This window comes from Anomaloglossus baeobatrachus, chromosome 1 (genome assembly GCF_048569485.1).
Source record: "Anomaloglossus baeobatrachus isolate aAnoBae1 chromosome 1, aAnoBae1.hap1, whole genome shotgun sequence".
Taxonomy (NCBI): domain Eukaryota; kingdom Metazoa; phylum Chordata; class Amphibia; order Anura; family Aromobatidae; genus Anomaloglossus; species Anomaloglossus baeobatrachus.
Genome location: NC_134353.1, coordinates 966,459,852 through 966,581,747, shown reverse-complemented (window position 1 = coordinate 966,581,747; position 121,896 = coordinate 966,459,852). Strand labels below are relative to the sequence as shown.

Sequence of the window (121,896 nt, the reverse complement as noted above, 5' to 3'; positions counted from 1 at the left end):
ATTCACCTTGTGACATCCCCGGACCTCCCTGTAGAGTGGTATCAGTAAAACACTGCAAGAATACTGAATGCCTGGTGCACGGCACAAGGTGAACACAGTTCATGCAGGAGGATCACCGGGGTTTGTCGGGGTTCACCTTGACCTGCATTTATGTGGCATAGGCTGTGCACCAGGCATTCAGTATTTTTGCGGTGTTTTACCGCGACATCTCTTTGCAGGGAAATCCGGGGATGTCGGGATGTCTTTACTGGAGATCCCCCGCTGGGATGAACTATTCACCTTGTAACGTCAGCGGGGGTCCCTGCATTGTTTTCCGCGACTCCTCGCTGTATAAGTTCAGGGATGTCAGGAGGTGAATACAATTCCTGCAGGAGGATTACTGGGGGATTTCCTGGAGATCCCCGCTGGGATGAACTCTTTACCTTATGACGCCAGCGGGGGTCTCTGCAGAGGTGTCCCGTAAAGAATGGGAGATAAGGAAATAGCTGCCGACGCTGGCTATGTGGCTTTCTTCTATGAAGAAATCTATATAGCCACAGCTTTCTGTTCTTCCTAAAAACGCCCAAACGCATAAAGTATAAAGCATTACACACGCGTTTTTTCTTGCTTTTTTCCCTGACTCCATTGAAGTCAATTGGGGAAAAAAGCAGGAAAAAACGCTAAAACAATTGACATGTTGCTTCTTTTTTCAGCAAGAAAAAAAGCAACTGAAAAGCAACGTTGGCACAGCAAGTCCCGATTCTCATAGACTTTGCTGGGCTGCTTTTTCCTTGCTTTTATTGATTAAAAAAAGCAATGAAAAACGCTAGAAAAAACGCTGTAAAAACGGAAGCGGGGGGCAGGGAGAGACCCGAGGAGGGGGCGGGCCTGCATGATTTTAGTAACCGTTAGGCAACATAGCCACACCCTCAACAAAGCCGGTTCACGCCCACTAGCCTGGAAGGAGCCCGTACATTCTAGGCTCATCTCTCGGTGATTTCTCAGTTACCTCTGTAGTTTGGCGTTCATCCTGTCAGCAGCTCCCGCCTCCTCCGCACAGTTCAGACACTGCAGTCACGTCCTCACTGGATCCGCTCCACTCTACACATCTCCTCACTGAGGCCTGCACACTGGAGCTGACTCCGGGATCTCCTCACTGAGGCCTCCACACTGGAGCTGACTCCGGGATCTCCTCACTGAGGCCTCCAGACTGGAGCTGACTCCGGGATCTCACTGAGGCCTCCACACTGGAGCTGACTCCAGGAGCTCCTCACTGAGACCTCCAGACTGGAGCTGACTCCGGGATCTCCTCACTGAGGCCTCCACACTGGAGCTGACTCCGGAATCTCCTCACTGAGGCCTCCAGACTGGACCTGACTCCGGGATCTCCTTACTGAGGCCGCCAGACTGGAGCTGACTCCGGGATCTCCTCACTGAGGCCTCCACACTGGAGCTGACTCCGGGATCTCCTCACTGAGGCCTCCACACTGGAGCTGACTCCGGGATCTCCTTGCTGAGACCTCCAGACTGGAGCTGACTCCGGGATCTCCTCACTGAGGCCTCCACACTGGAGCTGACTCTGGGATCTCCTCACTGAGACCTCCACACTGGAGCAGACTCCGCGATCTCCTCACTGAGGCCTCCAGACTGGAACTGACTCCGCGATCTCCTCACTGAGGCCTCCAGACTGCAGCTGACTCCGCGATCTCCTCACTGAGGCCTCCAGACTGGAGCTGACTCCGGGATCTCCTCACTGAGATCTCCACACTGGAGCTGACTCCGGGATCTCCTCACTGAGGCCTCCAGACTGGAGCTGACTCCGGGATCTCCTCACTGAGGCCTCCACACTGGAGCTGACTCCGCGATCTCACTGAGGTCTTCACACTGCAGCTGACTCCGCAATCTCCTCACTGAGGCCTCCAGACTGGAGCTGACTCCGGGATCTCCTCACTGAGACCTCCACACTGGAGATGACTCCGGGATCTCGTCACTGAGGCCTCCAGACTGGAGCTGACTCCGGGATCTCCTCACTGAGGCCTCCACACTGGAGCTGACTCTGGGATCTCCTCACGGAGGCCTCCGGAATGGAGCTGACTCCGGGATCTCCTCACTGAGGCCTCCACACTGAAGCTGACTCCGGGATCTCCTCACTGAGGCCTCCAGACTGGAGCTGACTCCGGGATCTCCTCACTGAGGCCTCCAGACTGGAGCTCACTCCGGGATCTCCTCACTGAGGTCTGCATACTGGAGCTGACTCCGGGATCTCCTCACTGAAGCCTCCACACTGGAGCTGACTCCGGGATCTCTTCACTGAAGCCTCCACACTGGAGCTGACTCCGGGATCTCCACACTGAGACCTCCACACTGGAGCTGACTCCGGGATCTCCTCACTGAGACCTCCACACTGGAGCTGACTCCAGGATCTCCTCACTGAGGTCTCCACACTGGAGCTGACTCCGGGATCTCCTCACTGAAGCCTCCACACTGGAGCTGACTCCAGGATCTCCTCACTGAGGCCTCCACACTGGAGCTGACTCCGGGATCTCCACACTGAGACCTCCACACTGGAGCTGACTCCGGGATCTCCTCACTGAGACCTCCACACTGGAGCTGACTCCGGGATCTCCTCACTGAGACCTCCACACTGGAGCTGACTCTGGGATCTCCTCACTGAGACCTCCAGACTGGAACTGACTCTGGAGGTCTCAGTGAGATCCCGGACTGGAGCCTACTCCGGGATCTCCCCACTGAGACCTCCAGACTGGAGCTGACTCCGGGATCTCCTCACTGAGATCTCCACACTGGAGCTGACTCCGGGATCTCCTCACTGAGGCCTCCAGACTGGAGCTGACTCCGGGATCTCCTCACTGAGGCCTCCAGACTGGAGCTGACTCCGCGATCTCACTGAGGTCTTCACACTGCAGCTGACTCCGCAATCTCCTCACTGAGGCCTCCAGACTGGAGCTGACTCCGGGATCTCCTCACTGAGACCTCCACACTGGAGATGACTCCGGGATCTCGTCACTGAGGCCTCCACACTGGAGCTGTAACAGAGCGCAGCCGACAGTCGTCATGATTGGGGCCACCATGTCCGGGGCTCTGCAGGGCGGATGTGTTGTCACTTATGTCACTTTTGTGATGTAAATTCTGATAATAAGGAATCAGCAAAGCACTAGTACATGCCCTCATCATCTCTCGCCTGGACTACTGCAACCACCTGCTCTGTGGCCTCCTTTCTAACAGTCTCGCACCCCTATAATCTATTGTACACTATGCCGTCTGAATAATCCACCTGTCCCCCCGCTACTCCCCGACCTCTCCTCTCTGCCAATCCTTTCACTGGCTTCTCATTACCAACGACTCCAGTTCAAAACACTAACCATGACCTACAAAGCCATCCACAACCTGTCTCCTCCCTACATTTGTGACCTAGTCTCCCGGTATTTACCTGTACGTAACCTTTGATCGTCACAAGATCTCCTTCTCTGCTCCCCTCTCATCTCCTCTTCCAACCATCGCATCCAAGATTTCTCCGGTGCCGCCCCCATACTCTGCAACGTTCTACCCAAGCATATCAGATTCTCACCTACCGTGTAATCTTCAAAAGGAACCTGAAGACCCACCTCTTACGACAAGCCTACAACCTGCAGTAACCCACTACACTGCTGCACAACCAGCTCTGTCCTCACTCATCTCTTGCAGACTGAGCACTCGCAGACAGGGACCTCACTCCTCTTGTAGAGTGTGAGCCCTCGCAGACAGGGACCTCACACCTCCTGTAGACTGGGAGCCCTCGTGGGCAGGGTCCTCTTTCCTCCTGTAGACTGTTAACCCTCGCAGGCAGGGTCCTCTCTCCTGTAGAATGTGAGCCCTCGCAGGCAGGGTCCTCTCTCCTGTAGACTGTGAGCCCTCGCAGGCAGGGTCCTCTCTCCTGTAGACTGTGAACCCTCGCGGGCAGGTATTTTTATGCTATTTAAGTAGATTTTAAAAAGCCGCCTGCAGTTCCTCCTATTTTATACACAGCCACGCTTCACCTGTACTGGGTATCATAATATGGGGGACCCTACACCAAATGTTTTTTTTACACCATAATAGGGAAGCACATAGCGTCTCTGATTGAAAGCAGTTTGATGCGGTTACACAGAGTGGGGGTGTGGTCTGACTGCAACCAATCAGACATGGGGACTGCCAGTGGGCGGGGGAAGCTGTGCATATGCATGATGTTAATGAGAAGCCCTGTAAGTGGCATTAGAGCCACGCTGGAGATTCGGTAAGTATAATGCGCCAGCTCCACGACTTGTTTAGGGGGTAATTTGATATTGTAACTGGAGTTTAGAAATACCTTTTCTAAAGATCTGTTTATGTGCAATGTAATAAAGGGACTGTAAGGCAGGGAATGTAGACAGGTGCACACAGCTGCTGGTGGGGGTGCGGGGGACCTGACACTTTGCTTTTAAAATTGTTTTTGAAGAAGGGAAATTCTAGATGTAATTTGTCACCAACGTGTTCACTCCAGACCGAGAAGAAAGGGCGCCAACTTACAAAATCATGGAGGCCAAAGCTCGAGATGTAGCAACTATTGATGTGGGGTGTACTCATTATTTCATCAACTAATCTGAGTAAAACTGGAGATTTTGTAATGAATGTTATATTATTAATAGTGATGGGTGAATAGTGAGTATTTGTATTCGGATTATTCGTAACGAATCCCAAAGTATTATTCCTGTAGTCATCACGAATAGCAAACTTAAAGCAAGTCACTGGGGAACCCGAGCATTTCTCTTGCCGTGATGAACACTGGAATAGTCCTCAATATTCGGTAAGCATTATCCCAACACGAATAGTGACTGGATCAGGTGCTTATAATGTTAACCCTTTGCGATCTTCTAGGTGTCGCGATCAATAGCGATCGCGGCACATAGAAGGTAATGTAATCTATTCTAAACTATGCTGCCCGGCTAATCCACCTGTCCCCCCGCTACTCCCCGACCTCTCCTCTCTGCCAATCCCTTCACTGGCTTCCCATTGCCCAACAATTCCAGTTCAAAACACTAACCATGACATACAAAGCCATCCACAACCTATCTCCTCCATACATCTGTGACCTGCACGTAACCTTCGATCCTCACAAGATCTCCTTCTCTACTCCCCTCTCATCTCTTCTTCTCACAATCGCATCCAAGATTTCTCCGGTGCCTCCCCCATACTTTGGAATGCTCTGCCACAACATATCAGACTCTCGCCTACCTTGACAAGCTTCAAAAGGAACCTGAAGACCCACCTCTTTCCACTAGCCTACAACATGCCATAACCCTCAGTCTGAAGCAGCGCCGCACAACCAGCTCTACCCTAACCTACTGTATCCTCACCCATCCCTTGTAGGCTGTGAGCCCTTGCGGGCAGGGGCCTCTATCCTCCTGTACCAGTCTGTGCCTTGTATTGTTTATGATTATTGTACTTGTCCCTATTATGTATACACCTTTCACATGTAAAGTGCCATGGAATAAATGGCGCTATAATAATAATGATAAAAAGCAGAGCTTCTCTTACCCCTTCAGCTCCCTCGTGACATGATTGTCATTGCAGCTGGAGGTCACATGATGACCTCTGGAGCTGCCATGTACGGTGGCCTGTCAGACCCAGCGTGCAGCAGCAAGGACATGCGATCTGTCAGCCTGACACGAAAGGCCGGTTTACACGCAAAGACATCGCTAACAAGATGTCGTTGGGGTCAAGGGATTTGTGACGCACATCCGGCCTCGTTAGCGACGTACGAGCCACCGCTAACGATCAAAAATACTTACCTTATCCTTGATTGTTGACATGTTCATTTCCATAAAATCGTTGCTGTTGCTGGACATAGGTTGCTCGTCGTTCCTGAGGCAGCACACATCGCTACGTGTGACACCCCGGGAACAACGAACAACAGCGTTCCTGCGTCCTCTGGCAACGAGGTGGGCGTGACTTTCCTGCGGCTACTCTCCACCCCTTCACTTCTATTGGACGCCTGCCGTGTGATGTCGCTGTTACGCTGCACGAACCGCCCCCTTAGAAAAGAGGCTATTCGCTGGCCTCAGTAACGTCGCTAGCAAGGTAAGTCCGTGTGACGGGTACTAGCGATTTTGTACACCACGGGCAGCGATTTGCACGTGACGCACAAACGACGGGGGACGGGTGCGATCGGCAGCGACATCGCTGTCGCTGCGTGTAAACCGGCCTTTATAATATAATGTATCACCATGCTGCTGCTGCATGAGAATGCATTATGCAAGCAATCAGACTAAGAAAAACTAAAGTCCCATATAGGGACTAAGTAAAAAAGTTTAAAAAACAATCTGGAAAAAAAATATACCAAAAAATACATTTATTTTAAAAACAAAAATTAAAAAAAAGTACACGTATTTGGTCCGACCTATTCTATAAATCTGCCACGCTATTTAACCACTTCAGTGAACAGTTTAAAAAAATAAGTGGCAAAAAACTGCTTTTTCATCATACTGCAGAAAAAAGTGGACATAACTAAAAATGGTATCACAGAAAACATGTACTGCAAACAACAAGCCACCACACCGCTCCATCAGCAGAAAAATATAAAAGTTAGACTATGTGCACACAGTGCGTTTTTCGCGGGGTTTTTGCGCATTTTTCGAGTGCGTTTTTGTTCAGAAAACTGCATGACTTTGCTTCACCAGCAAAGTCTATGAGTTTTTATTTTTTCTGTCTGCACACAGCGTTTTTTTTAGCTGCGTTTTTGTGGTCCCCACAAAAACGCAGCATGTCAATTATTTTTTGCGTTTTTCACTGCATTTTCCACCGACTGAGTTCAATGAGATGTTCAAAAACGCAATGAAAACCGCAAATTGCAAATATAGCTGCGTTTTAGTGCGTTTCTATGACTAAAAACGCAGCTATAAATGCAAGGGGTGGGTAGTACAGTGACGTGTACAGGAAGAGGATTCCTTCTGTTAGTAAACACAGAAGTGTGAATCCTCCCGGTACCGCCACCGCTGCTTCAATCTACCGTCCGGCGCCGTGTCCGATTACGTTCTGCGCCATGTCCGGACGGGAGGTGGAAGCCGCTGCGAAATCAAAAGTGAACAGTAGAAAAAAATGTCATACTCGCCTGTCTGCAGACTCCCGAGACACGTCCGCTACCAGCTCCTCTTCCCGGTACCGGCATCCCTGCTCCGGCTGTGTGCAGACTTCCGGAAACGTCTGATGGCTCCAGGACTTGGCGGTGATTAGCTGATGCGGTCACCTGACGCATCAGCTGACAGTATAAGTCTCGCGGTGAGGCCGGCTTTTTACTGCCCGGCCAGCTTAAACTATCAGCTGATGCCGTCAGGAGACTTCATCAGCTGATTACTGCCAGCTCCTGCAGCAATCGGACGGGAGTCTGCACAGAAGTGAGTAGTTGGTTTTTTTTGCACTGATGCATCAGCTGATTGTATAAACAGCATTTATACAATCAGCTGTTGTGTGATGTGATTCACATCCTTGAACCTGACACATCATCTGATCGCTTTGCCTTCCAGCAGACCGATCAGATGATATTGGATCCTGATTGGACGGCGTGGGACCCTGACCCAGGATTACTGCGGAGGCATGGTTTCTTTATTTCAATAAAGATCAAGTCACTAATTCATTGTGTTTTATTTCTAATAAAAATATTTTTCTGTGTGTTGTTTTTTTACCTTTACTAGAAATTCATGGTGGCCATGTCTAATATTGGCGTGACACCATGAATTTCGGGCTTAGGGCCAGTTGATAATATACAGCTAGCCCTAACCCCATTATTACCCAGCGAGCCACCCGTCATCAGGGCAGCCGGAAGAGTTGGACACAGCACCAGAAGATGGCGCTTCTATGAAAGCGACATTTTCTGGGGCGGCTGCAGACTGCAATTCTCAGCGGGGGTGCCCAGAAAACTTGGGCACCCTGTACTGCGGATTCCAATCCCCAGCTGCCTAGTTGTACCTGGCTGGACTGAAATTCATGAAATAAAAAAAAAAGGCTTCCCTTTATTTTTGGTTCCCAGTCGGGTAAAAATAGGCAGCTGGGGCTTGGGGGCAGCCCGTACCTGCCTGCTGTACCTGGCTAGCATACAAAAATATGGTGAAGCCCACGTCATTTTTTGGAGGGGGCAAAAAAACTCCTGCATACAGTCCTGGATGGAGGATGATGAGCCTTGTAGTTCTGCAGCTGCTGTCTGCTCTCCTGCATACACTAGTGGATGGAGTATGCTGAGCCTTGTAGTTCTATTCCCCTGCCTCTCCCTCCAGCATACAGTCCTGGATGGAGCATGCTGAGCCTTGACGTTCTGCAGCTGTCTGCTCTCCTGCATACACTAGTGGATGGAGTATGCTGAGCCTTGTAGCTCTGCTCCCCCTGACTCTCCCTCCAGCATACAGTCCTGGATGGAGGATGCTGAGCCTTGTAGTTCTGCAGCTGCTGTCTGCTCTCCTGCATACACTAGTGGATGGAGTATGCTGATTCTTATAGTTCTATTCCCCTGCCTCTCCCTCCAGCATACAGTCCTGGATGGAGCATGCTGAGCCTTGAAGTTCTGCAGCTGTCTGCTCTCCTGCATACACTAGTGGAGAATGAAGAACATATTGAAATGACATCAGACCTTTTTTGGTTTTGTTTTTTTTTCAACAATGTTTAACGGCATTGTTCACTCATCAAAAAAAACGCATAAAAGCGCAGTGAGCAAAAAACGCAGCATAACGCAGCAAAAAACGCACCAAAACGCGGTAAAAACGTATGCTTTTTTTGTGCGGCAAAAAAACCCGCATCGCGCCGTATCCTGCCCTCATTTTTCAATGCATGCCTATGGACGCCGGATGCGGCAAAAACCGCATCCGGCCGCCGGTTTTTCACCAGTGCGCATGCTCAGTAGCATGCCGCAAGCGGCAAAAACCGGACGGGCCGAATGTGAAAAACTTATGCTAAGGATGCGGTGTTTTCGCCGCATACGTTGCATAGGTTGCACAGCCGGATTGAGCCGCACCGCTCAAACCGGATGTGTGAAAGCAGCCTAAAAGCGGCGAAACGTAAAAAAAATTTTTGTATTTGTGATATTGCTGTAATCGTATGGACCCGAAGAATAAACAGTTTTATTCTCCTCTGATTGGGGTCTGGTCCAGAGCTAGGATGCCCCCAGATGGTCTGAGGAGCACATTTCATTTTACATCAATTAAGAAATGTGCTCCTCAGACCATCTGGCGGCATCCCAGCTCTGGACCTGACCTTAATCAGAGGACAATAAAACTTTCACACTGCTTATCTATGAACTGCTGCAATATTTATGGCCACAACAGTTTGTCCTCTTGCCATAGTGATAGTTCTGCTTCACATAACTTGTCTTATTACTGCTCCATTTTATGTCCTGTTGTCTATAAATATGTGACTCTTCAAATTTTGTATTATACTGAGCCTGATGAAGAAACCTGAGTAGTCTCGAAAGCTGCTATTATCACCATCTTTTCATTTGGTATCAACCACTGAGGACTTCACTTCTTTTCAACAAATTGTTTGTAATTTCAATGCATCTGCAATGGAATCGCGGCAATATGTGTTCACTTGCGGTTGCGTGCGGCATACACTGGATTCAGTGAGATGCAGTATTTTATCTTTTTTCAAAAAAGCTACTTGTAGCATTTTTAACCTCGGACAAAATACTGCATCTCACTGGATCCTTCATAATGCGGCAGTACCTGCAATGCTTTTCAATGGGCAGGATCCTCCTGCACCACAAGTTACCGCATTCTGGTAGGCAGGACCCTGTTCTCAGTAGTGAACCCAGAAAGCAGTTCCTGCCCTGTGCTTTCTAGTGCAGCTCCATCAGTCAAAACAGAAGAAAGAAGACCAGGATCATGGAGGGGTGAGAGGGAGTAATAAAGATGGAGTCTCTGATGGAGTCCCTGAGTGTGTCTGTGTATTTATTTCTAATAAAATATTTTTTCTCTGTGTGATGTCTTTTTTATAACTCTTTATTGGAGATTCCTAATTAGAGATGAGCGAACCGGTCCCGGTTCGGCTCGAGGTCGGTTCGCCGAACGGAGGTCCCGTTCGAGTTCGGTTCGTCGAACGTTCGACGAACCGAACTCGAGCCAATAGGAAACAATGGCAGGCAATCACAAACACAGAAAAACACCTAGAAGACACCCTCAAAGGTGTCCAAAAGGTGACAAACAACTCACAACACAACACAAACACATGGGAAAGTGACAAGGACATATACTCATGCGAAAACAAAACAGCTGGACAAGGAAAAAGAGGAGGACACACAGATATAGGCATGGCACGCCCTTCTAAAGTCATGTTAAACACCGCAAGGTGACTCCAAGCGGAGTCTCCCTTTTTTCCAAAAATTGGGCCCCACACACACCCACCCCTTCAGTGGCAGCAGTTGTGCCCCAGTTGTACACTTCACAGCTAGATTTGCATCAAGCACATTCAAAAATACGCCATTCTTATCCGTCCCCAGGATGACACCGGGGTAGGTAGCAAAGTCTTTCCTGATCCCAGCTCTGTTCATCTTGGCTTCTTTTAAAAACACATCAAGCAAGGGTTACTCCAAGCGGAGTCTCCATTTTTTCCAAAAATTGGGCCCCACACACACCCACCCCTTCAGTGGCAGCAGTTGTGCCCCAGTTGTACACTTCACAGCTGGATTTGCATCAAGCACATTCAAAAATACGCCATAATTAACCGTCCCCAGGATGACACCGGGGTAGGTAGATAAAGTCTTTGCTGACCCATGACTTGTTCATCTTTGCTTCTTTTAAAAACAATGTAAGCAAGGGTTACTCCAAGCGGAGTCTCCCTTTTTTCCAAAAATTGGGCCCCACACACACCCACCCATTCAGTGGCAGCAGTTGTGCCCCAGTTGTACACTTCACAGCTAGATTTGCATCAAGCACATTGAAAAATACGCCATAATTAACCGTCCCCAGGATGACACCGGGGTAGGTAGATAAAGTCTTTGCTGACCCATGACTTGTTCATCTTGGCTTCTTTTAAAAACAATGTAAGCAAGGGTTACTCCAAGCGGAGTCTCCCTTTTTTCCAAAAATTGGGCCCCACACACACCCACCCCTTCAGTGGCAGCAGTTGTGCCCCAGTTGTACACTTCACAGCTAGATTTGCATCAAGCACATTCAAAAATACGCCATAATTAACCGTCCCCAGGATGACACCGGAGTAGGTAGCAAAGTCTTTCCTGATCCCAGCTCTGTTCATCTTGGCTTCTTTTAAAAACAATGTAAGCAAGGGTTACTCCAAGCGGAGTCTCCCTTTTTTCCAAAAATTGGGCCCCACACACACCCACCCCTTCAGTGGCAGCAGTTGTGCCCCAGTTGTACACTTCACAGCTAGATTTGCATCAAGCACATTCAAAAATACGCCATAATTAACCGTCCCCAGGATGACACCGGGGTAGGTAGCAAAGTCTTTGCTGATCCCAGCTCTGTTCATCTTGGCTTCTTTTAAAAACAATGTAAGCAAGGGTTACTCCAAGCGGAGTCTCCCTTTTTTCCAAAAATTGGGCCCCACACACACCCACCCCTTCAGTGGCAGCAGTTGTGCCCCAGTTGTACACTTCACAGCTAGATTTGCATCAAGCACATTCAAAAATACGCCATAATTAACCGTCCCCAGGATGACACCGGGGTAGGTAGCAAAGTCTTTCCTGATCCCAGCTCTGTTCATCTTGGCTTCTTTTAAAAACACAGCAAGCAAGGGTTACTCCAAGCGGAGTCTCCCTTTTTTCCAAAAATTGGGCCCCACACACACCCACCCCTTCAGTGGCAGCAGTTGTGCCCCAGTTGTACACTTCACAGCTAGATTTGCATCAAGCACATTCAAAAATACGCCATAATTAACCGTCCCCAGGATGACACCGGAGTAGGTAGCAAAGTCTTTCCTGATCCCAGCTCTGTTCATCTTGGCTTCTTTTAAAAACACAGCAAGCAAGGGTTACTCCAAGCGGAGTCTCCCTTTTTTCCAAAAATTGGGCCCCACACACACCCACCCCTTCAGTGGCAGCAGTTGTGCCCCAGTTGTACACTTCACAGCTAGATTTGCATCAAGCACATTCAAAAATACTCCATAATTAACCGTCCCCAGGATGACACCGGAGTAGGTAGCAAAGTCTTTCCTGATCCCAGCTCTGTTCATCTTGGCTTCTTTTAAAAACACATCAAGCAAGGGTTACTCCAAGCGGAGTCTCCCTCTTTTCCAAAAATTGGGCCCCACACACACCCACCCATTCAGTGGCAGCACTTGTGCCCTAGTTGTACACTTCACAGCTAGATTTGCATCAAGCACATTCCAAATCTACAAGCATTTACTCTCCCCAGGATGACACAGGGGTTGTAAATTCCTTCTGGATCCATGACTTGTTCATTTTGATGAACGTCAGTCTGTCCACATTGTCACTGGACAGACGCGTGCGCTTATCTGTCAGCACACACCCAGCAGCACTGAAGACACGTTCAGAGACAACGCTGGCAGCTGGACACGACAAAATCTCCAAGGCGTAAGTTGATAGCTCTGGCCATTTTTCTAGGTTTGAAGCCCAAAAGGAGCAAGGCTCCAGTTGCACAGTCATGGCATCGATGTTCATTTGGAGATACTCCTGTATCATCCTCTCCAGCCGTTGACTATGTGTCAGACTTGTTGTCTCTGGTGGCCTTGCAAAGGAGGGTCTAAAAAAATTATGAAAAGATTCCATAAAATTGCTGTTACCAGCACCAGATACGGTCCTACTGGTACGGGTAGACTGTTGAAGATGACGAGACCGTCCCATGTTTGTCAAGTTACAACTGGGAGATTCACTCCCTGCACCTGCACGGTTGTTTGGTGGAAAAGCGGATCTAAGATCGAGTAACAGCTTCTGCTGATACTCCTGCATACGTGCGTCCCTTTCTATGGCTGGAATTATGTCACAAAATTTGGACTTGTACCGGGGATCTAATAGTGTGGCAAGCCAGTAGTCATCATCACTTCTAATTTTGACAATACGAGGGTCATGTTGGAGGTAGTGCAACAAGAAGGCACTCATGTGTCTTGCGCAGCCATGCGGACCAAGTCCACGCTGTGTTTGTGGCATAGAGGTGCTAACCGTTCTTTCTTCCTCTGACATCTCCCCCCAACCTCTTTCAACTGAAATTTGACCAAAGTCTCCCTCATCTGCTGAGTCTTCCATGTCCATGGACAGTTCGTCCTCCATTTCTTCATGTCCTCCTGCACCTTCCTCAACATCTCGCCTGCTACCATGCGCCCTTGTTGATCCCTGTCCCCCATGCTCCCATGCCTGGCGCCTTGGTGATGATGAACGTCTGGACCTTGGTGATGTTGTTGTCCCTTGCGCATATGAATCCTCCTGTAGTTCATCCCCTTCCTGTTGTCCCACCCCCTGACTCCGAATAGTGTTTAGCGTGTGTTCCAGCATGTAAATGACTGGAATCGTCATGCTGATAATGGCATTGTCAGCGCTAAACATATTCGTCGCCATGTCGAAACTGTGCAGAAGGGTGCATAGGTCCTTGATCTGAGACCACTCCATCAGGGTGATCTGCCCCACCTCTGCATCTCGTTGGCCCAGGCTATACGTCATGACGTATTGCACCAGGGCTCGGCGGTGCTGCCACAGTCGCTGTAACATGTGGAGAGTTGAATTCCAGCGTGTCGGCACATCGCATTTCAGGCGATGAACCGGCAGGCCGAAAGACTTCTGGAGCGATGCAAGTCGCTCAGCTGCGGCGCTTGAACGGCGGAAGTGAGCAGACAGTTTTCGTGCCCTGTTCAGAAGGCCATCTAGCCCGGGATACTGTGTTAAAAATTGCTGCACGACAAGGTTCAACACGTGAGCCATACAAGGTACGTACGTGTGTCACCTTGCCCAGGCGAAGGGCCGCACCCAGGTTTGCAGCATTGTCGCACACGGCCTTACCAGGCTGCAGGTTGAGTGGAGACAACCATTTATTAAACTCGGACCGCAGAGCTGACCACAACTCCTCAGCTGTGTGACTCTTATTCCCAAGACATGAAAAGCTAAAGACCGCCTGATGCCGTTGCGCTCTGCTGCCAGCATAGTAATGAGGGGTGCGTGATTCCTTCTGCGCAGTGAGAACGCTGGTGGCCTGACCAGGCAGGCTTGGGGCGGAGGTGGAGGACCCAGATGAGGTGGAGGATGCAGAAGCAGTGGCGGAACTTGGACAGACAGAGGATTGACACACAAGTCGTGGGGACGGCAAAACTTGTGCAGCAGACCCTGCACCATCTATCACCATAGTTACCCAGTGCCCAGTCAGCGACATGTAACGTCCCTGTCCATGCTTACTGTTAGTCACTAGAGATAAAGATAGCGCTATGAGAAGCACCCGTGGCACAATTTAATTATAGTGTAATGAAAACTTCTCACCTGATTAGGTTGTGCGCCCTCGCACAACCTCGGTGATGATCATGTAAATCCTCTGGAGGATAAGGGGTTGTCTCGGCTGGTGTTATCCGATGTTAGGCTGAGTATCCTGGGGAGATGATTGCTCCTGGTTCCTAGGTTCACCGACTCATGAGATCCTGGAACTGATTGCGGCCGTTTGTCTTCCCTCAAGGTATTTGGAATGATTAGATCTTTTACTATCAGCAGCTTTAGAACCGGAATCCCATAAGGGAGTGAAAGTATATGGAGAATAGATGAAGCCGGTCTTTTTTAGCGCTAGTAATAGATCTATTAACTCAGGTTATCTTTGTGAATAAATTATGCTTTATTTGTGACAGTCTAAGTCAGATAAAATAAAGCTCTTGTTAACACTACGCGTTTCAGCAGGAATATACTGCTGAAGGACTTAAGCTGGTGTCACACATAACGACGACGACAACGACGTCGCTGCTACGTCACCATTTTCTGTGACGTTGCAGCGACGTCCCGTCGCTGTCGCTGTGTGTGACATCCAGCAACGACCTGGCCCCTGCTGTGAGGTCGCCGGTCGTTGCTGAATGTCCAGCTTCATTTTTTGGTCGTCACTCTCCCGCTGTGACACACACATCGCTGTGTGTGACAGCGAGAGAGCGACGAAATGAAGCGAGCAGGAGCCGGCACTGGCAGCTGCGGTAAGCTGTAACCAGCGTAAACATCGGGTAACCAAGGGAAGACCTTTCCCTGGTTACCCGATGTTTACGCTGGTTACCAGCCTCCGCTCTTGCTGCCAGTGCCGGCTCCTGCACTGTGACATGTGGCTGCAGTATGCATCGGGTAATTAACCCCATGTATACTGTAGCAAGGAGAGCAAGGAGCCAGCGCTAAGCAGTGCGCGCGGCTCCCTGCTCTCTGCACTGTGACATGTAGCTGCAGCACACATCGGGTTAATTAACCCGATGTGTGCTGCAGGAGAGCAAGGAGCCAGCGCTAAGCGCGGCTCCCTGCTCTCTGAACTGTGACATGTAGCTGCAGCACACATCGGGTTAATTAACCCGATGTGTGCTGCAGGAGAGCAAGGAGCCAGCGCTAAGCGCGGCTCCCTGCTCTCTGAACATGTAGCACAGCGACCTTATGATCGCTGCTTCTGCTGTGTTTGACAGCTAAGCAGCGATCATAACAGCGACTTACAAGGTCGCTGTTACGTCACAGAAAATGGTGACGTAACAGCGACGTCGTTGTCGCTGTCGTTTAGTGTGACACCAGCTTTAGACTGTCACAAATAAAGCATAATTTATTCACAAAGATAACCTGAGTTAATAGATCTATTACTAGCGCTAAAAAAGACCGGATTCATCTATTCTCCATGTCCATGCTTACTGGTCCAAGTATCGGTGGTGAAATGCACCCGTTCACACACAGAGTTTCTCAATGAAGCGGTGATGTTGTGTGCGACATGCTGGTGTAGCGCGGGCACACCTTTCTTAGAGAAGTAGTGGCGACTAGGGATCTGGTACTGGGGCACAGCGACAGACATAAGGTCTCTAAAATCCTGTGTGTCCACTAGGCGGAAAGGCAGCATTTCGGTAGCCAACAGCTTACAGAGGGATAGAGTCAACCTCTTCGCTTTGTCATGGGTCGCAGGAAGTGGCCTTTTATTTGACCACATCTGAGGGACAGAGATCTGGCTGCTGTGTGTAGACGGTGTTGAGTAGGGTGTCCCTGGAAAAATGCAGCTTTGTGAGGAAAGTGCAGGCGGAGACATGATGTTGCCTTCATCCAAAGTTGGTGCTATCGATGTCTGAGAGAGCTGTACACACTCACTTGTTTCCCCTTCCAAAACAACTGACGACCTACCAAGCAAACTGCCTGTTGCGGTTACAGTGGTGGAAGTTGTGGGTGGAAAAACAGGTGTGACAGCTGTCCCCACAGTCCTAGAAGATGACGAGCGCGCGGATGCACTGGAAGGGGCAGGCGGTGGATGGTTCGCTCCGCTAGGCCGCATTGCAGCACGGTGAGCTTCCCACCGGGCCATATGATATTTATTCATGTGACGATTCATGGAAGAAGTTGTCAAACTGCTGAGGTTTTGACCTCTACTAAGAGAACCATGACAAATTTTACATATCACATAATTTGGGCGATCTTTTTCTATGTCAAAAAAGGACCAGGCTAGGCAAGGCTTAGAGGCCATGCGACCTGTTGATCCACCCCGAATAATGCTCAGAGGCAGAGTGGTGGCTGAGGATGCAGTTGTAGACGTGCTACCAGTGCTCCGACTCTGTCCAGGAAGGCGCAAGGTAACTTCGTCGTCGGTTGCATCCTCCTCCACCGCCTCTGTTGACCTCCTCGAGTGCCTGAGTGGGGGTTGACAGTAGGTGGGATCTAGAACTTCATCATCAATTGTTGTGTTTGCACTCCCCTCCCCCTCAGACCGAGCCTCTTCTTGCCCTGACCGAATATTTAAGTTGTCATCCCAATCGGGTATCTGCGTCTCATCTTCATCAGAATGTTCCTCATTGTCTATAACCACAGGTGTTACAGTTTGTGACAAAGGGTCAACATTATGCTCAGAAACTTGTTCCTCACGGCCTGAACCGAGTCACAAAGGTTCTGGGCATTACTGCAGACCATTTCCTGTTCTGTACTCACTGTAGCTTGGGAGCAGACCTCTGATTCCCAGGCTATAGTGTGACTGAACAGCTCTGCAGACTCAGCCATCTCAGTTCCACCATACTGTGCAGGGCTGATGGAGACTTCAGAGCTGGGAGAAATCAAGTGTGATTGGGATGACAACTCAGAGGACTGGTGTTTTTTGGATGCGGTACTTGAAGTGGCTGAGAGGGCACTTGTTGGACCACTTGAGATCCATTCAAGCATTTTCCTTTTTTGCCCATCATCTACCTTTCTTCCTGTTGTTCGTGTCCGTAAAAAAGGGAGCACATCGGATTGTCCATGGTAAGTAGTAGACATCTTACTTGTGCTGGTAGAGGGTCTATCTTCAGCAGATGATAATGGAGCTTTGCCACCTTCCCCACGGACAAAACCTTTTTTGCCTTTTCCACCACGCCTCTTCCCCTTTCCACCAGCATCTGTCATTTTGCCACTCATGTTGATTGCGACAAGATTGTGGACTGAAAATGTGGTAGTAAAAATTGAGAGGTGGTGTAGATTGCAGCAGTGGTCTAGCTTTATTAACAGCAGAATAATAAAGAATAAATATCCCTGACAATGCAACTACGGCCCTTAAACTGGCAGCAAAAATTGCTAGTATAATGGCTTAGTTATAATGAGTTGGAGTGTGCAATGCAGGCAGACGCGCTCTGCAAATGTCTTTGCACTAGTGGGACTATACAACAGTCCAATAGCCACGTTTAGGATGCCACTAGGTACACTGAGTGTTTGCTAGTATAATGGCTTAGTTATAATGAGTTGGAGTGTGCAATGCAGGCAGAGGTGCTGCAAATGTCTTTGCACTAGTGGGACTATAGCAAAGTCCAATAGCCACAGATAGGATGCCACTAGGTACACTGAGTGTTTGCTAGTATAATGGCTTAGTTATAATGAGTTGGAGTGTGCAATGCAGGCAGACGCGCTCTGCAAATGTCTTTGCACTAGTGGGACTATAGCAAAGTCCAATAGCCACGTATAGGATGCCACTAGGTACACTGAGTGTTTGCTAGTATAATGGCTTAGTTATAATGAGTTGGAGTGTGCAATGCAGGTAGAGGTGCTGCAAATGTCTTTGCACTAGTGGGACTATAGCAAAGTCCAATAGCCACGTATAGAATGCCACTAGGTACACTGAGTGTTTGCTAGTATAATGGCTTAGTTATAATGAGTTGGAGTGTGCAATGCAGGCAGACGCGCTCTGCAAATGTCTTTGCACTAGTGGGACTATAGCAAAGTCCAATAGCCACGTATAGAATGCCACTAGGTACACTGAGTGTTTGCTAGTATAATGGCTTAGTTATAATGAGTTGGAGTGTGCAATGCAGGCAGACGCGCTCTGCAAATGTCTTTGCACTAGTGGGACTATAGCAAAGTCCAATAGCCACGTATAGGATGCCACTAGGTACACTGAGTGTTTGCTAGTATAATGGCTTAGTTATAATGAGTTGGAGTGTGCAATGCAGGCAGACGCGCTCTGCAAATGTCTTTGCACTAGTGGGACTATAGCAAAGTCCAATAGCCACGTATAGGATGCCACTAGGTACACTGAGTGTTTGCTAGTATAATGGCTTAGTTATAATGAGTTGGAGTGTGCAATGCAGGCAGACGCGCTCTGCAAATGTCTTTGCACTAGTGGGACTATAGCAAAGTCCAATAGCCACAGATAGGATGCCACTAGGTACACTGAGTGTTTGCTAGTATAATGGCTTAGTTATAATGAGTTGGAGTGTGCAATGCAGGCAGACGCGCTCTGCAAATGTCTTTGCACTAGTGGGACTATAGCAAAGTCCAATAGCCACAGATAGGATGCCACTAGGTACACTGAGTGTTTGCTAGTATAATGGCTTAGTTATAATGAGTTGGAGTGTGCAATGCAGGCAGACGCGCTCTGCAAATGTCTTTGCACTAGTGGGACTATAGCAAAGTCCAATAGCCACGTATAGGATGCCACTAGGTACACTGAGTGTTTGCTAGTATAATGGCTTAGTTATCATGAGTTGGAGTGTGCAATGCAGGCAGACGCGCTCTGCAAATGTCTTTGCACTAGTGGGACTATAGCAAAGTCCAATAGCCACAGATAGGATGCCACTAGGTACACTGAGTGTTTGCTAGTATAATGGCTTAGTTATGAGTTGGAGTGTGCAACGCAGGCAGACGCGCTCTGCAAATGTCTTTGCACTAGTGGGACTATAGCAAAGTCCAATAGCCACGTATAGGATGCCACTAGGTACACTGAGTGTTTGCTAGTATAATGGCTTAGTTATAATGAGTTGGAGTGTGCAATGCAGGCAGACGCGCTCTGCAAATGTCTTTGCACTAGTGGGACTATAGCAAAGTCCAATAGCCACGTATAGGATGCCACTAGGTACACTGAGTGTTTGCTAGTATAATGGCTTAGTTATAATGAGTTGGAGTGTGCAATGCAGGCAGACGCGCTCTGCAAATGTCTTTGCACTAGTGGGACTATAGCAAAGTCCAATAGCCACGTATAGGATGCCACTAGGTACACTGAGTGTTTGCTAGTATAATGGCTTAGTTATAATGAGTTGGAGTGTGCAGAGGACAAGAGGGTACAGTGGCAGGATTGTGGGGCTCTGGGTAGAGGAATGGAAGCCTGCCTTTCTAGTCCCTCCTAATGGTGAAATGCAGGGAGGAAATCCCTGACCTTGGCTACACAGACGCTGTTGCTGTTTTCAGGACCTGTCACCTATGGCTCTCTGACCCTGCCGGTTTGAGCCCTTAAAAGGACTGCTAGAAAGTGCTCTCCCTAAGCTGTCTAACGCTGTGTATGCAGCACATACAGCTGTATCGGCGATAGGACTCAGGAGGACGGAGCTGCGACAGTGATGTCTGACACCAAAAACGCAGAAGGCAGATAATGGCGTCCTGGAGGAAAATGTCCGTTTTTATAATGCAGGGACATGTGACATGGACATCCTATCACACATGCCGTTGCTTCTCTGGCTAAAAGTCCACTTAGCTGTGTGTGTGTCTGGGATTGGCTGACATGCTGGCCCGCCCCACAAGACGCGCACGCTTAGGGAAGGAAGACAAGGAAAAAAAAAAAAAAAAAAATGGCGATCGCCATTATAGAAACAGCAGTGATCTGAAGGCGCTGTTCACGCACACTATACACTGAAATGTCATAATAGTGTGATTCACAGAGTGACTTACACTATTACAGCAGAAACCAAGCTAGGATTTAGCTGGTTTTTTGCTGCTAGAACCGTTCTCGAACGTTTCTAGAACTATCGAGCCTTTGTAAAAAGCTCGAGTTCTAGTTCGATCTAGAACATGCCCCAAAATCACTCGAGCTTAGAACTGGAGAACCTCGAACCGCGAACCGCGCTCAACTCTATTCCTAATGGCTGGGTCAAACATACATTAAGCATTCCAGGCTTTATATTAGCTGGTAAAACAAAGCTGGTATTAACCCTTTATTACCCAGCGTGCCACCCGACACCAGAGCCGCTGGAAGAGTTGGATACAGCGCCAGAAGATGGCGCTTCTATGAAAGCTCCTGGGGTGGCTGTGGACTGCAATTTGCAGAGGGGGGCCAGAAGCTTGGGCTACCCTGCGCTGCGGATTCCAATCCCAAGCTGCCTAGTTGTACCTGGCTGGACACAAAAATTGGGCGAAGCCTACATCATTTATTTCTTTAATTTTTTTTTTTTTAATTATTTCATGAAATTCATGAAATAATTAAAAAAAAGGCTTCCATATATTTTTGGTTCCCAGGAAGGTACAAGTAGGCAGCTGGGGGCAGTCTGTACCTGCCTGTGGACCTGGCTAGCATACAAAAAATATGGCGAAGCCCACATCATTTTTTTTTTTAGTTTTTGGCCAAAAAAAAACAAAACAAGGATTCCCTGGATTTTCCATCGCCAGTGAAGGTAACACCAAGCAGTGGGGGTTAGCAGCCAGTAGCTGTTTGGGTTACTCTTAGCAACAGATAATGCAGCGGGAGGCGACGCATTTTTTTTACCCCTAAACCTAGGGTTAGGGTTATGTGTTTTTTGTTTTTTTTAATGAATTAAAAAAAAAAATAGACAAGGGCTTCACCCATGGAGCATTTTACTGCGCACTCATCCCTAATCCTGACCACACGGCCAGCAGAACAAGTAATCAGATCAGCTGACTACAGTGTCGGACGATTACTTGTTCTGTGTCCCCCTGCATCCATCGCAGCGTGTGCGGGCTGTGAGGTCAGCCGAGTTCGGCCGCCACTGGAGTCATCGGATCTGAACTCAGCTGACCTCACAGCCCGCACACTCTGCGATGGATGCAGGGGGACACAGAACAAGTAATCGGCCGACGCTGGAGTCAGCTGATCTGAACTCAGCTGAACTCCAGACTACACAGTCCGCACACGGTCACAGGTTATCGGCAGCAGCCAGTGACTGTTGTTAACCTGTATCGATTGCAGCATGTGCCGGCTGTGATATCAGGAGTCAGCTGATAAATTCTGTGTCCCACTACAGAAGGATCCGGTAAAATAACAATTGCGGTTGCATGTGTTGCACATGCATTCCGCAGGATCTGGTCATATGCATTTTGCGGTTTTTTTTTGCGACCGGCAAAAAAACGCTGATGTGAAACCAGCCTAAGATGTTTCATTATCTCCGTTTCTCTCCAGATTTCTAAGCTGCCCGTATTTGCAAGTTTAAAGAGAACAAATATCTCTTGGTCTTAACTTGCTTGTGATGAAACCGTCCTCTCTTCTAGAACCCGTCACCTTTCCTTCCATCCAGTGAGGCCGGCCTCGCTCTACAGCAGAGGACTTTGTATTCAGAAGCCTGTGCACCATTTCAGCCTCGACCCGGGGAGGTGAAAGGCTGTTGGGTTCTGGTTCGAAGGACCAAGTCGTTAGAGAAATTATTTCTTGAGGCACAAATTCATCTGAAGCAAGCGGGTTTTATTCTTGCAGCAAGGAGACAAGGCGATGTCTTAGATCAGGGGTGGGGAACCTCCGGCCCGCGGGCCGTATGCGGCCCGCCATGACCTTTTCTGCGGCCCCCGGGCACATTGCACAGTCCACAGAGCTCGGGAGGCAGCAGCGTCTTGCTTGCTGCTGGCCCTTTAAACCCTGTATGGCTTACGTCCTCATGCTAGCGTGAGGACGTACTTTGTGGGTGGAGTTAGCGCTCAACTCGCTCTTTTTCCACAGAAGAGAAGCTACTACCTCAGCGTCCGACAGGTGTGTTTGTGCTCCCATGCCTGTGTGTGCCCCTGCACATCCCCACTGCAGCCTGTGCTCCGTGCGTCCCATCCACCTTGCGCATTCCCACTGCAGCCTGTTCTCCGTGCAGTGTCCCGTCCTCCTCGTGCATTCCCACGGCAGCCTGTGCTCCTCACTCTCCCCCACGGCAGCCTGTGCTCCTCACTCTCCCCCACGGCAGCCTGTGCTCCTCACTCTCCCCCACGGCAGCCTGTGCTCCTCACTCTCCCCCACGGCAGCCTGTGCTCCTCACTCTCCCCCACGGCAGCCTGTGCTCCTCACTCTCCCCCACGGAAGCCTGTGCTCCTCACTCTCCCCCACGGCAGCCTGTGCTCCTCACTCTCCCCTACGGCAGCCTGTGCCCTTGTGGCCTCCCCACGGCAGTCTGTGCCCCTGTGGCCTCCCCACAGCAGCCTGTGCCCCTGTGGCCTCCCCACGGCAGCCTGTGCCCCTGTGGCCTCCCCACGGCAGCCTGTGCCCCTGTGGCCTCCCCACGGCAGCCTGTGCCCCTGTGGCCTCCCCACGGCAGCCTGTGCCCCTGTGGCCTCCACACTGCTGCCTATGCCCCTGCGGCCTTCACACTGCTGCCTGTGCCCCCCTGGTATGTCAGAACCCCTAGCAATGTCCTTAAATTTCTCCCAGCCCTCCCAAGTGATATATAATCCTCCCTAGTGATGTCTAGTCCTCCCAGCCCTCCCCAGTGATGTCTAGTCCTCCCAGCCCTCCCCAGTGATGTCTAGTCCTCCCAGCCCTCCCCAGTGATGTCTAGTCCTCCCAGCCCTCCCCAGTGATGTCTAGTCCTCCCAGCCCTGCCCAGTGATGTCTAGTCCTCCCAGCCCTCCCCAGTGATGTCTAGTCCTCCCAGCCCTCCCCAGTGATGTCTAGTCCTCCCAGCCCTCCCCAGTGATGTCTAGTCCTCCCAGCCCTCCCCAGTGATGTCTAGTCCTCCCAGCCCTCCCCAGTGATGTCTAGTCCTCCCAGCCCTCCCCAGTGATGTCTAGTCCTCCCAGCCCTCCCCAGTGATGTCTAGTCCTCCCAGCCCTCCCCAGTGATGTCTAGTCCTCCCAGCCCTCCCCAGTGATGTCTAGTCCTCCCAGCCCTCCCCAGTGATGTCTAGTCCTCCCAGCCCTCCCCAGTGATGTCTAGTCCTCCCAGCCCTCCCCAGTGATGTCTAGTCCTCCCAGCCCTCCCCAGTGATGTCTAGTCCTCCCAGCCCTCCCCAGTGATGTCTAGTCCTCCCAGCCCTCCCCAGTGATGTCTAGTCCTCCCAACCCTCCCCAGTGATGTCTAGTCCTCCCAGCCCTCCCCAGTGATGTCTAGTCCTCCCAGCCCTCCCCAGTGATGTCTAGTCCTCCCAGCCCTCCCCAGTGATGTCTAGTCCTCCCAGCCCTCCCCAGTGATGTCTAGTCCTCCCAGCCCTCCCCAGTGATGTCTAGTCCCCCCAGCCCTCCCCAGTGATGTCTAGTCCCCCCAGCCCTCCCCAGTGATGTCTAGTCCCCCCAGCCCTCCCCAGTGATGTCTAGTCCTCCCAGCCCTCCCCAGTGATGTCTAGTCCTCCCAGCCCTCCCCAGTGATGTCCAGTCCTCCCAGCCCTCCCCAGTGTTGTCCAGTCCTCCCAGCCCTCCCCAGTGATGTCTAGTCCTCCCAGCCCTCCCCAGTGATGTCTAGTCCTCCCAGCCTTCCCCAGTGATGTCTAGTCCTCCCAGCCCTCCCCAGTGATGTCTAGTCCTCCCAGCCCTCCCCAGTGATGTCTAGTCCTCCCAGCCCTCCCCAGTGATGTCTAGTCCTCCCAGCCCTCCCCAGTGATGTCTAGTCCTCCCAGCCCTCCCCAGTGATGTCTAGTCCTCCCAGCCCTCCCCAGTGATGTCTAGTCCTCCCAGCCCTCCCCAGTGATGTCTAGTCCTCCCAGCCCTCCCCAGTGATGTCTAGTCCTCCCAGCCCTCCCCAGTGATGTCTAGTCCTCCCACCCCTCCCCAGTGATGTCTAGTCCTCCCAGCCCTCCCCAGTGATGTCTAGTCCTCCCAACCCTCCCCAGTGATGTCTAGTTCTCCCAGCAATGTATATTCCTTCCAGCCCTCCCCAGTGATGTATATGCCCTCAGCATCTCCTGTGATGTATATGCCCTCAGCATCTCCTGTGATGTATATGCCCTCAGCATCTCCTGTGATGTATATGCCCTCAGCATCTCCTGTGATGTATATGCCCTCAGCATCTCCTGTGATGTATTTACAGCAGTCCCAGCTGACACAAACGTGGAAAAACAGTTGTGAGAAGCAATAAGATCAATATTGAATAATATAGCCGCACCAAAAACAAGAAGCTTCAGCCGCCACGATGAGTTAATTGTTTGACTAAGTATAGCAGGGTAATTTTAAGTTGATAGTTTTGTGCGGCCCCCGAAGGTTGGTAGAAAATTCCAAATGGCCCTCGGCATTAAAAAGGTTCCCCACCCCTGTCTTAGATATAGTACAATAGACACTCAGGCACACCTGTCCATTTCTTATTGGTGAAAATCTATACGCGAATGCAGCTTTTTCGGAATTTAATAATTGGAATAAGACAATTATTATTTGGAGCAAGGAATTTAATAATTGGAACAAGCGCATGTGTTTACATATCCATTATCTAAGGCATAGTAACACCTATACACCAAACTAGGTTTAAAGCCGAAATAAATACTTTTTCTTTAAAATAATTTTCTTTGTTGAAATGTTTTAAAAATAAGTCAAATAATTTAAGAAAAAAAACAAAACGGGGATATGCATAGAACATTCCTCACGAAACCTGGGGGGACCTTATGAAGAAGCCCCCCAGGCGAAACGCGTAAGGTTATTCGGTTCTCCTCTTATACATCCTGAACAGTATTTATTCTCAGCCGGACACTTGGTCCTTATTCTGATTGTATGGCTTTTCCTCAGCCTGATCATTTGTATTCATCTTGGCTGTGTTGTTTCCTTCAGATCATTGCAATGTGCACTTGCTGTTCCCTTTGTGCAATGATTCAGGGTCTGGGCAATATATGTTGCTCATTTCATCTGCCATTTATACAGCATTAATACATCTGGGTTTTTCTTACTATATAATTCCCTAGGGTGGTGCATTAAGCACTATAGGTTGTTGCTTCATTTATCCCAGAAAATTGGCAGCATTTATTATCCTTGCTCCTTTGTGCAATACTATAGGGTCTGTGCAATATAGTTATCATTATTATTATTATTTATTATTATAGCGCCATTAATTCCATGGCGCTTTACAAGTGAATAAGGCTATACATAAAAACTAGTATAACAATCATTAACAGTACAAAACAGACTGGTATAGGAGGAGAGAGGACCCTGCCCGCGAGGGCTCACAGTCTACAGGGAATGGGTGATGGTACAATAGGTGAGGACAGAGCTGGTTGTGCAGTGATGTACTGGACTGAGGGCTATTGTAGGTTGTATGCTTGTCGGAAGAGATGGGTCTTCAGGTTCCTCTTGAAGCTTTCCACGGTAGGGGAGAGTCTGATATGCTGAGGTAGAGCGTTCCAGAGTGTGGGGGAGGCATGGGAGAAATCTTGTATGTGATTGTGGGAAGAGGAGATAAGAGAGGAGTAGAGAAGGCGATCTTGTGAGGATCTGAGGTTACGTGCAGGTAGGTATCGGGAGACTAGGTCACAGATGTAGGGAGGAGACAGGTTGTGGATGGCTTTGTATGTCATGGTTAATGTTTTGAACTGGAGTTGCTGGGGGATGGGAAGCCAGTAAAGGGATTGGCAGAGTGGCGAGGCTGGGGAATAGCGAGGGGAGAGGTGTATTAAGCGGGCTGCAGAGTTTAGGATAGATTGGAGGGGTGCAAGAGTGTTGGAAGGGAGGCCAGAGAGCAGGAGGTTGCAGTATTCAAGACGGGAGATGATGAGGGCATGTAGTATTGTTTTTGCTAATTCTTGGTTAAGTAATCTACGGATCCGGGAGATATTTTGAGTTGTAGTCGGCATGAGGTGAAGAGGGCTTGGATGTGTGGCTTGAAGGATAGAGCAGAGTCGAGGGTTACTCCAAGGCAACGAGCTTGTGAGACTGGGGAGAGTGAGCAGCCATCAACTTTGATGGATAGGCTTGGTGAAGGAGTTGAATGAGGAGGAAAGACAATGAATTCTGTTTTGTCCATGTTAAGCTTTAGGAATCGCACAGAGAAGAAGGATGAAATAGCAGAGACACATTATTTGGCTTTCTATAGCATATGTTTTCCATGTCGGGTTGGGGCAATAATTTTTTATGGACTGTGTAATAAATATTAGGGGTTTCCTATTTATTAGGATACATTTGCACTAGTTCAGACCCCTTTTTTCCTTCTTTTTCACAACAGTGACCTTTAGTGGTTACACCTGAGAATTGTATCTCTTTAGGTAGATAATCTTTTGTCAGCATTTTGTGGTCATTTGTTTCCTGACGCATTTGCACATGTGGAGAGGTGCAATGTATCCCTGTTGTGATATTTTTCATCCTAATCTGTATACAGGAATATTTGGATCAACAGTCTTAATTTATTTTCTCATAAAAAATGTTTTAGTTTTTTTTTTGCACAAATTGTGACTTCTATTGTCCTGTGTATGCACTTTATATTCTGGAAAAACATTGTTTTGTTAACATCTTTTGATATTTGTATGTTGCACATTGTAATGTTTTTTTCCTGATGTAAACATGTGCTTATATGGATGATATAATGAGGAGGAATGTTCTACGCATATCCCTGTTCTTTTTCGTAAATTATTTGACTTATTTTTAAAACTATTCAATAAAGAAAATTATTAATTTTTTTTTTTTTTAAATCAAATAATTTTTATTAATTTTTTAATTTGATATAACAAATAAATTCCACATACACGCAGGTATGCAAAACAATCCCCACCCCCCAAACCCAATCCCCTATTCTTTCAACAATCAGAATATTCCTTTGTATGTTTCACAATCAAAGACAATTACAAAAAATACAGTTAAGGTAACGTCACACTAAGCGACGCTCCAGCGATCCCACCAGCAACCTGACCTGGCAGGGATTGCTGGAGCGTCGCTACACGGGTTGCTGGTGAGCTGTCACACAGGCAGATCTCACCAGCGACCAGTGACCAGCCTCCAGCCAAGCATGGAAGCGATGCTGCGCTTGGTAACTAAGGTAAATATCGGGTAACCAACACGATATTTACCTTGGTTACCAGCGCTCACCGCTTAGCGCTTGCTCCCTGCACTCCTAGCCAGAGTACACATCGGGTTAATTACCCGATGTGTAGTCTGGCTATGTGTGCAAGGAGCAGGGAGCCGGCACTGGCAGCGTGAGAGCGGCAGACGCTCGTAACGAAGGTAAATATCGGGTAACCAAGGAAAGGGCTTCTTGGTTACCCAATGTTTACCGTGGCTACCAGCGTCCGCAGAAGCCGGCTCCCTGCACATTCAGTTGTTCCTCTCTCGCTGTCACACACTGCGATGTGCGCTCCACAGCGGGAGAGCAACAACTAAAAAATGGTCCAGGACATTCAGCAACAACCGGTGACCTCACAGCAGGGGCCAGGTTGTTGCTGGATGTCACACACAGCGACATCACTAGCAACATCGCTGTTACGTCACAAAAGTCGTGCCTCAGCAGCGATGTTGCTAGCGATGTTGCTTAGTGAGACATGGCCTTTAGGCTCGACCAGTAATCCGCCAACAGCTAACATGTAACTGACCAGCGCGCCTACACTCCGACCCGACGTTTTGAACCACTCAAAATTATTTAGAATTATTTTAAAGAAAAAGTATTTATTTCAGCTTTAAACCCAGTTTGGTGTATAGGCTGATGAAGGGCTAGCCATTGCTAATTTGATCTGGCCAATTTTCTTGGTTTATCTAAGGCACAGGTCTGCAGATATCATACATTTCTACAAATTCAAGGACGTAATTTACATTCTTGCTCATCTCTATCCTAAGTTCTAAGCATAAACATTCAAAATACACTTTGTTACAACTTTTAACTCTTGATGTTCCTAACAGTCTCTTGATCTGACGCCAAACACCTATGGGGAATTGTGAAGAGACAAGTTGAGCTTCACTCTCCATCCGGCATCCAGGCTCTAAAAGAGCTTGTTTTTCAAGGGTCAAGGGAAAAAAGATGGACGTTGTAATGCTGCCAACTCGTTCATTCCAGGCCTAGAAGACTTAGTGCTGTCCTTAAAAATCATGGAGGCCATCCAAAATAGTACATGTAGTAGTTTTGATGTGGGATGAATTTTTTTTTTTTGCATTAATTAATTTAAGCAAAACTGAAGATTCTGTAATTAGTTATATTAGTAACATTATTTTCAAGTTATTGGTGAAAAAATGTTTTGTGTTGTAAACATTGTTGAAATTGTTTGTTAAGTGAGAAATTTATTAAAATCTTACCTCTGAAAGGAGGTGTACTCATTTAAGCTTAGCACTGTTTATTAAAATCTACAAAACATAAATTACATTTTTTTTTACTGTATGTCTTTTCTCATGTCTAACAAGACAGGATTCATGTATAAAAGATTTCCCCCATTGTAAATATGACTATGGCTTCTCTCTTTTGTGACTTTTCATATGTCTCACAAGATGTGATTTATCTATAAAGCCTTTTTCACATTCTGAACACGAATACAGCTTCTCTCCTGTGTGTATTTTTATATGTCTCACAAGATGTGATTTAATTATAAAGCTTTTTTCACATTCTGAACATGAATACGGCTTCTCTCCTGTGTGAATTCGCTCGTGTATCTCAAGACCTGATTTACTTGTAAAAGATTTCCTACATTCTGAACATGAATACAGCCTCTCTCCTGTGTGACTTCGCTCGTGTATCTTAAGACGTGATTTACTTGTAAAAGAATTCCCACATTCTGAACATGAATACGGCCTCTCTCCTGTGTGACTTCGCTTGTGTATCTCAAGAGGTGATTTACTTGTAAAAGATTTCCCACATTCTGAACAAGAATACGGCCTCTCTCCTGTGTGACTTCGCTTGTGTATCTCAAGACCTGATTTACTTGCAAAATATTTCCCACATTCTGAACATGAATACGGCCTCTCTCCTGTGTGACTTCGCTTGTGTATCTCAAGACCTGATTTACTTGTAAAATATTTCCCACATTCTGAACATGAATACGGCCTCTCTCCTGTGTGACTTCGCTCATGTTTCACAAGACCTGACTTATTTGTAAAAGATTTCCCACATTCTGAACATGAATACGGCCTCTCTCCTGTGTGACTTCGCTCGTGTGACACAAGAATCGATTTATCTGCAAAGCATTTCTCACAGTGTGAACATGAATATGGCTTCTCTCCTGTGTGAATTCTCTGATGTGTCTCAAAACCTAATTTACTTGTAAAAGATTTCCCACATTCTGAACATGAATATGGCTTCTCTTCAGTGTGACTTCGCACGTGTGTTACAAGACTTGATTTCTGTATATAAGATTTCCCACATTCTGAACATGAATACGGCTTCTCTCCTGTGTGAAGTCTCTCATGTGTCACAAGACTTGTTTTATGTATAAAAGATTTCCCACATTCTGAACATGAATACGGCCTCTCTCCAGTGTGACTTTGCTCGTGTTTCACAAGATTTGATTTATTTGTAAAGCATTTCTCACATTGTGAACATGAATACGGCTTCTCTCCTGTGTGAATTCTCTGATGTGTAAGAAGATTATATTTATTTTGAAAGCCCTTTCCACATTGCAAACATGAAAATAATTTCTCCCCTGTGTGAATTCTCTTATGTTTATTAAGACGTGATATGTTTTTAAAACATTTCTCACATTCTGAACATGAATACAGCTTCACTCCTGTATGAATTCTCTGATGTCTAGAAAGAGTCCCTTTATCTGTGAAGGATTTCCCACATGGTGAACACAAAAACGGCTTTTGTCCTGTGTGAATTCTCTCATGTCTAGCAAATTCTGAATTATTTATAAAGCATTTCTCACATTCTGAACCGGAGTATGGCTTCTCTTTGTGCTTTGTTTGTGTTACAAAATTTGAGCTTTTAGTAAGTTGCTTGTCACACTGAAATCTTGGCTCCTCTTTGTCACCTGGAATTGTGGCATTAATCTGAGATTGCTCAGGAGAGGGTTCCTCATGGGTAGGGGGATTATATGATAGTGAAGTATCATGAAGTCCAGGATGTAAATGAAGGGTAATGAGGTTTTCTCCATTAGAGGGATTCCTGATATCTTCTTTTTTACAATTTAGTGACAAACTGTTATTCTCACAAGGATTTCCTATAAAGATTAAATAGACTGAATGTAATTTTTTTTTTCTACAACACAAAAAATAGAATTTTGTTTACTTACCGTAAATTCTTTTTCTTATAGTTCCGTATTGGGAGACCCAGACATTGGGTGTATAGCTTCTGCCTCCGGAGTACACACAAAGTACTACACTCAAAATTGTAGCTCCGCCCTCTGAGCTTATGCACCCCCTGGAGAAACCAGATCTAGCCAGTTTAGTGCAAAAGCTGAAGGAGAATAGCCACCCACAAGTAAAAACAGAGCAAGAACCGGAACAACCGGAGCCTCTGTCTACGACAACAGCCGGTGATAACACGCGGAACAAGAAACTGCCAACAGGCAACAGGGAGGGTGCTGGGTCTCCCAATACGGAACTATAAGAAAAAGAATTTACGGTAAGTAAACAAAATTCTCTTTTTCTTTATCGTTCCTATAGGAGACCCAGACATTGGGACGTCTCAAAGCAGTCCATGGGTGGGAATAAACAGAAAAACTGAGAAGTAGGCAGACCTAACTTCACAAGTGGGCGACAGCCGCCTGAAGGATGCGTCTGCCCAAGCTCGCATCTGCCGAAGCATGAGCATGCACTTGGTAGTGCTTTGAAAAGGTATGCAGGCTAGTCCAAGTGGCAGCCTGACAGACTTGCTGAGCCGTAGCCTGGTGCCTGAAAGCCCAAGAGGCACCGACAGCTCTGGTCGAGTGTGCCTTGGATCCCCGGCGGGGGAGGCACCTGAGAACCCAGGTAGGTATCCGAAATGGTGGACCTAATCCAACGGGCTAAGGTCGGCTTAGAAGCAGAGAGGCCCTTGCGCCGACCTGTGGTTAGCACAAAAAGAGAGGTGCACCGCCTAAGGGCAGCGGTGCGAGACACATAGATCTGGAGCGCCCGCACCAGATCCAGAGTATGCAACGCTTTTTCAAAGCGATGAACAGGAGCCGGACAAAAGGAAGGTAGGGTAATGTCCTGGTTAAGGTGGAAAGGAGAAACCACCTTAGGGAGAAAGTCCGGAGTCGGACGGAGAACCACCTTGTCTTGATGAAAAAACAAAAAAAGGGGACTCCGAAGAGAGCGCAGCTAAATCAGATACTCTCCTGAGGGAAGTTATGGCCACTAGAAAGACCACTTTCTGTGAAAGACGAAACAAAGAAACCTCCCTAAGAGGTTCAAAGGGGGGTTTCTGCAAAGCCGTGAGAACCAAATTGAGGTCCCAGGGATCCAAGGGCCGCCGGTAAGGCGGAATGATGTGAGACGCACCTTGCATGAAGGTGCGGACCTGAGCCAGCCGGGCGATACGCCGCTGGAACAGCACTGACAGAGCCGAGACTTGTCCCTTGAGAGAGTTGAGGGACAGTCCCAGCTGCAGACCGGACTGTAGAAAAGACAGAAGGGTCGGCAAGGAAAAAGGTCAAGGAGAATGGCCAGAAGAGCGACACCAGGACAGGAAAATGTTCCAAGTCCTGTAATAGATCTTGGCAGAGGAAGACTTACGGGCCCGAGTCATCGTGGAGATGACTTCAGGTGGGATACCAGAAGCCGTCAAGATCCAGGACTCAAGAGCCACGCTGTCAATCTGAGAGCCGCAGAATTCTGGCAGAAAAACGGACCTTGTGAGAGAAGGTCTGGACGGTCCGGAAGATGCCACGGCACCTCTACGGACAGATGGAGCAGGTCTGGGTACCAAGTTCGCCTGGGCCAGTCCGGGGCAATGAGAATGACTCGACGGCCCTCCATTCTGATCTTGCGCAGAACTCTGGGCAAGAGAGCTAGAGGGGGAAACACGTAGGACAGACGAAACTGGGACCAGTCTTGAACCAGAGCGTCCGCTGCGAAGGCCTGAGGATCGTGGGAGCGAGCCACGTAAATCGGAACCTTGTTGTTGTGACAGGATGCCATTAGGTCCACGTCCGGAGTGCCCCACTTGCGGCAGATTGACTGAAAACACTGTCGGATGCAGGGACCACTCGCCACTGTCCACAGTTTGACGGCTGAGATAATCTGCCTCCCAGTTTTCCACGCCTGGGATGTGGACTGCGGATATGGTGGACTTGGAGTCCTCCGTCCATTGAAGGATACTTTGTACCTCCAACATTGTCAGGCGGCTGCGTGTCCCGCCTTGGTGATTGATGTAGGCAACCGCTGTCGCGTTGTCTGACTGGACTCGGATGTGCTTGCCCGCCAATAGGTGGTGAAAAGCTAGGAGAGCCAGGAGCACGGCTCTGGTTTCCAGCACATTGATCGAGAGGGCTGACTCGGACGGAGTCCAAGTGCCCTGTGCTCGGTGGTGGAGACATACCGCTCCCCAGCCGGATAGACTGGCATCCGTGGTGAGGACCATCCAGGACGGAGCCAGGAAGGAGCGTCCCTGAGACAGAGAGAGGGGCCGAAGCCACCACTGAAGAGAGCTCCTGGCTTGTGGCGACAAAGCCACAAACCTGTGCAAGGAGGAAGGCCGCTTGTCCCAACAGCGGAGAATGTCCAGCTGCAGAGGACGCAGATGGAACTGGGCAAAGGGAACAGCCTCCATTGACGCCACCATCTGACCCAGCACCTGCATCAGGTGCCTGATGGAATAACGGCGGGGCCTCAGCAGAGAGCGCACCGCCAGTTGGAGGGATTGCTGTTTGATCAAGGGCAACTTCACAAGTGCCGGAAGAGTCTCGAACTGCATCCCTAGGTACGTGAGACTCTGGGTCGGAGTCAGAGTGGATTTGGGCAGATTGACCAGCCACCCGAATTGGGCTAGAGTGGCGAGAGTGAGCGAGACACTCCGCTGACAGTGTGCGCTGGATGAAGCCTTGACTAGAAGGTCGTCCAGGTAAGGGATCACTGCCAACCCCTGTAGGTGCAGGACCGCAATCACTGCTGCCATGACCTTGGGGAATACCCGAGGGGCCGTGGCTAACCCGAAGGGGAGAGCCACGAATTGGAAATGTTCCTCTCCGATTGCAAAACGTAGCCAACGCTGGTGGGAAACTGCAATTGGCACATGCAGATAGGCATCTCTGATGTCGATGGATGCCAGGAAATCCCCTTGGGTCATTGAGGCAATGACTGACCGCAGAGATTCCATGCGAAAATGCCGCACCTGAACATGCTTGTTGAGAAGCTTGAGATCCAGGATGGGCCGGAAGGAACCGTCCTTTTTGGGGACTAGGAAGAGATTTGAGTAGAAACCTCTGAACCGTTCCCGGGTGGGAACCGGTACAATTACTCCGTTGGCCTGCAAGGATGCCACGGCCTGAGAGAAGGCGGCGGCCTTGGAACAGGGGGGAGTTGACAGAAAAAAATCTGTTTGGTGGGCTGGAAGAGAATTCTATCCTGTAGCCGTGGGAGATGATATCCCTCTGATCGGAGACGTGTTGAAACCACGCGTCGCCAAAGTGGGAGAGCCTGCCACCGACTAAGGACGTTGCTGGCGCGGAGATATAGTCAAAAGGAGGCTGCCTTAGTGGCAGCAGCTCCTGCGGTCTTCTGTGGACGCGCCTTTGTGCGCCAGTTGGATTTTTGGTCCTTGGCTCAGTTAGTGGACGAGGCCGAGGGCTTAGAGGACGACCAGTTGGAGGAACGAAAGGAACGAAACCTCGACTGGTTCCTACCCTGGACAGGTTTCCTAGTTTTGGTTTGTGGCATGGAAGTACTCTTCCCGCCAGTAGCTTCCTTAATAATTTCATCCAGTTGTTCACCGAATAGCCTGGACCCAGCAAAAGGGAGCCCAGCAAGGTACTTCTTTTAAGAAGCATCTGCCTTCCACTCTCGAAGCCACAAGATCCTGCAGATAGCGAGGGAATTAGCCGAAGCCACCGCAGTGCGGTGAGAAGCCTCCAGCATGGCAGACATGGCATAGGATGAAAAAGCGGAAGCTTGGGAAGTTAAGGCAACCATCTCGGGCATAGATTCCCTGGCGAGGGAATGCATCTCCTCTAGAGAAGCAGAGATGGCTTTGAGAGCCCACACTGCTGCAAAAGATGGGGAGAACGAGGTCCCTGCCGCCTCATATACAGATTTGGCCAGAAGGTCAACCTGACGGTCAGTGGAATCCGTAAGAGAGGTGCCATCAGCCACTGATACCACGGTCCGGGCTGAAAGTCTAGACACCGGGGGGTCTACCTTTGGTGAATGAGCCCACTCCTTGACCACCTCAGGTGGAAAGGGAAAACGGTCATCAGAACCACGCTTTGGGAAGCGTTTGTCAGGACAGGCCCTAGGCTTGGTCACAGCGGCCTGAAAACTGGAGTGGTTAAAGAACACACTCTGTCCTCTTAGGCAAGGTAAACTGGTGCTTTTCTGCCAGAGAGGGTTGCTCCTCTGATACTGGCGGATTGAGGTCCAGTACAGAATTAATGGACGCAATCAAATCACTAACATCTGAGTCACTTTCGGACAGATCAATGGGGCACATGGAGGTAGCATCCGAGCCCCCTGTAAAGGCATCCTCCTCGTCCTGCGAGTCAGCCTCTGAAACAGAGCCGCGGGACGAGGAAGGGGAGGGAGCCCTACGTCTCCTCTTAGGAGGACGGGGCCTGGGACCAGATGAAGAATCCTCTGTGAGCTCCGCTGAGAGAGCCCTAGCAGCAGAGGCACCCTGTGAGGGGGGCTGATGCATGTTCAGCAAAGTCCGGGACAGCTGTCCCATGGAGTCGGCAAAAGACTGGGAGATAGACCTAGATAAGGATTCTACCCAAGCCAGGGGGTTCAGCCACAGGAGCCGGAGCAGCCGGAGGGACCACTGTGGGTGCGATTCCAGGCTGAGGCATTGTCAGGTGAGAGCAGGCATCACAATGTGGAAATGTGCTCGGATCAGGCAGCACAAGCTTACATGCAGTGCATACTGAATATAGCTTTGGAGCCTTGCTCCTCGTGTGAGACATGCTGCTGAAGTGGGGGCTCTGCTAGAGTGACCCCCAGAGAGTATATACAGAGGCCCACAACCAGAGGTTGTGGCTTACCAGACCGCTGGAGCGGTGTTGTGTGCCCTCCAGATCCCAAAGCCCGGACCCCCAAGCACCTCAGCAGGGATGCTGCAGCCAGTGATGATCGCAAAGAAAAACGCTGACAAAATGGCGCCGGAGCGAGGAGAGGGGGCGGGACCAACTCTGAGAGCGGGATCTGGAGGGCCAAAGAGACTTACAGGGGAGGAGACATGTACTCAGTGAGGAGTGTCTCTCCCCTGTGCAAAACAGCCGCTGGGCGGAGCCGCACTGTCCCTCTGCATGAATGACATGCGAGGGCAGTGAAACCGAAAGTAGGCCTCCGGCGAAGCCGGGGCCTAAATTTGAGCGGTGCGGCCGGCGCGCAGGCACCATCGGCGCGGTTCTCAGGCGACAGCCAGAGAACCGGCCGGAAATGTCAGAAAACTCACTCAGCACACTCTCCCACCATAATAAAGTACAGGGATCCCCAGAATATAAACGTCTCAGGTACTTATCTTGCTGAGACGCAGGGCCAGGTCCCTGGGGACGAGTGCTCCGTCCAGCAGGATCCTGAAGGGCTGCGGATGGAGACCGGTCTCCTGCAAAGCATGGAGAACCGTGCTGGCTCCCACTTCAAGCCAGAGCCCGAGGGATGGTGAAGGAGCGCGGCATGTAAGGCTCCAGCCTTGGAATCAACCTTAACAGCACCGCCGACACAGTCGGGTGAGAAGGGACATGCCGGGGGTCCAGACTTGGACCCGCTTTTCTTCAAACTCTTTCCAAAAATGAAAAAATCAGATGAGAATACATGTGTGGATGTATGCCTCCTGAACACAAAGCAATGAACTGGCTAGATCTGGTTTCTCCAGGGGGTGTATAAGCTCAGAGGGAGGAGCTACACTTTTGAGTGTAGTACTTTGTGTGTCCTCCGGAGGCAGAAGCTATACACCCAATGTCTGGGTCTCCCATAGGAACAATAAAGAAAAGGAATTTCCACATTTAGATAGAATAGACAAAGAAAATGGTCTACCGCGGTCTAACAAACCAAATGTTGCCAAAGAGAATAAAGTTAATTTTCGCCCAGTTGCGTTTTTGCAGACATTGGGCAGGTAATAAATGCAGATTAACCACATCTATGCAAGTTAATAGCATTATCTTTCAGGACAGGTTGAGGCCAGCTTCCAGAAGTACAACCAGACATGAGCAAAGCTCTAATAGAAGCTACCCGTGCCTGTTCCTACAGGATCAGAGCCTCAGTTATTGCAAATGAGAAATATATAAATGCCAATACGCTCAATTAGAGCTCTATAAAGAAAGGTCATTCGCTATAATAATAATGATCGCCTCACCCCACCATCATCTCCGCTTCGTCCACCACCATCAATTTCTTTTGCCCCTGGCAGTGAAAACAATTGTTTTGACAGCCCCTTGAGGTAGAGGCTTCAGCTTTTTTCCTCATGATTGACCTCATTGCTTCCCCCCAAAAATCCAGCCAGGCTAATTGCATTAAGGACAAAATTATCACCTCCTGCAAGAGGAGGAAAAACCTGGTCCCTTTTGCAATTAGCTATGCTGGATTTTTTAGGGACATGGTGTGTAGATTTGTTTTCCTCCTCTTGGAGGGAAGTGATACTTTGCCCAGCTGGATTTTTTTTGGGTGATGAAAACCCAGAAACCTCAGAGCCTCAGTTATTGCAGTTAATAAATATATGAATGCCAAATACTCTCATCTACAGCTCTATAAATATAGGACATTGTCTTAAGGCAGCTTTAGAAAGAGCAGTGAGGAGAAAAACTATCCTCCAGATTAAGGCTATGTGCCCACGTTGCGTATTTGCATGCAGTTACGCTGCGTATTTAACCAGCGTAACTGCATGCGTCCTGCATCCCCAGCACAATCTATGAAGATTGTGCATAATCCATGCGCAAGTTGCGTTTTAGAACGCAGCGTTTCGACTGCTGCGTTCTAAAAAGCAACATGTCACTTCTTTTGTGCGTTTTGGTTGCAATGTCGGTCTCTGTCTGTCTGTCTGTCGGTCTCTCTGTCGGTCTATCCCTCTACCCCCTCTTTCATACTCACCGATCCCCGATGAGCTGCATGGCTATCACACTGCGGCGGCTTCTCCAGCTTTTGAAAATGCCAGCCGCTCATTATTCAATCTGGTATTCCCTGCTTTCCCCGCCCACCAGCACCTATGATAGGTTGCAGTCAGACACGCTGAGTGACAGCTGTCTCACTGAAACCAATCACAGCCGCTGGTGGTTGGGTCTATGTAGTGCAGTAAAATAAATAAATAATTAAAAAAAACGGCGTGCGGTCCACCCCCCCAATTTTGATACCAGCCAAGATAAAGCCACACGGCTGAAGGCTGGTATTCTCAGGATGGGGAGCCCCACATCATGGGGAGCCCCCCAGCCTAACAATATCAGCCAGCAGCCGCCCGGAATTGCCGCATCGATTAGATGCGACAGTCCCGGGACTCTACCCGGCTCATCCAGAATTGCCCTGGTGCGGTGGCAATCTGGGTAATAAGGAGTTAGTGGCAGCCCATAGATGCCACTAAGAAATCATCACGAGGTCCCACGACACATCCAGCCGTAGAACATCCAGCCGTAGAACACCGCCGCTCCTGTCAGCTCCACGCAGAAACTGAAGTGAGTCGCACTATCAGCGGAGACGTCACTCAGGTTACCTGCGGACATTATTACAAGATGGGGACAAGGATGTGTACATTACTACATGATGAGGACCAGGATGGGGACATTATTACAGGATGGGGACAAGGATGTGGACATTACTACAATATGGGGACAAGTTTGGGGACATTACTACAAAAAGGGGACAATGATGGGGACATTACTAAAAGATGAGGACCAGGATGGGAGACATTACTACAATATGTTGGCCAAAATTACTATATATGGTGCTAGTTGTATTACTGTATTACTTAAAAAATGGAATAAAATGTAAACAAAAAGGGGGGAAAAAAAGCCATTAATCCTGGCAGAGGGGTGCGTCATTCTGGGAGGACTCACGACAGAGGCCCAGAGGGACAATATTTGCATATCTATGGATATTAATATTTTTGGGCTCCATTGAAAAACACTTGGAAGCTTCCTGAGGGAGAAACGCGTCGAGGCGGCTATATTTGAAATAGGATGGTTTTTGGAAGGACAAACTACAACAAGGGATACCAGCATCCCTGATATCAATGGATGCGGCTGGTTCATTGGGGTGATATCCCCGGACGTCCTTCTGTATTTCAGTCTGTATGGAGAAATTGGTAGGATAAGATACAGACTCATTACTGGATGGTCTTTCGGCCCTATGCTACCGGAAGCTCTGAATGATGGGCCATATTCCATCCGTGTGACTGCGATTCACCTATACACTGTCTTGGAACTAAAAATGGTCTCTCTGAAAGATTTCCTGTATGTTAGTACCTTACAGCTCTCAAGGCATTGTCAAATATTTGTTTTGTCTCACTTGACTCACTTTCTGCAACGACGGACGATTATAACATCACCCCCCTTTTTTTACACCTATACCCCAGCTCATCAGGACTATCTCCTTTGTTTATTGTTGATACATAGGGTCATTCAAGGGTAAGAATAGGGAAAGCCACTGCGGAGCAGGGAGACGACAATAACATCAGGGTGGTCTCCGCTGGTAAACAGGAGAGAACAGGGAAAGAAGGATAGGTGGATACCTCATTGTGTATACTGACATCTCTTAATATTTGTGGAATAGATCCCTTATATGAGCACCTGGAAACTTCACTTGGGGGTGTTTGTAATTTTAATATTTATCATTAAAAGTTATTTTACATTTGGAGCAAAAAAAAAAAAAATCCTCTTTTCTGAGTCTGTCTGATGACCCCAACATATTTATCATCTTGATAATGAATTTTTTCTACCAACAAAAATGGTGTAAATACAGTGTGATATATATATATACAGTACAGACCAAAGGTTTGGACACACCTTCTCATTCAAAGAGTTTTCTTTATTTTCATGACTCTGAAAATTGTAGATTCACATTGAAGGCATCAAAACTATGAATTATCACATGTGGAATGAAATACCGTATTTTTCGGACTATAAGACGCACCGGACTATAAGACGCACCCCGGTTTTAGAGTAGGAAAATGGGAAAATAAAACTTTATGCAAAAAATGTGGTCATGACACACTGTTATGGGGCGAGGATCTGCTGCTGACACTGTTATGGGGGTAATGTCCCCAAATTCTCTACTAAGGTACCCCATCCTGGTAATGATCCTCCTGCCTTGTATATGATCCTGCTATAAACCCCCCATCCAGCCTGTTCACATACCCCCCCCCATCCAGCCTGTTCACATACCCCCCCCCCCCATCCAGCCTGTTCACATACCCCCCCCATCCAGCCTGTTCACATACCCCCCCCCCCCCATCCAGCCTGTTCACATACCCCCCCCATCCAGCCTGTTCACATACCCCCCCCCATCCAGCCTGTTCACATACCCCCCCCCCCCATCCAGCCTGTTCACATACCCCCCCCCCATCCAGCCTGTTCACATACCCCCCCATCCAGCCTGTTCACATACCCCCCCATCCAGCCTGTTCACATACCCCCCCATTATTATTATTATTATTATTATTATTGTTTATTTATAGAGCACCATTGATTCCATGGTGCTGTACATGAGGGGGTTACATACAGAATACATGTACACGTTACAATAGACAGACTAGCACAGGGGGAAGAGGGCCCTGCCCTTGCGGGCTTACATCCTAAAGGATTTTGGGGAGGAGACAGTAGGTGGGGTGTAGGTGGGGCGGCAGCTCCGCACGGTGGTGGGGCGGCAGCTCCGCACGGTGGTGGGGCGGCAGCTCCGCACGGTGGTGGGGCGGCAGCTCCGCACGGTGGTGGGGCGGCAGCTCCGCACGGTGGTGGGGCGGCAGCTCCGCACGGTGGTGGGGCGGCAGTTCCGCACGGTGGTGGGGCGGCAGCTCCGCACGGTGGTGGGGCGGCAGCTCCGCACGGTGGTGGGGCGGCAGCTCCGCACGGTGGTGGGGCGGCAGCTCCGCACGGGGGTGGGGCGGCAGCTCCGCACGGTGGTGGGGCGGCAGCTCCGCACGGGGGTGAAGCAGTGAGGTCATTGAAGGTTATAGGCATTTCTGAACAGATGAGTCTTTAGGTTCCGTTTGAAGCTTGCGAGTGTAGTAGATAGTCTGACGTGTTGAGGCAGTGAGTTCCAGGAGACTGGGGATGCTCGGGAGAAGTCTTGGAGTCGGTTGCATGAGGAGCGAATGAGAGAGGAGGATAGAAGGAGATCTTGGGAGGACCGGAGGTTACGTTTTGGAGTGTAGCGAGAGATTAGTTCAGAGATATATGGAGGAGACAGATTATGGATAGCTTTGTAGGTCAGTGTTAGTAATTTGAATTGGATACGGTGGAAGATTGGGAGCCAGTGGAGGGACTTGCAGAGAGGAGAAGCGGGGTGGTATTGAGGAGAGAGGTGGATCAGTCGGGCAGCAGAGTTAAGGATGGACTGGAGAGGGGCGAGTGTGTTAGCAGGGAGACCACAGAGGAGGATGTTGCAGTAGTCGATGCGGGAGATTATGAGGGCGTGCACTAGAATTTTTGTAGATTGGGGATTGAGAAAAGGGCGGATTCTGGAGATATTTTTGAGTTGAAAACGGCAGGAGGTGGTGAGGGATTGGATGTGCGGTATGAAGGACAGGGCAGAGTCAAAGGTCACTCCGAGGCACCGAACTTTGGGTGCTGGGGAGAGCGTGATGTTATTAATTGTAATGGATAGATCAGGTGGAGAGTGCAGGGGAGATGGAGGAAAGATGATCAGTTCAGTTTTGGCCATATTGAGCTTTAGGAAGCGAGAGGAAAAGAAGGAAGATATAGCAGATAGGCACTCTGGGATTCTGGACAGCAGAGATGTGACATCTGGACCAGAGAGGTAGATCTGAGTGTCATCAGCATATAGGTGGTACTGGAAGCCATGGGACTTTATGAGTTGTCCCAGGCCAAATGTATAGATAGAAAAAAGTAAGGGTCCGAGGACAGAGCCTTGAGGGACACCAACAGAGAGAGAACGGGATGAAGAGGTTGTGTGGGAATGGGAGACACTAAAAGTGCGGTTGGAGAGGTATGAAGAGATCCAAGAGAGAGCGAGGTCTCTGACACCAAGGGAAGAGAGGATCTGTAGTAGCAGGGAGTGGTCAACAGTGTCAAAGGCTGAGGATAGGTCTAGAAGTAGGAGTGCAGAGAAGTGGTTGTTAGCTTTGGCGGTAAGTAAGTCATTTGTGATTTTAGTCAGGGCAGTTTCAGTGGAATGATGTGGACGGAAGCCGGACTGTAGGTTGTCAAAGAGAGAGTTAGAGGAGAGGTGGGAGGAAAGTTCAGCATGGACATGCTGTTCCAGGAGTTTTGAGGCAAGTGGGAGTAGCGATATGGGTCGATAGCTGGTAGTAGAGGTTGGGTCGAGGGAAGGTTTCTTTAGGATAGGTGTGACTGTTGCATGCTTAAAGGCAGAAGGGAAGGTACCAGTTGTTAGAGATAGGTTGAAGAGATGGGATAAGGCGGGAGTAAGGATAGTGGTGAGGTTGGGGAGGAGGTGGGATGGGATGGGGTCAAGTGCGCATGTAGTGAGGTGCGCTTTTGAGAGAAGATGTGCAAGCTCTCCTTCGGTGATAGTGGGGAGGAAGTTTATGGGGGAGGGGCAGTGGTCTGTTATATAAAGGGGTTGTGGTGGTTCAGCAGAAAAGACTTGTCTGGTTTGGTCGATCTTTTCTTTGAAATATGTGGCAAATTCTTCTGCGGAGATGAGGGAGGTTGGAGGGGGCAGCGGTGGGCGAAGGAGGGAGGTAAAAGTGTTAAATAGCTGTTTGGGGTTGTGTGTTAAAGAGGATATGAGGTTTTTGAAGTAATTCTGTTTAGCCGAGGTAAGGGCCAAGCGAAATGTGTGAATTGCATTTTTGAATGTGGTGAAGTCTTCCTGGGAGTGCGTTTTCTTCCAGCGCCGCTCTGCGGCTCTAGACACTTGCCGTAGTTTTTTAGTGAGGCTGTTGTGCCAGGGTTGTCTATTGATTCGTCTTGCTCTGCCGTTCACAAGAGGAGCGACTGAATCAATAGCTGATGTGAGAGTGGCGTTGTAGAAAATGGTGGCACTGTTTGTGTCGTGGAGTGAAGATATGGAGGACAGCGGTAGGATAGAGTCAGAAAGGGTGTGTATGTTGATGTGTGCAAGGTTTCTGCGGGGGTGTGATATGTGCTGGACAGGGGGGGCAGGTGAGGAGGACAGGGCTGAAAAGGTCAGCAGATGGTGGTCAGATAAGGGGAGAGGGGAGGTAGTGAGGTTAGATAGAGAGCAGAGACGGGTGAAGATAAGGTCTAGTGTGTGGCAATCTTTGTGGGTGGCAGAGGCGGACAACTGAGTTAGACCAAAAGATGAGGCGAGGGAGAGGAGTTTGGAGGCCGCTGACTGGCGGGTGTCAGTGGGGATGTTGAAGTCACCCATGATGATAGTGGGGATGTCAGCAGAGAGAAAGTGTAGAAGCCAGGCGGAGAACTGGTCGATAAAGGCAGTGGTTGGGCCCGGGGGTCTGTATATGACGGCCACTTGGAGGTTGGAGGGAGAGTAGATGCGGACAGAGTGCACTTCAAAGGAAGGCAGGACAAGGGAGGGTAGAGGTGGCATTGGGGTGAAGCTGCAGTTGTTAGAAAGGAGGAGGCCCACTCCTCCACCCTGTCTATTGCCAGGGCGAGGGGTGTGGGTGAAGTGGAGGCCGCCGTAGCACAGCGCAGCAGGGGAGGCAGTGTTGGATGGTGTCAGCCATGTTTCGGTGAGGGCCAGAAAGGATAGATTGCTAGAGATAAAGAGGTCGTGAATGAAGTGCAGTTTATTACAGATGGAACGGGCATTCCAGAGCGCTCCAGAGAGAGGGGGCTGCGGAGTGGCAGAGAGGGGAATGGATTTTATGTTGGAGAGGTTGCGGTAGTTACTACTAGATGGGGAGCGGTAGGGGGGTGATAAAGAGGAGTGTCCCATCTGTGGGGGTCCAGGATTGGGAGATATGTCACCACCAGCCTGTTCACATACCCCCCCATCCAGCCTGTTCACATACCCCCCCCATCCAGCCTGTTCACATACCCCCCCCATCCAGCCTGTTCACATACCCCCCCCATCCAGCCTGTTCACATACCCCCCCATCCAGCCTGTTCACATACCCCCCCCCATCCAGCCTGTTCACATACCCCCCCCCATCCAGCCTGTTCACATACCCCCCCCATCCAGCCTGTTCACATACCCCCCCCCCCATCCAGCCTGTTCAAATACCCCCCCCCCCCCATCCAGCCTGTTCACATACCCCCCCATCCAGCCTGTTCACATACTCCCCCCCATCCAGCCTGTTCACATACCCCCCCCCCATCCAGCCTGCTCATACTCCCATCCTGCTATATGCCCCCATCGTGCTCATATACCATCCTGGTATATGGCCTGTATCCTATAGCACAGAGAAAAAAATAAACGTTTATACTCACCTGTTCCTCACTCCCTGCAGCCGATCATCTTCCTCTCTGCGCCGCTGACCTGTGTGTGTGGAGCCGTTCCCCTGCTGCATCGCGATGTCTTCCTGTCTGTGCCGATCAGCTGACCAGCTCAGCACAGATCAGCTGACCGGCACAGACAGGAAGTCATCGCGTGCAGCAGGGGGGCGGCTCCACACACGGGGACAGGTGAGTGTACTGATTCACTGCACCCCGCGCTGGTAATGACGCGCGGGGGGCAGTGAATACAGCCGCACATGATCACTCCAGGCTGTAATTGCCAGGGGTGATCATGCCGGCTCTTTACTATGCGCGCGTCCCCGCTCGTCCTCCCGCCCACCTGTCAGTGCCGGCTTCAGCGCTGAGAGATGGGCAGGAGGATGGGCGTGCATATGTAATGAGCGGGCCCACGTGGTCACGGCAGGCGCTGCTGCTGCCTGTTCGTGCCCCCGATGACCTGCAGCACCCTCATTCCCAGCCGCAGCCCTATAGTCAGACCATAAGACGCACCCCCAACTTTCCCCCAACATTTGGGGGAAAAAAAGTGCGTCTTATGGTCCGAAAAATACGGTACTTAACAAAAAAGTGTGAAACAACTGAAAATATGTCTTATATTCTAGGTTCTTCACAGTCGCCCCCTTTTGCTGTGATTACTACTTTGTACATTCTTGGCATTCTCTTGTCACCGGAAATGGTCTTCACTTCACAGGTGTGCCCTGTCAGGTTTAATAAGTGGGATTTCTTGCCTTATAAATGGGGTTGGGACCATCAGTTGTGTTGTGCATTAGTCTGGTGGATAGTCCTACTGAATAGACTGTTAGAATTTGTATTATGGCAAGAAAAAAGCAGCTAAGTAAAGAAAAACAAGTGTCCATCATTACTTTAAGAAATGAAGGTCAGTCAGTCCGAAAAATTGGGAAAACTTTGAAAGTGTCCCCAAGTGCAGTGGCAAAAGCCATCAAACGCTTCAAAGAAACTGGCTTACGTGAGGACCGCACCAGGAAAGAAAGACCAAGAGTCACCTCTGCTGCAGAGGATAAGTTTATCCGAGTCACCAGCCTCAGAAATCGCAGGTTAACAGCAGCTCAGATTAGAGACCAAGTCAATGCCACACAGAGGTCTAGCAACAGACACATCTCTAGAACAACTGTTAAGAGGAAACTTTGTGCAGCAGACTTTCATGGTAAAATAGCTGTTAGGAAACCACTGCTAAGGACAGGGAACAAGCAGAAGAGACTTGTTTGGGCTAAAGAACACAAGAAATGGACATTAGACCAGTGGAAATCTGTACTTTGGTCTGATGAGTCAAAATTTGAGATCTTTGGATCCAATCACCGTGTCTTTGTGCGTCGCAGAAAAGGTGAACGGATGGACTCTACATGCCTGGTTCCCACCGTGAAGCATGGAGGAGGTGGTGTGATGGTGTGAGGGTGCTTTGCTGGTGACACTGTTGGAGATTTATTCAAAATTGAAGGCATACTGAACCAGCATGGCTACCACAGCATCTTGCAGCGGCGTGCTATTCCATCCAATTTGCGTTTAGTTGAACCATCATTTATTTTTCAACAGGACAATGACCCCAAACAGACTTCCAGGCTGTGTAAGGGCTACTTGACTAAGAAGGAGAGTGATGGGGTGCTACGCCAGATGACCTGGCCTCCACAGTCAACAGACCTGAACCCAATCGAGATGGTTTGGGGTGAGCTGGACCGCAGAGTGAAGGCAAAAGGGCCAACAATTGCTAAGCATCTCTGGGAACTCCTTCAAGACTGTTGGAAGACCATTTCTGGTGACTACCTCATGAAGCTCATCAAGAGAATACCAAGAGTGTGCAAAGCAGTGATCAAAGCAAGAGGTGGCTACTTTGAAGAACCTAGAATATAAGACATATTTCAGTTGTTTCACACTTTTTTGTTAAGTATTTCATTCCACGTTTTATTAATTCATAGTTTTGATGCCTTCAATGTGAATCTACAATTTTCAGAGTCATGAAAATAAAGAAAACTTTTTGAATGAGAATGTGTCCAAACTTTTGGTCTGTACTGTGTAATATATATATTATACACACACACACACACACACACACACACACACACACACACACACTAGCTGTAGTACCCGGTGTTGCCCGCGATAGTAACTGTGTCTGTCTCCCAGGTTCTGTCTGTATCTCTCTCGCTCTCTGTATCAGTGTCTGTGTCCGTCTCTCATGGACACATATACGCACCTACAGCACTGACCGTGCAAAACGTTCACTTTTTTACACGGACGTGTTAAGGAGGACTAAAGCTTTACATAAGTGTGTTTAGCATTCATATATTTTTTTTAATTGGAAAAAAAAAAATGAAATTTATCTTCCCATTAATTCGGTTTCTAGGAAACCCTCCACGACAGCACACAGAAGGTTAACTCTCCACCCTATTAGGGACAGGAAACACAAAGAGGTTAAATAACCCCTCCCCACCGCCCATCTCCACTGTTTTTTTCAAGTACCACGAACAAATCATGAATGGTTTAAATCTTTTTATTTTCAGAAATAAGCCATTAATATGCATGCGAATAAGAGAAAAGGGAGGGACAACTGCGCTGTTGTGGAGGGTTTCCTAGAAACCGAATTAACGGTAACATAAATTCCATTTCCTCCAGTCACCCTCCACGACAGCACACAGGAGGAGTACCAACGAACAGGCTAGGGAGAGACAACAGCCTGTAGGACTTTACGTCCAAAGGCCAAATCTCTACTGGAAAGCCAGTCCAATCGGTAATGTCTAACAAAAGTATGGACAGAGGACCAGGTCGCTGCTTTGCAAATCTGTTCAATTGAAGCATCAGCCGTCTCAGCCCAGGAAACTGACATAGATCGAGTAGAATGTGCGGTCAAGTGATCCGGAGGAAGGAGGCCTTGGGCAGCATATGCCTCTTTAATAGCGTTCTTTATCCAGTTGGAAACTGTGCTCTTGGCAGCCTTCTTTCCAGCATTCTTACCAACAATCTGTACAAAAAGATTGGAATCCTTTCTGAAGGACTCCGTTTTCTGAAGGTATAGCATGACTGCCCTAAGGACATCGAGGAAATGAAAGTCCATCTCCTTTTGTTTAGCTGGATTTTGACAAAAAGATGGCAGAATAAAGGTCTTAGTTCCTATGAAAGTCTGACAACACTTTCGGGAGAAAGGAGGGATCCTGACGGAAGACAATTCGATCATCCAGAATCTTCATATAGGGCTCTCAGACGGTAAGAGCCTGGATTTCATACACTCGTCTGGCCATAGTAATCGCGATCAAGAATGCAGTTTTCCAGGCCAGACACCTCATGGTAGAGGAAGCCAGAGGTTCAAACGGAGCCTGAGTCAACCCCTGAACAACCAAGTTAAGATTCCAGGGGGGAACTATTGCCAGCGGTTTAGGACGGGCTGTAACCGCTGAAGAGAGGAATCGCTTCACCCAGCAATGGTTTGCCAGGTCCTGATACGCACTTAAAGCTGATACTTGGACTTTGAGAGTGCTGGGGCTGAGACCTTTTTCAAACACCCAACTGTAAAAAGTCCAGGATGTGAGCCACATTTGGATGGAACGGGTCAGGAGTCTGAGGACTGCACCAGTTGATAAAGGTCTTCCAGATTTTAAAGTAGATCGGATTCGTGACAGGCTTACGGCATTTCTGTAGCGTGTCAATGACCCTCTCAGACAGACCCCTAGCTCTCAAAATGATGGCCTCAGAAGACACGCAGCCAGGTTCAGTCTCTTGAGGTCTGGGTGAAAGAGCGGACTTTGATGGAGAAGATCTGGGATCTGATGCAATAGGAAGGGTCCATCCTGAGCCATGGATACTAGGGCCCCGAACCAGCTGCGTCTGGGCCAGAGTGGCACGAACAGGATGGTAGGAACCCCGTCTGATCTGACTTTCTGAAGAGTCCTTGCCAGTAGCAAAATTGGTGGAAAGGCGTATGCCAGTTGAAACCTCCAAGGATGGGAGAAGGCATCCACTGCCATCGTCGGATCCCTGGGATTTAGAGAGAAAAATTGACGTACCCTTGCGTTCTGCCGAGTTGCAAAGAGATCCCCCTCCAGTGTGAGCTGCACGTGTTGGAGAAGCAATTGGGCAGAAGGGGCCACTACCAGGAGTCGTCGTGGTAGGGGATTATACAAATGTTTTGACCCCGCAGGAATGCTACCACCTCCCCCATTATTTTGGTGAAAACCTGAGGTACACATGAGAGACCGAACCGGAGGTAGTTGAACTGATAATGCCGGAGACGCCCCTTGTGGAAAACTGCGAAGCGGAATAAAACATTTTGTGGGCGTGAAAGAGCGAGAAATGGTAAAACGCATCTTTTAGATCTATAGTGGCCATAAAAAATCCCGGACGGACAAGGGGTGTGGTGGACCTGACAGATTCCATTTTGAAACGTCGGTAGATAATGTGGCGATTTAAGGGTTTTAGGTTGCTTATTAACCGAGGGGTGCCGCTGTTTTTTTTTTTTTATGAAGAAGAGACGGGAGTAATGGCCGAACCCCGCCTCCGACTCTGGTACGACCGATACTACCCCTATTTTTTGGAGGTTTTGAATACAGCCCATGAGAGTGGCATGACTTCCCCGGAAGGGAGAGGAAGTGACCCGAGTACAGTGAGGAGGATAAGTGGAGAACTCCACCTTGAGACCCTCTTTGATGGTGCTAAAGACCCACGGGATTAATGATACCTCCTGCCACTGACTTAGGAATGCTGACAGCCGACCTCCAATATTGATGGCGTCATTGCTTGTCTTGCTGCTGCCTCCGATCTTCAGACCTTTGGGATTGAAAGATGCTCCTTCCTCTGTCCCCTTTCTGGTAACTTCAATGGGGCGTTTTACCCTCCCCTCTGTAATGGCTAGATGGATTCGGGGGGGGGATGGAGACAAAAACATTTTCGTATGTGGTCTGTCTTCTGGCAACAGTCTTCTTATCCGTAGCCTTCTCCAGAATATCTTCTAGGGCTGGACCGAAAACATTGAATGAGGATTGAATTGAATTGAGGATTGAATGCATCACACAGGGGCGGTCTCCAACATGATGGACACACTCACGAATCTTCAAATAGGAGTGATGTCTTCCTTGCCACTCTGGCGACCTGAATATCCACCTTAGGTATATCCCAGCAACAGGTGGATTCTTCTTCCAGCAGGAACCTATTTCTCAATTCACGGGAAATGGTAAGGCATTTCTCAGGGTTTCTCCACTCCTGTAAAACCATCTCTCGGACTAATTCGTGGACCGGAAATCCCAACTTCTTATGGGTCTTAAGGCCCCTGAACATTTCGTTTTGTAAATTTTTCTTCTTCTACCCCCATAGTCTCCCTTACCGCACCTAAAAGTTCATACATATCTTCCATTGAGAAAAAAATATCTGGCTTCAACTTTATCCGAAGAAAAGCCATCATCCTCGTCAAACATCTCTTTAGGGGCCGAGGAGAGCCCCTTCATGGAATATGATTCCGAGTCCTCCACCGGGCTGATTTTTCTTTTCTTAGGTGCAGAAGGTGCAGCAGTGGGGGGGGTTGTGAAAGGGACGCCAGGGAGGACTGAATCTCCTGACGGACCATATTTTTAAGTTCATCCATAAGAGAGGTTGTTCCTCTCTTACTACTTGATCGGTACCGGGCATATCATGCACCTTTTGTAAGATGGCTTTTCCTTCTTGGGGGCAGGAGTCTAGTCTCCCTAAGGGGGAGAGAAGAGGCCATAAATACAGGCACCCAGAAGTGAAGTCATATAATAGCCCACCACCCCGACCTAACCCCCTAGTCACAGGTACTCAAAGAACCGGGGGCTGAGCTGGGCTCCACAGACGCAGAGCTAGTAGAGCGATCTCCTTCCATCCTAGCCTGGAGAGTGCTCTTACCTAGGTCTGTTATGCGGTCTGGGTTATATCCAGCCATCGGTGACTCCTCCTCCTCTATTGGTTGGGGGGGGCACAGGCTTCCCCGGAACGTGTGCCATCATCAACGCATGAACCTGGAAGTGACGTCATCACTTACGTGCACCATCGCCATCATGTGTGGGAGAGGAGGAGATGCCATGGAGCTGCCGGAGGTCCATGGAAGTCAGTCTGCCCGCTTTATCTCGCGGAGGCGCAGTAGGGGCAGACCGGTCCCGAGTCCCAAGGAGACGGAAGCAGCGCTGGAGGAGGAAGCAACTTGGCCCCGACCTCAGCTGCCTGGTAAGTAACCTAACGCCGCGCTCTCATCACCAGCCGTGAGAGCACAGCAGTAACCTCTCATGTCCCATAAGGACAGGAAACAACACTGGAGATGGGAGGTGGGGAGGGGTTATTTAACCCCTTTGTGTTTCCTGTCTCTAATAGGGTGGAGAGTTAACCTCTTGTGTGCTGTCATGGAGGGTGACTAGAGAAAACGTAGGTTCTGTTCTTGTGCAAACAGACATGGGCAGCTTCTAGTAGGGGTTTGCACACGCTAAATTTTTTGAGGTCTGTATAAGGTCTAGTTGTAATTCTGGAAGCTGGCCGCATTTCCTGGAAAAGAAGCGACAACTGTGAAACCGAAATTGAAAGTCATCATTAGAAATTAGAAGCGGGTTCAATGCCACATGGGGACATTGATGAATGGGAGCATTCCATGTCTGGGGGGAGAGTGGGGGAAAAAGGGAGGTAAAAAAAAAAAAGAGAGAGAAGGGGGGGAAAGGGAAAACGGGGAAAAAAATTGAGATGGGAAAAAAAAATGTAGAGGGGGAAGGGAAGAGGAAAAAAGGAAGAAGGGGAACGGAAAAGGTAGAAGAAGGGGAAAGGGAGAAGGAGGGAGAAAAAACAGGGAGAAAAAGGAAAAATCAAAAAGGGAGAAAAGGAAAAAAGGGAGAAAAGGAAAAAAAAAGGGCGAAGGAAACAGTGAATATGTATGAAGGATAATGAGCAGCCCTGATAGCAGCGTGGAGACTCAGTAAGTATACCGTACCTGCTCCAATCACTGAATCCCTTCTACCTACATTTTTAAGCAATGGATTCTGGTCCCCATAGACTTATATGGGGACTGGCGTCCGGCCAGATATCTGGGATCAATTCCGGGCCCCAACCAGGGTATTGGAATTTTTTTTGCGAGTCCTCCCATCACTAATGACATTTTGTGCTGTTTTTTTTTTTGTTTGTTTGTTTTCTCACTTACTCAGTTTCTATGGGTGAAAAAATGCTTGCAAAACACACAAAGTTTTCCAGTTCAGTCAGAAAAAAAAAAACGAAGTGTGTGCATGGGATTCTGAAATCTCAGAGCCTTTACTGGTACAGTACTGTAAAAAGCAACTTTTATAGGGAATCTGTCAGGTGATTTTCTAGTCCAATACTAATGGTATCCTGGTATAGGGCTTCAGCCGCCCTTTCAGGATCAGTAACTATCATTGCTCTGCCTTCTCCTGTTATCTTGTTGTGAGTCCAGATAACTCAGTGTGATGTAGTTACTAGTGAAGTGTATGGAAATAGAGTGAATGTGCGCTGCTCCCCCAGCCCTATGTAAGTATACCATTAATATTGTACTAGAAAATCACCTGACTGATTCCCTTTAACAAAAAAAAACAAACACAAAAATGCAATGTGTGAACAAGGCCTCGATTAGTTACAAGTGAAAAGCTGTTGGTACCGTGTTAGCCAGTTGAAAAATTATTGAATGTTCTCAGTGAGAGGAGCAAAATTATAATCTTGTGATACCTTTTAAAGGCTAACTAAAATAAAATAAAATGATGTTACAAAGCAAGCTTTCGAGACATCTCAGGTCCCTTTATCAGGCATGGTATGACAAAATATCTGAAGAAACACAAATATATGCACAGAGCAGAGGATGGCATAATAAAAGACATTTAAATAAACAAACACTGAGCTTAGAAAGTGAATCCTTAATTAGCTTTGATTAGTGGTGTGAGAGTTTTATTGTCCCAATATCCATGTAGGATCAGAGGTCTGGTGAGTCTCTGAAATACTCCTCAGATTTTGAAATGGTCTATAAATCCTCCTGACAGGCTGAGTCCTGTGTCCACAGAGTTAAACATAAAGCACCAGCCAAGTTCCTCCTAAACACAGCAACATGGAGCAAAACTGCCAGAGGGACACAGGTACAGTCAGCTGTGTTATTAATTTGTCATCCCACAAACCCACTAATCTAGAACTCCGTGTGCTTTCCAGAGGTCTCACATTTTGTCCTACAAAACCTCTAGACAAAACATAGCTTTGTAGTGACATGGAACAATACTTTAGGGGATTGAGACTGAAGGAATTCTTTGATGCTAAAGAAGACTTGAAGCTTCTAAAAGACAAATCAAAACAGAGAACAAGAAAACGTCTGACTGGACACCTCCTCCTGGCCGCAACACCATTTTGGACCAGTATATTGACTCATTTAGATATTCGGTACAGTCAACAATATTGGACAAAAAAGCAGAAGAAACATCTAATATCAGTGGGCAGGAGAGAAGGGCAATTCACAGCCTGAAGAAAAACAAGGAGATCACTATTAAGCCAGCAGATAAAGGGGGCGCCATAGTTTTCCTGAATACAACGGACTACATTAAAGAAGCAAACAGACAACTGATGGATATACAGTACTACACCAGACTGGATGATGACCCAACCCCAAAATATATGAGGGACTTGAAAAAAAAGTCATCAGATGTCTGGGTTCAGACTTCACAAACCTTCTGGACTTAATAAAACACATAAATATATGTTCATCTCACCACTCTAGAGAAGGTATCTCCAGTCTCTGGTCCGGTGCAAGGAACAAGTGGTTTGGCTTCCACAGCTGAGTAATCAGTACCATCAAGAGGAACAAGGGAGGAGAGAAAATCCAGCACCGATGTAGTAAAAAATATTTCCTTATTCAAAATTCATAAAATAAAAAATCTGACCAAGTGCAGAGTATACATACGCTTAACGCGTTTCGGAGAAGAACAGAACCCTTATTCATAAGCAATAGTGATGAGCGAGCATGCTTGTCACTACTCGGTACTCGCACGAGTATCGCTGTACTCGGGCTGCTCGGCGGGGACCGAGTAATCTCGCGATACTCGTGCTGTACTCGTGGTCTTCATTTCTGCATGTTGGCGCTCTTTTGAGAGCCAGCCCTCATGCAGGGATTGGCTGGCAGACCACTGCAATGCCACAGCCCTGTTAGTTGTGGAATTGCAGTGATTGGCCGGCCTGCACAGCGTGACCGAGCCTTTATATCGGCCGGCGCGCTGTGCTCTGCTCACAGCTATTCAGACAGTCAGTGTAGGGAGAGTGTCGCTGATTCAGGGAAAGCTTTGCGGCCCTTTATAGTTAGTTCCGGAGCAGGGCTGCAAACAGTGTGACCAGAAGTCCTTCTCAGGACTATTCTAGTTGTATACAGGCAGGCAGGGTATAGCCAGGTCGGAGTACAGGAGCAGAGTCCTTCTCAGGACTATTGTTGCTATATACAGGCAGGGTATAGCCAGGTCGGAATACAGGCTAGTGACCAGAAGAGTCCTTGTCAGGACTATTGTAGCAGTATACAGGCAGGCAGGCAGGGTATATAGCCATTCCTAGTGGTGACCGTATACCAGCCTTCATCATATCTGGGGCTGGTGTACACAGTGTAAAACAGTCCAGATAGTGTCAGACTTCTCAGTAATTGTCGCTCCTAAAAACCAGTTAGGTTCTTATTGCGTCCGTGCTTGCATTTAAAAACAGCACGTGTGTGGCAGTCGGTGGCAGGGTACAGGTGCGCGTTTTGCACAAACTATTATATAACGCACAAGTCTAGTGAATAATACACGTCAGTCAGCAGTGTCTGATAGTGTCAAACTTCTCAGTAATTGTCGCTCCTAAAAACCAGTTAGGTTCTTATTGCGTCCGTGGTTGCATTTAAAAACCGCACGTGTGTGGCAGTCGGTGGCAGGGTACAGGTGCGCGTTTTGCACAAACTATTATATAACGCACAAGTCTAGTGTATAATACACGTCAGTCAGCAGTGTCTGATAGTGTCAGACTTCTCAGTAATTGTCGCTCCTAAAAACCAGTTAGGTTCTTATTGCGTCCGTGCTTGCATTTAAAAACAGCACGTGTGTGGCAGTCGGTGGCAGGGTACAGGTGCGCGTTTTGAACAAACTATTATATAGCGCACAAGTCTAGTGTATAATACACGTCAGTCAGCAGTGTCTGATAGTGTCAGACTTCTCAGTAATTGTCGCTCCTAAAAACCAGTTAGGTTCTTATTGCGTCCGTGCTTGCATTTAAAAACAGCACATGTGTGGCAGTCGGTGGCAGCGTACAGGTGCGCGTTTTGCACAAACTATTATATAACGCACAAGTCTAGTGTATAATACACGTCAGTCAGCAGTGTCTGATAGTGTCAGACTTCTCAGTAATTGTCGCTCCTAAAAACCAGTTAGGTTCTTATTGCGTCCGTGCTTGCATTTAAAAACAGCACGTGTGTGGCAGTCGGTGGCAGGGTACAGGTGCGCGTTTTGCACAAACTATTATATAACGCACAAGTCTAGTGTATAATACACGTCAGTCAGCAGTGTCTGATAGTGTCAGACTTCTCAGTAATTGTCGCTCCTAAAAACCAGTTAGGTTCTTATTGCGTCCGTGCTTGCATTTAAAAACAGCACGTGTGTGGCAGTCGGTGGCAGCGTCAGGCTCCATATTGTCCCTGGATAGAGACGTGCATGATGGCCTGTAAACATGAAGTGCCCATTGTAAGGAAGTGGGTCTATTGTAGTATAGCCCTTAGGCAGGGCAGCCAAAAATTGGGAGGCTCCATATTGTCCCTGGATAGAGACGTGCATGATGGCCTGTAAACATGAAGTGCCCATTGTAAGGAAGTGGGTCTATTGTAGTATAGCCCTTAGGCAGGGCAGCCAAAAATTGGGAGGCTCCATATTGTCCCTGGATAGAGACGTGCATGATGGCCTGTAAACATGAAGTGCCCATTGTAAGGAAGTGGGTCTATTGTAGTATAGCCCTTAGGCAGGGCAGCCAAAAATTGGGAGGCTCCACATTGTCCCTGGATAGAGATGTGCATGAGGGCCTCAAAACATTGTTCCCATTGCAAAGGAGCGGGTCTCCTGTCGTTGTAATGCCCATTCAGAAAGAATGGGCGAAAAAATTTACCACTGGGGGTATACCTGAAACAACGGCTTAACTATTGTAACGGTCACCATGATGGCGCATGAGGAGAAGGAGGAGCAGTCCAGCGATTATCCAAAGTCCAGAAGTGTGTTACCATGGGTGAGTGGAGGTACATGGCAAATTCCCGTTACAAACTTTAAATTCCGCTGTAATTTGCTGTTGGTGTGTGTGGTGAAGTCTGGCCAAATCCAACCCTTGTTCATCTTGATCAGAGTCAGCCTGTCAGCATTTACAGTTGACAGGCGGGTGCGTTTATCTGTAATGATTCCACCTGCGGCACTAAAAACACGCTCTGACAAAACGCTAGCGGCAGGGCAGGCCAGGACTTCCAAGGCGTATAGAGCCAATTCATGCCACGTGTCCAGCTTGGATACACATTAATTGTAAGGCACAGAGGAATGTCGGAGTACAGTTGTTTGATCTGCAAGGTACTCCTTGAGCATCTGGGCAAACTTAGGATTTCTTGTGGCACTACCCCTCACCTCAGGGGCTGTGGTATGTGAGGGGCTGAGAAAACTGTCCCACATCTTAAAGACTGTTCCCCTACCTCTGGCGGATTGGACTTGTGCCCCTCTCGGCTGTACGCCTTGGTTGTCCACTGATTCCTGACCTATGCCGCTAGCGTTTTGTGAGGGGAATGCTTTGCCTACTTCCGTGACTATGGCCTTCTGGAACTGCTGCATTTTGCCTGACCTCTCCGCCTCGGGAATAAGAGACATAAAGTTGTCCTTTTAGCGTGGGTCTAACAGTGTTACCAACCAGTAATGATTGTCGGCCAAGATGTTCTTAACGCGAGGGTCACGAGACAGGCAGCTTACCATAAAGTCAGCCATGTGTGCCAGACTCTTAACAGCCATCACTTCAGTATCCTGACCAACACGATGACTGAACATGCTGTCCTCCTCCTCCTCCTCCTCCTCATCATCCACCCTGTCCTCTGGCCAGCCACGCTGAACCGAGGATATGACTGCATGTCATATCCTCAATTTGGCCAGAGAGTTGCTCCATGTCTTCATCCTCCTCCTCGTCATAGTCCTCCACTGCACGTTGTGATGAGACGAGGCTGGGCTGTGTGTTATCATCACCCACACCCACTACTGTTTCTTGCTCAAACTCATCGCGCTCCGCCTGCAATGCATCATGGTTGTTTTTTGAGCAGAGACCATTTTAGAAGGCAGAGAAGCGGTATGGTGACGCTAATAATGTCGTCATCGCCGCTCACCATCTTGGTGGAGTCCTCAAAGTTTTGGCGGATGGTGCATAGGTCGGACATCCCTCTCCACTCCTCAGGTGTTATGTGTGGAGTTTGACCCATTTCCCGACGGCTTAGGTGATGCAGGTACTCAACAACTGCCCTCTTCTGCTCACATATCCTGACCAACATGTGCAGAGTTGAATTCCAAAGCGTGGGGACATCACACACCAGTCTGTGTGCCGGAAGATGCAAACGGCGTCTTAAGCCGGCAAGGCCGGCTGAAGCAGTAGGTGACTTTCGAAAATGTGCAGACAGGCGGCGAACTTTTATCAGCAGATCAGACAGCTCTGAGTATGACTTTAGAAACCGCTGAACCACGAGGTTGAGCACATGGGCCACGCATGGAACATGTGTCAGCTGGCCTCGCCTCAAAGCCGCCACCAGGTTCCGGCCATTGTCACACACGACCTTTCCTGGCTTTAGGTTCAGAGTTGTGAGCCAGTGATCTGCCTGCTGTTTCAGAGCTGTCCACACCTCTTCTGCATTGTGGGGTTTGTCACCTATGCAGATTAGCTTCAGCACTGCCTGTTGCCGCTTCGCCGAGGCAGTGCTGCAGTGCTTCTGTGTCGCCCTGGACAAGCCAGGGGCCACAGAGCACAACACTTAAACACCCCACACTCCCTGCAGGCATATCATAGTCAAAACACAAAATCCTAGTTGCCTTCCCCAGGGGCTGTTGTCCACACCAGGGTGTGGAGCCAGGCGGTTGGTCTCCACCCACCGAGGAGGAGGGAAAACACAGGCAGTGAGAGTTAAGCTAAGGAAGTGGAAGGAGGAAAGTAGTAGAGAGGAGAAAAGGGACAGCAAAGAGCCTGAAGTTGGTCCGGGTGTGTGGACCGGACAGGACAGCAAGGTTGGCAGGATGTGGTGACCGTCTGCAGTTGAGGCCGATTGGAGTCTGCCGTAAGGACCGTGGACGGGTGGTGACCCGGCCGTACCGGACCGGTATACAAAGAGAAGCCAGCACCATTGGCAGAGGACTTTCGGATCCCGGCAAGGCTTGGTGTCGCCGTGAATTTGCCAAATCCGTTAGTGAAGGGAACCTCAGGGTTTCCAAACAGCCAAGTCCAGATAGAAGGCAACCGTACAACCGTGAAGGGGAGACACCGCCACCGCCAAGGGCAACCGTCTCCCAGGGCCAGCGCCTGTGGGCAAAAGGGGCTCCTCCGGCCCATATCCAGGTCGGGGAGCGGGTTACCGTTGGGAAACCATCACTACCAACACTTAACTTAGGTGCAGGGAGAGACAGTCATCACTAACCTGCAGGGAGGAACAACCGCAGCCGTCCGAGTGACCCGTCCATCCAGCCACTTGTTCTACCGTGAACTGTGTCATCATCATTGGGCTGAGTGAGTACCTCCATGCCGTGCGGCACAGCGCTGCCCTTGCGACCCTGCACCTCATCAGGCCCCGCAACCCGCCTGTCATCCATCTCTACCCCATCACCAGGCCCCGGGACAACCAACCCCCCTACCCACGGAGGGGAGAAATAACAACAAAGCTGCTCCCTGTCACAGGCTCCCGGGATCCCCGTCCAGAGCAGCGGTGGTGTCCACACAATCACCACAACCGTGGGTGGCGTCACGGACAATATCCCCAAAACCCAAACCACCCCTTTTCACTCACGGGCGAGTAGCGCCGCTCGAGTCCCCGGGATCCGGCCATCGCTCGAGCCAACGAGCGATAGCAGCAGCCGTAGAGCAGCGTCAGCCGGACCCAAGCAGTGGGAGAGCGCACCGTCCCCTCCTCCGCCCGCAACACTTCCAGCTTGGGACTGGTGTGGAGGGTAAAGTGGATGAGGATGCGCAGGAGGAGGAGGAGGCTGAGGAGCATGACATTCCGGAGCTGTAGAGTGTGTGTGAAACCCTGACTGAGGTAGGGCCTGCAAAACTTGGTGTGTGAAGGACGTGTTCCGTCCCTCGCTCAGACTGGGTCCCAGCTTGCACAATATTAACCCAGTGTGACGTCAACGAGATGTAGCGGCCTTGCCCACATGCACTTGTCCACGTGTCTGTGGTTAGGTGGACTTTGGCTGAAACAGCGTTGTTCAGGGCACGTGTGATGTTTTGTGACACGTGGTGGTTATGCAATGCGGGGACGGCACACCGGGAGAAATAGTGGCGGCTGTGGACCGAGTAACGTGGGACAGCTGCCACCATCATGTCGCGGAATGCTTCTGTCTCAACCAGCCTAAAAGGCAACATTTCCAGCGCAAGCAGTCGCGAAATGTTAGCATTTAGAACTGTGGCATGTGGGGTGTTGGCAGTGTATTTGCGCCTGCGTTCAAAGGTTTGCTGAATGGATAACTGAACGCTGCGCTGGGACAAGAACGTGCTTGATGATGGTGTTCTTTCTGCGTAGGCAACTGCAGGTGCAGGAGTGGAGGAGGCTTGTTCTCAGGCAGCATGGACAGGGGATTGGCTCGCATGCACAACCAGCGAAGACGTAGCAGTGACATCAGCAAGCACTGCTCCTCGACTCTGTTGTACTTCCCACAAAGTCGGGTGCTTGGCTGACATGTGCCTGATCATGCTGGTGGTGGTCAGGCTGCTAGTTTTGGTACCCCTGCTGATGCTGGCATGGCAGGTGTTGCAAATGGCCTTTTTAGAATCATCTGGAGCCAACTTAAAAAACTGCCAGTGTCAGAGTTCCGGGTTTTCCAGTTTTCTTTTGAAAGAGCTTGCCCTTTGTTAACATGGAGTTTTCTGTTCTGTTGCCCTACTTCCTGTCCATCTGTTTAAAAGCCGCCCCTAAAGCTTAGTCCAGTGCCTGAGTATACTGCTTCCTGTGTGCTCCTGCCCTGCTGCTTTTGGTTCCTGATTGTTATTCGGATCCTCTTGGAAAACAACAGACACCGACTCTGGACTTCATCTGGTATCATCTAGCTGTGCCCGGACTCCGTTTGCCGTCTTTGGTCGGCACTTCTGCCCGGTTCCTTCCGTTTAATACCACTCTGGACTCACATCACGTACGGACATTTTTGGACTTACCTATTGCCCTTTTGTGTCCCGGCTGCTGCGCATTTAGGGCTTCTGGGGTGATTGCCAGACAGTCCCTGTATAGGGGTTCGCTCTTGGTGGTCTCCCTGGGGGAGTCCGGTGCGCGGTCCCGGGAATTCCCTTTCGCTCCGTCCCTGGAAGGTATTTCCTGTATTTATGTTCTACTGTGTTTTTGTTCCGTTTATGTACATATTTGCTGGTTGCATATTATAAACGTCTTGCACCAAGAACTCGTCTCTGGTTGTCATTGCCCTAACGCAATCGAAATCCTCAATACATACAATAGTATTACAGCCAGACTCGGGAAGACCTAACATTTGTACAGGCACCTTGTGTCGTGTTGTTCCGGGGAACAGTTGCCTGACGTCTGCCTGGGGCCACCACTCTGCTCCTTACTGCCTGTTGGGATGCTACGCCTCCCTCCCCCTGTGCACTGCTGTCCTCGCTCTGCATATCCTCCTGCCAGGTTGGGTCAGTTACTGGATCATCCACCACGTCGTCTTCCTCTTCCGCACCCTGCTCCTCCTCCTGACTTCCTGACAATTGTGTCTCATCATCGTCCACCCCTTGTTGAGACACGTTGCCAACTTCGTGAGAACGTGGCTGCTCAAATATTTGGGCATCTGTACATACAATCTCGTCATGGCCCACTTCAACAGGAGCTGGCGAGAGGCCAGAATTTGTGAATGGAAACGTGAACGAACAGCTCTTCCGAGTGTACAAGTGTGGGATCAGTAATGTCCGTGGACGTGTACTCGGCCTGGTGGTAGGAAGGAGGATCAGGTTCTGAAATGTGCGGTGCAGTATCACGGCTACTGACACTTGACCGTGTGGAAGACAGAGTGTTTGTGGTGGTGCCAATCTGACTAGAAGCATTATCCGCTATCCAACTAACAACCTGTTGACACTGGTCTTGGTTCAAGAGCGGTGTACTGCTGCGGTCCCCAAGAATTTGGGACAGGACGTGCGAGCGACTAGATGTGGCCCTTTGTTGTGGCGAAATTAGAGCTTGCACACAACCTCGGTCTCTGCCTGCACCACCATCACGTCCACTTCCTTGTTCGTTGACAACGCCCTTGCGCATTTTGCAATGCTGTGCTGATGTGTATTATTCACTAGACTTGTGCGTTATATCCAAGTTTTTGCAAAACTCACACAAATGCAGCGGAAAGCTGCCACCAACAGGCACACACGTGCGGTTTTTAAATGCAAGCACGGAGGCTCTAAGAACCTAACAGGTCTCTATCCAGGGACGTGGAGCCTCCCAATTTTTGGCTGCCCTGCCTAAGGGCTATACTACAATAGACCCACTTCCTTCCAATGGGCACTTCAGGTTTACAGGCCCTCATGCACGTCTCTATCCAGGGACAACGTGGAGCCTCCCAATTTTTGGCTGCCCTGCCTAAGGGCTATACTACAATAGACCCACTTCCTTCCAATGGGCACTTCAGGTTTACAGGCCCTCATGCACGTCTCTATCCAGGGACAACGTGGAGCCTCCCAATTTTTGGCTGCCCTGCCTAAGGGCTATACTACAATAGACCCACTTCCTTCCAATGGGCACTTCAGGTTTACAGGCCCTCATGCACGTCTCTATCCAGGGACAACGTGGAGCCTCCCAATTTTTGGCTGCCCTGCCTAAGGGCTATACTACAATAGACCCACTTCCTTCCAATGGGCACTTCAGGTTTACAGGCCCTCATGCACGTCTGTATGCAGGGGCATTGGTGAACCTCACAATTTTGGACTGCCCTGGCAAAGGAAAATACTACAAAGACTCACTTCCTCAAAATGGGCACATTAGACTCAAGAGGCCTTCATGTACGTCTCTTCTCAGGGACATCGGAGTGCCACACAATGTTTTCACGTAAAATCTTTCATGTATTAATCTCAAAAAGTAACATACACCAGCTCTATCTCACTATTGCGTATGTGCCCTTAACATTTCTGCCATGAAAAATCATTTTGGGGTCATTTTGGAAGGTTTTCTGGTGAGTCCGTAAAAATGGCGTGAAACGCGGACAAAATTGTTCACAGCTGTGACTTTTGAGTGATAAATGCTTCAAGGGGTCTTCCCCATGCTGTTGCCATGTCATTTGAGCACTCTTCTGAGACTTTTGTGACATTTTTAGGGTTTCTCCATGCTGCCGGGGGGTCATTTCACAAAAATACTCGGGTCTCCCATAGGATAACATTGGGCTCGTTGCTCGGCCCGAGTACACGAGTATCTTGGGAGGCTCGGCCCGAGCTTCGAGCACCCGAGATTTTTAGTACTCGCTCATCACTAATAAGCAATATTGCTTTCACCCCAAACACATTAAAAAGTCCATTGTCTACAGCCAGGCCCTCAGATATAATCGTATCTGTTCCAGCCCTGCAAACAGAGATGAACATTTAACCCATGTTAACAAGACATTTCTAAACCAAGGCTACCACCCCACCTCCATAGATGACCAGATCAACAACTGCTTCAATACAAACAAAAAGAGGAAAATAGTGGAGTACCTCTGGTGGTGACCTACAACCCACAGCTTGAGGTACTGAGAAGAACGGCCAAGAAACTTCACCACATTCTACACAAGGATAACCGGTTAAAAACAATATTCAAAGATCCTTCATTGCTGTGCTACAGGCAACCTCCTAATTTAAGGAGCATCATGATCCGAAGTTCTATGCCCTCAGACACACCAAGAGGAACTTATCCTTGCAATGTAAAGAGCTGCAAAACCTGCGCTCATGTAGAGACCAAAGACCGGATACAGATCCCTAACACACAGAAGGACTATCAAATTCCTGGGACATTCACATGTTCCTCTTCCAACGTGGTGTACTTAATCCTGTGCACTATATGTCCTATTGGGGACCTCTATGTTGGAGAAACAGGACAGAGACTGAGAGCAAGGATGAGATCTCACCGCCACACAATTACAGACAAAAAAATCCATTTACCTGTGGCCAAACATTTCTGTGCTTCAGGACACAACATAAACCATATTAAAGTTGTCATATTAAAAGGCAACTTCAGATCACAGAATCAGCGAAGAGTCTGGGAAAACAAATTCATTAAAATGTTTAACTCTGTGGACACAGGACTCAGCCTGCCAGGAGGATTTATGACTCATTACAAAATCTGAGGAGTCTGCTCCAGAGACTCACCAGACCTCTGATCCTACATGGATATTGGGACAATAAAACTCTCACACCACTAATCAAAGCTAATTAAGGATTCACTTCCTAAGCTCAGAGTTTGTTTATTTAAATGTCTTTTATTATGCCATCCCTCTGCTCTGTTTGTGCATATATTTGTGTTTCTTCAGATATTTTGTCATACCATGCCTGATGAAGGGACTTGAGATGTCTCGAAAGCTTGCTTTGTATCATCACTTTATTTTAGTTAAAAGGTATCACAAGATTATAATTTTGTTCCTCTCACTGAGAACATTCAATAACAAAGCCTTGATCATACAGCAAAATTTCTACTGCATAAAAAAATCTGCAGCAGAATCCGCTGGAAAATATGGAGCATTTAGTGCGGATCTGTAGATGCCACCCTTTCAATTGGAATTTATTTGCACCAGATCCACACCATAGGCCCTGTGCACACGCTGCATTTTTCTCACTTTGAGTGCAGATTTGTCACAAAATTCAATAAATCCTGATGCAGCAAAGTCAGTGAGAATCCTGACGCCTCGTGCACACGTTATGTCCTGGCAGATTTGGTGCAGAAAATAATCTGCAGCATCAATTCTTCCTGCGATTTTCCAGCATTTCACCCCAGAACGCTAGAAAAGCTCAAATAAAAACACATCAGAAACGCAGGTTTTGCCGCTGCAGGTTTCCTGCCAAGAGATGCGGAAATGGTGCAGAAATTTCTGCACCCAAATACTGAAGAAGGTGTGCACATGGCCGAATGCTCCACATTGTGCAGCGGCTTCTGCTGCAGAGGTTGTGGGATCACAAGCAGCCGACCCCTGACTATCAGTGATTGGTCTCTTCAGCTGCAGTGACACATCCCATGATAATTAGGTTTCCCCTGTGGACTCAAAATAAAAATCACACCTGCAAAGTGTTAGGAAAAAAAAAAAAAAAGCCCAACAACCATAAGAGTTTTTCTTAACTTTTTTTTTTATATACACTTTGCAGGCCTAAAATTTTGTTTTGAGGTCACAGGGGAACCTAATTATTGGGGGGTGTTGTGAATACGTTTTCCAGTTGGGGCTCCCTCTTGTGGTCAGTGCTGGCGGTGCATTTGATGTGTGGAATGAAAGCCACACACCTGTGGAGGACTGGCAATCAGGGTCAGATTGGGACTATATAACTGAGTAGTTGTCTCCTGTTACTTGCCGGTGCTCAATGGTAATGGTGTGTTAAGGACATTCTGCAACCAGCCCTTCTCACTACCAGAATGTCTCTTAGATAAGTGGTCTTTGTACCTCTGCTGTTTGTTTTCCACTTTCTTGTTGTTTATTTCTGCTTTGATACTAATACTAGATTTCTATTTTGTCTGTGTGGAGTTCTTGGTGGAACAGGATCATTCCCTGCTGGGAGTGTCTGTATACTTAGCTCTATGATTCTGCAAGGTATTGTGTTTGTCATGCTTGGTATTAATTCAGTCCCTCATATGTATTAGTGTTTTTGGATCCCAGTAACATCTGCTGATATAGTGGGGGAGAGGTTGTGTGACCTCAGGATTTTTCCATATCAGAAGTCCTGGTATTTATTAGGGTTTTTTGTTTTTTTTTACAGTTGCAGACAGTTGCTCTTTCCTATCCTTTCCTATAAAGATAGTTTGGGCCTCATCTTTGCTGAATCTGTCTTTTCTAGCTTTGTATTGTGTTTTTCTATATCACCGTAGCCTTTACATGTGGGGGGCTATCTATCTTTTGGGAGTGCTCCGAGGCAGATTAGTTTTCTTATATCTGTATCTGTGAGAATATTTAGTTCTCCGGCTGTGTCGAGACGACTAGGTCATCGTAGGCTCGTCCCACGGCTACTTCTAGTTGTGTGTCAGGATTAGGTCTGCAGTCCGTTAAGGTTCCAGCCACTCTGTTACTATTTAGGATACTGCATTTTTTGATCCTCCTCGGTCCCTGAATCATAACAGGGATGTGTGACTCTGCAGCAGCTGAAGGGACAGAAGTTTCTCATCCCATCAATAGTTGACCATCAAAAACAGGGGCATCGCTAGAGTCAAAGGTCCAGGGCTCCAGCGCCAAACTTCATGCACGGAACCCCGGATCTCCTGCAACCACCACATTCAACTGTGTCAGTGTCATGTTGCCACCGACAGAGTTCAATCCTGTGACAGAACGGAGCCAAAGCCAAAGCCTCCATCACTTCCCGTCTCCTAAACCGCACACCGCTATAGGCCTGCGACTTACAAAACGCCACTGTGACGAGGGGATGTGGAGCCGGGGATCACGATTAGGCGAGTGTAAACGTGTGTGTGTGTGATGTTCGGGGGCTCCTGCACTATATAGGGGACTGTGTGCGGGAAGGTCCTGCTGTATACAGGGGACTGTGTGCGGGAGGGTCCTGCTGTATACAGGGGACTGTGTGCGGGAGGCTCCTGCTGTATACAGAGGACTGTGTGCGGGGGGCTCCTGCTGTACACAGGGGACTGTGTGCGGGGGGCTCCTGCTGTACACAGGGGACTGTGTGCGGGGGGCTCCTGCTGTACACAGGGGACTGTGTGCGGGGGGCTCCTGCTGTACACAGGGGACTGTGTGCGGGGGGCTCCTGCTGTACACAGGGGACTGTGTGCGGGGGGCTCCTGCTGTACACAGGGGACTGTGTGCGGGGGGCTCCTGCTGTACACAGGGGACTGTGTGCGGGGGGCTCCTGCTGTACACAGGGGACTGTGTGCGGGGGGCTCCTGCTGTACACAGGAGACTGTGTGCGGGGGGCTCCTGCTGTACACAGGAGACTGTGTTCGGGGGGCTCCTGCTGTACACAGGAGACTGTGTTCGGGGGGGCTCCTGCTGTACACAGGGGACCGTGTGCGGGGGGCTGCTGCTGTACACAGGGGACTGTGTGCGGGATCTCCTGCTGTACACAGGGGACTGTAGGGGGCTCCTACTGTATACAGGGGACTGTGTGCGGGAGGGTCCTGCTATATACAGGGGACTGTGTGTGGGGGGCTCCTGCTGTATAAATTATGTATATGGTAGGTGTATGGTGGTATTATTGGTCTTTGTATAATGTGTGTGTTGTAGAGGTAATGATCATGTTATATTATGTACAATGCAAAAAAAGGCTAAAACCCACAAATTTGCAGGGGGGTAGAGGACCCTTTGGGCTACAAAACGTATAGCTTAGATTTTCGATTAGACTTTAAGAACAGGTAATTTTGGTACCAGAGTTCAGGAGAGGATGATTCTCGAGATCACCAACAAAAACATTTTTGAATCCTCTCGGGGCGGAGGCTTCGATGTCCTCTAGGAACCCTGAAAGTTTTGGGACAATGGGGACTTGGATAGTGAAGAAACAGACATTGGAAGGGGACCTGTTCATAGGCCATACATGCGGGTGGCTGAGCTGCCTCACTTCTCGTGGTAAAGGGGGCCACGTGTTATACACCCGAGGGGGGATACGGCGCTGGATGTATCACATCGGTCTCTACATACAAGCGCGTAATCCCTTTAATGGTAAAGCCTCCCTCCACCCTGGCACAGAAAAGTGACCAATCATCTGTGATGTGCTGTCACCTCCCCGGTGCCCTCCGCTGCCTCCACCTGAGACCTGTGTGCTGGTTCTTCCTACATCCCACATGTCCTCCATAGCGGCACAGGGACGACAGCCGCACGTCTGATCCAGACCTCCATAGCTTCTGACTTACCATAGGGCTGTGGAGGCAGAAGGAGCAGAACGCCGGCCTCAGTGTGGGGGGAAACAGAGGGGACAGGTAGGACGAGTCTACATATGACATGTCAGTGCCGGGGCAGAGAGCGGCCACATCACTGAGGTCCACAGGACGGGGAGCGTCACAGCCGCCAACACCAGCTCAGACACTTATATGTACGAGGGCAAGGAAAAGATGGAAGTAACGGATGGAAGAGATAATAAAAGGGGATAATCAGGAAAATTACACATCTGCTTCCTAAATCATTAAGCAGAGGTGCGGAGGCCGCGATATTCCCCGATGCTCAGCCGGACTCTGCACAGGAGCAGCTGCGCCATCACCGGACGCTTCTGCTGTGATGTGGACGGCGGATAACGCTTTACTGCGAGCACCGGAGACTCACACACGATATCAACCGCCCGTCCTCACCCCCCGCCTGGCCATCTTCAACCCCAGCCCGGCCATCGTCGCCCGCCCATCATCATTACACACCTGTGGGGACATCTCCTGGACTCTCCTCCTTCCCGTCACTCACACTCGGCTGATCCTCCCTCGTCATCTCTTCTTCTTCCTCCAGTTTAATATTAGTGGGATCTTCCCCCTGATATATCAGATGTAACAATCAGCACAATACAAGAGACCTCCAATATCTATGACACTTACGACCGCAGGAGCAGAAATGTCCCCCATATACAGTTGTGCTCAAAAGTTTACACACCCTGGCAGATTTTTTGCTTTCTTGGCCTTTTTTCCGAGAATATGAATAACACACAATCTTTTTTTTCCACTCATGGTTAGTCGTCGGGTGAAGCCATTTATTGTCATGTACTGTGTTTTCTCTTTGTAAATCATAATGACAACCATAACATCCAAATGTCCCTGATGAAAAGTTCTCACACCCTGGTGATTTTGGCTGATAACATGCACGGAAGGTGACACAAATGGGTGTGAATGGCTAATAAAGGTGACATCCTCACCTGTGACCTGTTTGCTTGTAATCAGTGTGTGCATAACACACAAACACGGAGAAACAGGGGCAATGCAGTCATAGGTCACTAGAGGACCACTGAATCAATACACAATATACCAGCCTTTGCAAAAGTATCAAATTTATTAAATTTAAGTGTATAGCAAAGGAGTAATATTATATGCACATTAAGAGAATCAAAAACACTGATCAGGCTACAGCAGAATCACAGATGAAACAGATCACCAGACCATATAGGGAGTGCAAATAAACTCATATCGTCAGACCACAGAGTTATTAATACAAAGGCCAAAGTTACCCATTTATGCATTTATAGGAATCGTATGCAAGGTAAAAGGCATTGCAACGCATATACAAGGTAACAGGCATGGTAACATTACATTACCCATCACTCCGAGGGGCCAAAGTCATTAGAAAGGGGGGCCAGCCAAGGGGTCAATACAAATTAGCTGGAAACACTCCCATCAGCGCACTCACCCATAGGTAGCCGGGACCGAGGAAAACGTGCCCCGACGCGCACGTTTCGATGACTTCTTCGGGGGGCCGTGAAGAAGTTCATCGAAACGTGCGCCTTTCTAATGACTTTGGCCCCTCGGAGTGATGGGTAATGTAATGTTACCATGCCTGTTACCTTGTATATGCGTTGCAATGCCTTTTACCTTGCATACGATTCCTATAAATGCATAAATGGGTAACTTTGGCCTTTGTATTAATAACTCTGTGGTCTGACGATATGAGTTTATTTGCACTCCCTATATGGTCTGGTGATCTGTTTCATCTGTGATTCTGCTGTAGCCTGATCAGTGTTTTTGATTCTCTTAATGTGCATATAATATTACTCCTTTGCTATACACTTAAATTTAATAAATTTGATACTTTTGCAAAGGCTGGTATATTGTGTATTGATTCAGTGGTCCTCTAGTGACCTATGACTGCATTGCCCCTGTTTCTCCGTGTTTGTGCTCATGTATATTGGGTGCAGTCTTTTTAATATGATAAGATTGGTCATACATCTAGTCCTTGTCTATTTGATTCAAGTGTGTGCATAAAAGCTGAGTGAGTTTCTGGGATCCAGACAGACTCTGGCATCTTTCCTCCAGGCACTGACGTTTCAGGATTGTGAGTCATGGGGAAAGCAAAAGAATTGTCAACGGCTCTACGGGAAAAGATAGTTGTACTGTATAAAACAGGAAAGGGATACAAAAAGATATCCAAGGAATGGATAACGGCAGTCAGCAGTGTTCAAACTGTGATTAACAAATGGAAAATCAGGGGCTCTGTAAAAACCACACCACAATCAGGTAGACCAACAAAAATGTCAGCCACAACTGCCAGGAAAATTGTTCAGGATCCAAAGAAAAACCCACAAATAACATCAGCTGAAATCCAGAACTCACTGAAAACTCGCGGTGCGGCTGCTTCAAGATGCACAATAAGGAGGCACTTGAAGAAAGATGATAATTACTTACCGGTAATTGGATTTTCCAGAGCCATGATAGCACCGCACGTGAGCGAGTGTATCTGCCCCAGGCACAGAAAAGGGGCGGCACCTCTCCAAAACCCCAGTGTATTTATAGAACTGCAGAGGTACCCGCCTTATTAACAGACGTATCCATCACCAAACGGGAGCAGCCCCCTTGTGCTGTACATAGCTCATACACCATGAGGTCTATAATAGAAATAGGTGTGTTTGTTTTTTTGGTTTATTTTTTGTTTTTTAATAACATACTTATGAAAGCAGGGAGGGAACTAGCACGCTGTGGTCATGGCTCTGAAAAATCCAATTATCAGTAAGTAATTATCTTTTCCTATCCCATGACGGCACCGTACATGAGAGACTAAAATAGAAGCATGCAAGGGTGGGACCACCGCCGATAGGACCTCTCTACCAAAGGACAGATCCGAAAGCCCCAAATCCAAACAGTAGTGCTTGAAAAAGGTGGAGGGTGATGACCACACTGCGGCCTTACAGATCTGCTCCACTGAGGCATTTGACCTTTCTGCCCAGGAAGTAGATAAAGCCCTAGTAGAATGGGCCCTAATCACCTGAGGAAGGGGCTGTCCTGACTGAGTATGCCCAACTAATGGCCTCCTGTACCCATCTAGCAATAGTGGACCTGGTGGCCGCTCTCCCTTTATTCGGACCGCCAAAAGAGAATAAACATGGTGGAAGATTTCCAAATACCTGAGGACACTTCTCCTGACGTGTAAGGAATGGAAGACCTGCTCCCCCTGTGAGCTAGGATTTTCACAGAAAGAAGGCAAAACAATCTCCTGCCCCCTATGAAATTTGGAATTGAAGGCTGGGTCTGGCTTAAATACTATCCTGTCATCCAGAATAGTGGTAAATGGAGGGGAAATGGAAATGGATTGCAATTCACAAATACGCCTGGCTGAGGTTAATGCCACCAATAAAGCTACCTTAGGGGTGAGGGATTTGATGGAGGCCGCAGTGATGGGTTCAAATGGAGGTCTTGTGAGGGTATTCAGTACCAAATTAAGATCCCAGGGGGCTATCTTAGGACCCACCAGTGGCCTAGATGTAAATGAGGCCCTGATGAACCTGCGCAACCAAGGATGATCAGCAACTTTCCTGTCAAAGAGTGCGCATAAAGCTGATACTTGTACATTTAGTGTACTGGTAGACAGACCCCTTCCAAGGCCGTTTTGCAGAAATTCCAACACGTCCGACAGAGGGACCTTGCGGCTGCCCCGATAGTCTAAGTCCCGAGAATTCAAGGAATTTCTCCCACAATGCAGCATATTTGGTAGAGGTTACTTGTTTCCTGCTACTGAGAAGCGTGGACACTAAGTTTGGTGAGAACCCCCTGGCCGTCAGAATGCCCCTTTCAAGTTCCAGGCTGTTCGGTGTAACCTTTCCACTTGAGGATAAAGGGTCGGCCCCTGAGAGAGAAGATCGTGTGTGTCTGGCAGAATCCAGGGTCTGATACAGACAGTATTCTCAGCCATGTAAACGAGGCCCATCTGGGCCAGAAGGAGGCAATCATGAGGACTCTGGCCTTCTCCCTCTGAATTTTCCTTGACACTAGTGGAAAGGATGGAAAGGCGTATGGCAATTGGAAGTCCCATGTCTGCAGAAGTAAGTCTATTCCCTCCGGTTCTCCCCTCGGACCTAGGGAAAAGTATCCGTCTGTCGATTCCCTTGATTTGCAAACAAATCTATTTCTGGTGTACCCCAGAGTCTACACAGATCTGATGAAAAACGTCCTGGTTGAAACTCCATTCTGTTTGGCTTAATCTGTGACGGCTCAGGTAGTTGGTTACGATGTTGTCTGAACCCTTGAGATGACGTGCCTTGAGTGGTCGCAGGCTCTCCTCTGCTCTCCTGAAAATCTTCTGTTTCCATCATCAGAGATCTCGACCTGGTGTCGCTTTTATGATTCAGGTAGGCCATGACCGTGCTGTTGTCTGACAAGATAAGTACATTTTCTCCTGCAATGTCTTCCAGAACTACCTGTATCACTTTAACTGCTGTCAGCTAATTCAAGTCCGAGGAGCCGTCCCTGAAGGCTAGGTCCCACTCCCCCTGTAGGTATTGATCTTTCAGATGGTCTCCCCAACCCATTGGGCTTGCGTCCGTGGTGATAACTACTGCATGTTTGTCTGTTATGATCCGGAACCATGGAAGACCACCATAAATCATTGGTAAAAGATGACAAGAGCATTGGCAACTAATCTGGCCGCCATCCCCTTACTAACCATCACAACTAGAAGTAGCCGAGGGGTGAACTAACATCCTGTGCACCGCGAACCCAGCCGGAGAACTAGCTATCCTAAAGGAAGGAAAGATGAATAACTCTCTGCCTCAGAAATAGACCGTAAAGGTATAGCAAGCCCCCCACATTCAAAGACTGCGGTGATATAGGAAAACAAAATACACAGATAGATGATAGGAGTAGCAAAAGGTGAGGCCCTACTGACTAAATAGGACAGGACAGGAAAGGGACTGATGGTGGCCAGAGAAAAACTCTGCAAAAATCCAACAACCTGATAGTACAAAAGAAGGGAATTTTGTTACTTACCGTAAATTCCTTTTCTTCTAGCTCTTATTGGGAGACCCAGACGATTGGGGTATAGCTACTGCCCTCTGGAGGCCACACAAAGCACTACATTAAAAGTGCAAGGCCCCTCCCCCTCTGGCTATACCCCCCCCCGTGGTATCACGGGTTCTCCAGTTTTAGTGCCAAAGCAAGAAGGAGGAAGCCAATAACTGGTTTAAACAAATTAACTCCGAATAACATCGGAGAACTGAAAAACCGTTCAACATGAACAACATGTGTACCCGCAAACAACAAAAAAACATCCCGAAGGACAACAGGGCGGGTGCTGGGTCTCCCAATAAGAGCTAGAAGAAAAGGAATTTACGGTAAGTAACAAAATTCCCTTCTTCTTCAGCGCTCTATTGGGAGACCCAGACGATTGGGACGTCCAAAAGCTGTCCCTGGGTGGGTAAAGAAATACCTCATGTTAGAGCTGCAAAACAGCCCTCCCCTACGGGGGTGTCACTGCCGCCTGCAGGACTCTTCTACCTAAGCTGGCATCCGCCGAAGCATAGGTATGCACCTGATAATGCTTGGTGAAAGTGTGCAGACTGGACCAGGTAGCTGCCTGGCACACCTGTTGAGCCGAAGCCTGGTGACGTAATGCCCAGGACGCACCCACGGCTCTGGTTGAGTGGGCTTTTAGCCCTGAAGGAACCGGAAGCCCCGCAGAACGGTAGGCCTCTAGAATTGGTTCTTTGATCCATCGAGCCAGGGTGGCTTTAGAAGCCTGCAACCCCTTGCGCGGACCAGCGACAAGGACAAAAAGTGCATCGGCACGGCGCATGGGCGCCGTGCGGGAAATGTAGATTCTGAGTGCTCTCACCAGATCTAGCAAACGTAAGTCCTTTTCATACCGGTGAACCGGATGAGGACAAAACGAAGGCAAGGATATATCCTGATTAAGATGAAAAGAGGATACGACCTTAGGGAGAAACTCCGGAATAGGGCGCAGCACTACCTTGTCCTGGTGGAACACCAGGAAGGGAGCCTTGGATGACAGAGCTGCCAGCTCAGACACTCGCCGAAGCGATGTGATCGCAACAAGAAACGCCACTTTCTGTGACAGCCGAGAAAAGGAAACTTCCTTCAGAGGCTCGAAGGGCGGCTTCTGGAGAGCAACTAGTACCCTGTTCAGATCCCATGGATCTAACGGCCGCTTGTACGGGGGCACAATATGACAGACCCCCTGCAGGAACGTGCGCACCTTAGAAAGACGTGCTAGACGCTTCTGAAAAAACACGGATAGTGCCGAAACTTGCCCTTTAAGGGAGCTGAGCGACAAGCCCTTTTCTAACCCCGATTGCAGGAAGGAAAGAAACTTGGGCAATGCAAATGGCCAGGGAGACACTCCCTGAGCAGAGCACCAGGATAAGAAAATCTTCCACGTTCTGTGGTAGATCTTAGCCGAATTCGACTTTCTAGCTTGTCTCATTGTGGCAACGACTCCTTGAGATAATCCTGCAGATGCTAGGATCCAGGACTCAATGGCCACACAGTCAGGTTCAGGGCCGCAGAATTCTGATGGAAAAACGGCCCTTGGGACAGTAAGTCTGGTCGGTCTGGCAGTGACCACGGTCGACCGATCGTGAGATGCCACAGATCCGGATACCACGACCTCCTCGGCCAGTCTGGAGCGACGAGTATGATGCGGCTGCACTCGGATCTGATCTTGCGTAGCACTCTGGGCAAGAGCGCCAGAGGCGGAAACACGTATGGGAGCTGAAACTGCGACCAATCTTGAACCAAGGCGTCTGCCGCCAGAGCTCTTTGATCGCGCGACCTCGCCATGAATGCCGGGACCTTGTTGTTGTGCCGGGATGCCATTAGGTCGACGTCCGGCACTCCCCAGCGGCGACAGATTTCCTGAAACACGTCCGGGTGAAGGGACCATTCCCCTGCGTCCATGCCCTGGCGACTGAGGAAGTCTGCTTCCCAGTTTTCTACGCCTGGGATGTGAACCGCGGATATGGTGGATGCTCTGTCCTCCACCCACAATAGAATGCGCCGGACTTCTTGGAAGGCTTGCCGACTGCGCGTCCCTCCTTGGTGGTTGATGTATGCCACCGCTGTGGAGTTGTCCGATTGGATTCGGATCTGCTTTCCTTCCAGCCACTGTTGGAAGGCCAGTAGAGCAAGATACACTGCTCTGATCTCCAGAACATTGATCTGAAGGGTGGACTCCTGCGGAGTCCACGTCCCCTGAGCCCTGTGGTGGAGAAATACTGCTCCCCACCCTGACAGACTCGCATCTGTCGTGACTACTGCCCAGGATGGGGGCAGGAAGGATCTTCCCTGAGACAATGAGGTGGGAAGGAGCCACCATTGTAGGGAGTCCTTGGCCGTCTGGGAAAGCGAGACTTTCCTGTCCAGGGACGTTGACTTCCCGTCCCATTGGCGGAGAACGTCCCATTGAAGTGGGCGCAGATGAAACTGCGCAAAGGGAACTGCTTCCATGGCTGCCACCATCTTCCCTAGGAAATGCATGAGGCGCCGCAAGGGATGCAACTGGCCCTGCAGAAGAGATTGCACCCCTGTCTGTAGTGACCGCTGCTTGTTCAGCGGAAGCTTCACTATCGCTGCTAGAGTATGAAACTCCATGCCAAGATACGTTAGTGATTGAGTCGGTGATAGGATCGACTTTGGAAAGTTGATGATCCATCCGAAAGACTGTAGGGTCTCCAGCGTAGCAATCAGGCTGTGCTGACATGCCTCTTGAGAGGGAGCTTTGACCAATAAATCGTCTAGGTAAGGGATCACCGAGTGTCCCTGAGAGTGCAAGACTGCTACCACCGCCGCCATGACCTTGGTGAAGACCCGTGGGGCTGTTGCCAGACCCAATGGCAGAGCTACGAACTGAAAATGGTCGTCTCCTATCACAAAACGTAGAAAACGTTGATGTTCTGTAGCAATTGGCACGTGGAGATAAGCATCTTTGATGTCTATTGAGGCAAGGAAGTCTCCTCTGGACATTGAGGCAATGACAGAACGCAGGGTTTCCATCCGGAACTTCCTGGCGTGCACATGTTTGTTGAGCCGTTTTAGGTCCAGAACAGGACGGAACGAGCCGTCCGTTTTTGGAACCACAAAGAGATTGGAGTAAAACCCTTGCCCTTGTTCCTGAGGAGGGACTGGGATCACCACTCCTTCCGCTCTTAGGGAGCCCACCGCCTGCAGCAGAGCATCTGCTCGGTCTGGATGTGGGGAGGTTCTGAAGAACCGAGCTGGAGGACGAGAATTGAACTCGATTCTGTACCCGCGAGACAAAATGTCCGTCACCCACCGGTCTTTGACCTGTGACATCCAAATGCCGGAAAAACGGGAGAGCCTGCCCCCGACCGGCGATGCGGAGGGAGGGGGCTGGAAGTCATGAGGTAGCCGCTTTGGAAGCGGTACCTCCATTTGCTTTCTTGAGGCGCGTGTGAGCCCGCCACGAATCTGAGTTTCTTTGCGTCCTCTGAGTCCCTTTGGACGAGGTAAATGGTGTCTTGCCCGAACCTCGAAAGGACTGAAACCTCTGCTGCCACTTTTTATGCTGAGGTTTGGTTGTTCTGGGTTGTGGTAAAGAGGAGTCTTTACCCTTAGACTGCTTAATGATATCAGCCAATGGCTCGCCAAACAGTCTATCTCTAGATAAAGGCAAACTGGTTAAACATTTTTTGGAACCAGCATCTGCTTTCCAGTCCTTTAACCACAAGGCTCTGCGCAAAACTACCGAATTGGCGGACGCCATTGAGGTGCGACTGGTAGATTCTAGGACCGCATTGATAGCGTAAGACGCAAACGCCGACATCTGCGTGGTAAGGTGCGCCACTTGCGGCACTGCTGGATGTATGATAGCATCCACTTTTGCTAAGCCAGCTGAAATAGCCTGGAGTGCCCATACGGCTGCGAATGCCGGAGCAAACGACGCGCCGATAGCTTCATAGACAGATTTTAACCAAAGGTCCATCTGTCTGTCATTGGCATCTTTAAGTGAAGCGCCGTCCTCCACTGCAACTATGGACCTAGCTGCGAGTTTGGAAATCGGGGGGTCTACCTTTGGACACTGTGTCCAGCGCTAGACCACCTCAGGGGGGAAAGGGAAACGCGTATCTTTAGATCGTTTAGAGAAACGCCTTTCTGGGTGAGCGTCGTGCTTCTGGATTGATTCTCTGAAGTCAGCGTGATCCAACAAAGCACTCAATTTACGCTTGGGATAAAGGAAACGAAACTTCTCCTGCTCCGCAGCCGCCTCTTCTGCTGAAGGGGCTGGGGGAGAAATATCCAACAGCCTATTGATGGCTGAGATAAGGTCGTTTACCATGGCATCCCCATCAGGGGTATCCAGGTTGAGAGGGGTTCCAGGAATGGATTCCTGATCACTCTCATCAGACACATCACAGGGAGACTGATTGCGCTGAGACCCTGAGCAGTGTGATGACGTCGAGGGTCTTTCCCAGCGAGCTCGCTTAGGGTGGCTGGGGCTATCATCTGAGTCATAATCCTCGGCCTGTGAAGCCGGGGACCCCCCTGTGGGCTGGATTAATTCCAAGTGAGGGGGACCTGAGGACAGAGGCCTCGCCGTGCCCAAAGACTGAGCCCCATGCATAGATTGCAAGGTTTCAAGGATTTTTGCCATAGAGACAGACATATTATCAGCAAAAACTGCAAAGTCTGTCCCTGTCACCGGGGCAGGACTTACAGGCGTCTCAGCCTGGGTCACTCTCCCTCCTGACTCCGGCTGGCGAAGCAGCACCGGGTCGGAGCATTGCACACAATGGGGGTCATCGGAGCCTGCTGGTAGATTAGCCCCACATGCAGCACCCGCAGTATACACAGCCCTAGCCTTGGCAGCCTTGCGTTTTGAGGATGGCATGTTGTTGCTTCCACAGAGTGATCTGGGAGATGCAGCCAGAAGCGACCTCACAGTGCAAGAAATACAATATCTCTATATCCTACACAGTACACCGATACACCGTGAGGCACTAGAGGGACCAGCACAGAAAAATCGCTTACCGCCCGCTTAAAAAGCGGGTGTGTGGTCGCCAGATAGCCCCTAGTCCAGGTCTCCCAGAGCCTTGCGTCCTTCCTCCAGCCAGACTGCATGTAATGGCTGCCGGCGTCCTGAGAGAGAAGGGGGGCGGGCCCTGGGCGTTCCTGGCTAAGAGCGGGAAGCCTGCTTCCCTCTGTGCCTAGTGTGAGGGCTGGAGCATGTAAATCAGGCTCCAGCCCTCGTCGCTGCTAGCGAACAGCGTCTCTCCCCTACCCTGAATGACAGGGTGGGGGCGGGAACGAATCGGAGCTGCCGGCGTCCTAGGCCCAAAAAGCCGGGGACTCAATTTATAACCGCCGCCGCCGTAAAAGCGCGGACGGCGGATCCCCGGCGCACCACAAGTCACAGCAGCGCCGCCCGGTCCAGAGGGGGTCGGCGCTGCGTTCCCATACACAAACAATCCCCCAGTAATCTGTAGGGACACTAACTCCAACGTTGCGGTCCCCGGCGCACTACAACACCCAGCCAGCCCGGAGTGTGTCTGTGCCTGCCGGGGACACAGAGTACCTGTATGATGCAGGGCCTGTCCCTGATCGTACTCCTGCTCCGTCTCCATCAGGTTCTAATGGGTCTGTGGATGGAGCCCGGCGTCAGAGCTGAGAGGCCGGCAGGATCCCACTTCCACAGAGCCCTACCAGGGGATGTGGAAGGAAAACAGCATGTCAGGCTCCAGCCCTGTACCAGCAATAGGTACCTCAACCTTACAACACCATCCAGGGGTGAGAAGGGAGCATGCTGGGGACACTATATGTGTCCTCTTTTCTTCCATCCGAAATAGTCAGCAGCTACTGCTGACTAAAATCTGTGGAGCTATGCATGGAATGTCTGACCTCCTTCGCACACAAAGCTAAAACTGGAGAACCCGTGATACCACGGGGGGGGTATAGCCAGAGGGGGAGGGGCCTTGCACTTTTAATGTAGTGCTTTGTGTGGCCTCCAGAGGGCAGTAGCTATACCCCAATCGTCTGGGTCTCCCAATAGAGCGCTGAAGAAAAAGCCCTCAGATCGCTAGATCTGAACTCCGTCCTATACCAGGCGCTCTTGTCATACCAATGAACAGAAAGCAGGAATCATTACAAATTCAACGCATTCAAAGCAACAAACACATGGACTTATAGGAGCAATACTCCAAACATAGCTGCAGGGAGATTCCCTGCTAAGCAACAGAGAGAAAAAAATCTGTATATATGTATATACATATATGAGAAACGGGTTTCAGCTGCGCTAAAAACCACTGTTACCAAGGTGTTGATTAAAATCTCTTTTTTATTACAGTAATCCAACGCGTTTCAGAGACATGTACATTTTCTCTTTTTCCCTGAAGGAGACGGCTGTCTCTGAAACGCGTTGGATTACTGTAATAAAAAAGAGATTTTAATCAACACCTTGGTAACAGTGGTTTTTAGCGCGGCTGAAACCCGTTTCTCATATATGTATATACATATATACAGATTTTTTACTACGTCCATTACGGGGCCGCTGCTTTCAACCACGCTGACACTCACATGCTTTTCAAGGGGTTGTGACTGGCACAACCTCATCAGGTGAGTGTGTTCATCTTTATCTTTTTACACGGTTAATAGGGTAAGACCCTATTTGCGCCTTTGTCTCCCCTTCTCAAGCAACAGAGAGGGAAGATCCCTGCATGCAAATAAACTGAAAACAACCACAGTAAATGACAAACTCAGATAAGAACAAAAAGAACCAAACAAAAATAAAGGGCCAAGAACTTATCTGGGGTAGATGTGGTCTGGAGAAGGATGAAGCAAGCTGGTGAACAAAGAACTGACATTTTAAATAAGCAGAGAGATAGCAATGGAAACGCCCATTGCTCAACACACCTGGTCTCTGTCCAAACCATTCCTGGCCACAAGAGGGAGCCTCACTGCAGCCAAAGCATAACTGACATTCACAACATTTGTCGTTCCAGGGAACTCCATTCCTCAGGCTTCTGGTGTGGAACTGAGCCAATTGGACTGCAGGAATCGTGGATGTTAGGGAACCTAACAAAGACATTGCTAGCCTCAGTGATATGTTCGGTCGTTCCTGTGCTGATAGGACCTTTTGTTTTAGTTTTATTATTCTTTCCGTCGGGAGGAAACGATATTGACGCACAGAGTCCAGAGTGATGCCCAAAAATATGTGAACTTGGGCGGGGTGCTATTTTGATTTTGCTTTGAGATCGGATAGGACTGAGGAGACTTGGTTGACGGCCACCAAACAATCCCTTTCTGACTTTCCCACGATTACAAAGTCGTCCAGGTAAGGGACAATTAGAATATCCTTTTTCTTCAAACAGAATGCTACATCCGCCACCATCTTGGTGAAAACCCTTGGGGCTGCTGAAATGCCGAACGCGAGGCACAGGTACTGCAGGTGAGTCAGTTCCCCTTTGTTTACTGCCAGCCTTAGATATTTTTGGTGTTCTTTGTGGATCGGGAAGTGACAGTACGCATCTGTCGGGTCTACCATCTCCATGTAGCAGAGGGGGAATAGTAGTCCCACTGCTGACTTCAGGGTCTCCATCTTAAACCTCTCCACTACCAAATAGCGGTTCAGAGATCTTAAATTGAAGATGGTCCGAAAGGACCCATCGGGTTTTTTTGTTATTAGGAATAGGTTGCTGTAATACCTCGCTCCCCAATCTGACTCTGGCACACTGATTAAAACCTATTTTTCCAATAAGGAGAGGACTTCCTGTTCTAGTGCCCCCTGCTTTTTTGTGGCTACCTAGAAACTTATTACCCGCTGTAGAAGGAGGGAAGAAAAGGTCAGCCTGAGACCCAGGGAGACAGTATGTAGAACCCAGGCCGAGGCTAAAAGAGCCTTCCATGGGGGAAAAAGTGACTTAACCTTCCTCCCACCTGGGACTTGGCGTCATTGCCTCTTATAGGTTCCTTTATAGGAGGGCTTGTTGAATAGAACATCTTTTGTCTGGGCCTTATCTTGTGCCCAAGGGCGGCCCCAGTTATCCTTTTGTCTCTCTCTACCCTCTCTCCCTCCTGAACTCCAAAAGGAACCTCTGACCCTGAACCTCGAGAGGGCGGGGAATATTTGCTTTTCGTCCGCAGCGTTTCCCAGGATCTCATCTAAGGCCACTCCAAATATATACTCTCCTTGGCACGGCACCCCACAATATTTCATTTTTGATTGGAAGTCTGCGTTCCAAGTTTAAGCCATAACGCCCACCTACTGGAATTAGAAAGTGCACAGGCGGCTAATCTGACCCCATCTACCAAAGCATCGCCAAGGAAATTTGCTGCCTTCTGAATAGTGGGCAGGGCCTCTAATAATCTTCCCCTAGCATCTGTCCCTAATCTGGACCTCCAACTCCTGGAGCCATTTCACGAGGGACCTTGCGGTACAGGTGGCAGCGATGTTAGGTTTGAACGATCCCGCTGCAGCTTCCCAGCTTCCTTTAAGGAAAGCATCTACTTTCTTGTCCAGAGGGTCTTTAAGGGAATCTAAATCTTTGAATGGCAGAGCTATAGTTTTCGAGATCTTGGCATTCGCAGCGTCTATTTTGGGAGCTTTCTCCCAAGACTGGCATAACTCCTCAGGGAAGGGGTAAGTCCATCTAAGAATTTGGGGGACAGACTTTCCTGATCATTTTTTTCCATTCCTTGTTATGCTGAGTAGATTTTTATGGACTGGGAAGACTCCATGCTTACGCTCCTATAGATTGCTAAACATGGAGTCCTGGACTGATCGCTGCTTTTTCGGGGATTCCACCCCCATAGTAGCTCTTATGATTTTTAGGAGTTTGCCCGTGTCCTCTGCCCGAAAGCATGATTGATCGTACTCCTCATCAGATGATGATGACTCAGATGTGGACACCAATTCTCCCGACTCCTCCCCGTCTTCCTGAGAGCTATCTTCAGATGGAGACTGAGCTTTACTGGTGGATGCGGCGGGGACTCCTACAAGGCTCATCTCCCTCTTCACTGTATTTTTAAGGACCTAATTTCCTGCAACATGCCCGGAGATTCCTCCGCCACTGTCTTTCCAATACATGGTTGGCAGAGCTTCTTTTCGTATGATCGTGGACGGGACTTCTTGTACAAACACACGTGCCCTATGTTTGGTCTTTGCTACCGCTTTCTTGACCTGAATTTATTAGCGACAAAAAGAAAGAGGGGAGAGGGCAGGGTCAGTACATGTCGTGGGAGATCACACTTACTCGTCCTGAGCCCAGGCAGTTACTGCGGTAGGAGCACGTTTGGGGTCTTCTGCAGCAACGCTAGGCGATGAGGGAGGTTCCATCTTGGAGGCCACGTCACCAATAAAGGCCACAGGAACATGAGGATCTTTGATTCCCACCTGTTTTGAATCTGACAGGCTCCGCGCCTCCGATCTAGGAGATGGCCTGTGACGCCATCCCTGGTGTGCACCATCACAGCCGCTCCCATGAGCCCTCACCTCACTGAAAGTGGTAGCTGGGTTCTCGCCTGCGCACACGGCTGAGTGCTTCCCCCAGCGCATGACGTTGCCTGTGGCTCTGCCCTCCTGATCTCCGGACGCGGCCACGGTGTCACTGCTCCAGCTGCCCACATAGAGGAACAAGCCCCGGCCCGCGACTCCTGCCCTGAAGGCAACCCGTGGCTTCACTGTCCAATGGTTGCCCAGGGAACCCCCGGTTCATGAGACGCTGGGCATGAGGAAGGAGCCGCGCATGCGACCAGCGCGGCTCGTGATACCAGGATCCCAGAGACCTCCGGACCCCCGAGACCCGATCATCTAGAGAAGTCCAGGTAACAGGTATCCTCTTTCAGGAATAAACAAACACACTGGGGTTTTGGAGAGGTGCCGCCCCTTTTATTTTTCAGAAAGGTTTCCTGTTCCTGGGGCGGATACACTCTCTCATGTACGGTGCTGTCATGGGATAGGAAAAAATGGACTGCATGGTCAAGTCGCCAGAAGAAAGCCATTACTGCGCAAATGTCACAAAGTATCTCGCTTACAATACGCCAAACAGCCCAGAGACAAGCCTCCAAACAGCCCAGAGACAAGCCCCCAAACAGCCCAGAGACAAGCCCCCAAACAGCCCAGAGACAAGCCCCCAAACAGCCCAGAGACAAGCCCCCAAACAGCCCAGAGACAAGCCCCCAAACAGCCCAGAGACAAGCCCCCAAACAGCCCAGAGACAAGCCCCCAAACAGCCCAGAGACAAGCCCCCAAACAGCCCAGAGACAAGCCCCCAAACAGCCCAGAGACAAGCCCCCAAACAGCCCAGAGACAAGCCCCCAAACAGCCCAGAGACAAGCCCCCAAACAGCCCAGAGACAAGCCCCCAAACAGCCCAGAGAAAAGCCCCCAAACAGCCCAGAGAAAAGCCCCCAAACAGCCCAGAGAAAAGCCCCCAAACAGCCCAGAGAAAAGCCCCCAAACAGCCCAGAGAAAAGCCCCCAAACAGCCCAGAGAAAAGCCCCCAAACAGCCCAGAGAAAAGCCCCCAAACACCCCAGAGAAAAGCCCCCAAACACCCCAGAGACAAGCCCCCAAACACCCCAGAGACAAGCCCCCAAACACCCCAGAGACAAGCCCCCAAACACCCCAGAGACAAGCCCCCAAACAGCCCAGAGACAAGCCCCCAAACAGCCCAGAGACAAGCCCCCAAACAGCCCAGAGACAAGCCCCAAACAGCCCAGAGACAAGCCCCCAAACAGCCCAGAGACAAGCCCCCAAACAGCCCAGAGACAAGCCCCCAAACAGCCCAGAGACAAGCCCCCAAACAGCCCAGAGACAAGCCCCCAAACAGCCCAGAGACAAGCCCCCAAACAGCCCAGAGACAAGCCTCCAAACAGCCCAGAGACAAGCCTCCAAACAGCCCAGAGACAAGCCTCCAAACAGCCCAGAGACAAGCCTCCAAACAGCCCAGAGACAAGCCTCCAAACAGCCCAGAGACAAGCCTCCAAACAGCCCAGAGACAAGCCTCCAAACAGCCCAGAGACAAGCCTCCAAACAGCCCAGAGACAAGCCTCCAAACAGCCCAGAGACAAGCCCCCAAACAGCCCAGAGACAAGCCCCCAAACAGCCCAGAGACAAGCCCCCAAACAGCCCAGAGACAAGCCCCCAAACAGCCCAGAGACAAGCCCCCAAACAGCCCAGAGACAAGCCCCCAAACAGCCCAGAGACAAGCCCCCAAACAGCCCAGAGACAAGCCCCCAAACAGCCCAGAGACAAGCCCCCAAACAGCCCAGAGACAAGCCCCCAAACAGCCCAGAGACAAGCCCCCAAACAGCCCAGAGACAAGCCCCCAAACAGCCCAGAGACAAGCCCCCAAACAGCCCAGAGACAAGCCCCCAAACAGCCCAGAGACAAGCCCCCAAACAGCCCAGAGACAAGCCCCCAAACAGCCCAGAGACAAGCCCCCAAACAGCCCAGAGACAAGCCCCCAAACAGCCCAGAGACAAGCCCCCAAACAGCCCAGAGACAAGCCCCCAAACAGCCCAGAGACAAGCCCCCAAACAGCCCAGAGACAAGCCCCCAAACAGCCCAGAGACAAGCCCCCAAACAGCCCAGAGACAAGCCCCCAAACAGCCCAGAGACAAGCCCCCAAACAGCCCAGAGACAAGCCCCCAAACAGCCCAGAGACAAGCCCCCAAACAGCCCAGAGACAAGCCCCCAAACAGCCCAGAGACAAGCCCCCAAACAGCACAGACACAAGCCTCCAAACAGCACAGACACAAGCCTCCAAACAGCCCAGAGACAAGCCTCCAAACAGCACAGACACAAGCGTCCAAACAGCACAGACACAAGCGTCCAAACAGCACAGAGACAAGCCTCCAAATGTCTGGAACAAGGTAATTTGGACAGATGAGACCAAGATTGAAATTTTTGGCCACAACCATAAACGTTACTTTTGGAGAGGAGTCAACAAAGCCTATGATGAAAGAAACACCATTCCTACTAAAAAGCACGAAAGTGGATCGCTGATGATGTGGGGATGTGTGAGCTACAAAAGGCACAGGAAACTTGGTAAAAGTTGAAGGAAAGATTAATGCAGCACGTTATCAGCAAATACTGGAGGCAAATTTGCACTCATTAGCCCGGAAGCTGCGCATAGGACGTACTTGGACATTCCAACATGACAATGATCAAAACCACAAGGCCAAGTCGACCCGTCACTAGCTACAGCAGATCAAAGTGAAGGTTCTGGAGTGGCCATCTCAGTCTCCTGACCTCAATATCATTCACTCTGGGGGAACTCAAGCAAAGCGCAGTTCATGCAAGAAAGCCCAGGAATTTACAAGAACTAGAGGCGCCAAGAATGGGCAGCTTCACCATCTGACCAAGAAGAATGGGCAGCTTATCATCTGAGAAAATAAAGAGCCTCATCTACAACTGCCACAAAAGACTTCAAGCTGTTATTGATGTTCGAGAGGGCAATACACGGTAGTAAGAACTGGGGGATGGGAACTTTTGAGCACAACTGTACAGATCTGGTCCAGGGCTCAGCGCCATCTACCTGATGAGTCTCCGGGACATTGTGCTTCTCCTCTGGACAGTCCTGGGGACACAGAGGATGGGGACATCTCGCTGGGGGATTTGTTTCCATGAGTCCATCTGTAGGAAACACACAGTGATGGAATAGATAGATGATGGGGTACTACCGTGTTTTACCCAAACATAAGACCCACCCCAAAAAAAAACCCTAGTTTCGGTTCATCATACTAATACTATCCTGTATAAGCCTTGGACGGCCATTGCAGGATATGTACCTTTTACTGCTGTACGTTGCCCCATTGTGTTTGTGTAAGCCCCGGAAGTTTAGAGTCACATGCCGGCTAGTGAATGTAATGGATATTCACCCCCCTCCCCTGCTCACCCCTCTGCGCTGTGTCAGTGATTCAGCCAGGCTGCCATATTACTGCCTGAGAATGTCAGCGCTATGCTCACACTAGCCGGCGGCTCTTCTCCCCCGAGCGTGTCAGTGTGTATTTCTATGCAGAAAACTGGCTCAGGTGAGGAGCCACCGGCCGCTCCGAGGATCGCGATACCATCCTTACCAGTAATACGGAATCTGAGTGAATCACTGACGCGGCACAGAGGGGAGGGAGAAGGGGGTAAACATTCATTTTACATTAAAAGGCGATCCAAACTCTGAGACAAATACAAAATATAGAACATCCCCAAAAAATAAGGCCTAAAGCAACTTTTAGAACCAAAAGTAATATAAGCCCCTGTCTCATTCTCAGAGGAAACACGGTAGTAGGCGACCACAGAACAGACAGGACCGTCTCCCCTCCTCACCCTGCGGATCGGCCCATATAGCGAGCGCCTCCTGTGCTCCATGTATAACGGCAACCTGAATATCCATCAGATCTTCACCCTGAGAAGAAACATGTCAATGAGCTCCGGTCCAATCACTTTATGGTCAGATGTTGTGGAGACGTCAGCGCCATCTACCTGATGAGTCTCCAGGACATTGTGCTTCTCCTCTGGACAGTCCTGGGGACACAGAGGACGGGGACATCTCTCTGGGGGATTTCTCCTCCTGGATCCATCTGTGGAGACACAAAGACATTATATAAGTGTCTGGCCGTGTATCTGTCTGTATCTCACTGCTGCTAATTTCATATATCAAATACTAAGCTAAAGCATTGTGGTCCTCACCGCATGGGCAGCGTCAACAGCAAAGGTAGAGGATAGATCACTATGTCATAGATCGTATTCCAAAGGAATCCACAACCTTATACCATGGATATAATGGAAATGACAGAGCGGCCGACAGTGAAGACCCTCAGACACAGCAGCCGATAAAAATAACTCTAGACGCGGCCCCCAGTAATATGCAAGAAGATTCCATACAAAGTATATACATATATGTTAATGCATACCATGTGATGTCACCGACCGCTGCTCCTCCACCACCACCGCCTCGTACCGCTCCTTGTGTCCTTCCAGATACTCCCACTCCTCCATGGAGAGAAAGACAGCGACGTCCTGACACCTTATAGGAACCTGACAACAACGACACCGACATCACCCAGAATCCTCCAGTGCTTCCTGTATAATGTCCCAGCAGTCACCTCTCCCCTCATCACCCAGAATCCTCCAGTGCTGCCTGTGTAATGGCCCAGCAGTCACCTCTCCCCTCATCCCCCAGAATCCTCCAGTGCTTCCTGTATAATGCCCAGCAGTCACCTCTCCCCTCATCACCCAGAATCCTCCAGTGCTTCCTGTATAATGTCCCAGCAGTCACCTCTCCCCTCATCACCCAGAATCCTCCAGTGCTTCCTGTATAATGTCCCAGCAGTCACCTCTCTCCTCATCACCCAGAATCCTCCAGTGCTTCCTGTATACTGTCCCAGCAGTCACCTCTCCCCTCATCACCCAGAATCCTCCAGTGCTTCCTGTATAATGTCCCAGCAGTCACCTCTCCCCTCATCACCCAGAATCCTCCAGTGCTTCCTGTATAATGTCCCAGCAGTCACCTCTCCCCTCATCACCCAGAATCCTCCAGTGCTTCCTGTATAATGTCCCAGCAGTCACCTCTCCCCTCATCACCCAGAATCCTCCAGTGCTTCCTGTATAATGTCCCAGCAGTCACCTCTCCCCTCATCACCCAGAATCCTCCAGTGCTTCCTGTATAATGTCCCAGCAGTCACCTCTCCCCTCATCACCCAGAATCCTCCAGTGCTTCCTGTATAATGTCCCAGCAGTCACCTCTCCCCTCATCACCCAGAATCCTCCAGTGCTTCCTGTATAATGTCCCAGCAGTCACCTCTCCCCTCATCACCCAGAATCCTCCAGTGCTTCCTGTATAATGTCCCAGCAGTCACCTCTCCCCTCATCACCCAGAATCCTCCAGTGCTTCCTGTATAATGTCCCAGCAGTCACCTCTCCCCTCATCACCCAGAATCCTCCAGTGCTTCCTGTATAATGTCCCAGCAGTCACCTCTCCCCTCATCACCCAGAATCCTCCAGTGCTTCCTGTATAATGTCCCAGCAGTCACCTCTCCTCTCATCACCCAGAATCCTCCAGTGCTTCCTGTATAATGTCCCAGCAGTCACCTCTCCCCTCATCACCCAGAATCCTCCAGTGCTTCCTGTATAATGTCACAGCAGTCACCTCTCCCCTCATCACCCAGAATCCTCCAGTGCTTCCTGTATAATGTCCCAGCAGTCACCTCTCCCCTCATCACCCAGAATCCTCCAGTGCCTCCTGTATAATGTCCCAGCAGTCACCTCTCTCCTCATCACCCAGAATCCTCCAGTGCTTCCTGTATAATGTCCCAGCAGTCACTTCTCCCCTCATCACCCAGAATCCTCCAGTGCTTCCTGTATAATGTCCCAGCAGTCACCTCTCCCCTCATCACCCAGAATCCTCCAGTGCTTCCTGTATAATGTCCCAGCAGTCACCTCTCCCCTCATCACCCAGAATCCTCCAGTGCTTCCTGTATAATGTCCCAGCAGTCACCTCTCCCCTCATCACCCAGAATCCTCCAGTGCTTCCTGTATAATGTCCCAGCAGTCACCTCTCCCCTCATCACCCAGAATCCTCCAGTGCTTCCTGTATAATGTCCCAGCAGTCACCTCTCCTCTCATCACCCAGAATCCTCCAGTGCTTCCTGTATAATGTCCCAGCAGTCACCTCTCCCCTCATCACCCAGAATCCTCCAGTGCTTCCTGTATAATGTCCCAGCAGTCACCTCTCTCCTCATCACCCAGAATCCTCCAGTGCTTCCTGTATAATGTCCCAGCAGTCACCTCTCCCCTCATCACCCAGAATCCTCCAGTGCCTCCTGTATAATGTCCCAGCAGTCACCTCTCCCCTCATCACCCAGAATCCTCCAGTGCTTCCTGTATAATGTCCCAGCAGTCACCTCTCCTCTCATCACCCAGAATCCTCCAGTGCCTCCTGTATAATCTCCCAGCAGTCACCTCTCCCTTCATCCCCCAGAATCCTCCAGTGCTTCCTGTATAATGTCCCAGCAGTCACCTCTCCCCTCATCACCCAGAATCCTCCAGTGCTTCCTGTATAATGTCCCAGCAGTCACCTCTCCCCTCATCACCCAGAATCCTCCAGTGCTTCCTGTATAATGTCCCAGCAGTCACCTCTCCTCTCATCACCCAGAATCCTCCAGTGCTTCCTGTATAATGTCCCAGCAGTCACCTCTCCCCTCATCACCCAGAATCCTCCAGTGCTTCCTGTATAATGTCCCAGCAGTCACCTCTCCCCTCATCACCCAGAATCCTCCAGTGCTTCCTGTATAATGTCCCAGCAGTCACCTCTCCCCTCATCACCCAGAATCCTCCAGTGCCTCCTGTATAATGTCCCAGCAGTCACCTCTCCCCTCATCACCCAGAATCCTCCAGTGCTTCCTGTATAATGTCCCAGCAGTCACCTCTCCTCTCATCACCCAGAATCCTCCAGTGCCTCCTGTATAATCTCCCAGCAGTCACCTCTCCGGTCATCACCCAGAATCCTCCAGTGCCTCCTGTATAATGTCCCAGCAGTCACCTCTCCGGTCATCACCCAGAATCCTCCAGTGCTTCCTGTATAATGTCCCAGCAGTCACCTCTCCGGTCAGCAGCTCAATCATCTTGTTGCTGAGCTCTAGGATCCTCTTCTTGCTCCTCTCATGTATCGGGGGAGGGGCTGTGATGGGGTTCGGGCTCCGCCCTCCTGACTCCTGGAGATGGATGAGGGGAGTCACACAGTCCCCCGGTGTCTTCCTCACTATGGTGTAATCCTGTGGATGGAGACAAATCACTAAATGCCAGATATATAATGAAATCCTGACAGGAATGTGAGGAGTTACCTCTCCGCTCAGCAGGGAGATGACCTCCAGGGAGAGGGTTAATAATCTGCTGCTGATCTCATTCTCATCCATCCTCGGGGATCATTCAGGAGAAGGAGGAAAACTGGATCCGCTGCAGGGATCTCGTGCTGCCGGGGTCTGTGATAAAGGAGAAGCTGCAAATCAGAGGAGAACCACAAATATTGCAGGAGCCTCCGCACTCTCCTCACAGATTCACTACAACACTGCACCGAACCCTCCGCTGTCACCTCACCTGAACTGCAGGAATGTGCTGCTGGCTGATAACAGAGAACAAGAGCTGAGCACACAGGACAGATCTACTTCACTGTCTTCGCTGAAGAACTTGTGATGACGTCACTGTCATGTGATCAGGGGTGGAGCTCACAAGGTGCATTGAAGGACATGTGATGACGTCACTGTCATGTGATCAGGGGCGGGGCTGAAGAGACTGGTATACGATCACAGGAGCTTCACCTCGTCTCTTGGGCTCCGCCCCGATCACATGACAGTGACGTCATCACAGGTCCTGTAGCTGTAGCAGACATTTTTTCCTACGTTGTATGTAGAGTGTACGGGCTCCATCAAGAGATGAGGTAATTTGTCACGTGATGGGGCGTGGTCACAGCAGCCGGACGTTTCTAGACGGAATAAACATTTTTCTAACACCCAATTAACCCCTTAAGGATGAAGCCAGTTTTGTACTTAATGCCCAGGCCATTTTTTGCAATTTTGACCAGTGTCACTTTATAAGGTTATAACTCTGGAATGCTTCAATGGATCCCGGTGATTCTGACATTGTTTTTTCGTGACATATTGGGCTTCGTGTTAGAGGTAAATTTAGGATGATATTTTTTTATTTTATTTGTGAAAAAATCTGAAATTTGACAAAAAAATTAAAAATTTTGCAATTTTCAAACTTTTAATTTTTATGCCCATAAACCGGAGAGTTCTGTCACACAAAACAGTTAATAAATAACATTTCCCACTTGTCTACTTTACATCAGCGCAATTTTTGAAACACATTTTTTTGGGGTTAGGAAGTTAGAAGGGTTCAAAGTTCATCTGCAATTTCCCATTTTTTCAACAAAATTTACAAAACCATTTTTTTAGGGCCCACATCACATTTGAAGTGACTTGGTGACTTGAGAGGCCGAGGTGACAGAAAATACCCAAAAGTGACCCCATTCTAAAACCTGCACCCCTCACTCTGCTCAAAACCACATCCAAGAAGTTTATTAACCCTTCAGGTGCTTCACAGGAACTAAAGTAAAGTAATGTGGAATGAAAACAAATAAAAATTAACATTTTACCTAAAAATGTTGCTTTAGCACTAATTTTCTTACTTTTTCAAGAGGTAACACCAAAACTTGTTCCCCACTTTGTTATGAGCGCGCCGATACCCCACATGTGGTCAGAAACCTCTGTTTGGGTAAATGGGAGGGCTCGGAACAGAAGAAGCAATATTTGAATTTTGGAAAGCAAATTTGGCTGAAATAGATTGCGGGCACCATGTTGCATTTACAGATCCCCTAAGGAACCTAAACAGCAGGAACCCCCCTCAAGTGACCCCATTTTGGAAACTATACCCCTTAAGGCTTCTATCTAGGGGTATACTGAGCATTTTGGACCCACAGGTACTTCACAGATTTTGATAACGTTACTTTGTCATATTGAAAATTGTAATTTTTTTCTCAAAAATGTTGCTTTAGCATCAATTCTCTCACTTTTTCAAGAGGTAATTCCAAAAATTTGACCCAAATGTTTGTTACCCACTTTTTTATGAGTGCGGTGATACCTCACATGTGGTCTGAAACCTTTGTTTGGACAAATGGGAGGGCTTGGAACGAAAGGAGCAAAATTTGAATTTTGGAAAGGAAATTTGGCTGAAAAAGATTGCGGGCACCATGTCGCATTTGGAGGACCCCTAAGGTACGTAAACAGCAAAAAACCACCACAAGTGACCCCATATTGGAAACTAGGCCTCTCAAGGAATTTATCTAGATGTTTGGTGAGTACCCTGCCCCCCAGGTGCTTCACAGAAGTTTATAATGTTGAGCTGTGAAAATAAAAAAATAAAATTTTACCACAAAATTGTTACTTCAACCAGGTAGCTTTTTTTTCACAAGGGTAACAGGAAAAAAAATCACCATGAAATGTATTCTGCAATTTGTCCTGAGTTTGGTGATACCTTATGTGTGGTGGAAATCAACTGTTTGGGCACACGGCAAGTCTTGGAAGGGAAGGAGTGCAATTTGACTGAACATTTGGCTGGAATAATTAGTGGACGCTATGTCGCATTTGGAAAGCCCCTAAAGTGCCTAAACAGTGGAGACCCCCACAAGTGACCCCATTCTGGAATCAAGAAACCTCAAGGCTTTTATCTAGGTGTATATTGAGCATTTTGAATCCACGAATACTTCACAGAATTTGATAAGCTTAGGTTGCCATATTGAAAATTTTCATTTTTTTCACAAAAATGTTTCTTTAGCATCACATTTCTCACTTTTTCAAGAGGCAACAACAAAACGTGGACCCCACAGGTTGTTATCCAATTTCTTGTGAGCGCAGGGATACCCCATATGTGGCCAAAAACCTCTGTTTGGATAAATGGGAGGGCTTGGAATGGAAGGAGCACCATTTGAATTTTGGAAAAGTTGAAATAAATTGCGCGCACCATGTTACATTAGCAGGGCCCCTTGCAGGGGCGTAACGATCGCGGTCGCCACTGCGACCGGGCCCGCAGTGTTATAGGGGCCCGGCACATGCTACAGAGCCGGCTGCCGGGCCCCTATGTGTAGTGCCACTATGTAGTGGCCGACTGCGCGACCGTTAGGGGGCCGGCCTGTGAGTCAGGGGGGCCCAGTGTCTGCAGGGGGGCAGAGGGGCCCCTGACCTGCTGCAGAGCAGAAGTGCTCCTGCACGGCAGACGGAAACCATCCCTACCAGGACCTGCGATGATGTCACGCCCATGTGACTGTGTGGGAGGAGACACAGGAGGCCGGGGAGAAAGCAAGAGAAGATACTTCGAACACATGAGTGGTAATGAGAAAAGAGGGGACATGAGGGCAGGGGCTGCAGGGTGAGTGGGATATGAGGGCTGCAGACTGTGACAGAAGCATGTGAAGGGTGCAGAGTGTTTGAGAGGGGTAAGTTGGGGTACGGGCAGGGTGAGATATGTGGGGCAGGGTGTGTGTGTGATATGGGGGTGCAGGCTGTATAGGGAGCAGGGTGTGTGACATATGGGGGCAGGGGCATAACTACCGCAGTCGCAGGGGTCAGAAGGAGCAGAGAGGTACTTGTTTTTTTATTTTGCTGGCTGCATGACACATATAGGCCCGGGGAAGCTGGCTGCATGACACATGGAGGCCCTGGGGGGGCTGGCTGCATGACACATGGAGGCCCTGGGTAGGCTGGCTGCATGACACATGGAGGCCCTGGGGGCTGGCTGGCAGGCTGCATTACACATAGAAGCCCTGGGGGCTGGCTGCATTACACATAGAAGCCCTGGGGGGGGCTGGATGCATGACACATGGAGGCCCTGGGGGGGCTGGCTGCATGACACCTGGGGGGGGGGGAGCTGGCTGCATGACACATGGAGGCCCTGGGGGGGCTGGCTGCATGACACATGGAGGCCCTGGGGGGGCTGGCTGCATGACACATGGAAGCCCTGGGGGGGATGGCTGCATGACACATGGAGGCCCTGGGGGCTGGCTGGCAGGCTGCATTACACATAGAAGCCCTGGGGGCTGGCTGCATTACACATAGAAGCCCTGGGGGGGGGCTGGATGCATGACACATGGAGGCCCTGGGGGGGCTGGCTGCATGACACCTGGGGGGGGGAGCTGGCTGCATGACACCTGGGGGGGGGGAGCTGGCTGCATGACACATGGAGGCCCTGGGGGGGCTGGCTGCATGACACATGGAGGCCCTGGGGGCTGGCTGGCAGGCTGCATTACACATAGAAGCCCTGGGGGCTGGCTGCATTACACATAGAAGCCCTGGGGGGGGCTGGCTGCATGACACATGGAGGCCCTGGGGGGGCTGGCTGCATGACACCTGGGGGGGGAGCTGGCTGCATGACACATGGAGGCCCTGGGGGCTGGCTGCATGACACATGGAGGCCCTGGGGGGGGCTGGCTGCATGACACATGGAGGCCCTGGGGGGGCTGGCTGCATGACACCTGGGGGGGGGGGAGCTGGCTGCATGACACATGGAGGCCCTGAGGGCTGGCTGCATGACACATGGAGGCCCTGGGGGGGCTGGCTGCATGACACATGGAGGCCCTGGGGGGGCTGGCTGCATGACACCTGGGGGGGAGCTGGCTGCATGACACATGGAGGCCCTGGGGGCTGGCTGCATGACACATGGAGGCCCTGGGGGGGGCTGGCTGCATGACACATGGAGGCCCTGGGGGGGCTGGCTGCATGACACATGGAGGCCCTGGGGGGGCTGGCTGCATGACACATGGAGGCCCTGGGGGCTGGCTGGCAGGCTGCATTACACATAGAAGCCCTGGGGGCTGGCTGCATTACACATAGAAGCCCTGGGGGGGGCTGGATGCATGACACATGGAGGCCCTGGGGGGGCTGGCTGCATGACACCTGGGGGGAGGGGGAGCTGGCTGCATGACACATGGAGGCCCTGGGGGGGCTGGCTGCATGACACATGGAGGCCCTGGGGGGGCTGGCTGCATGACACATGGAGGCCCTGGGGGGGCTGGCTGCATGACACATGGAGGCCCTGGGGGCTGGCTGGCAGGCTGCATTACACATAGAAGCCCTGGGGGCTGGCTGCATTACACATAGAAGCCCTGGGGGGGGGCTGGATGCATGACACATGGAGGCCCTGGGGGGGCTGGCTGCATGACACCTGGGGGGGGGGAGCTGGCTGCATGACACATGGAGGCCCTGGGGGGGCTGGCTGCATGACACATGGAGGCCCTGGGGGCTGGCTGGCAGGCTGCATTACACATAGAAGCCCTGGGGGCTGGCTGCATTACACATAGAAGCCCTGGGGGGGGCTGGCTGCATGACACATGGAGGCCCTGGGGGGGCTGGCTGCATGACACCTGGGGGGGGGAGCTGGCTGCATGACACATGGAGGCCCTGGGGGCTGGCTGCATGACACATGGAGGCCCTGGGGGGGGCTGGCTGCATGACACATGGAGGCCCTGGGGGGGCTGGCTGCATGACACCTGGGGGGGGGGAGCTGGCTGCATGACACATGGAGGCCCTGGGGGCTGGCTGCATGACACATGGAGGCCCTGGGGGGGCTGGCTGCATGACACATGGAGGCCCTGGGGGGGCTGGCTGCATGACATCTGGGGGGGAGCTGGCTGCATGACACATGGAGGCCCTGGGGGCTGGCTGCATGACACATGGAGGCCCTGGGGGGGGCTGGCTGCATGACACATGGAGGCCCTGGGGGGGCTGGCTGCATGACACATGGAGGCCCTGGGGGGGCTGGCTGCATGACACCTGGGGGGGGGGAGCTGGCTGCATGACACATGGAGGCCCTGGGGGCTGGCTGCATGACACATGGAGGCCCTGGGGGGGCTGGCTGCATGACACATGGAGGCCCTGGGGGGGTTGGCTGCATGACACCTGGGGGGGGGGGCTGGCTGCATGACACATGGAGGCCCTGGGGGGGCTGGCTGCATGACACATGGAGGCCCTGGGGGGGCTGGCTGCATGACACATGGAGGCCCTGGGGGGGCTGGCTGCATGACACATGGAGGTCCTGGGGGCTGGCTGCATGACACATGGAGGCCCTGGGGGGGCTGGCTGCATGACACCTGGGGGGGGGCTGGCTGCATGACACATGGAGGCCCTGGGGGGGCTGGCTGCATGACACATGGAGGCCCTGGGGGGGCTGGCTGCATGACACATGGAGGCCCTGGGGGGGCTGGCTGCATGACACATGGAGGCCCTGGGGGGGCTGGCTGCATGACACATGGAGGTCCTGGGCACTGGCTGCATGACACATGGAGGCCCTGGGGGGGCTGGCTGCATGACACATGGAGGCCCTGGGGGGGCTGGCTGCATGACACATGGAGGCCCTGGGGGCTGGCTGCATGACACAGGGAGGCCCTGGGGGGGGCTGGCTGCATGACACATGGAGGCCCTTGGGGGGGATGGCTGCATGACACATGGAGGCCCTGGGGGGGCTGGCTGCATGACACCTGGGGGGGGCTGGCTGCATGACACATGGAGGCCCTGGGGGGGCTGGCTGCATGACACATGGAGGCCCTGGGGGGGCCGGCTGCATGACACATGGAGGTCCTGGGGAAGCTGGCTGCATGACACATGGAGGCCCTGGGGGGGCTGGCTGCATGACACATGGAGACCCTGGGGGGGCTGGCTGCATGACACATAGAGGCCCTGGGGGGGGCTGGCTGCATGACGCATAGAGGCCCTGTGGGGGCTGGCTGCATGACGCATAGAGGCCCTGGGGGGGCTGGCTGCATGACACATATAGGCCCGGGGGAAGCTGGCTGCATGACACATGGAGGCCCTGGGGGGGGCTGGCTGCATGACGCATAGAGGCCCTGTGGGGGCTGGCTGCATGACGCATAGAGGCCCTGGGGGGGCTGGCTGCATGACACATATAGGCCCGGGGGAAGCTGGCTGCATGACACATGGAGGCCCTGGGGGGGCTGGCTGCATGACACATGGAGGCCCTGAGGGGGCTGGCTGCATGACACATGGAGGCCCTGGGGGGGCTGGCTGCATGACACATGGAGGCCCTGGGGGGGCTGGCTGCATGACACATGGAGGTCCTGGGGGCTGGCTGCATGACACATGGAGGCCCTGGGGGGGCTGGCTGCATGACACCTGGGGGGGGCTGGCTGCATGACACATGGAGGCCCTGGGGGGGCTGGCTGCATGACACATGGAGGCCCTGGGGGGGCTGGCTGCATGACACATGGAGGCCCTGGGGGGGCTGGCTGCATGACACCTGGGGGGGGGCTGGCTGCATGACACATGGAGGCCCTGGGGGGGCTGGCTGCATGACACATGGAGGCCCTGGGGGGGCTGGCTGCATGACACATGGAGGCCCTGGGGGGGCTGGCTGCATGACACATGGAGGCCCTGGGGGGGCTGGCTGCATGACACATGGAGGCCCTGGGGGGGCTGGCTGCATGACACATGGAGGCCCTGGGGGCTGGCTGCATGACACAGGGAGGCCCTGGGGGGGGGCTGGCTGCATGACACATGGAGGCCCTTGGGGGGGATGGCTGCATGACACATGGAGGCCCTGGGGGGGCTGGCTGCATGACACCTGGGGGGGGGCTGGCTGCATGACACATGGAGGCCCTGGGGGGGCTGGCTGCATGACACATGGAGGCCCTGGGGGGGCCGGCTGCATGACACATGGAGGTCCTGGGGAAGCTGGCTGCATGACACATGGAGGCCCTGGGGGGGCTGGCTGCATGACACATGGAGACCCTGGGGGGGCTGGCTGCATGACACATAGAGGCCCTGGGGGGGGCTGGCTGCATGACGCATAGAGGCCCTGTGGGGGCTGGCTGCATGACGCATAGAGGCCCTGGGGGGGCTGGCTGCATGACACATATAGGCCCGGGGGAAGCTGGCTGCATGACACATGGAGGCCCTGGGGGGGCTGGCTGCATGACACATAGAGGCCCTGGGGGGGGCTGGCTGCATGACGCATAGAGGCCCTGTGGGGGCTGGCTGCATGACGCATAGAGGCCCTGGGGGGGCTGGCTGCATGACACCTGGGGGGGGGGGGCTGGCTGCATGACACATGGAGGCCCTGGGGGGGCTGGCTGCATGACACATGGAGGCCCTGGGGGGGCCGGCTGCATGACACATGGAGGTCCTGGGGAAGCTGGCTGCATGACACATGGAGGCCCTGGGGGGGCTGGCTGCATGACACATGGAGACCCTGGGGGGGCTGGCTGCATGACACATAGAGGCCCTGGGGGGGGCTGGCTGCATGACGCATAGAGGCCCTGTGGGGGCTGGCTGCATGACGCATAGAGGCCCTGGGGGGGCTGGCTGCATGACACATATAGGCCCGGGGGAAGCTGGCTGCATGACACATGGAGGCCCTGGGGGGGCTGGCTGCATGACACATGGAGGCCCTGGGGGGGCTGGCTGCATGACACATAGAGGCCCTGGGGGGGGCTGGCTGCATGACGCATAGAGGCCCTGTGGGGGCTGGCTGCATGACGCATAGAGGCCCTGGGGGGGCTGGCTGCATGACACATATAGGCCCGGGGGAAGCTGGCTGCATTACACATGGAGGCCCTGGTGGGGCTGGCTGCATGACACCTGGTGGGGCTGGCTGCATGACACATGGAGGCCCTGGGGGGGCTGGCTGCATAATACATGGAGGCCTGGGGGTGCTGGCTGCATGATACATGGAGGTCTATGGGACTGCATAATAAACATGAAGGACACCTTATACATAGACTACAGCAGCGCATTATACATGGAGGTCTATGGGGCTGCATTATAATACATATAGGACTATGGGGGCTACATTATAATATATGGAGGACTATGGAGGCTACCTTACACATGGTCTGTGGGGGTGCATTATAAAGCATGGGGGACTGTGGTGCAGTATAAAATATGGAGAACTATGGGAAATGCATTATAATACATGGAGGACTATGGGGGTGCATTCTAATATATAAAGGGTTATGTGGGACCCTTTATACTATATGGAAGGCTATGTGGGGGCCATTATAGTATTTGGAGAACTATATATGAGGGAGGAAAAAGATACAAGTATGGGATGGGAATATTTTGTGCTGAGGGAAAAGGGCTCTTTCCCATGCTCTGCTATACATATCTCAGCACCCAGCTTTCCCATGCTCTGCTATACATCTCTCAGTACCCAGCTTTCCCATGCTCTGCTATACATCTCTCAGCACCCAGCTTTCCCATGCTCTGCTATACATCTCTCAGCACCCAGCTTTCCCATGCTCTGCTATACATCTCTCAGCACCCAGCTTTCCCATGCTCTGCTATACATCTCTCAGCACCCAGCTTTCCCATGCTCTGCTATACATCTCTCAGCACCCAGCTTTCCCATGCTCTGCTATACATCTCTCAGCACCCAGCTTTTCCATGATCTGCTATACATCTCTCAGCATACAGCTTTCCCATGTTCTGATATGGGAAAGCTGGGTGCTGAGGGAAAGATGTATGACAGAGCATGGGAAAGCAGGGTGCTGATAGAGGGATTTTAGATCATGGGAAACCTGGGTGCTGTGGGTAAAAGCCAAGTGTCAGCATCATTATCCCGTACCCTAAGTGTTGTGTACATGGAGGGGGGCCCCGGTCCAAAGTTTGCACCAGGGCCCATCAAACTCTAGTTACGCCACTGGCCCCTTGGGTGCCTATACATCAGAAACCCCCCACAAGTGACTCCATTTTGGAAACTGGACCCCTCAAGGATTTTATTCAGGAGTATAGTAAGCATTTTGAATCCACAGGTACTTCACAAAAATGTTGCTGTAGCAACAAATTTCTCTCTTTTAGGCTATGTGGCCATGATCCAGCGACACGGCGTCTAGTACACAGTGTCAGCCTTCCTGCAGAGATGTGAGTGTTGTCCACGGGAGAACGCAGCTGCCCATGCCCACGATTTGGGCTACCTGCAGAGCACACTCATCTCCGCAGCATAAATTGACATGCTGAGGCTCGGGAAGCTGCGCCACAGGTCGGTTTATGCTGCGGAGAAAAGAAGCACAGTGGGCACGGGATTTCTAAAAATCCTTCCACTGTGCTTCTACTGCACAACGCAGCATTATGGACGCAGGGAAAACACTCTGCGCCCAAAACGCTGCAAACCCTGATTGTGGGCACATAGCCTAAAATGCTACAATGGATGAATGGATAGATGTCAAACATATATAACGTCCCACCCCCCTGCATATTCTAAGCTGGCGCCCTTTAGTGCCTTTCATGTGGCACTAAAGGGTGCCTAGCCTTGTATTTAGCCCAAAAAGAAAAAAAAATAATTAAAATAAATGACGTGGGGTCCCCCCTAATTTTGATAGCCAGCTAGGGTAAAGCAGACAGCTGTAGCCTGCAAACCACAGCTGACAGCTTCACCTTGGCTGGTGATCAATTTGGAGGGCTCCCCAAGCTGTTTTTTTTTTTTTAATTATTTATAAATAAATAATTAAAAAAAAAAACAAACGTAGGGTCCCCCCAAATTAGATCACCAGCCAAGGTGAAGCTGACAGCTGGGGTCTGGTATTCTCAGGGTGGGAAGAGCCATGGTTATTGGACTCTTCCCAGCCTAAAAATAGCAGGCCGCAGCCGCCCCAGAAGTGGCGCATCCATCAGATGCGCCAATCCTGGCGCTTCGCCCCAACTCATCCCGCGCCCTGGTGCGGTGGCTAACGGGGTAATAAATGGGGTTGATACCAGATGTGTAATGTCACCTGGCATCAAGCCCAGCAATTAGTTATGTCACAGCGTCTATTTGATACCAGACATAACTAATTGACAGTAATAATAAAAAAAAATTGACAACAAAAAAAAAATTATTTGAAAAAACACTCCCCAAAAACGTTCCCTCTTTGGCCAATTTATTGAAAAGAAAAAAAAAAAAAAATCAAGTCCCTGCTGTAATCCATTGTGAAAGTCCCGCGGCGATTCTGGACCTTCTAGAATATGGGGGGCACGTTCAGGGAACGTATCCCCCATTTTCTAGGAGTGCAGACCATCCATTTGAGGAGAGTGGGTGCAAAGAATTTGCACCCACCCTCCCCGGGTCACAGCTGCAGAGAGCGAGCAGCAGCAGCAGCCAGCTCTCTGAGTCACAGACACAGGAAGCTGACAGCCGCGCTCTGCAGTGTGACCGGCGTCTGCTGTGAAGGAGGAGGGGGCCGCGGGGGATCAGAGCTAACAGGTATGTAGGACACCGGGGAACACCGGGGAACACCGGGGTGGGAATAGGGGGTGACCTGGCAGGGCCTGGGGAGCAGTTTCTGTCGTATGTGTCATAGCACATGCGACAGAAACCATAGGAAAGGGGGAAATGCGGCCGGCGCGCTGCTGTGCGCGCCGGTATGTGCAGCGCCATGTTAGATTTTCGTGAGGAAGGGGGGGTGAGGGGACACTTTGGCGACACCGGGGGACCCGAAAGGACCGGGGGATGAGATTTATCTCCCATCTGACATGTTTGTTTATGCCAGATGGGAGATAAATGATTTTTTACCGGCGCGGTCATTTACTGTAACCTGATCATCGGTATACGGTGTATACCGGTCATCAGGTGAGCGGGGACCTGAAAAACCGGCCAGAATCATGATTTCCAGGGTCTCAGCTACCCCCGGCAGCTGAGACCCCGGAAATTTTCTGACTCTGGGGGGCGCTAGACCCTTTTTTCCGACCGCCGTTAAAAAGCGGCGGATCGGAAGAAGTACCCTAATTTGTCGCCGTTAAAAGGCGTATCGGCGGTCGTTAAGGGGTTAATCATGTACTTGTTTATAACAAGCAGGGGGCGCGGCGAGACCAGAGGAGGGGGCGGGGCCTGCATGATTATAGTAAACGTGAGGCAACATCTCCACGCCCTCAGCTAAGCCGGTCACGCCCACTAGCCTGTAAGGAGCTTGTACATTCTAGGCTCATCTCTCGGTGGTTTCTCAGTTCCCTCTGTAGTTTGGGGTTCATCCTGTCAGCAGCTCCCGCCTCCTCCGCACAGTTCACACCCTGCAGTCACGTGCTCACTGGATCAGCTCCACTCTACACATCTCCTCACTGAGGCCTCCACACTGGAGCTGACTCCGGAATCTCCTCACTGAGGCCTCCACACTGGAGCTGACTCCGGGATCTCCTCACTGAGGCCTCCACACTGGAGGTGACTCCGGGATCTCCTCACTGAGGCCTCCACACTGGAGGTGACTCCGGGATCTCCTCACTGAGGCCTCCACACTGGAGCTGACTCCGGGATCTCCTCACTGAGGCCTCCACACTGGAGCTGACTCCGGGATCTCCTCACTGAGGCCTCCACACTGGAGCTGACTCCGGGATCTCCTCACTGAGGCCTCCACACTAGAGCTAACTCCGGGATCTCCTCACTGAGGCCTCCACACTGGAGCTGACTCCGGGATCTCCTCACTGAGGCGTCTACACTGGAGCTGACTCCGGGATCTCCTCACTGAGGCCTCCACACTGGAGCTGACTCCAGGATCTCCTCACTGAGGCGTCTACACTGGAGCTGACTTCGGGATCTCCTCACTGAGGCCTCCACACTGGAGCTGACTCTGGGATCTCCTCACTGAGGCCTCCAGACTGGAGCTGACTCTGGGATCTCCTCACTGAGGCCTCCACACTAGAGCTAACTCCGGGATCTCCTCACTGAGGCCTCCACACTGGAGCTGACTCCGGGATCTCCTCACTGAGGCGTCTACACTGGAGCTGACTCCGGGATCTCCTCACTGAGGCCTCCACACTAGAGCTGACTCCGGGATCTCCTCACTGAGGCCTCCACACTGGAGCTGACTCCGGGATCTCCTCACTGAGGCCTCCAGACTGGAGCTGACTCCGGGATCTCCTCACTGAGGCCTCCACACAGGAGCTGACTCCGGGATCTCCTCACTGATGCCTCCACACTGGAGCTGACTCCGGGATCTCCTCACTGAGGCCTCCACACTGGAGCTGACTCCGGGATCTCCTCACTGAGGCGTCTACACTGGAGCTGACTCCGGGATCTTCTCACTGAAGCCTCCACACTGGAGCTGACTCCGGGATCTCCTCACTGAGACCTCCACACTGGAGCTGACTCCGGGATCTCCTCACTGAGGCCTCCACACTGGAGCTGACTCCGGGATCTCCTCACTGAGGCCTCCACACTGGAGCTGACCCCGGGATCTCCTCCCTGAGGCCTCCACACTGGAGCTGACTCCGGAATCTCCTCACTGAGGTCTCCACACTGGAGCTGACTCCGGGATCTCCTTACTGAGGCCTCCACACTGGAGCTGACTCCGGGATCTCCTCACTGAGTACTTCACACTGGAGCTGACTCCGGGATCTCCTCACTGAGGCCTCCACACTGGAGCTGACTCCGGGATCTCCTCACTGAGGCCTCCACACTGGAGCTGACTCCGGGATCTCCTCACTGAGGCCTCCACACTGGAGTTGACTCCGGGATCTCCTCACTGAGGCCTCCACACTGGAGCTGACTCCGGGATCTCCTCACTGAGGCCTCCACACTGGAGCTGACTCCGGGATCTCCTCACTGAGGCCTCCACACTGGAGCTGACTCCGGGATCTCCTCACTGAGGCCTCCACACTAGAGCTAACTCCGGGATCTCCTCACTGAGGCCTCCACACTGGAGCTGACTCCGGGATCTCCTCACTGAGGCCTCCACACTGGAGCTGACTCCGGGATCTCCTCACTGAGGCCTCCAGACTGGAGCTGACTCCGGGATCTCCTCACTGAGGCCTCCACACTGGAGCTGACTCCGGGATCTCCTCACTGAGGCCTCCACACTGGAGCTGACTCCGGGATCTCCTCACTGAGGCCTCCACACTGGAGCTGACTCCGGGATCTCCTCACTGAGGCCTCCACACTGGAGCTGACTCCGGGATCTCCTCACTGAGGCCTCCACACTGGAGCTGACTCCGGGATCTCCTCACTGAGGCCTCCACACTGGAGCTGACTCCGGGATCTCCTCACTGAGGCCTCCACACTGGATCCGCTCCACTCTACACATCTCCTCACTGAGGCCTCCACACTGGAGCTGACTCCGGGATCTCCTCACTGTGGCCTCCACACTGGAGCTGACTCCGGAATCTCCTCACTGAGGCCTGCACACTGGAACTGACTCCGGAATCTCCTCACTGAGGCCTGCACACTGGAACTGACTCCGGGATCTCCTCACTGAGGCCTCCACACTGGAGCTGACTCCGGGATCTCCTCACTGAGGCCTCCACACTGGAGCTGACTCCGGGATCTCCTCACTGAGGCCTCCACACTGGAGCTGACTCCGGGATCTCCTCACTGAGGCCTCCACACTGGAGCTGACTCCGGGATCTCCTCACTGAGGCCTTCACACTGGAGCTGACTCCGGGATCTCCTCACTGAGGCCTCCACACTGGAGCTGACTCCGGGATCTCCTCACTGAGGCCTCCACACTGGAGCTGACTCCGGGATCTCCTCACTGAGGCCTCCACACTGGACCTGACTCCGGGATCTCCTCACTGAAGCCTCCACACTGGACCTGACTCCGGGATCTCCTCACTGAGGCCTGCACACTGGAACTGACTCCGGGATCTCCTCACTGAGGCCTCCAGACTGGAGCTGACTCCGGGATCTCCTCACTGAGGCCTCCAGACTGGAGCTGACTCCGGGATCTCCTCACTGAGGCCTCCAGACTGGAGCTGACTCCGGGATCTCCTCACTGAGGCCTCCAGACTGGAGCTGACTCCGGGATCTCCTCACTGAGGCCTGCACACTGGAGCTGACTCCGGGATCTCCTCACTGAGACCTCCACACTGGAGCTGACTCTGGGATCTCCTCACTGAGGCCTCCACACTGGAGCTGACTCTGGGATCTCCTCACTGAGGCCTCCACACTGGAGCTGACTCCGGAATCTCCTCACTGAGGCCTCCACACTGGAGCTGACTCCGGGATCTCCTCACTGAGGCCTCCACACTGGAGCTGACTCCGGGATCTCCTCACTGAGGCCTCCACACTGGAGCTGACTCCGGGATCTCCTCACTGAGGCCTCCACACTGGAGCTGACTCCGGGATCTCCTCACTGAGGCCTCCACACTGGAGCTGACTCCGGGATCTCCTCACTGAGGCCTCCACACTGGAGCTGACTCCGGGATCTCCTCACTGAGGCCTCCACACTGGAGCTGACTCCGGGATCTCCTCACTGAGGCCTCCACACTGGAGCTGACTCCGGGATCTCCTCACTGAGGCCTCCACACTGGAGCTGACTCTGGGATCTCCTCACAGCCTGCAGTCTGGAGGAATATGAATTCTTCATCTCTAGATTTGTGATATCAGTAATCCCCTCCAGCATTGATCGTTCAGTTTTGTCTGAATGTGACTTTTCCCATCTTGGTTGCGGCACTGACATCTGTGAAGAGCGGACGGAGCATCGCAGGGAGAAGCGTCACAGAGCGCGGCCGACAGTTCTCATGATTGGGGCCGCCATGTCCCGGGCTCTGCAGGGCGGATATGTTGTCACTTATGTCACTTTTGTGATGTAAATTCTGACAGTAACCAAGAATCAGCAAAGCATTAGTGCATGCCCTCATCATCTCCCGCCTGGACTACAGTAACCTCCTGCTCTGTGGCCTCCCTTCTAACATTCTTGCACTCCTATAATCTATTGTACACTATGCTGCCTGATTAATCCGCCTCCCCCCCTGCTACTCCCCGACTGCTCCTCTCTGCTAATCCCTTCACTGGCTTCCCATTACCCAACAACTCCAGTTCAACAGTTCAAAACCCTAACTATGACATACGAAGCCATCCAGAACCTGTCTCCTCCTTACATCTGTGACCTAGTCTCCTGGTACTTACCTGTACGTAACCTCAGATCCTCACAAGATTTTCTTCTGTACTCCTCTGTCATCTCCTCTTCCCACAATCATATACAAGATTTCTCCGGTGCCGCCCCCATACTCTGCAACGATCTCTCCAAGCATATCAGATTCTCACCTACCGTGTAACCTTCAAAAGGAACCTGAAGATCCGCCTACATGCAGTAACCACTATACTGCTGCACAACCAGCTCTGTCCCCACCTACTGTATCCTCACCCATCTCTTGTAGACTATGAGCTCTCACAGACAGGAACCTCTCTCCTCCTGTAGACTGTGATCCCTTGCGGGCAGGGAGCTCACTCCTCCCGTAGACTGAGCCCTCGGGGGCAGGGTCCTCTCTCCTCCTTTAGACTGTGATCCCTCGCGGGCAGGGACCTCACTCCTCCTTTAGACTGTGATCCCTCGCGGGCAGGGACCTCACTCCTCCTGTAGACTGTGATCCCTCGGGGGCAGGGACCTCAATCCTCCTGTAGACTGTGATCTTTCACGGGCAGGGACCTCACTCCTCCTGTAGACTGAGCCCTCGCGGGCAGGGTTCTCTCTCCTCCTGTAGACTATGAGCCCTCGCGGGCAGGGTTCTCTCTCCTCCTGTAGACTATGAGCCCTCGCGGGCAGGGTTCTCTCTCCTCCTGTAGACTGAGCCCTCGCGGGCAGGGTTCTCTCTCCTCCTGTAGACTATGAGCCCTTGCAGGCACGGACCTCTCTCCTGTAGACTGTGAGCCCTCGTGGGCAGGGTCCTCTATCCTCCTGTACCAGTCTGTCTTGTATTATTTATTATTATTGTACTCGTCCCTACACATGTAAAGTGCCATGGAATAAATGGCGCTATAATAATAAATAAAAAGCAGTGCGCTCCTTCTCTTACCCCTTCAGCTCCCTCGTGACATGATTGTCATTGGAGCTGGAAATCACATGATGCATGAGAATACATTATGCCAGCAATCAGACTAAAGGCCGCTTTACACGCGACATCGCTCGAGCGATCTCGTTGGGGTCACGGAATTTGTGTCGTACATCCGGTCGCTTTAGCGGTGCCGTTGCGTGTGACACCTTTGAGCAATTTTGCATAGTTGCAAAAACGTGCAAAATCGCTGATCGGTGACATGGGGGTCCATTCTCGAATATCGTTGCTGCAGCAGTAACAAAGTTGTTCCTCGTTCCTGCGGAAGCACACATCGGTACGTATGACACCGCAGGAACGAGGAACCTCTCCTTACCTGCCTCCCGGCCGCTATGCGGAAGGAAGGAGGTGGGCGGGATGTTACGTCCTGCTCATCTCCGTACCTCTGCTTCTATTGGGCGGCGGTTCAGTGACGCAGTTGTGACGTCGCTGTGATGCTGAAAGAACTGCCCCCCTAGAAAGGAGGCGGTTCGCCGGTCACAGCGACGTCGCAGGGCAGGTAAGTAGTGTGACGGGTCTGGGCAATGTTGTGCGCCACGGGCAGCTATTTGCCCATGTCGCACAACCGATGGGGGCGGGTACCCACGCTAGCGATATCGGTCATGATATCGCAGCGTGTAAAGCGGCCTTAAGAAAAGGTAAAGTCCCATATAGGGACTAAGTAAAAAAAAGTTTAAAAAAAACCTGGAAAACCAATATACCGAAAAATACATTTATTATAAAAACAAAAATTAAAAAAGTACACGTATTTGCTCCAACCTGTTCTATAATTCTGTCACGCTATTTATCCCCTTCAGTGAACAGTTTAAAAAAATAAAGTGACAAAAAACTGTTTTTTCATCATATCGCAGAAAAAAGTGGACGAAAACACAATTAAAAGGTTGAACCTAACTAAAAATGCTATCACAGAAAATGTCTTGTACCGAAAACAACAAGCACCACACCGCTCCATCAGCAGAGAAACAAAAAAGTTATGGTCTGAGAATACAGCGATGCAAAATATTCTTCTTTCTAAGGCCCCCTTCACACGTCCGTGAAAAACACGCACGTGTGTTACGGGCCGTTATTCGGGTCCGTGTCCCGTTTTTGTGTCCGTTTTCATGGTCCGTGTGGCACCTGTGTGAATTGCGTATGCTAGCCGTGTTTGTGTGCAGAACGTCCGTGTGTGCGTGTGGAATTAACGTGTATGTGTACGTGGAATGTCCGTGTGGAATGTCCGTGTGTGTGATGCACAATGTCGTTTATAAATGTCGGCTGACAGCAGACAGAGTTGCGCGATGAGAATGAACTCGGGTGAACTTCACCCAACTTCATCCTCATACCGCGGCTCTGTCTGTGTCGAGTACTGATTAGCGGTCACCTGTGAAGGATTCACCGGTGACCGCTAATCCCCCGAGTGACTGAAGTTTCCCCCCCTCTCTCATACTCACCGTTCCTCGATCCCCGACGCTGCACGGCATTCACACTGCTGCGGCGGCTTTTACTATTTTGAAAAAGCCGGCCGCTCATTAAACAATCTCCTATTCCCTGCTTTCCCCGCCCACCGGCGCCTATGATTGGTTGCAGTGAGACACGCCCCCACACTGAGTGACAGGTGTCACACTGCACCCAATCACAGCAGCCGGTGGGCGTGTCTATACTGTGCAGTAAAATAAATAAATAAATAATTAAAAAAAAACGGCGTGCGGTCCCCCCCAATTTTAATGCCAGCCAGATAAAGCCATACGGCTGAAGGCTGGTATTCTCAGGATGGGGAGCTCCACGTTATGGGGAGCCCCCCACCCTAACAATATCAGTCAGCAGCCGCCCAGAATTGCCGCATACATTATATGCGACAGTTCTGGGGCTGTACCCGGCTCTTCCCGATTTGCCCTGGTGCGTTGGCAAATCGGGGTAATAAGGAGTTATTGGCAGCCCATAGCTACCAATAAGTCCTAGATTAATCATGTCAGGCGTCTATGAGACACCCTCCATGATTAATCTGTAAATTACAGTAAATAAACACACACACCCGAAAAAATCCTTTATTAGAAATAAAAAACACACACATATACCCTGGTTCACCAGTTTAATCAGCCCGAAAAAGCCCTCCATGTCCGGCGTACTCCACAGTCCTCCAGCGTCGCATCCAGCGCTGCTGCATGGAGGTGACAGGAGCTGCAGAAGACACCGCCGCTCCGGTCACCTCCACGCAGGTAATGAAGACAGCCGGCGATCAGCTGAGCTGTCACTGAGGTTACCCGCTGTCACTGGATCCAGCGGTGGATCCAGCGGTGGCCGCGGGTAACCTCAGTGACAGCTCAGCTGATCGCGCTACTCACCGCCGCTCCTATCACCTCCACGCAGCAACTGAGGTGAGTAGCGCGATCAGCTGAGCTGTCACTGAGGTTACCCGCGGCCACCGCTGGATCCACCGCTGGATCCAGTGACAGCGGGTAACCTCAGTGACAGCTCAGCTGATCGCCGGCTGTCTTCATTAGCTGCGTGGAGGTGACCGGAGCGGCGGTGTCTTCTGCAGCTCCTGTCACCTCCATGCAGCAGCGCTGGATGCGACGCTGGAGGACTGTGGAGTACGCCGGACATGGAGGGCTTTTTCGGGCTGATTAAACTGGTGAACCAGGGTATATGTGTGTGTTTTTATTTCTAATAAAGGATTTTTTTCTGGTGTGTGTGTTTATTTACTGTAATTTACAGATTAATCATGGAGGGTGTCTCATAGACGCCTGACATGATTAATCTAGGACTTATTGGTAGCTATGGGCTGCCAATAACTCCTTATTACCCCGATTTGCCAACGCACCAGGGCAAATCGGGAAGAGCCGGGTACAGTCCCAGAACTGTCGCATATAATGTATGCGGCAATTCTGGGCGGCTGCTGACTGATATTGTTAGGGTGGGGGGCTCCCCATAACGTGGAGCTCCCCATCCTGAGAATACCAGCCTTCAGCCGTATGGCTTTATCTGGCTGGCATTAAAATTGGGGGGGACCGCACACCGTTTTTTTTAATTATTTATTTATTTATTTTACTGCACAGTATAGACACGCCCACCGGCTGCTGTGATTGGGTGCAGTGTGACACCTGTCACTCAGCGTGGGGGCGTGTCTCACTGCAACCAATCATAGGCGCCGGTGGGCGGGGAAAGCAGGGAATAGGAGATTGTTTAATGAGCGGCCGGCTTTTTCAAAATAGTAAAAGCCGCCGCAGCAGTGTGAATGCCGTGCAGCGCTGCGCCGGAGATCGGGGAACGGTAAGTATGAGAGAGGGGGGGAAACTGACCGACAGACTGTGAGAGAGGGACAGACAGACAGAGAGACCGACAGAGAGACAGAGAGACCGACCGACGGACTCAGGGAGATTGACCGACATACACAGAAATAGAAAGAATAGCCGACATCACTAGAAATAAAAACACCAAACGGACACGGACTATAGGTAGATGCATACGTGTTTACTAGCGTGTGTGCACATACCCATAGACTTTTATTGTGTCCACGTGTGCGTGCTCCGTGCAGATAACGGACATGCATCCGTGCAAAACGCAAACACATACGGATCACTGACACGCACACACGGACATAATGAAATAACGCACGTGTGACCACAATCATAGATTAACATTGGTGCACGTTTGGCCGTGTCTCCGGCATATACGGAAACGGACCAAACACGCACGTGTTTCACGGACGTGTGAAGGGGGCCTAAAAAAAAGTTTGTGTAAAAGCGGCGAAACATAAAAAAAACAATTATATTTGTGGTCTTGCTGTAATCGTACGGATCCGAAGAATAAACAGTTTTAGGCTATGTTCACACACTGCGTTTTTTACCTGCGTTTTTGGTACGTTTTTGCTGCAGAAATTTCTTGAGAAATTCTTGTAACCTTTCTGCAGACATTCCCCAGCAAAACCTATGGCAAAAAAAATTAGCTGTGCGCATGCTGCGTTTTTTTCTTAAGAAAATTCTTTCAGTAGATTTTCTTAAGAAAAAGAATGAGCAGTCACTTCTTTTCTGCAGCTAACTGCGTTAGTTACCATAGATAATTGGCACAATAACGCGGGAGCAACCAGCGGTGAAAACGCGGCAAAAACGCAGGTGCACTAATCCTTCACTCTTAAGAAATTTCTTAAGAAATTTCTTAAGAAAAATCATTTTTCTAGTGTGATCATAGCCTTATTGTCCTCTGATTGGGGTTTGGTCCAGAGCTAGGATGCCCCCAGATGGTCTGAGGATTGTCTGAGGAGCACAATTCTTTTTATATCAATTAAGAAATGTGCTCCTCAGACCATCTGGGGGCATCACAGCCCGGACCAGACCCCAATCAGAGGACAATAACACTTTCACACTGCTTATCTATGAACTGCAGCAATATTTATGGCCACAACAGTTTGTCCTCTTGCCATAGTGATAGTTCTGCTTCACATAACTTGTCTTATTTAATGCCCCATTCTATGTCCTGTTGTGTATAAATATGTGACTCTTCAGATTTTGTATTATACTGAGCCCGATAAAGAGACCTGAGTAGTCTCAAAAGCTGCTATTATCACCATCTTTTCAGTTAGGCTGCTTTCACACTATGTTTTTTTAACATGCCTCATGAACGTTTTTTTTTGCTGCAAAATCCTGTTTTTGCAAAGAGAAACGCGTGTGTTATTTTACAGGATCCTGTCACTTGAAGTTTATGGGTGGGCATTGGAGTCATGTGATCGGGAGTGAGGGGAACTGAACGTGACAGACTGGAAATTCAGATGCAGCTGAGGGCAAAAGAGAGAGGAGAGAAAGAAGAGAGGAGAGAGAGGGGAGAGAGGGAAGAGGGGAGAGAGAGGGAAGAGGAGTAGAGAGAGAGGGAAGAGAGAGGGGAGAGAGAGGGAAGAGGAGGAGAGGAAAAGAGGAGAGGAGAGAGAGAGTGCAGAGAGAGGGAATAGGGGAGAGAGAGGGAAGAGGAGTAGAGAGAGAGGAGAGGAGAGAGAGGAGAGAGAGGGAAGAGAGAGGGAAGAGGAGGAGAGGAAAAGAGGAGAGGAGAGAGCAGAGAGAAGAAAGGAGGAGAGAGGAGGAGAGAGAGACTGTGATCACGCCAGGCTGGTTTCTGGCCAAACAGGATCCTGTCTATCAGCATACCACCGTTCTCATGCTGTTTAGTGAGGATCCAGCGACTTGCAGTATTTGTACGCAGCTCAAAAACGCTACAAGTAGCGTTTTTGAAAAAAGTTAAAAAACTTGACGCGAGTCCATTGCAAATGCATTGAAATGAAAACGCATTTGCACTGGATGCGTATTTGTGTTAAAAAAACGTTCAGGACGCATTGCTAAAAAAAACGTAGTGTGAAAGCCGCCTTAGCCATTAAAAGGTATCAACCACTGAGGACGTCAGTTCTTTTAAACAATTATTTTGTCATTTCAATGCATTTGCAATGGAATCGCGGCAATATGCGTCCACTTGCGGTTGCATGCGGCATACACTGGATCCAGTGAGATGCAATATTTTATCTTTTTTCAAAAACGCTACTTTCTAGCGTTTTTGACCCCGGACAAAATACTGCATCTCACTGGATCCTTTATATTGCGGCGGTACCTGCAATGCTTTTCAATGGGCAGGATCCTGCTGTACCACAAGTTACCGCATTCTGGTAGGCAGGATCCTGTTCTCAGTGGTGAGCATGCGCAGAAAGCAGTTCCTCCCCCGTGCTTTCTAGTGCAGCTGCATCAGTTGAAGAAAGAAGACAGAAGAAAGTAGACCAGGATCGTGGAGGGGTGAGAGGGAGTAATAAAGAAGGAGTCCCTGATGGAGTCCCTTCGTGTGTCTGTGTATTTATTTCTAACTAGCTGTACTCCCCGGCTTCGCCCGGGTTAATAACTGTTAACAAAATTGAATGTATTAACAAAAATGTATTCTGCACACAAAAACCACAAAACAAATAGATAGAAGTGTAATTATTAAAAGGCAAAAACTAAGCTAATAGAAGCATTTCACAACATATATTTCAACACCACAGATATTCCACACAGATTTACCATCCTATGACCTCACACATGCTGAGAATGTCCTTTGTTGCCTATATTAACCAATCAGAGCTCAGATTAATTAACTGTAGCAAAATAGAAGCTAAGCTGTTATTGGTTGCTATTGGCAGCCTGATAAATCTCCAGGCAACAGAAAGCCCTCCCCCTGACAGTATATATTAGCTCACACATACACATATAGACAGGTCATGTGACTGACAGCTGCCGTATTTCCTATGTGGTACATTTGTTGTTCTTGTAGTTTGGCTGCTTATTAATCAGATTTTTATTTGTGAAGCATAATACCAGACTTGTGTGTGTTTAGGGTGAATATGTGGTGAGGTTGGTGTATGTGTGGTGAGATGTGTGCTGAGGGTGGTATATATACCAGACTTGTGTGTGTTTAGGGCGATTATGTGGGGAGGTTGGTGTATGTGTGGTGAGATGTGTGCTGAGGGTGGTATATATACCAGACTTGTGTGTGTTCAGGGCGATTATGTGGCGAGGTTGGTGTATGTGTGGTGAGATGTGTGCTGAGGGTGGTATATGTACCAGACTTGTGTGTGTTTAGGGTGATTATGTGGTGAGGTTGGTGTATGTGTGGTGAGATGTGTGCTGAGGGTGGTATATGTACCAGACTTGTGTGTGTTTAGGGCGATTATGTGGTGAGGTTGGTGTATGTGTGGTGAGATGTGTGCTGAGGGTGGTATATGTACCAGACTTGTGTGTGTTTAGGGTGATTATGTGGTGAGGTTGGTGTATGTGTGGTGAGATGTGTGCTGAGGGTGGTATATGTACCAGACTTGTGTGTGTTTAGGGCGATTATGTGGTGAGGTTGGTGTATGTGTGGTGAGATGTGTGCTGAGGGTGGTATATGTACCAGACTTGTGTGTGTTTAGGGCGATTATGTGGTGAGGTTGGTGTGTGTGTGGTGAGATGTGTGCTGAGGTTGGTATATGTACCAGACTTGTGTGTGTTTAGGGTGATTATGTGGTGAGGTTGGTGTGTGTGTGTGGTGAGATGTGTGCTGAGGGTGGTATATGTACCAGACGTGTGTGTGTTTAGGGTGATTATGTGGTGAGGTTGGTGTATGTGTGGTGAGATGTGTGCTGAGGGTGGTATATGTGCCAGACTTGTGTGTGTTTAGGGCGATTATGTGGCGAGGTTGGTGTATGTGTGGTGAGATGTGTGCTGAGGGTGGTATATGTACCAGACTTGTGTGTGTTTAGGGTGATTATGTGGTGAGGTTGGTGTGTGTGTGGTGAGATGTGTGCTGAGGGTGGTATATGTACCAGACTTGTGTGTGTTTAGGGCGATTATGTGGTGAGGTTGGTGTATGTGTGGTGAGATGTGTGCTGAGGGTGGTATATGTGCCAGACTTGTGTGTGTTTAGGGTGATTATGTGGTGAGGTTGGTGTATGTGTGGTGAGATGTGTGCTGAGGGTGGTATATATACCAGACTTGTGTGTGTTTAGGGTGATTATGTGGTGAGGTTGGTGTATGTGTGGTGAGATGTGTGCTGAGGGTGGTATATGTACCAGACTTGTGTGTGTTTAGGGTGATTATGTGGTGAGGTTGGTGTATGTGTGGTGAGATGTGTGCTGAGGGTGGTATATGTACCAGACTTGTGTGTGTTTAGGGTGATTATGTGGTGAGGTTGGTGTATGTGTGGTGAGATGTGTGCTGAGGGTGGTATATGTACCAGACTTGTGTGTGTTTAGGGTGATTATGTGGTGAGGTTGGTGTGTGTGTGGTGAGATGTGTGCTGAGGGTGGTATATATACCAGACTTGTGTGTGTTTAGGGTGATTATGTGGTGAGGTTGGTGTATGTGTGGTGAGATGTGTGCTGAGGGTGGTATATGTACCAGACTTGTGTGTGTTTAGGGTGATTTTGTGGCGAGGTTGGTGTATGTGTGGTGAGATGTGTGCTGAGGGTGGTATATGTACCAGACTTGTGTGTGTTTAGGGTGATTATGTGGTGAGGTTGGTGTATGTGTGGTGAGATGTGTGCTGAGGGTGGTATATGTACCAGACTTGTGTGTGTTTAGGGTGATTATGTGGTGAGGTTGGTGTGTGTGTGGTGAGATGTGTGCTGAGGGTGGTATATATACCAGACTTGTGTGTGTTTAGGGAGATTATGTGGTGAGGTTGGTGTATGTGTGGTGAGATGTGTGCTGAGGGTGGTATATGTACCAGACTTGTGTGTGTTTAGGGCAATTATGTGGTGAGTTTGGTGTATGTGTGGTGAGATGTGTGCTGAGGGTGGTATATGTACCAGACTTGTGTGTGTTTAGGGTGATTATGTGGTGAGGTTGGTGTATGTGTGGTGAGATGTGTGCTGAGGGTGGTATATGTACCAGACTTGTGTGTGTTTAGGGTGATTATGTGGTGAGGTTGGTGTGTGTGTGGTGAGATGTGTGCTGAGGGTGGTATATATACCAGACTTGTGTGTGTTTAGGGTGATTATGTGGTGAGGTTGGTGTATGTGTGGTGAGATGTGTGCTGAGGGTGGTATATGTACCAGACTTGTGTGTGTTTAGGGTGATTTTGTGGCGAGGTTGGTGTATGTGTGGTGAGATGTGTGCTGAGGGTGGTATATGTACCAGACTTGTGTGTGTTTAGGGTGATTATGTGGTGAGGTTGGTGTATGTGTGGTGAGATGTGCGCTGAGGGTGGTATATGTACCAGACTTGTGTGTGTTTAGGGTGATTATGTGGTGAGGTTGGTGTGTGTGTGGTGAGATGTGTGCTGAGGGTGGTATATATACCAGACTTGTGTGTGTTTAGGGTGATTATGTGGTGAGGTTGGTGTATGTGTGGTGAGATGTGTGCTGAGGGTGGTATATGTACCAGACTTGTGTGTGTTTAGGGCAATTATGTGGTGAGTTTGGTGTATGTGTGGTGAGATGTGTGCTGAGGGTGGTATATGTACCAGACTTGTGTGTGTTTAGGGTGATTATGTGGTGAGGTTGGTGTATGTGTGGTGAGATGTGTGCTGAGGGTGGTATATGTACCAGACTTGTGTGTGTTTAGGGCGATTATGTGGTGAGGTTGGTGTATGTGTGGTGAGATGTGTGCTGAGGGTGGTATATGTACCAGACTTGTGTGTGTTTTAGGGTGATTATGTGGTGAGGTTGGTGTATGTGTGGTGAGATGTGTGCTGAGGGTGGTATATGTACCAGACTTGTGTGTGTTTAGGGTGATTATGTGGTGAGGTTGGTGTATGTGTGGTGAGATGTGTGCTGAGGGTGGTATATGTACCAGACTTGTGTGTGTTCAGGGCGGTTATGTGGCGAGGTTGGTGTATGTGTGGTGAGATGTGTGCTGAGGGTGGTATATGTACCAGACTTGTGTGTGTTTAGGGCGATTATGTGGTGAGGTTGGTGTATGTGTGGTGAGATGTGTGCTGAGGGTGGTATATGTACCAGACTTGTGTGTGTTTAGGGTGATTATGTGGCGAGGTTGGTGTATGTGTGGTGAGATGTGTGCTGAGGGTGGTATATGTACCAGACTTGTGTGTGTTCAGGGCGGTTATGTGGCGAGGTTGGTGTATGTGTGGTGAGATGTGTGCTGAGGGTGGTATATGTGTTCAAGCACGTGATAGTGTGTAGCGCATTTTGAGTGTGTGTTCATATCCCCGAGTGTGGTGAGTATCCCATGTCGGGGCTCCACCTTAGCAACTGTACGGTATATACTCTTTGGCGCCATCGCACTCATTCTTTAAGTCCCCCTTGTTCACATCTGGCAGCTGTCAATTTGCCCCCAACACTTTTCGTTTCACTTTTTCCCCATTATGTAGATAGGGGCAAAATTGATTGGTAAATTGGAATGCGCGGGGTTAAAATTTCGCCTCACAACATAGCACCCGGCGCTGCCCGGGATAGTAACTGTCTCCCATTCTCTGTCTGTCTCCCCCTCTGTATATATCTCTCTGTCTCTCTCTATCTCTTTGTCTGTCTGTCTATCTCTTTCCCTGTCTATCTATCTCTTTCCCTGTCTGTCACTTTCCCTGTCTGTCACTCCTTTTCCGTCACTTTCCCTGTCTGTCTCTTTCCCTGTCAGTCTGTCTCTTTGTCTGTGTCTGTCTCTTTGTGTCTGTCTCTTACCCTGTCTATGTCTGTTTCTTACCCTGTCTGTGTCTGCCTCCTTCTCTGTCTGTCTCTTTCCCTGGCTGCATTGTGACATGCCAACATTCCATATAAGGGCGTGGCTGCGGATTCTTCTGAAGTTCTGGCTGCACTTTGGCTCCCAGCTCCATTCGCTTTAATGGAGGCAGGTTTTTTGGCGAATAACTGTAAAGAGCGGGGTTAAAATTTCCCTCCAAACATAGCCTATGACGCTCTCGGGGTCCAGAAGTGTGAGTGTGCAAAATTTTGTGGCTGTAGCTGCGACAGTGCGGATGCCAATCCCGGACATACACACACACATACACACACACATTCAGCTTTATATATTAGATAAAATATTTTTTTCTCTGTGTGATATCTTTTTTTTAACCCTTTATTGGAGATTCCTAATGACTGGGTCAAACTTGGCCTGACATTAAGAATCTCGGGCTTTATATCAGCTGGTAAAACAAAGCTGGTATTAACCCCTTATTACCCAGCGTGGGTACCCTTGGGCTAGCCTGTACTGCATCTTCCAATCCCCAGCTGCCTAGTTGTACCTGGCTGGATACAAAAATTGGACGAAGCCCACGTCTTTTTTTTTTAATTAATTATTTCATGAAATTTATGAAATAATTAAAAAAGGGCTTCCCTATATTTTTGGTTCCCAGCCGGGTACAAATAGGCAGCTGGGGGTTGGGGGCAGCCCGTACCTGCCTGGTGTACCTGGCTAGCATACAAAAAATATGGCGAAGCCCACACCATTTTTTTTGTTTTGTTTTTGGGCAAAAAAAAACAAAACAAAAGGCTTCCCTGGATTTTCCATTGCCAGTGAAGGTAACACCAAGCAGTGGGGGTTAGCAGCCAGTAGCTGCTTGGGTTACCCTTAGTAATAGAAAATGCAGCGGGAGCCCACACATTTTTTTTTTACCCCTAACCCTAGGGTTATGTGTTTTTTTTTTTATTTTTTAATGAATAAAAAAAAAAATAGACATGGGCTTCGTCCGAGCATTTTACTGCTCGCTCATCCCTACTCCTGACCACACAGCCAGCAGAACAAGTAATCAGCAGCTGACTCCAGTGTCGGCTAATTACTTGTTTTGAGTCCCGCTGCATCCATCGCAGCGTGTGCGGGCTGTGAGGTCAACTGAGTTCGGCCAGCACCGGAGTCCGCTGATCTAAACTCAGCTGAACTCCAGACCACACACGGTCACAGGTGATTGGCAGCAGCCAGTGACTGTTGTTAACCTGTATCGATTGCAGCATGTGCCGGCTGTGATATCAGGAGTCAGACGATAAATTGTGTGTCCCACTGCAGAAGGATCCGGTAAAATCACAATTGCGGTGGCATGCATTGCCCATGCAATCCGCAGGATCTGGTCATATGCGTTTTACGTTTTTTTGCCGACCAGCAAAAAAATGCTGATGTGAAACCAGCCTAAGATGTTTCATTATCTCCGTTTCTCTCCAGATTTCTAAGCTGCCCGGATTTGTAAATATCTCATGATCGTAACTTGCTTGTGATGAAACCGTCCTCTCGTCTAGAACCCGTCACCTTTCCTTCCATCCAGTGAGGCCGGCCGCTCTCTACAGCAATCCAGCTGGAGGACTTTCTTTTCAGAAGCCCCATGCACCGATTCAGCCTCGACCCGGGGAGGTGAAGGACTGTTGGGTTCTGGTTCAAAGGACCAAGTCTTTAGAGAAATTATTTCTTGAGGCACAAATTCATCTGAAGCAAGCGGGTTTTATTCTTACAGCAAGAGACAAGGCGATATCTTATATTACAGTACAATAGACACTCAGGCACACCTGTCCATTACTTATTGGTGAAAATCTATAAGTGAACGCAGCTTTTTCGGAATTTAATAATTGGAATAAGACAATAATTATTTGGAGCAAGGAATTTAATAATTGGAACAAGCGCATGTGTTTACATATCCATTATCTAAGGCACAGTAACACCTATACACCAAACTGGGTTTAAAGCCGAAATAAATACTTTTTCTTTAAAATAATTTTCTTTGTTGAAATGTTTTAAAAATAAGTCAAATAATTTAAAAAAAAACAAAACAAAAATGGGGATATGCGTAGAACATTCCTCATGAAACCTGGGGGGACCTTATGAAGAAGCCCCCCAGGCGAAACGCGTCAGGGTATTCGGTTCTCCTCTTATACATGCTGCACGGTATTTATTCTCAGCCGGACACTTGGTCCTTATTCTGATTGTATGGCTTTTTCTCAGCCTGATCATTTGTATTCATCTTGGCTGTGTTGTTTCCTTCAGATCATTGCAATGTGCACTTGCTGTTCCCTTTGTGCAATGATTCAGAGTCTGGGCAATATATCTTGCTCATTTCATCTGCCATTTATACAGCATTAATACATCTGGGTTTTTGTTACTATATAATTCCCTAGGGTGGTGCATTAAGCACTATAGATTGTTGCTTCATTTATCCCAGAAAATTGGCAGCATTTATTATCCTTGTTCCTTTGTGCAATACTATAGGGTCTGTGCAATATATTTACCATTATTATTATTATTTATTATTATAGCGCCATTAATTCCATGGCGCTTTACAAGTGAATAAGGCTATACATAGAAACTAGTATAACAATCATTAACAGTACAAACCAGACTTGTATAGGAGGAGAGAGGACCCTGCCCGCGAGAGCTCACAGTCTACAGGAGGAGAGCGGACCCTGCCCGCGAAGGCTGAGTCTACAGGGAATGGGTGAGGATACAATAGGTGAGGACAGAGCTGGTTGTGCAGTGATGTGTTGGACTGAGGGTTATTGTAGGTTGTAGGCTTGTCGGAAGAGATGGGTCTTCAGGTTCCTCTTGAAGCTTTCCACGGTAGAAGAGAGTCTGATATGCTGAGGTAGAGCGTTCCAGAGTATGGGAGAGGCATGGGAGAAATCTTGGATGCGATGGTGGGAAGAGGAGATAAGAGAGCAGTAGAGAAGGAGATCTTGTGAGGATCTGAGGTTACGTGCAGGTAGGTACCGGGAGACTAGGTCACAGATGTAAGGAGGAGACAGGTTGTGGATGGCTTTGTATGTCATAGTTAATGTTTTGAACTGGAGTCGTTGGGCGATGGGAAGCCAGTGAAGAGATTGGCAGAGTGGCGAGGCTGAGGAATAGCGAAGGGAGAGGTGGATTAAGTGGGCTGCAGAGTTCAGGATAGATTGGAGGGGTGCAAGAGTGTTGGAAGGGAGGCCAGAGAGCAGGAGGTTGCAGTATTCGAGGTGGGCGATGTGAGGGCATGTAGTAATGTTTTTGCTGATTCTTGGTTAAGTTATACACAGATCCGGGAGATATATTTTTTTTTAAATTCTTTTATTTATAAAGTGGAAACCTTTAACAGTACACGTTACATTCTTAAGATCAAATGGACCTTTGTAAGATACATTCCATACATCAAAAATAGAAAACAAGGCACAATTTACAATCACAAGTTCCCGCAAATGCCCCTTTCCAGTTGCATAGACAATCAGGGTTCCATCTTGTTTTTTCATAGAATAAAATTCACATTTAACAGGTAACATAAGTAACTCACCAAGAATAGTAAGAAGCGAAAGAGAGAAAAACCGGAGAGAAAGCAAGAGAAATAAAGCATAAGAAATAGAAAAGAATAAAGAACTAGAGAAAAGGGGGAGGGGGGGAGAGACAGGGAGGTGGGGAGGCAAGGTGGGGGTAAGGGGGAGGGTGGGGTCGAGAGGTGTGGGGGGGGGGGGAACTCGCCTATGTATTGCCTTTTGTATTTCCTTCAGCCTCTTCAGCGCCGCCCACCAGAACACCATAGTCTTCCGAGTGCTGGAAGTCCATCCACTCCCTCCACGTGGCCCAAAATTTCTCATATGAATCGTGTAATGATGAGGTTAGATCCTCCATGTACATGAGGTCATTGACCTTATTGATCCATTGAACCAACGTGGGAGGTGCCGTGCTCCTCCATCTCTCAGGGATGCACACCCTCGCCGCCATGATGAGGAATTTCCTCAAAGATTTTTTGTATGTTTTTTCAGAAGTCCCGCAGTGATGTAACAGGGCGGCAGCAGGTCCCAATTCCTCCTCCCCACCAGTTACCCTTGAAATTACATCAGCCACTCCCCTCCAGAAGGGCCGGATCGCCTCACATTCCCAGAACACATGTAGAATGTTGCCCTCTGCCGTGCCACACCGCCAGCATATGGGATCAACCGATGGGAACATCGCATGTAACCTCGAAGGAACTCTGTACCATCTGGTTAGCAACTTGTAACTGGCCTCTTGAAACCTGGAGCTGATGGAGGATGTGCGTGCCAGTCTGAAGACCCTTTCCCACTGTATTGGTGTCAGTTGGATTCCCAAATCCCGTTCCCACTGTGAGGCGAAGGGGGGGATTTGTTGGTCCGGGGGCGAGGATAGGATCGAATAAACTGCGGAAAGAGAGTGCCTTATCGTGCCTGTTCCCATACATATTTGTTCAAACTGTGTCTTGGGTCGTTGAAAAAGGGATCTGGCAGGAAGGCTACTGAAAAAGTGTGCCAGTTGCAAGCTTCTCCAATGACCAAGTGAGATGGGGTCCCGTTTAGCTGCCAGACCCTCTACCGATAGCCAGGTGTCCTGGACACCAAAGTCTTCTACCCGATCCTCCCCGCCCCGAACCCAAGACTGAAAAACTGGATCCACTCTACCTGGTTTAAAGGCAGGATGGCTCAAGATCGGCGTCAAGCTCGATTGCTTGGGTAACATTTCTGATTGCACCCTCCCCTTATTACAATATGTCACAGTTGACCCGATAGTTGGATGAGTTTTCAAGCTTATGGGGACCTCCGAGAGCAACCATGGCAATTTGTTGAGAGGAATTGGGGAAGAGGACTGCTCGATTTGTACCCACGCTTTTTGAGACCCGTTCCTGCACCAGTCAATCATTCTATTTAGGTGTCCCGCTAGATGATATCTTCTCATGTCTGGCAGCCCAATCCCCCCGCTATACTTGGTCCTATGCAAGATAGCTCTTTTTATTCGTACTGATTTACCTGCCCAAATGAAGGAGGAGTGAACGGACTCCAGAGATTTGAAAAAACCTGAGGGTATTTTGACTGGGAGCGCCTGCAATAGATATAGAATTCTAGGTAAGATATTCATTTTGTATATCTGGCTTCTGCCAAACCAGGAGAAAAATGATTTCCCCCATCTGTCACAGTCTCGCCTAATGGAAGTCAGCAGAGATGGGAAATTCTGAGAATAGAGCAGGCCTAGATCGCTAGTCAGCCGTATCACCAGGTAGTTTAGAGATTGGGATGCCCATCGGAAGTTAAACGATCCCTTCAACTCTTCCACCTCTTTGGGTGAGAGATTTATATTAAGAGCCTCAGATTTCGTGAAATTTATCTTGAAATTTGATAAACTGGAGTACCTCCGGAACTCCCCCATTAAGTTGGGAAGGGAGATCCTGGGAGCTGACACGAAAAACAGGAGATCGTCCGCGTATGCTGCTACTTTGTGCGTAACCTGGCCCACTCCAATTCCCGCAATATCTGGGTTGGCTCGTATGTGTCTGAGGAAGGGTTCTAGCGTCAAGATGAAGATTAGGGGAGACAGCGGACAACCCTGACGGGTGCCGTTTGATATTTGAAATGGGTCCGACAGAATCCCATTTACTCGAACTCTAGCCGAGGGTACCGAGTATAAAGACATGATCCAACCCATCATTCTGCTGCCCAACCCCAGACACCCGAGCATAACTTCCATAAAGGTCCAATCCACTATATCAAAAGCCTTTTCGGCATCGGTTGACAGTAGGATAGAGGGCAGACCCTCAATTTTAGCTTTATGTATCAAATTGATGGCTTTAACTGTGTTATCGCGTGCCTCACGACCCGCCATAAACCCCGCCTGGTCCAGGTGGATTATCTGAGAGATCAGGGGTGCCAGCCTGTTTACTAAGATTTTGGCAAATAATTTTGTATCCACATTCAACAAGGATATCGGGCGATAGCTAGCACATTGTGTTGGATCCTTCCCCGTCTTAGGTATTACCGTGATGTGTGCTCTCAATGAGTCTGCGTTGGGAACCGAACCCTCTGAAGCCCTAGAATTAAAAGCTGACAGAAGGTGTGGGGATATTATCTCCTTAAATTTTTTGTAGTATACAAGGGGGAGTCCATCAGGCCCTGGCGTCTTTCCCAATTTGGATGACACTATTGCATCCACCAGTTCTTGCTTTGAAATTGGAGTTTCCAATGCGGCTATCTGGGAGTCTTCCAACTGTGGCATTTTTGCTTCTTTGATGTACTCTGAAATTTTACTTTTGAGAGATGTTTTTGACAGCGTGGGGTCGTGTGTCTCTAAATTATATAAGGATGCATAAAATTTTTGGAACGTCTCTGCAATTTCTACCGAAGAGTGTAACATTGAGCCCTGGGTGTGTATAGGGGAAATTTTTGATATAAAGGTTGTCGCCTGTTGTTGTCTAAGTGCTCTCGCTAATGTCTTGCTACACTTGTTTCCGTATTCATAAAAATGTCTACGGCATCTGTTAAGGACCCCTTTTGCCTTGCTGTTGAGTAGTTTCCGTAGTTCGTCCCGGACTTTGAATAAGGCTCCCCCCACCTCCGCAGAGGGCATCTGCTTGTGTTGTGTCTCCAGATCTCTCAGCTGTGTTAGGCTACTTTCACACATCAGTTTTCTGTATTCAGGTACAGTCCTTTTTTTTCCGTATCCAACGTTTCCGGTTTTGTTGTGCAAACCGGACCCACCGGATCCGGTTTTAAGCGGATCCGTTGGGGACGTATCCGCAATAAAACGGATCCGGTTGGTCCGGTTTGCATCCGTTTTGCATCCGTTGTGTCCGTTTTTTTACGGATCCGTTTTTTAAACACTAAACAAACAATTAACGCGTTCCGTATTCTGATTGGCTATTGGGAAAATATAGTATATATACAGTATTTTGAAGCATATATTACAGAATGAAGACAGAGACAAGCAGAAACCATGGATGTTATTCTTGTAAATATCACAAAGATCACTGCTGATTTTATATTTGAGGCAAATCGCTTGGGTATCATCGTCAGAGAAAAGGAGCGACAGCGACTGAGGCGTCAGCGACATCGACGCTTTTGGATCCATCCCCTGACTGCCCAGAGACTGACACGTGGGGTGTTTTCAACCCTATACCTGGAGCTCCGTGGAAACGATGAAAAATTCACAAGCTATGTCCGGATGGCAGTGAATAATTTTGACGTCCTCCTTGGCCTTGTTGCGGACAA

At 50.0% G+C, this 121,896-nt stretch overlaps 1 pseudogene; it reads right to left on the bottom strand.

Moving 5' to 3' along the window:
* Window positions 1-24,858: 24,858 nt before the first annotated feature.
* LOC142258007 (uncharacterized) lies at window positions 24,859-88,169 on the bottom strand (annotated as a pseudogene).
* Between the last annotated feature and the right edge of the window lie 33,727 nt (window positions 88,170-121,896).